The sequence below is a fragment of the Macaca mulatta genome, chromosome 12, assembly GCF_049350105.2.
Source record: "Macaca mulatta isolate MMU2019108-1 chromosome 12, T2T-MMU8v2.0, whole genome shotgun sequence".
NCBI classification, from domain to species: Eukaryota; Metazoa; Chordata; class Mammalia; order Primates; family Cercopithecidae; genus Macaca; species Macaca mulatta.
The window spans coordinates 75493443-75637621 of record NC_133417.1 but is presented as its reverse complement, the minus strand read 5'-3'; the positions used below and the strand labels follow the sequence as shown (position 1 = coordinate 75637621).

The following is a 144179-nucleotide window of genomic DNA, read 5'->3' as shown; positions in this document are numbered from 1 at the left end:
ACTCTATCACCCAGGCTGGAGGTAGTATTGCGATCTCGGCTTACTGCAACCTCCGCCTCCCGGGTTCAAGCGATTCTTCTGTCTCAGCCTCCCAAGCAGCTGGGACTACAGGCACCTGCCACCACGCCTGGCTAATTTTTGTATTTTTAGTGGAGGTGGGGTTTCATCATATTGTCCAGGCTGGTCTTGAACTCCTGACCTTGTGATCCACCCGCCTCAGCCTCCCAAAGTGCTTGGATTACAGGCATGAGCCACCGTGCCTGGCTCTTCCTTTTTTTTTGAGACAGGGTTTTACTCCTGTTGCTCAGGCGGGAGTGCAGTGGCGCCATCTTGGCTCACTGCAACCTCCATCTCCCAGGCTCAAGCGATTCTCCTGCCTCACTCAGCCTCCCAAGTAGCTGGGATTACAGGTGTGAGCCACCGTGCCTGGCCTGAACACTTTTTCATATGTATCCATTTGTATTATTTTGTGAACTACTTGTGTATGCCTCTCTTCTTTATTTTTTTATTGGGATGTTTTTCTTGTTCTTAATAGTTTGTAGAAGCTCATTATTGTCCTTGAAGGCAAGACCATGGTGTCTTGATTTCCATCATATTCTTAATGCATCATAGCAGTCAATACATATTCATTGAATAAAAAAATAGGAAGGATATTAGTCTTTATCGTATATGCAACAAATTTTCTTTCCAACTTATTGGTGCAATTTAATATTTTAAAACATTTTTATTGTAAAATATATATAACATTTATCATTTTAAATATTTTTAAGTGTACAATTCAGTGACATTAAATATATTAACATTGTCGGGAAATCATCACTGATACCCATTTCCAAAACTGTTTCATCTTTCCAAACTGAAACTCAGTACACATTAAACAATAACTCCATTCCCTCAGTGCAATTTATTTTATGGTGTATTTGACATGAGGAGGTTTTAAATTTTTATGTAGTAAAATACATTATGATTTTTCCTTTAAGTTGTCTTTGATGTTATGCTTAGAAAGGTCTCCTTGCCTGAGAAGCATGGATATGTTCACATATATTTTCTCCTAGGTTTTCTATTGCCCCCCTCCCCTCCCCTCCCCTCCCCTCCCCTCCCCTCCCCTCCCCTCCCCTCTCTTCTCTCTTCTCTCTTTTCTCTTCTCTTCTTTTCTTTTCTTTTTCTTTTCTTTCTCAGGGTTTCACTATGTTGCCCAGGCTGGTCTTGAATTCTTGAACTCTAGCAATCCTCCTGTCTCAGCCTCCTAAATATTTGGGATTACAGGCCCATGCACCCTGTTCTTTTTATATTCAACTCTTTCTTTATCTAGAATTCTTTTTTTTTTTTTTTTTTTTTTTTTTAATTTTGAGACAGAGTCTCGCTCTGTCGCCCAGGCTGGAGTGCAGTGGCGCGATCTCGGCTCACTGCAAGCTCCGCCTCCCGGGTTCACGCCATTCTCCTGCCTCAGCCTCCCGAGTAGCTGGGACTACAGGCGCCCACAACCGCGCCCGGCTAATTTTTTTTTTTGTATTTTTAGTAGAGACGGGGTTTCACCGTGGTCTCGATCTCCTGACCTTGTGATCCGCCCGCCTCGGCCTCCCAAAGTGCTGGGATTACAGGCGTGAGCCACCGCGCCCGGCCTAGAATTCTTTTATAAAAAGCACTAGTTAATGGCCATTGTGGGGGACAATTCTCCACGTCTCTCGTGTTGCTGCATGTTTTCTGAGCAAAGGCACTGCTTTGTCCTCAACTACCTTTTCAGAGTGTGTGTAGTGAACAGCCTTGGAAAACAGAGATGGTGTCCTCTTAGGAGCAGAGAGCAGGTTGGTGGCTTATGCATGTAATAAAGATCAGGGGCAAAGATCAAGCAGGCATACGGCCCATTACAAAAGAGCACAGCTCCTTCAGCTTGGGATTCCTCTCCGGTAATCCACCCCGCTGCCTGCAGGCAGCATCTGGCCCTCTTCACATCACCCTGTGGGAAATGGGGGCTCAGGGAGCCGGTGCAAAAGTTGACCTCCAGGCTGCTGCTACTGTCATTTTGTCTCTGACCCAAAAGTCTTGTACCTTCTGCCAATACCTGTGAAACCACAGCAGGCTAACTTGGTAGTTTGCAAGTAGGTAAAAAGCCCGAGGCCCTCACAGTTTTTGACAAGGACTGAACTGTATTTTTTTTCAAAGTTTAATTTTTTCAATGCTGTGTATTGAATTATTTCTGGACTGATTTGAAATGTCACTTGTATCATAAGAAATATGTAGATATACTTGTGTTTATTTCTTATCTTTGCTGTTCTATTTCTCTGTCTATTCTGGTGCCAGCAAAATGCTCTTATTTTTGTAATTTTATAGTATATTTTAACACTGAGCAGTAAATATCCTCTTTCTTTCTTGATTTTCCCCCCTCCTTTTTTCTTTTTTCCTTCCCTGTCGCCTTTAGTATTTTCTGGGCTCTTTGTACCAAATAAATGGTATCTGGCACACAGCAAATATTCAATAAATGTGTTTTGAACAATATTAGTGAAATTAAGAGTTATTTTGTCAAGTACTCAATCCCTTTTGAATTTTTGTAATTATAGCAATGAAACTGGAAACAATTTAACTTTCACATGTGCTACTAATTTATTAAACCGTTCCTTTAAATGTTAAGAATTTAACTGTTACTGATTATACAATTTAAGAAAAGAATTTAACCTATTACAAAATGCCTAATATAAATATAAAGGGTTCATGCACTATTTTCTAAATTTCAGTTTCCTGGATATTTAGAGAGCTCTGAAATTAATGATATTTTTCAACAATCCTAAGGAAGTTTATAGGCCAATATTCATTTACCATCTTTTAATGGGCTTTATTATTTCGTCATTCCTGCTTTCCATTAGAGTAAAATATTGCTTTTGTCTTTGCTAGGAATGTTACAGTTTACCATCTCAGAAGAGACTTTTAGTAAAAAAAAAATTGATGTAAAAGAAAGCATTTATTTATGCAAGGCATTAGGGACAGGATAAATATTTGAACTTAGTCTGTTATCAGATTGCTACTTAGGTGTCACTGAGATTATTCTTAGGGGTTGCTGCTTTTGTTTTCTTTTCTTTCTTTTTTTTTTTTTTTTTTGAGACAGAGTTTTGCTCTCATTGCCCAGGTTGGAGTGCAATGGCGCGGTCTTGGCTCACTGCAACCTTTGCCTTCTCCAGGGTTCAAGTGATTCTCCTGCCTCAGCCTCCCAAGTAGCTGGGATTACAGGCATTTGCCACCACACCAGGCTAATTTTGTATTTTCAGTAGGTATGGGGTTTCTCCATGTTGGCCAGGCTGGTCTTGAACTCCCGACCTCAGGGGATGTACCTGTCTTTGACTCCCAAAGTGCTGGGATTACAGGCGTGAGCCACCATGCCTGGCCAGGGGTTGCTGCTTTTCTATGGGCTACTCTACTAGTCACTGCTTGGGCCATGACCACTGCTGGTGACCTGCCTGGCACTGTGAAGGTGACATGGCTAGTCACAGCAGACAGTGTCCCATGCATGGGTATCTAAACCCTTGGCCAAGGCAGCAACTTCTGGAGCACTTGCCTTGCAGACAGACTGGGATCCTAACTTTGTTGACCTGAAAACATCAATGCTGGCAACTAGTCCTAAACCCCATGTTCACTAAGCCCAGATGACCTGTTGATTGACGATATTGAAAGAAAAATAAAAGTATAATACCCTACAGGGAAACAAATAAAATTTCCAGCACACATTTAGTTGAGTTCACATGAATTTCCTAATTTTTCTCTTGTGTTCGGGGTGAACTACATTTCTACATTCTGGAAAATCTGGTGGAATTGCTGTCAGTATTTATTTATTTAATATATATATATATAGATGGAGTTTCACTCTGTTACCCAGGCTGTGGTGCAGTGGTGTGATCTCAGCTCACTGCAACCTCCACCTGCTGGGTTCAAGCGATTCTCCTGCCTCAGCCTCCTGAGTAGCTGGGATTACAGGCGCACACCACTATGCCTGGCTAATTTTTGTGTTTTTAGTAGAGATGGGGTTTCACGATTTTGCCCAGGCTGGTCTTGAACTCCTGACCTCAAGTGATCTGCCCACCTCAGCCTCCCAAAGTGTTGGGAGTACAGACATAAGCCACCACACCTGGCCATACTGTCAGTATTTTTTTTTTTTTTTTTTTGAGACAGAGTCTCACTCTGTCACCTAGGCTGGAGTGCAGTGGCTCGATCTTGGCTCACTGCAAGTTCCGCTTCTCAGGTTCACGCCATTCTCCTGCCTCAGCCTCCTGAGTAGCTGGGACTACAGGTGCCTGCCACCATGTCCGGCTAATTTTTTGTATTTTTAGTAGAGACGGGGTTTCACCGTGTTGGCCAGGATGGTCTCGATCTCCTGACCTCATGATCTGCCTGCCTCAGCCTCCCAAAGTGTTGGGATTACAGGCGTGAGCCACTGCACCCGGCCACTATGCTGTCAGTCTTTAAAGGACTTTGTACTTGCAGTGGTTCATACAGACATAAAGGTGTTGAAGTTTTGGAGGTCGGGACTAGAAATAGTTGCAAGTATCTGCCTTCTAGCCACAAGATCAACATGGTTTTCATTTAGTGTTAATGCTTCTCTTTCTTTCTTTCTCTCTTTTTTTTTAGATGAAGTCTCGCTCTGTTGTCCAGGCTGGAGTGCAGTGGCACGATCTTGGCTCACTGCAACCTCCGCTTCCAGGTTCAAGTGATCCTTCTGTCTCAGCCTCCCTGGTGGCTGGGATTATAGGCACACACCACCATGCCTGGCTAATGCTTCTATTTCTATAAAGTAAGGCTCCATGTCTTTATTTTTCCCACTTGAAACTATTCCCAAAATTTAGTAAAGCACTTTGTAATATGTAAGGAAATACATACAAATTCTAGATTTATATAATTTCTAGATGATCATACTTTCTAGTGAGAGGCTTGTGATGTCTATTTGAAACCAGTGACTGGAAAACAAAAATGTTACAATGAAAAAGCCAGGTGCTTTGCTAAGGGTTGCTAAGATGAACTTGCAATCGCTTCCATTGCTCCTAAAGTGGAGGACAAGTCCCCTTCCCCCACATTTAGTTGTCAAACTCATCTGTGTCATTTAGATAGTTTTGAAGTTGCATAGATTTGATCCTAAACATTGTGCTGTGAAGTGCTTTATGTTTATGGCCTTTCTCTTTGCTCTCATTCCTTATCCAGTGAAGATGTGAGGCCGTGTAAGCTCTAAGAGAGCAGGGATCTTGTTTCTTGGTCACCGTGATATTTCAGCTGCTGACCCAGTGCTCAAAATATGGTAAGTGCTCAGTAAGAATGTGTTGAATGAATGATAGCTGGTGTTACAGACTAGAGAAAGTGTTCCTAAAAGAACTGCAATTTGTCTAAGACATTTCACAAATCATGGCAATCGGGGAATTTTATGGCATTCTGTGAATTCTGGTAACTAGCTTGACGACTGTATAACTTATTCCAGGTAGGATTATTCACTATGCTTTTCTCAACCAGCTACACTTTACTAATTGTTTAAGAAGCAAGCATCACTAGCAGTCCAGAAAGGAAGCAAGCTGGAATCTAAGTAAAAGAAATTTACTACACATATTGAAAGCTGCAAATGGCTGAAGTGTCTGAAAAGGTGTCTGAATCTCTCCTAAAAAGAGTTTGCATTTTACTGTTGCAATTTACTTGGGACAACATAGATCTGGTATCCATAATAGGCCTGTGGGCAGAACAAAGCTTTGTCACATGGAAGTAGCTGTTGCTCAGCCAGGAATGATGAACATTTGCAAAAAGAGGAGTTGTGTTTGTAGCCATTGGAGAGAATCTTTGTAAGTAAACTCTTTCTCTCATAATTGACAGTTGCCATTTTATTGGTGGGGAAAAAATGCCCAATTTTACAAAATTGCAAAATCTCTTAGATCGTGTTCTGAAAATAAGTTGACATGAGCATTTTCCACATTCCCTGAGGTCTGGCCTGGATTCTGTAATTTACATGACATGATTAGGAGGGTTCTATGCCATTTTAGACTAATTATGTAAATTGGAGGGAATTCACCCCTTCATTATGAATAAGTATTTATCTTATGAGTACTAACTTCTAATAAATGTTTAGTTTGCTTCTTTTTGTGCTGCTGCGGATAGTTGCCTTACAGTGCTGTTAATTTGCCAATAAGCCTTAAACAGGATAACCAGGCATCTCTTTTTAGAAGACCAAAATTTAAAACCCAGATTAGAAGACTGATACAAAATGCATTTGGCCGGTAGTTAGTCATCTTATTTGGCAGATTTGTTTTTCTTGCTGCTCTCTTAAAAAATATGATGACAACTGTATAGTCTGTTAGATTTCTTTTGCCTTTAACTTTTCAAAATGTTTCCAGGCTTTACTACTTGGCAAAGACAATTTGGGACAGATTTCTTTATTTTCTCCTCTGGCCTAAAACGAAAAACCCCCACTTTCCAAACTGTTACCACCGAAGAGTTTATTAAATGGCTGAAAAAGACAGCTGGTCCCACCATCTGTTAAAATTTTTCAGGGGCCAAATAAAACAGGTTACACCTTTAGCCATGCCAAGTCTTGCAATACCCCCTTCCTCTCACAGCCTGGGGAGGGCTAATCTGAATTTCACGCTCTGATTTTGCTATTGCTAATGTCTGAGCTTCTTATGTGAGCTTCTCCACATTGCTTGTATTACCTCTCCTTTTCGGTTACAAAGCTATTCTCGCATTTCAACCAAACTCATTTGCAACCTATTACCTTCCACCTCTATAGTCTCTGTAGTTACACCCAGTAACTACGAGGAAACCCACATATACCTAGCTAATTTCTGACTTTTCAAGCAAAGGGGGGAGAACCAAAAGTACATTTCTGTTGTTTTGCAACCATTTTTCTATAAATGCTAATGGAGGTAATTCAGATTTTGGAACAAAGGCTTAGCTCACCACACACTGCAGGTGTGAAAGGGTTGAAACAAAAGAGATGCTAACCCTAATGGTATTTCTTGTCATTAACAATTCTTTGATGTTCACACTGGAGCCTCCCTTTTATCTTTTAGTTTTTCAGCCATCTTTGTTAACACACAGCTCAATTGAATCTTTTTTTTTTCACCTCCCTCTGGCCTTTAAAGACATCTGCAAAATGTTTATGCTAAGTTAGTTTCCACTGCATCTTTTAGTACCAAGGCAAAGTAAAATGAGATAAAACTTGTGAGGTTATTATTAAAACATCAGTAAGTTTCTATCATTAAGCTGAAGGGAAAGATCAATAAAAAAGGAGCACTTAATGTTACTTTAATAAGGATGCGTTTCCTGTAACAGGACTTGGGATTAACTTCAGTATCACTGAAGTGGGCTTTACAATAAGGAAGTTGCTGTGATCAGAAGAGTTTGACTTGCCCTTACTCAATTAAGCAGTTTGCAAATACTTTGAATGTACTTGATCTATTATTTCCTGTTTTATTGAAAGCTTTCATGATACATATATTTAAATAATATTTTACTATAGCTTTTTCCCCCCTTGTGTCAGTCCCTGGCAGGCTGCCAAAGACTTTCTAAGGCAGGTTTGCCTGTCCTTCTGTCCATTTGGGATTAGGGGAAGGGAGAGGTGAGATGACAGGGAGTGGAACTGCAGCTTCAGAAAAGTTTGTTTAACTCACTTTGATGACAGCAAAATGTTGGGAACAGTCAACACTGCATAATATACCGCCCTGAGCTACTCAGCAGCAGGATCTGCAAATGTACAGTGGGTGCAAAGTGGAATCACATGTTTCACACCAAAATGGTCTGGCTGAGCTCACTATTCATGACTATATTTTGTGTTTTTTTGAAGTAGAAATGTTTATTAATAGTCTCTGGATTAATATACCTTTCCTTTTAACTGTGGGTGGGGGTTGCAAATTGTTTGCTTAACTAGTTAACACTTTAATCAGTAAGTGGTGATCTCTGGACAGTTGATTTGTTTCTGCTTGAAACTTGTTTTTTGGCAAGTATCAATTTGGAGCTAGTTAAAATCCTGAGTACAGCTGTAATAGACATGGTAACTTCCTCGGCCTTTATATATAGTCCAGCCCTAAATGTCAAATGCTAGGGAGAAGATAATCAGATAAAATACAAATTAATGTTAACAATGTAGCTATTTTATGATTTCTCCCTCATATTATTTAATAATTCTTAGTATTTATATGATGCTTTTCATCTTCAAAGCACTTTACAAATGTTAGCTAATTAACCAAGAGGTAATGAGGCCTGGATGATAATGCTGTAGTAAATTTTCCCTAGCTCAGATTATAAAGTAAAAATGAAGATGTATGTATTCATACATTTTTAAAAATAACATTAGGCGGTCTTAGAGACTTTGTGAATCAGAGGCTCAGGCAATTCATCTTCTATGTATAACTTATGTCTCTCTATAAGAAAATCTTGCGCAATTCAGATGCTCATGAACTGTAAGGATTTTCCCATCTAGCAGGTGGTTGGCAAACTTCTTTCATCTTAGCCCTGTCTGTTCTTACTCCTTGATATTTTTCACCTTGATCTCTCTCTTTCTGTCCAAGAACACAGAAAGGTCCAAAGGCAAGGACATTTACTGTTAGGAATTAGGGATAGACACCCATTTCATTTTTTCTCTGATTTTCCTATAGACAAAAGCTGGGTGAAATACATTCTAACGCACTTATGTTATTTTACATAGCTTTGCATAATGATGATAGGGCAGTTCAATTGCATTACTTGAGAATGAGTGTGTGTGTGCTGTGGATGGGTAGTCTGACTTTGTGGAAGGCCTAAATGATACAATTTTTAAAAAAGAAAAGGATATTTTATTCCATATAAAATATTATCATCTGATATAAAATGGACTCTTGTAAGAAAAATTAAGTCACTAATAAAAACATTGTAGTTCAAGAGTGCTGGCTCACACCTGAAATGCCAGCACTTCGGGAGGCCTAGGCAAGCAGATCACTTGAGCCCAGGAGTTTGAGACCAGCCTGGGCAACATGGCGAAACCCCATCTGTACTAAAAATAAAAAAAAATTAGACAGACGTGGTGGCATGTGCCTGTAATCCCAGCTACTCAGGAGGCTGGGTAGGAGGATTACCTGAGCCCAGGAGGTCGAGGCTGCAGTGAGCTGTGATCGCACTACCACACTCCAACCTGGGCGATAGAGTGAGACCCTGTTTCAAAAACAAAAAATCCACTATAGTTTATAGACTTACATTACAAACCAATAAACATATCGCTTTATGAGACTGAGTTGCTAGACTCAGCCTCTGAGGGAAGGTCTTATTTTCCTGAACACATACTTTGGAAAAGCTACTAAAGCTAATCAGACTCTTATTCATGACTAAGATCCTCACAATTCAGAGGGAATTCAATTTAAACCACTGAAAGTCTTATATACGCTGTCTAATTAGCTCTAACTTAACAAGGATTTATCCTATTTGCTAATGGCTTCCCCACTTCTTTCTGAGTTATGGTATTAAGCTATGTCTACATACCCTAAATTCAGGACTGACAAGTGATGGTTTCAGCCGGGATGTTTTGTCCTCCAGAGACTTGGGAACATGCTGATACTATTTAGAAAAAGCCAGTAATGCCTGGTGCATGGTAGGCCATAATGTCCAGATGCTAGATTGAATCTTTTTACTTTTCATTCTGATATTTTTGAAGTCCTGAACACCCAGTATCAGCCCATATGCCTTCACAATAATAATAAATCACCAAAGGAAGAATCAATTACTAAGATGTACTGAATCTGCTTCTATAAATGTCTTGGTGATATGGTCTTTTTATTAACCCAGTGCCTGCTGACAGATTGTACATAAAACGTACCGTTATTGTAGAACTAGTTTCACCCAAAGAAATAAATTACACACTTAACTTGCCATGACATTAACTTGATCAAGTGGAGCTTACAATATGCTGGTCATGGAGAAGTGTTTCTATTATAAATCATGATCTTGTACCCAGCCTTTTATCCTTACGGATACCCTTAGCTTAATGTGACATCATGATGGCCCCACTCTTCAGATGGGGTGGAGGAGGAGTCAGGAAGGAGGAGAAACAAAATAAAAACTCATCCATAATGTCAATGACACCCACCCTCTTCCCTGTTTGTAGGGGAAAGAAAGAAGGGAACCCCAGTGAAGAAAAGAAATGAATCCAATGCGTTCATGGTGTTAGTGAAATCTTTCAAATACTTCTTTGCTGATTTCACTGCTACTGAGATTATCAAATTCTTCAACTTCTGCACAGAGAGATATTATTCTTAAAGCATTATTTGTGATCATCCTCACTATCTCTGTATTTTTTTTTTTTTTTTTTTTGAGACGAAATCTCGCCCTGTCACCCAGGCTGGAGTGCAATGGCGCGATCTCGGCTCACTGCAAGCTCTGCCTCCTGGATTCATGCCATTCTCCTGCCTCAGCCTCCTGGGTAGCTGGGATTACAGGTGTATGCCACCACGACCGGCTAATTTTTTTGTATTTTTAGTAGAGATGGGGTTTCACCATGTTGGTTAGGCTGGTCTCCAACTCCTGACCTTGTGATCTGCCCGCCTCATCCTCCTGAAGTGTTAGGATTACAAGTGTGAGCCATCGCGCCCGGCCTATCTCTGTATGCTTTTTGTTTTTGTTTGAGATGGAGTCTCGCTCTGTCACCCAAGCTGGAGTGCAGCGGTATGATCTTGGCTCACTGCACCCTCTGCCTCCCGGTTTTAAGGGATTCTCCTGCCTCAGTCTCCCAAGTAGCTGGGACTACAGGCGCCCACCGCCACACTTGGCTAATTTTTGTATTTTTAGTAGAGATGGGGTTTCACCCATGTTGCCAGGCTGGTCTTGAACTCCTGACCTTGTGATCCACCCGCCTCATCCTCCCAAAGTGCTGGGATTACAGGCGTGAGCCACTGCGACTGGCCTATTGCTGTATATTTTATAAAAACTTGCTGTAGACTGCAAGATGCATTGAGTCTTAGCATAAACTCCATTACCAAGAAAAGTTTAAGCCTTTTCTCCCTTATCCCCAAGCTTTCCCCCAAATGCCTCACTCCCTTCTTTCACTAGAGCCCGTTTGATTTAGATGGAGAAGTAATAATTTTTTAAAATATCATTTTATTTTATTTTAAAATTAAATTGTATATATTTAAGATGTAGAATGTGATGTTTTCATAACAAGTTGTTACTTCTAAAATGCCATATGGTATGCAATATGATACAACTTATGTTTTAAAGGCTTATATATGCCTGACAAAGAAACTTTTTTTTTTTTTTTTTTTTTTTTGAGGTGGAGTCTCGCTGTTTCGCCCAGGCTAGAATGCAGTGGTGCGACCTTGGTTCACTGCAGCCTCCACCTCGCAGGTTCAAGTGATTCTCCTGTTTCAGCCTCCTGAGTAGCTGGGACTACAGGCACGTGCTATCACGCCCAGCTAATTTTTTTTGTATTTTTAGCAGAGATGGGGTTTCACTGTTTTAGCCAGGATGGTCTCAATTTCCTGACCTCGTGATCCGCCTGCCTTGGCCTCCCAAAGTGCAAAAGAAACTGTTTAACAGTAGAATTAAGTAGGGAAGAAAGAGAGGCAACTTTTTACACTTTGGTATTATTTCCATGTTTTGTAATAAGGATGTAGACTTTTAAAATCATATTCTTCTGGCCAATTCTCTCATCTCCTTCAAATCTTAGCTCGAATGTCTCTTGCTCTGATCAGACCCACCCGGACCACTCTGTTAAAATTGCAATCCACCCTCTGTTCTCCCTTCTTTCCATGATCCTTATTAACTTCAAACATACTTAGAGTGACTGTACAATTTATTGATCAAATATGACCCTTCTGAGAGTGAAAGGGGTCATCAACTGGACTGAGGGGAGCCAGGGCAATGTCTACAATCTGAGTCTATCTGAAGCAAACCAGGATGTCGGGCACCTTTAGATACACCATGTAGCTGATTTTTTCATTATGCTTACCGGCCATCCCCCAACCTAAATTGAAGCTCCACAGGAGTGAGGGCACAGAGCTTTTTATCTGTTTATTTACTGATGTATTCCAAGGGCCAGAGCAGTGCTTGGAACATAATAAGTCAGAGATTCATTGAATGAATGACTATATGAATGAATGAATGATAAAAAAATTCATTTTGGAAAAGATGCTATGTAAATGTGAAGGAATGTTCTAAACTGTCCTATATGGTGCCAAGTCTTTGCCACTCTCAAGACATTGTGTTGAGTGTTCTGCACATAATAAGAGCACGCTAAATAATTCCTGGTTAATTGGTTTGAGATCTGATGAATTCTCAGAACAGAACCCCATCCCTGTTAAAATGAATAACTCAAATATATTTAAAGTCTAATAGTAATGCTATTTTTGGTTGGCCATCCTAGACTGATGGGCTGCTATTTTACTTCATTAGGATGGTTAAATGAGGATTGATTTATTGTATAGTAACATAACATGTTTAAGTGTTCTCTATCCCCTTTCTGCCCACTTGGTGAGCTATTTTCACTTTTTTTGTTTGTTTGTTTGTTTAGAGACAGTCTTGCTCTGTTGCCTGGGCTAGAGTGCCGCAGTGCAATCAAAGCTTACTGCAGCCTTGAACTCCTGGGCTCAAAGGATCCTTCTGCCTCAGCCTCCTTTAGTAGCTGGAACTACAGGCATGCACCAAGATGCCCAGCTAATTTTTAAATTTTTTTGTAGAGATGGGGATCTCACTATGTTGCCCAGGCTGGTCTCCAACTCCTGGCTTCAGGCAATCCCTCTACCTTGGCCTCCCAAAGTTTTGGGATTACAGGTGTGAACCACCATGCCTGGCCCTATTTTCACTTTTAAGGAGAAATTCTCTGCATTTTTCTTTTTTTTTTTTTGAGACGGAGTCTCGCTGTGTCGCCCAGGTTGGAGTGCAGTGGCCGGATCTCAGCTCGCTACAAGCTCCACCTCTCGGGTTCACACCATTCTCCTGCCTCAGCTTCCCGAGTAGCTGGGACTACAGGCGCCCGCCAACTCACCCGGCTAGTTTTTTTTGTATTTTTTAGTAAAGACGGGGTTTCACCGTGTTAGCCAGGATGGTCTCGATCTCCTGACCTTGTGATCCGCCCGTCTTGGCCTCCCAAAGTGCTGGGATTACAGGCTTGAGCCCCCGTGCCCGGCAATTCTATGCATTTTAACATTTTCTCATGTAGTTTTGTTTTTGGCATGAATTAAAATATTAATGTACAGACAGTCTTCTCACACAGTGTGATTTCATGTTCTTCTTGGTGTTTTTCCCCATTAGGTATTAACCAACAACTCTAGATGAATTAGTTCCTGCATAGTCTCCACTTAATTTTCTCACTTTGCCATCTATCCTATCTATCTATCTATCTATCTATCTATCTATCTATCTATCTATCTATCTATCTATCTATCTATCCATCCATCCATCCATCCATCCATCCATCCATCCATCCATCCATCCATCCATCCATCCATCCATCCATCTATCTATCTGTCTGTATCTGTCTTGACACAATACATATTTTTCCAGTATAATCAGGAGAGAAATAGGAAAGACTGTGCTTCAGCTGTTTGGCTGCCCAAGAAGATAGATAGGAATACACACACACACACACATACATATATATATATATATATTTTTAGACAGGGTCTTGCTCTGTCACCTAGGCTAGGGTGCAGTGTTACCATCATGGCTCACTGCAGTCTGGAGCTCCTGGAGCTCAAGCAATCCTCCTACCTCCACCTCCTGAGTAGCTGGGACTATGGACATACACTACCACACCTGGCTTAAACATGTATTTTCATATTGCTCTTTCATTCATTGCTCCCCTTTATTTTGGTGCAATTTAAAAGCCGTTTTGGTTATCCCATAAAATAAAACAACTATTGAAGTCAACTATTTTCTTTCTTGAAAGCCCAGGTGGTACTTGTACTTACCTTAAAAAATGATTTCAGATTTTAAAATGATTTCATCATCAAATGCCTTTTGTTTAACGTAGCAAAGGAAGTATTTCTCATTAGCAAAATGTTTTCAATGATGTGTGAGAAAGATAATGTTTAGAGAAAAGCAAAGGGCATAGGAGAAGAGTTGCAAACTTAAAGGGTGAGCAGAAAGAGGTGCAAGAGAAGGAGCTGAGGAGTGGCCAGGAAGAGCTAGCTGTGTTGAACTGAACATCTGATTTGGGTTTATTTGATAGCTGTCTCATGTAGATGGCATGAGACTGGAGGGCAAGGATATTTATTTCATCTTTCTGTCTAAAGCATCACAGAATACGTAGGAGTGTGGGGACAAAGGTAAGTTAAGAAGATGGAGAGAGAACCTGGCCAAGGATAGAAGAATGGTCAGTGGAGCAAAAGGCTTCTGAGAGCAGCAGGATGAGGAAGAAAGGGACCCCTAGGTGTCAGTATGTTTAGGCAGCACAAGAACAGGATAGAGAGATTGAGGAAAACTTCTTGCAATAGGGATACTCGCATATATCATCTGTAATCATTATTAAGAAGTTTAGCTTCAGGGATAATTTGGAAGGAGATTCCTATTTCAGGGATAAATTCTGCCAGTTTTGTTAATCTTTACAGATCGAATGTGATATGTATATATGGAAATGTCTACAACAGAAATGTAAATGTTTTGCCTTCTCTGCTTTTTTCAGCGACCTTTCTTAGCCATGATCTAATGCCTAGTCCTGCCCTGCATCTGGTCTTTAGTCTTTGTTGTTGCTGCTGCTGCTGCTTTTATTGTTTGGTTTTTAGCCCTACAGCCCTTCCCATATGATGAAAGGGAGAAAGGGTTTGGGAGAGACAGGGAAGCTGGAGAGAAGAGGGTGGGAAGAAGGTCCCACTCCAAGGTAAATTTCTGTCACTATCATGGCACATTAAGGGCTTGAGTTTTAATAAACTCCATTATAATATTAGCCGAATTTGTTTAAATCAATGTTTTAGTTCATTTAAAGCTAAAGGCCTGTAAATTAATTCATAAATATTTCAACAGGGGTTCTCATATTTTTTTGTGCATGGAAATCACTTTGGCGTCTAGACTTTCCCTCACCCCACTCCAGAGGCCCTGATTCTGCAGGTCTGGGTGGGCCCAGAGAAAGGTCTACTGTACTGAGCACTGCAGGCAGCTCTGAATTACTGGGCTGGGAGGCTCTTGAAGAAACACCGGCTTAGCAATTGCTATTTTTACCCCTCCTGCCCTGGGTCAGGTCCCAAGAATCTCCTCTCATCTCTCTCCTATTTCTGAAGAAGAAAAGGTGGCTCCTGCCCCCAGTACTTCTCTCTGCCCTCCAAAGCTGAGAGGGACAATCAGGTTTCTGTGACCAGCCTCCCGCCCCATTTCCCCCATCCTATAGTTACCTGAAGTTCGCTGTTTTGTGTGTATGTGTGTGTTTACTTTTATTGTATATTTATTTTTCTAAACTCTTTGGCACAATTTTCTGGAGGCGGTCCAAGAGTCTTTTACTAAGCCAAATTTATATGGTGTTCCTCCCAAAATTGTTAGAAAAAAAGTTTTTCCTCCATTTCTCTCATTAGTAGTCTAGACTAGGGGTTGGCAAACTTTTTCTGTAAAGGGCCAATAGTAAATATTTTAGGCTTTGTAGGCCATAAGGTTTTTGTCATAACTATTCAACGCTACTGTTGTAGTGTGAAAGCAGCTATGGACAATATGTAAATGAATGGGTGTGACGGTGTGCCAATAAAACTTTATCTATAAAAAGACACTTTGGAGCTGGGTACAGGACAATCAATATAGTCCTAGCTAACTGGGTGGCTGAGGCAGGAGGATAGCTTGAACCTAGGAGTTTGAGGCCAGCCTGGGCAACACAGTGAGACCTTCATCTCTAGTTAAAAAAAACCATGCTGGGCACGGTGGCTCACGCTTGTAATCTCAGCACTTTGGGAGGCTGAAGCGGGCGGATCACCTGAGGTCAGGAGTTCGAGACCAGCCTGACCAACATGGAGAAACCCTGTCTCTACTAAAAATACAAAATTAGCCAGGCATGGTGGTGCATGCCTGTAATCCAAGCTACTTGGGAGGCTGAGGCAGGAGAATCACTTAAACCTAGGAGGTAGAGGTTGTGGTGAGCCCGGATCATGCCATTGTTCTCCCGCCTGGGCAACAAGAGCAAAACTCCATCGCCAAAAACAAAACAATACAAAACCAAAAACACTGTGGGTTAGGAGCTTTGGCCCTTACAGGTGGTAGTTTGTCAACACATACCATTGAGAAATGCCACTTCTCTGAATGGCCAAGATGAGGAGCAAATTTTGCACGTAAGTAATTAAGGAAGTTGAGGCGGGGCATGGTGGCTCATGCCTGTAATCCCAGCACTTTGGGAGGCCAAGGTGGGTGGATCACCTGAGGTCGGGAGTTCGAGATCAGCCTGGCCAACATGGTGAAACCCCGTCTCTACTAAAAATACAAAATTAGCCGGGTGTGGTGGTGCATGCCTGTAATCACAGCTACTCGGGAGGCTGAGGCAGGAGAATCGCTTGAACCTGGGAGGCGGAGGTTGCAGTGAGCCATGATCACACCATTGTGCTCCAGCCTGGGCAACAAAAGCAAAACTCTGTCTCAAAAAAAAAAAAAGAAAAGTTTATAATATTTATTTTACTCCCTGGATAAATTTACTATTGGGTTGCTGGGGAGAAGCCCAATGAGTTATATGCTTGAATTTTTGGTCTGAATGTTCTTTGAATGAAAGCAGAAATGATCGCTAACCAAAAATCACGTGGCATAGGAATAGCATACTATTTCTAATTCAGGACTTTTGAAAATAAAGACTGTTAATTTAGAGTTTTACTTGCACAATAATTGGGTAACTGGCTGAGTTCTTCAGTTTAGTTTCTGAATATCAGAACTACAGCGAGAACTGATAGAGAAGTTGTCTTCCATTTTTCCTGCTTTCCTTTATCCCTGCAGGTTTTCTTTGCTTGTTAGTGTTCTTCCTGCTTTGTGTCTCCATCTGCCTTTGCAGTACATGCCCCACACTTCTTATTGCCCGCAGATCTCCAACAAACTTGCTAATCCCAATTCATTGTCTCAGGACCAGCTCTCAAAAGATAACTCATCTGAGGAACTAATTACAACCGAAGCATAGATTGTAAGAATAATTTTAGGCACTCTTCTATGGGAAAAAAGATGGCTCAGGGTGGTCTCCAAAGAGAAGACTCACATCATTTCCCCAATTGCCTTATTAATTGTCATCAAGAGATCGGGAATTTCTCTGCAAGGCTCTGTAAAGGCTAGTCCATGCTGCCTCAAGACCTTTGATAATTGTGTAAACTATTAATAATAGTTGTCTCAAAGATTCAGACTTCTTTCTACCTCTGCCTCCACTGCACCTTTGGCAATCTGGAGTCTCCACAACTTTCTTCATGGACCCACCACCAGGCCCCTTCTGTGAAGCTTCTTATGGAGGCTGGAGTTGTCTACATGGCAATGTAAAGTAGTAATTAAGGACTCTGGAGTCGCTGCCCAGGCTCAAATCCCTGCTGCAAACCGTGAGGTCTTTGGTGAGTCACTAAATTGCTCTACACCTCAGTTTCTTGTAAAAAATGTTACTAACAATGATGAAAACATTTATCTAATAGGTTACTTGTGAAGATTAAATGAAGCAATAGGGGTAAAGCCAGGACTTGGTACACAAGTACTCAATACATGTCAGTTATTGTTATTCTCAGATAGAAATGAGATAAAAACATCAGCTTTTTTTTTTTTTTTTTTTTTTTTTTTTTTTTTTTTGTGAGACAGTCTTGCTTTGTCACCCAGGGTGGAGTGCAATGGTGCGATCTTGACTCACTGCAATCTCTGCCTCCCCGGTTCAAGTGATTCTCCTGCCTCATCCTCCCAAGTAGCTGGGATTACAGGCATATACCACCATGCCTAGCTAACTTTCTATTTTTAGTAGAGATGGGGTTTCATCGTGTTGGCCAGGCTGGTCTCGAACTCCTGACTTCAGGGGATCCGCCTACCTCGGCCTCCCAAAGTGTTGGGATTACAGGCACGAGCCACTGCACCTGGCAAAACCTCTTCATTCTAAGCAAGCTGTCTGTTCTGTGTGCTGACAAGGCTGTTCTTGGATAGTATATCATTGGCAGTTTGGTCCAACGAGCACAGAATGCAGAAAAAATCAACCTAGATTCTTGACTCTGTTAGTGACTCACTGGATCTCTGTCTTGTCCTGTAAAGAGTGGATTGGCCTATGTATTTTCTAAGAATTCTTACTGTTCTAAAATATAGCCTTTGTGTGTAGAGGGCAGTGATATGGCATTACTTATGTCTCTACACTGTGTAGTAGAGGCAAGAGGCATCCAACCGTGTAGTGTTGTCAAGGAAATGTTAGTTGGTAGGAGTAGTTTCTTTGCTTTTAACATTGCAGGGTGAATGGCAATAAGGGTTTTGTCTTTGTGGTTTTATTTTTGTCCCCCTTCTTTTATTTTGAATGATATGTGGCCCAGTAACATATTAATAGTATACAAATGAAGAAAACATTCTGCGTGACTCAAAAACCAGCATTTTTTACTGTCAGCCGACCAAGGAGCTGGTTTGGAGAACAGTAAATACCAGAGGTTCACGGAAGTGGGAAGCACTACCCAACTAAACAAGTATAGTGTCCGCCCCAACCACCCACGGTGTTCACAGGTTGTCCATGGTTCGTGTGTGTCATGTGTAAATGCACAAAATCCTTCTCTACATTTAATGTGAGTATAATGAAAACCAGCTTTGAAGCTGGGTGTGGTGGCTCATGCCTGTAATCCCAGCACTTTGGCAGGCTGAGGCAGGCAAATCACAAGGTCAGGAGTTCGAGACCAGCCTGGCCAACATGGTGAAACCCCGTCTCTACTAAAAATACAAAACATTAGCCAGGCGTAGTGGCGGGCTGTAGTCTCAGCTACTTGGGAGGCTGAAGCAGGAGAAGCTCTTGAACCTGGGATGTGGAGGTTGCAGTGAGCTGAGATCACTCCACTGCACTCCAGCCTGGGCAACAAAGTGAGACTCCATCTCAAACAACAACAACAACAACAAAGTCTGATTTGGCTGGACACTTCAGTAAAAGCAGTCAGACTGGTTTTTAGACAGAGACACAATCTGAATTGATGACCTGTTCAGTCATTTAACTAATTAACTTGATCAATAACCAGTTAGTGACTTTATTAGAGGTCCTCCATGGATCAAATAATTCAGATCACCACATATAATTAAATATGAGATTATGAGTTAGTTATGGATACAAATAAGCATTTAAGTGAAAATATCTCAGTATGTCTTTAAAATGTCCATTTCACACAAATTTGATTTAGGATAAAAATTAATGTAATTCTGTCAAAGCTACATAGAAAAGCGGCACCATATGCAATTAAAAAAAAGCAATACCCAAACATTTACTTTAGGGATAGTCTCTGAACTTTGAAATATCTATAAAATGGTATATGTGTTATAACTGGCCCTTCCTGTTGGAGGTGACGTTAATGGTCACCAAGGAACTGGTAATAAATACATTATGAAATCCCATAAGTCAACATTAGCAAACACAGCCCTCAGCAAACTACGTTTCGATGACTCCTATAATGATTAGTAAGAATGTGAAGTCCAATTAATATACTGATTTTTCACTCTTGAACTTCATCTAGTTCATGAACATAGAAAATATTTAGGGCCGGGCGCGGTGGCTCAAGCCTGTAATCCCAGCACTTTGGGAGGCCGAGACGGGCGGATCACGAGGTCAGGAGATCGAGACCATCCTGGCTAACACGGTGAAACCCCGTCTCTACTAAAAAATACAAAAAACTAGCCGGGCGCGGTGGCGGGCGCCTGTAGTCCCAACTACTCGGGAGGCTGAGGCAGGAGAATGGCGTGAACCCAGGAGGCGGAGCTTGCAGTGAGCTGAGATCCGGCCACTGCACTCCAGCCTGGGCGGCAGAGCGAGACTCCGTCTCAAAAAAAAAAAAAAAAAAAAGAAAATATTTAATCCCTCCCATCTTCAATCTAAACCTTAATCCTAATCTTCCTCTTCAGTTTCTGATCATTTCCAGCCTAAAAATCTGGCCAATCCCACACCCCTTTAATTACCTTTCCATTTCTTTCCTTCCTTCTGCCACCAAGTTTCTGGAGTTGTCTGAGGCCACAGGAAACTAAAGTGACTTGTCCTAGTCACGCAGTTAAAACACTGTGGAGCCAGATCTTAACCCATTTCTTCTGCATGGCATCATCTTTAATGTGTCCTTCCTCCACCCCTTCCTTCTGTAGCCCATGCCCTCCAGTATGTAAAGTGATGTTTTTGCAGGATGTGTTGGTCTCAAGCTCCTCTCTATTCTCCTATCATTACTCTAGCTTAGATGTTCCTTACCTTTTGCTGAACTACTTCATGCATCTTCCAATTGATCTCCTTGTCTCTTGCTTCTCTCCTTTACATAACTGCCAACAAGCCCTCTTCAAATTTCAGCTCTGTTTATGGCATTCCTCTGAATAAATCCCCCACGGCTTCTCATTGCTTACTAAATAGAGTCCAAACTCCTTACTATAGCGTTCAAAGTCCCCCCAACCCCCAGTCTACTTCTCCAGTTTTACCTTTTATTTTTAGTTTGACTATGTTCTATTCAAAACGACAGCAGGGAGCTGGGCATGGTGGCTCACGCCTGTAATCCCAGCACTTTGGGAGGCCGAGGCAGGCGGATCACCTGAGATCAAGAGTTCAAGACCAGCCTGGCCGATATGGTGAAACCCCGTCTCTACTAAAAATAAAAAATTAGCTGGGCGTGGTGGCAGATGCCTGTAGTCCCAGCTACTCAGGAGGCTGAGGCAGGAGAACCACTTGAACCTGGGAGGCAGAGTTTGCAGTGAGCTGAGATTGCACCACTGCACTCCAGCCTGGTTGACAGAGTGAGACTCCATCTCAAAAACAAACAACAACAACAAAACAAAACAACAGGGCCAGAAGTTTCCTATTTCCTCTGATTGGGCTCTTCCAGGACACTTAGTTGTTCCAGTTGCACAAGGCTTCTTACAATGTGGGGGCAGAAAGGCTTTCTCTAAACCTCAGCAGGGGCCAGCCCAGTAGTCCTGGTGACCCACTTGATGGGATGTCAGTTTATCCTACCTCTGGCCATTTCTGCTCTACCGACCATTCAAGATTCAATTTAAATACTAATTCCTTCATGAAACACTGCTTAATGTGGCCTCCTCTCATCTCATCTTACTTACTTTGCCATTTCCTATTGTAAATGTCTATGCATGTGTCCCATCTCCCCTTCTATGTTGTAAGCTCCTGGAGCAGCTCCACAACAGTGTCTTAAAAGAGTAGTATCTGGCTGGGCGCAGTGGCTCATGCCCATTATCCCAGTACTTTGGGAGGCTGAGGCAGGCGGATCATTTGAGCAGAGAGGTTCAAGACCAGCCTGGGCAACATGGTGAAACCCCATCTCTACAAAAAATACAAAAAATTATCTGGGCATGGTAGTGGGCACCTGTAGTCCCACCTACTAGGGAGGCTGAGGTGGGAGGATCGTTTGAGCCCACGAGGTAGAGGTTGCAGTGAGCTGAGATTGCACCATTGCACTCCAGCCTGGGTGACAGAGTGAGACCCTGTCTCAAAAACAAACAAACAGAAACCCCCAGTAGTATCTGAAGAATTGTCATAAGGCATGGCACAAATAATTTATTCTTAATAACAGTTCAAAGTACATTGACTTTACTTTAAAAGGGGGAATTATATGGTATGCGAATTATATTTCAAAACAGTTGTTATAAAAATAATAGTTCAAATCCTAATGTTTATTTTTCTGTTTATTTTTTTGAGACAGGGTCTTATTCTGTCTCCCAGGCTGAAGTGCAGTGGTGTGATTATGGCTCCCTGCAGCCTTGGCCTCTTGGACTCAAGCAATCCTTCCACCTCAGTCTCCTGAGTAGCTGGGATTACAGGCGTGTGCCACCATACCTGATAATTTTAAAATTTTTGTAAAGACAGAATCCCACTATGTTGCCTAGGATAGTCTTGAGCCCCTGGGCTCAAGAGATCCTTCTGCCTCAGCCTACCAAAGTGCCGGGATTACAGGCATGAGCCACCATACCCAACCTGAATCCTAATATTAACAAGTGATTTTAAGTTACTTAAAAATAATTTTTAGCAGGACCTGGTACAACATGGCAGATATAGCATGTACACATTTATCTCCTCAATTTCTCCGGATTTTTCTTCTCAGTTGCATCTTTAATCCCAATACTTTGGGAGGCTGAGGTAGGAGAATCGCTTGAGCCCAGAGGTTTGAGACCAGCTTGGGCAACATAGTGGGATTCTGTTTCTACAAAAATTTAAAAATTGGCTGCTTTGATGGTACATGCCTATAATTTAAATAACAATAAATAAAAACTAAAGAGAATAAGCTCAAAATAGTGATAAAACTGGAAGAGGGACTGATCAAGAGAAGGCAGATTTCAACGTATTTCTGGAAGATGGCAAATGGATAGAAGAAGATACTTGCTTTTAGTAATAAAGAAATAGGTGACTCAAATTGGCCTCCTCTTGAAAATTAGGACAAAATAAAAAATATACCTTATTGAAGGCATTGGAGAGCTAGCAAGAGAGTAGGGAAATACTGAACCAAGGTCTAGTAGAAGACAAAATTCTTTTTTTCTTTTTTCTGAGACGGAGTCTTGCTCTGTCGCCCAGGCTGGAGTACAGTGGCACAATCTCGGCTCACTGCAACCTCCACCTCCCAGTTTCAAGCAATTCTCCTGCCTCAGCCTCTCAAGTAGTTGGGATTATGGGTGCATGCTACCATGCCTGGCTAATTTTTGTATTTTTAGTAGAGACAGGGTTTCACCATGTTGGCCAGGCTGGTCTCGAACTCCTGACCTCATGATCTACCTGCCTCTGCCTCCCAAAGTGCTGGGATTACAGGCGTGAGCTACCGCACCCAGCCAGAAGACAAAATTCTAAGAGGAGAGTTCTGGGAGGCATTTGCCCCTTCCAGAAGAGGTAACTAAGAAGCTGTGAGGCTGAGCAGTGTGGGGCCAACGGGACAGAAGTTGAAGTCTTAAACATCTAGCCCTCAACACACTTGCACTTTGACTTAGGATCACAAAGAGCTGCACTGTAGGAGATAGTGAACCAGAGAGTGAACTGCTCTTAGAGGAACTGTAGGCCAGTTTCAAATCATTACTGCTCTGAAGTTGGATTAAAGTGATCCTGACTTACTCATGCCCCCAGGAAATATGACTATATTACTATTTTATGGAGGAAGGAAATATTATCCTGGGCTTCAAATTATCTTTACAATAATTTTGCAAATGCAATTTCCAGCATGCAATAAACAAACAACCAAGAAAGTAAGAAAACATGAATAAGAACCACATTATCGTAAAAATGCCAAAAACCAAAGGAAGAGAAAACCTTAAAAGCAGGGAAGAAGACTGATTATCTTCAAAGGAACAACAATTTGACTCACAGCTGACCTTTCAGCAGAAACAACGAGAACTAGAAGATAATGAAGTACCACCTTTAAGGTGCTAGGAGAAAATCACCACCAACATAGAATTCTGTACCCACCAAACTCGTCTTTCAAAAATGACAGGGAAATAAAGACATTTTCTGTTAAATGAAAACTCACAGCAACAGATTCACACTAAAGGAAACACTGAAGAGGGTTCTTTAGGCAGAAGAAAATCAATCCCAGAATAGGTCAGAGATGTGAGAAGAAATGAAGAGTAATGTAAACAATAATAATAATGTCTTATGTGACTTGCAATAGCTACAAAATTAAATATACCACAATAGGGGCAAAATAAGAAGGAATATATACATTATATTTTGTGTGTGTATATATATATATATATATGAACACACACAGTGTTTTGAGGTCCTTGAATCCTGGAATTGTCTAGGTAGAGAGTAAAAATACAAATATTAGATGACAATTATTGGATTACTATTATTGGATAAGTTAAGGATGCATACTGTAATTTCTTGGGTAGCCACAAGAGAATGATAAAAGAGTTTGTATGCACCCATATTATATTTTTAAATGTATTATAGTTTTATATGTATTCTAGCTTTAAAATGTATTAAAATTTTGACAAAAATTGGCTGGGCACTGTGGCTTATCCCTGTAAACCCATGTAATCCCAGCACTTTGAGAGAATGAAAGGAGAAGGATTATTTGAGCCAGGAGTTCAAGACCAGCCTGGGCAACAAAGTGAGAGTCCTGTCTCTACACACACACAGACACACACACGTGCATGTATGCACACAATTAGCTGGGTGCAGTGGCATGTGCCTATAGTCCCACTTACTTAGGAGGCTGAGGCAGGAGGATCTCTGAGCCCAAGAGTTTGAGGCTGCAGTGAGCTATGATTGCACCACTGCACTCCAGCTATAAAGTCTCAACAAATTTCAGACTTGAAATCATTATTGAATTGTTCTCTGTTCATAATATGAGTAACTAGAACTCAATAACAAAAAATAAGTGACAATCAACATCACAAATGATAAAGAAGATCTTATAATAGGTTGTACAATATTAAAAATATCTAGCCCTGTGATTTGGTTTGATTAAAAGAATGTGGTGGAATTGTCAATGTAGTACGTCTGAGATTCAAGAGACCTCTCTCTCTCCCCTCCCTTCTTGGAGGCTCTGCCACTGCCACTGAGAATAATAGCAACTTGGAGCTTGAGACCCTGTAGAAAAGAACTGAGTTAGCCCAGCTGTCTCTGCTGTGGTCCCAAGTATGTGAGAAACTCAGCCAAAAGCAACAAAGCTGCTTAGCTCATTTGTAGCTAATTGCAGATGCACAAGTGACACAGCAAGACTAGCTCAAATCAGTAGAAATACTCAGCCAACCCCTAGACTTGTGAGAAATATGTAGTTGTTTTGGGTAATGTAGTGATAGCTAAATGATACAGGCAGTAAGTCAAGAAAAATGTATAAAGATTGAAAAGAAAAAAAATCTATAGTTATTTGCAGATAGTAAAATTGTATAGACAGAAAATCCAAAGGTATCCATAGATAGATTATTGGAATTAATGAGTAAATTTAGCAAAGTTGTGGATCTCAAATGCTAAAAATCAACCGCATTTCCATATAACAGGAACAAATAGAAAATAACTAAAAAACCTTTCAAATAACATCAAATCATATGTGGCACATAGAAATAAAACTAATAAAAGCTGTGCCAAAATTCTCATGTAGAATTATAAATCATTGGCTGGATATAGTGGCTCATGCCTGTAATCCCAGCACTTTGGGAGGCAGAGGCGGGTGGATTGCTTGAGTTTAGCAGTTTAAGACCAGCCTGGGCAATGTGGCAAAACCCTGTCTCTACTGAAAACACAAAAAATTAGCCAGGCCTAGTGGCGCATGCCTGTAATCCCACTTACTCAGGAGGCTGAGGTAGGAGAATAGCTTGAACCCAGGAGGCAGAGGTTGCAGTGAGCTGAGATCATGCCAACGCACTCCAGCCTAGGTGACAGAGCGAGACTCTGTCTCCAAAAAAAAAAAAAAAAAAAAAAAAAAAAAAAGTATAAATCATTAGAGACCAAAAGGAATAAATAACTAAATAAATGGAAGAATATGCCACATTTATGGATTGAAAAAGTCAATATTGTAAACATGATGATTCCTTTCAAATTCCCTTATAAATTCAAGATAATTCGAAAGAAATCCCAATAGTTTTAACATTATTAGTATTATTTAGAGACACAGTCTCATTCTTTCACTCAGGCTGGAGTGTAGTGTACAACCTAGAGCTCACTGCAGACTTGACTTCCTGGGTTCAAATGATCCTCCCACCTCAGCCTCCCAAGTAGCTAGGACTACAGGTGCACACTACCATGCCTGGCTAATTGAAACAATTTTTTCTGGCTGGGCGCAGTAGCTCACACCTGTAATCCCAGCACTTTGGGAGGCCGATGTGGGAGGATCACGAGGTCAGGAGTTCGAGACCAGCCTGGCCAACATGGTGAAACCCCATCTCTACTAAAAATGCAAAAATTAGCCAGCTGTGCTGGTGGGCATCTGTAATCCCAGCTACTCGGGAGGCTAAGGCAGGAGAATTGCTCGAACCTGGGAGGCGGAGGTTGCAGTGGGCTGAGACTGTGCTACTGTACTCCAGCCTGGGTAACAGAGCAAGACTCTGTCTCAAAAAAAAAAAAAAAAAAAAGACACTATTTTTTTTTTCTTTTTTTGTAGAGATGGGGTCTCACTGTGTTGCCCATGGTGGTCTACAACTCCTGGCCTGAAGGGATCCATGCTATGTCTGGCTAATTAAAAAAATTTATTTTTGTAGAGATGGGGGTCTCACTATGTTGCCCAGGGTAGTCTCCAACTCCTGGCCTGAAGAGATCCTCCTGCCTTGGCCTCCCTAAGTGCTGAGATTACAGGCATGAGCCACCATGCCTGGCCCTCCAACAGCTTTTGTTTTTCCGAGGTTGACTGATACCATCATGTACACAGGGCCGAGACTAACGGGAAGCTTCTCTTGGAGAAGAAAAACAATGTTGGAGGCCATCTGTTGCCATATACTGAAGCCTATTATAAAGGTATAGTATTGAAGACAAGGAAAAACAAATAATTAACAGAATAGAGAATCTGGAAACAGACCCATGAACACTTGACTTACATAAATGGTAGTGTTTTAGAGCAGTACGAAAATAATGGCCTTTTTATTAAATGGGGCTGAGACAATTGAATAACCCTACAGAAAACATGAAAATCAATCTTCACTGCACATTATTTACAAAAGCAGTTCTGGGTGGGTTGAGGAGCTAAATGTGAAAGGCAAAACAATAATGCTTCCAGGAGATTCTAAAAGCAAATATTTCTGTGGCCTTGGGGTAGAAAAAGTTTTTTGTTGTTTTTTGTTTGTTTGTTTGTTCTCTGTCACCCAGGCTGGAGTGCAGTGGTACAATCACAGTTCATTGCAGCCTTGACCTCCTGGGGCTCAAGCAGTCCTCCCACCTCAGCCTCCCGATTAGCTGGGGCTACAGGTACATGCCACCACACCGAGCTAATTTTTGTAGTTTTGGTGGAGACTGGGTTTTGCCACGTTACCCGGTCTGGTCTCGAGCTCCTGAGCTTAAGCAATCTGCCCACCTTGGCCTCTTGAAGTGCTGGGATTATAGGCATGAGCCACCAGATTTCTTAACAGACCATAAAAACACACTAATCAAAAAGGAAAAGCTGGGTGACAAAATAATCTGTACAACAAGCCCCCATGACATGAGTTTACCTATGTTACAAACCTGCTCGTGTATCCCAGAACGTAAAATAAAAGTTAAAAAAAAGGAAAAGATTGATAAATTATACCACATTAAAACTACATACTTTTTTCTCATCAAAGGCACTTTAAAAGAATGAAAGGGTAAGCTGCCTAGTGGAGAAAATATTTGCAACACATATAACTGACATATAATATGTTTCTTCACATTAAAAGAAAAAAATGGTTAAACTAATTCAAAATGGTCATGTTATAAAAGTTATCTAAGTTGGGCACAAAATACATAAAATGTGCCCAGTATCATTAATGAGGGATATATAAGCTATAATCACAGTGAGATTCTGGGATTCAGCACCCCATCAGAGTCCCCAGATGACAGGCGAAGAGTTGGCAAAAGTTGGTGAGAATGCAGAACGATGGGAGCTCTTTTATACCACTAATAGGATTGTAAATTGGTATGACTACTTTGGAAAACAGTTTGGCATTCTGTACTGAAGTAAAGATATGTATACCTTATGACTCTGCAACTCTTGTCTTAGGTATACAGCCAACAGAAAAGTATGCAAAAATAGACAGCAAGAGATAGATACAATAATGTTCATAGCAGCAATTTCTAAAATAGCCCCAAATTGGAAACAATTTATATTTGTCCATTAAAAGAATGACTGGCCGGGCGCAGTGGCTCACACCTGTAATTCCAGCACTTTGGGAGGCTGAGGCTGGCGGATCACCTGAGGTCAGGAGTTCGAGACCAGCCTGGCCAACATGGTGAAACTCGATCTCTACTAAAAATACAAAAATTAGCCAGGTGTGGTGGCAGGTGACTGTAATCCCAGCTACTTGGGAGGCCGAGGCAGGAGAATCGCTTGAACCCAGGAGGCGGAGGTTGCAGTCAGCCGAGATCGTACCACTGCGCTCCAGCCAAGGTGACAGAGTGAGACACGTTCTCACACACACACAAAAAAGGTAGAATGACTAAATCAATTATGTCATATTCTTCTATTAGAATACTACAAAGACATGAAAATGAGCAAACTGCATTTACATTCCATGACATAGATGAACCTTGCAAATACAACATTGAATGAAACAAGACCTAAAAATTTTTTTTACTGTAGCATTCCATTTATATAAAGTTCTCCAAACCTAATTATGAGGCAAAACGTAACTATACCGTTTTGGAATGCATGTAAGTATAAAACTATAAAGAAAATCAAGGAAGTGTTTACCAGTAAAGTCATGAGAATGTTTATTTTTGGGGAGGCACAGACAGGAGTGGTAATTGGGAAGAACCTGGAGAGAGGCTTCCTGTTAGGTGCTAACAATGCTCTGTTCTAGATGGGAGGATGGTTACATGGGCGTTGACTTTCTGATAATTTATTGAGCTGAATCTTCTGATTTGTGCCCTTTTTTGGATATGTATTATATTTGAAAAGAAAGTTTGGGCCAGGTGCAGTGGCTCACACCTGTAATTCCAGCACTTTGGGAAGGTAAGGTAGGTGGATCGCTTGAGGTCAGGAGTTTGAGACCAGCCTGGGCAACATGGCAAAAACCCATCTCTACTAAAAATAGAAAAACTAGCTGGGTGTGGTGGTATATGGCTGTAATCCCAGCTACTCAGGAGGCTGAGGCACAAGAATTGCTTGAACCCCGGGAGGCAGAGGTTGCAGTGAGCTGTGATTTTACCACTGCACTGCAGTTGGAGTGACAGAGCAAGACTCTGTCTCAAAAAAAAAAAAAAGAAAAAGTTTTTAAAAAAGTGGATGAAGGCATAATATCTGCAAATGATCAAAATGGAAGAAGCAGCAACTCAGAATATGAACACTAAATGTCTGCAGTGGAACTTTTAAAAAATGTTCTACTCCCAGAATCATTTATGTTTGCCTTGACATTATTGCTTAGTCTGCTGGTTTTCTTATTTTATTTATTTTTATTTTTTTTGGACATGGAGTCTCGCTCTGTCGCCAGGCTGGAGTACAGTGGCGCGATCTTGTCTCGCTGCAACCTCCACCTCCTGGGTTCAAGCGATTCTCCTGCCTCAGCCTCCCGAGTAGCTGGGATTACAGACATGTGCCACCATGCCTGGCTAATTTTGTATTTTTAGTAGAAACGGGGTTTCTCCATGTTGGTCAGGCTGGTCTCGAACTCCCGACCTTGGGTGATCTGCCTGCCTTGGCCTCCCAAAGTGCTGGGATTACAGGCCTGAGCCACTGTGCCAGGCCAAATCTACATTTTTCATAAGGGGGGAGATTAAATATTGTCTAAAATGACAAGAAGATAGAAGCAAATTATTCAGAGGCACGCTAGCAACCATTAGAGGAATTAGAAATAATTTTAAACAATGATTGCTTCCTGGAGAGACGCACATGGAGAAGACAACTGCTCTCCACTGTAAACCCTCTGGACTATTTGATTTTTGTCATGTGCATATTACTTTGATAAATCTAATGAAAGTTACAAGATTCCAGGTTGCATCATTCTCATCTACTAGGTTTAAGAATTGCTTTTTGAGGCAGGGTGCGGTGGCTCATGCCTGTAATCCCAGCACTTTTGGAGGCTGAGGTGGGCGGATCGCCTGAGGTCGGGAGTTCGAGACCAGCTTGGTCAACATGGAGAAACCCTGTCTCTACTAAAAATGCAAAATTAGCTGGGTGTAGTGGCACATGCCTGTAATCCCAGCTACTAGGGAGGCTGAGGCAGGAGAATCCAGGAGGTGGAGGTTGCAGTGAGCCAGGATCGCGCCGTTGCACTCCAGCCTGGGAAACAAGAGCAAAAATCTATCTCAAAAAAAAAAAAAAAAAAAAGCTTTTTGAGTTTGTGGCACTGTGACTAGCCCAAGAATAATGTCTACAGTCTGTCTGTTTTCTCTATACTGTGACTGAAAGTGAACATCATTTCTAGAGTACTCTTAGGAGTACAGCTGTATTAACGACTTAACTATGCAGAGCTTCTGGATTATGATTCCACAGTTACTTCTGTTTTCTTTTTAAATTTATTTATAGATATATTTAAATGAGAAACAAGCCAGGTTTAGAATTACATTGTGCATGGACAAGCAGGGAGTTATGAACATTTCCATTCAATAATTTGAAAAGCAGCAATATTATCAAACCAAAAGTAGACAATCAATGATAAAAGTGAAACTTCCAAAAGCACTCATATATTAATAGTAACATGAAAAATTTATATATTCTATGCATTATGTTTTAAACAATAAAATAAAATGTATCCGCATTTTTCCTGCTCTACTTACTTATCTTATAAACATTACCTTTTGGGTGAAGTTCAGCTATTGAAAAATTGGCTATATTTATTTCATTTTCTTGTAAAATTACAATTTCTGAGATCTTTAAATGCATCATTTCATTATTTATCTCCATAAAAGGCCTATTAATGTGTTCCCTTTCAAAACTCTGAAGAGATTTTCTTCAAGGTTATTTCTCTCAAAATTTAGGTATTTTCTTACATACTATCTTTTTTTTTTTTTTTGAGACAGAGTCTTGCCCTGTCGCCCAGGCTGGAATGCAGTGGCATGCTCTCAGCTGACTACAACCTCCACCTCCTGGGTTCAAACTATTCTCCTGCCTCAGCCTCCTGAGTAGCTGGGATTACAGGCACACGCCACCACTCTGGGCTAATTTTTTTTTTTTTTTTTTTTTTAGTAGAGATGGGGTTTCACCATGTTGGTCAGGCTGGTCTCGAACTCCTGACCTCAGGATCCGCCCATCTTGGCCTCCCAAAGTGCTGGGATTACAGGCCTGAGCCACTGCACCCAGCTTTTCTTGCATACTATCTACCACATATTTTTGAGTAAGAAAAATATTAAGAACATCTGTTCTAGAGAAAGGGTCTTATAGGGCTTCTTTGTTTTTGATTACATCACACAGCAATTTTGTCATGTTTTATATAAAGCAGGTGCTCAAAAAAGTTTGTCATATTGAATCATATTGAGTATTATATTATCTAACATCATTACAATAGAATTATCCAAAACGTAGTGAAAAATCAGAGATTATAGTGTACGAATTGAAAGTAACGTTCCTGTCAGATATGCTTGTGTAACTTAGTTAAGTCTTTCCACATAGTCTACATTCACTAGGTATCCCCTCTGCGAGGCCCTGTGCTAGGCTCTGTGCACACAAAGATGGACAATATCAGGTCCTTCTACTGTAGCCACTGAGAGCCTCATGGAGTTATTTGACCAGTGAATGGAGAGTTACAGAATAAAGTGACCTGGACTTTCCGTGTCACCAAAGTGACAGGTCCAAACTTTCCCTCTCACTCCTTTCTTTTCACTACCAAAGTAGTGTGGGTGTCTTGGCAAGGTGAAATAAAGAGGCAAAGGCTTTCTCAGCATAATAATTAACAAGAGAGGGGTTAAGAAAGCTGAAAGATTTAGGCCTCTCTGCCTAAACACAGGCAATTATCCTGTCCTAGGAGATCTTGGGGCCAATCCTCCAGGATGGGGCACTCAGCAATGGAGCCCTGACTCTGGGGGAGGTGGGAGTGATAGAAAAGCCCAGCAAAGGTGGGAGAGTGGAGAAGAGTGCAGGAAAGGGACTCCTGGGTCTCCACTGGGGCAGATTCTGAATGGATTGAAAAGTAACTTGATAGGAAAAATCAAGAAATATTATCAGTGTCCATGATTAGACTGTGGTGAGACTGTCTGTTATCTTCCTAGACACTGGGGGCATGAATGGCTGTTTATACTGTTGTAAAGGTGTTCTCAGTGACCCACAGGGACTCATGGGATGGGAAAGGAAGGGAGCGCCCAGCTCAGGCTGCACAACAGATGTGGGAGAGTGGTAGAGATAGGATAAGATGTTTTGGAATCTGCAAGTTGTTCAGTAAGGCTCAGGCATGGACCATATGGCCAAAGAAGCTGACCCCATGTCAGTGCTTACTAATGCAAAGACAGTTGATTACCATGAATGTTACTACTCTGGACAGATTTGGGGTTAGGAAGTACAATTCAATGTTGAGTAAAAGAGTCTCCTTTTGAGGATGAAGAAAAAAAGGAAGGGTGGGCTGAGTTGTTCTCCTCAGGGATGCAGTCCACTGGTGACAGAGATTTGTAATATTCATCTTCCCCATCAAGTACTTTGATTTGGCTGCAACAAAGAAAACAACAGGATTTTCAACAAAAAAAGAAAACAAATGTTACAATCATCACTGGGGCAGCTAAAGTCATGTGAGTAGCTGGAACAGGGTTGGGTTCCAACACTGAAGGGGACGGACAGCTTAAGTGGTTCAGGGTCTCCCAGTACAGAGGTACCAGGGTCTGATCTATGAAGCCCTTCACCTTGGGGTCACGCACTGATAATGGGTCTAGTTTTGCGGTATCTGGAAGTTGTGGTCATATTGCAACTTGATTTATGGGATTGAACTCTCTGTCTCCATCTGGTTCCCTCTAGATGAGAAAGTTTTCCTCCTGACCTCCTCCAATTCTCTAATTATTACCGTTATATACTTCATTGCTATTCTCAGTTGCGATGCTTACAATCAAACGAATGACAAATTCCTTACTATCCTCTGTCTAACCAGTGGGGCATGTTTCTCTTTGTGCATGTTTTAAGGCCCAGGGGTAGGATAATGTGGAGGAAGTGGCCTATTTGTATTTCGTAGAGTGCTCTTATTTGTGGAAGGAGAGTTTTATATAACCCACTACATGTCTCTAATTATGAAGAAAGTACAATTCCCAGGAATAATTATGAGAAATAACATTTGCCCTTAGGTGACAATTTCAACCTTTTTGGACAGAATAGATTCAAGTTTTGTATACTTGCTACTGTGAAAAGTAATTTCCAATGTCAATAAGAGTGGCAATATCTGGATTGCATATTTTTAGAAGCCTCTCTGGAAAGTTTTGCATTTTCTGTAATATCACAAAGGACCCCTTCTGTTTACAGTTGCTTAGAACTAAGAAGACAGATATTTACCCAAGTTTTCTTGGCTTCCTCTTGCTCCCTTGATATTCTAGAGTTCCCTGTGGAGAGGGCCAAGAACACACAGTCAAAGCAAAGCAGCAAGTCGTTAATTTTTAATTCAAAGTGATTTTGTGTTGAATGCAAGCAGATGCTGATAATATCAGAAGTCACAGCATAATTTTTTTGATCAAAGGGCTCAAGTGAGCCTGATGAAGCATGCATCTTGCTCGTCTTTGATAAACCACATCAATTATTCACCGTGAAGGCAGACATCCTGACATGAAAGCAACAGATAAAGAGCCTAAGCACATGTTCAAGACGAGAGCATGAGGGTGGGGGTGGGGCTGCAGGGGCTGGAACAGGTAGTAATAACAGAATTATTAACTGGAAACAAAGCCAGTGAAACAGCTTTATGGCCACTTTGAACTCACATTTAACTGGTTATAGTACATAGTGTCCTCAGGGCTACTCAGCATTTTGGGCTGCTGACATCGTCGGCGAGGTGTTCGTTGCTTCTGTGCGAGACCATTTTCTGAACCTGAAAAAAGATAGCAAAACTTTGCTGTAAACTGTCCCAGGTGTTGGGAAAATTAAGTGAAAAATGGCTCTTCACATAAACGCACTTAGTAGAAACTGTGTCCTATTTTAGTGGGCATATTAAAAGCTTTGCTAATGTTAGGAGAAATGCCGTCCTAAAAAATACACACAGATTGCTAAGTGTAAACAAGGGCCACTGTCCGTAACTTCGCATTCAGCTTTCTGATCTGAATCAGCGGTCCGGGGTGACAGAAAGCAAGCTGGTGTTTCCACATTGGTGAAGTATAAGTTGGTGGTCAGCCTTTATAGAGTAGGGTGCCCTTAGTGGGATGACTGTGTTAGGACAACCAAAGCAATCAGGGATGGTTTGCACCACATCCTGCAGTGAGAGTTCAAAAACATCTGGAGCACACATACTCTTGGGGAGATGAGAAGCAAACCTTTTGGTGGGATACATTTTGGGGGAGAAAATGGCTTGAGCTAAAATTTACTGAAAGGCTTTGAACAATAGCACTGATGCATGCAGTTTCTGGAGGTAGTGTAAAAGAGAAGGAGAAAGGATGATTGCATGATTACATGAAGCAGTCTCTCCCTGTTTGTCCTGATTTCAGAACCCTGGACCAAGAGCACATTGGAGATTAAGAAACCATGAGTCAGAAGAAGTCACAATTCATCTCCCTTCCAAGCAAATGATTTTACCGATCTACTGTCCTTTCGGCTCTATATCTGAATCAGGACTCAGCAGTTCTGACTTCCTGGCAACACACACACACACACACACACACACACACACACACACACACACACCCCTGTCGTAGAATATTGTCCATGAATATTGTCGTTTAGAGAAAAGCATCACTATCCTGGAGGACAGAGTGTTTATTATAAACTCTTCAGTAAAAAGAGTTGGGGATTTTACTTGGAATCATATTTTAACTTCACCAGAGATTTCCACAATTTAAAAAAATTCTGGGGGAATTTTAAAAGTAGAGAGTGACTTAGCAAGGTCCATTATTAATAGCAAAATATCTGTTCCCTAAGTATAAAGTTGTGTATCTTGATTTTTCTTGAATTGGGACATAGCTATATTTGGACAAGACTATCAGAACCCAGCCTGGCCAACATGGTGAAACCCCATCTCTACTAAAAATACAAAAATTAGCTGGGCGTGGCGGCAGGTGCCTGTAGTCCTAGCTGTTCGAGAGGCTGAGGCAGGAGACTTGCTTGAACCCGGGAGGCAGATGTTGCAGTGAGCTGAGATTGCACCACTGCACTCCAGCCTGGGTGACAGAGTGAGAGACTGTCTCAAAAAAAAAAAAAAAAAAAAAAAAGACTATCAGATCCATCCATTCTAAATACCCATTTTGGTTTTTTTTTCCAGAAAAGGAACTGAGGCCCATAAAATTGAATGGCTCATCTCAGATCAAGTGGCCAGGTAGTACCCAACCCTAGATTTCTTACTTCGTGTTCCAATAGGTTTTTTTTTTTTGTAAATTTTTTTTTACACTATAGCATATGATCCTTTTTTGTTTTTGAGATAGTCTCGCTGTTGTCCAGGCTGGAGCGCAGTGGTGCGATCTCTACTCACTGCAACTTCTGCCTCCCAGGTTCAAGCTATTCTCCTGCTTCAGCCTCCCAAGTACAGGTGTGCACCACTATGCCCAGCAAATTTTTGTATTTTTTGTAGAGATAGGGTTTCATCATGTTGGCCAGGCTGGTCTCGAACTCCTAGCCTCAAGTGATCTGCCATCCTCGGCCTCCTAAAGTGGTGGGATTACAGGCGTGAGCCATTGCACCCAGCTTATAGGATATTGTCTTTCTTAAGGAGAAACATTTTTTAAAGTCAAAGGTCTAAGTAAAAGTAAGCTCAGTAAAAAAATATATATATTATATGATATACTATATATAGTATATGCTATATATCATATACTATATATCATATATGATATATATTATACACCATATATCTATAAAATGTGATATATACTATATATTATCTATAAAATGCTATATATTATATACTACATAGTATCTATAATATGCTATATATTATATACCATATATTATCTATAATATGCTGTTATATATAATATATACAATATACCATATACTATATATCATATGTAACATGGTATATATTATATACTGTTTTACCTATAAAATGCTATATATTATATACTATATATTATCTATAATGCTATATATTATATACAACATATATAATATACTATATATCATATATAACATGCTATATATTATATACTATATTACCTATAAAATGCTATATATAATATACTATATATTATCTATAATATGCTATATATTATATACAAGATATATATAATATACTATATAGTACATAAAATATACTATATACTATATGTACTATATATTATATAAATTTTTTGAGACAGTCTCACTCTGTCGCCCAGTCTAGAGTGCAGTGGCACGATCTCAGCTCACTGTAGCCTCCGCCTCCCAGGTTCAAGTGATGCTCCTTCCTTAGCCTCCCAAGTAGCTTACAGGCAGACACCCCCATGCCCAGCTAATTTTTTGTATTTTTAATAGAGATGGGGTTTCGTCATGTTGCCCAACCTGGTCTCGAACTCCTGACCTCAAGTGATCTGCCCACCTCGGCCTCCCAAAGTACTGTGATTACAGGTGTGAGCCACCATGTCCGGCCTCAATGAAAAATATTAATTAGCATAGCAAAACAATGTTGCTTGCAGAGGGTTCCAACAGCCTTAACAGACATTCTCATCCACCTCTTCATGATTACTGTGCAGAGCACAGGAATCTAGCCTGTCGTGCTGGCAAGGTTCTCAGAACACAAAGAACACAGCAGTTATTTCTGATGGTTCCAACACACCTCCTCCTTGTTTGCTTTGTGAAGTCCATACTCTGCAATATGGTAGAATGTGAAGCTGTGAGTCCCTTTTGTGTCATATCCTTTCTGATTTATAGATCAATGAAGAGAAGTGTCCTTAGGTCAGGCTGCTGGTGTGAAGCATGCTCTGGAGGTCTGACATCCACTCTCCCTTACACTTTCTAATATGGCAGGAATTCCATCCATGGTAACTCAAAAGACTGATCTTAAGAAGTTTTTGGGTTCAGCTAGAGTTCAGCCTAGTTCAGCTGGACTTCATGTTTATATAGTGTTTACATTTTATCAGAGGTTTTTATTTATATTGTCTCAACTGGTAATGCTTTATATACATTATGATTTTCAACTTTTGTTCTTGACGAACTTGCTGTTTCATTGGCTTTTTTTTCCCTGATTCTTATAAGGAATTAAGTTATTGGATAGAATGTTCTTAATTTTAATATTTCTCCCATTACTTAAAAACAACTGTTGGTGTCTAATCTTACGGTTTCTACACTATACTAGAATCGGGTATAAGCTATTTATCTGATTTAGCATCAAATTGTAATTTTCATTATTTTAAGTTTAATTTTTCCGTATTTCACAATGTTCAGAAAAGAATGCTGTAACTTCCAGGTGCTTTACCATTACAAGAAATCTGAGTGTCACTGATATAATGATCCATTGTAAGCAACCAAATAAATAATTGGGAAGTAGATCGTTGTTTAATAAATGCTATTGGAACAATTTAATAGCAATATGCAAAAATATAACTTAAATACAGACATATTAACATTTATCCTATATACAGGGTACTTTGCTGGATTTTGTAGAAAATTCAAAGAGAAATAAGACAAAGTCCCTGTTTTCAATCTAGTAGAGGATGCTGTCTTAAGATGTTAAGTGATTAGTGATTTCTTTAAAGCTGTTTAAGCTAGTGCTGTTGGACTCAAATTGTTTAGTTTTTAAAATTCTAAATCCTTTACTTTTCTCAATATATTTCTTGATTCTCACAGGCCACAATAAATTCTAGATGAGTTATATAGTTGAGAATTTTAAACATCTCCAAAAAACTTTAGAAAGAAATGAAATAGACTCTCTCAGCTGTATAAGAAGATGCTAGTGACACGCATGGGTTTAATTATATTAAAGTGTTCCATATGATGGACAGTAACAAAACTAAGATGAAAGGAAGTACAACAGAAAGATAAAAACAATTAAAAGATATATACCCATAAAAGTTACATCCATAATGTGGAAAGGCTGAGGCAAGAGACAGAGAAATATAGTTAGAAAACGAGATACTGAAAAATATTGAACTATCCTGACAAACAGCTTCAATTTAACAATTACTGCTGCTTCTCTATTAATTCATACACCAAAAGGTTAAAAGACAATGTGGGAGGGGCCCCAGAGAAACAGCAGAATCCATAGGTTCCCCGCCTCCTGAAGTGCAACTTGGCAATAAACAGAGCTGGCCGGGCGCGGTGGCTCACACCTGTAATCCCAACACTTTGGGAGGCCTAGGTGGGCGGATTGCTTGAGCTCAGGAGTTCGAGAGCAGCCCAGGCAACATGGCAAAGTCCCATCTCTACAAAAAATACAAAAAATTAGCCAGGCATATTGGAATGCACCTGTGGTCCCAACTACTCCGGAGGCTGAGAAAGGAGGATCCCTTGAGTTCAGGAGAGGGGGGTTGCAGTGAGCCGAGACTGTGCCTCTGCACTCCAGCCTGGGTAATAGAGTGACACTTGGTCTCAAAAAAAAAAAAAAACAAAAACAAAAACTAAAACAAAACAAAAAACCCCCAGAACTAAGCAACTTGTTCCAAGGAACATGTTGCAATGAAGTAAACCAAAAGAAAAAGAAACAATTTGTATGAAGACAGACATAATAACACTTTTTATAGCAGAAAAAAGCTAGAAACATGATACATATTTAATAATTGAGAAGACATTAACTCAGATATAAAAACTGTTGAGTCACTGACAAAGCAGTGATAAATGTGTATGATGTTGACAGAAGAAAATTCAAAACTTGGAAAAAGAAGTAAAATACAAAATAACATACAGCACATTGACTAAATCTATGCATGTACATGCAATGAGAACTTTATCATAATTTTTCCCTTGAAAATTTAAATATTAAAAAATCAGTAAGGCACATAGTACCAAAATTGTTAGTTCTTTGCATATATGAAGAAAGTATAACCAAAAAAAGGCTAAATTCGTAAGTGGCAGAGTGAAAACTTGAACCCTGTCTTTTGACTTTTGGGCCAGTTTGCATTAAGATATAAAACAATATGGTTATTGGATAGTTACCTAGTTCATTTGATTAGTTTATGTAGAGAAACTGGGCAACTCAAGTTTGAACACTCACTTTTTTTTTTTTTGAGACAGAGTCTTGCTCTGTTGCCCAAGCTGGAGTGCAGTGCCACGATCTTGGCTCACTGCAACCTCCACCACCAGGGTTCAAGCAATTCTCCTCCCTCAGTCTCTTGAGTAGCTGGGATTGCAGGCGCCCACCACTGTGCCTGGCTAATTTTTTGTATTTTGAGTAGAGATGGGATTTCACCATTTTGGCCAGGCTGGTCTCGAACTCCTGACTTCAAGCAACCCACCTGCCTTGGCTTCCTAAAGTGCTGGGATTACAGGCATGAGCCACTGCGCCCGGCCTGAATATTCACATTAAATGTGAGTTTTTACTTTGAGGACCATAATGCTCATATTCTGAAAGTGGCTTGTTACTACCTTGCATAGATGCCCGTGAGACAAACCAAACTCTCCACTTTGTGGTACATTGGTGACTACCTCCTTACTGTGCTTTTAAAGGTATATTATGTTAAGAACACCAGTTTGCATTTAAAATAGGTCTCTTTCCTTTTCAAGAATCTTTGCACATCCCCCCAGCCCCCTGCCCTGCACCTTCTGATTTCATATTTTAGATCTTTAACACATCTTTCTCTTCTGAATTGTTATAGAATTTTATAATAAACTGGAGCTAAATCTGTCAGAAAATGGAAGACATCTGGATAGCATTTCAGGAGCACTGGCAAATGCATACTCCTTACTTCCTAATCCCAAACCGGCACACTGGGCTGCACACATGCCCAAGCTCTTGGTGAGAGATAAATAGCTGAATTCAGTCGATCTGCCACATAACTTCAAACAATTGGTTTGTAAATTTAATTTTTCTTTTCTCTTTATTGAACATGCAGGTATATTCAAGCTAAAGTTGCCAGATAAAATGGAGGACATGGCCGGGTGCAATGGCTCAGCCAGGTGCAGTGGCTCATGCCTGTAATCTCAGCACTTTGGGAGGCTGAGACGGGCGGATGGCCTGAGGTCAGGAGTTCGAGACCAGCCTGACCAAAATGGTGAACCCCTGTCTCTACTTAAAATACAAAAATTAGCTGGGTATGGTGGTATGCACCTGTAATCCCAGCTACTTGGGAGGCTGAGGAAGGAGAATCACTTGAACCCGGGAGGCAGAGGTTGCAGTGAGCCGAGATCGCGCCATTGCACTCCAGCCTGGGCGACAAGAGTGAGACTTTGTCTCCAGAAAAAAAAAAAAAAAAAAAAAGGACACACAGTTAGATTTGAATTTCAGATAAACAACCAATAATTCTTTATTACATCCATGAAATATTTGACATATTTATGTTAAAAAATGATTGGTTATTTATCTGAGATTCAAATCTAGCTGAGTGTGCTGCATTTTTATTTGTTAAATCTGGCAACCCTAATTCATGCAGAGTTGTAAGTCACAAATGAGGCTTTTGTCTTCTTCCAAGGTTTCAGAGATGAAGAAAATGTCTTCTTCTACTCCATTTAACTTGCTGAGTTGCAGCTATTTTGGCTACAAATGCCCCCTCCTACACTGTCCTCTAAAACTTAATGTTTCAGTTTTCATCACCTGCTACAGATGTGCCAGTTCTGGTAAGTTTCCTAGCAAGATTGAAGGAAGGGAAGGACAACTTCAAGGAAGGGCAGGATGGGGCATGCAGCCCATGTATTCCCCAGCTTGGTGGGGCAGAATGGGTTCTCGGCTCCTGAGGAATGGGCAGGCAATGCACAGGGGTCCTAGGAAGAAAGGGAGAGAATATCCTGGGAGAGCCATAGTCCCTGGCACCCTTCTGTGGTCCCTCATCAGGCATAGATACTTTCTGAGCAGTGTGATTGCTGATCTGATTGCCATTTTGTGGATGAGGCGTTCTCAGGTTCATTCGCCAAATGAAACATCCCCTTTAAGCAAACAGAGTGTTCAGTGTTCTAGATTTACAGATGGCAAATCCTATATGAGGTTATAAGCTATACCCCTGGGGCATTTAAATAGGATTAGAGTTGTGCAATTAATTTACAGGGCTCTGCCAACTCTGTGCATAAAGGGAGGTGCGTCACTCCTCCGACCAAGGTTCTCAGGGTATTTGGAGGTGACAGTAACCCAGCTGTCAGCTCGACAGTCTTTCTCTTCAATGAGGGTTGACCATGCGCATGGTACTCCAGTGGATACTCCCATGAAATAGCTTCTGAAGACATGACCTGTCTTTTCTGGTTCTGTGTCTCTTCCCCTAACCATTTCATTTTTACATAGCAACTCTTGTTTTGCAAAGTACTTTTTATTTACTTCATCTCATTTTAGGAAGGCCGAATAACTCTAAACAGATAACAGAGGCATAGTGAGACTAAGCGATTATACAGTTAGAGGCAAAGCCCAAATGAGAGTTCAGGTTTTTCGAATCCAACTGAGTATTTTTTTTTACATGATACCAGTTGTTCAACTTTTAAAATACTAATGCCCAGGTCAAGGCCTGGACATCAATTTTTTTTTTTTTAATCTCTTTAGGTGGTTCTAATGTGTAGTCAGCGTTAAGAACCACTGTGCTTGACCATATTAAATCTTTCCTTCCCAATAAGAACCATATCACCAGAAAGTCTACCAATAATCTACATCACCTTAGAAATGAAGAAATGAATTGTAATCCCCTTGCCCCTCATATGCCTTGAGGCATGGACTATTTCAGGGATGCTCAGAGCCTAACAGATCCTCAGGTTATTGGAGACGGGGAATTATGCCCTGGTGGCTCAGATTTCCAAATTTAAGTCATGTCACGGAGGATAATTCTCTGTGGTCTGGCTCCTTCCTTTTATATCTGAGAGGTCCGAGGCCCAAGGAGCTTAGGCCCCTAAGCTATATTAACTCAGGATTCTTGATTCAAAATCCCAGGGCCTAGGCCATGGCCTCTATTATGATGCTTGTACTTTTGCTGAGATGTTTTCGTAAGTTTTCACTTCACCAAGTCTAACTTCAGGAGGAACTAAGGAATTCAGTGGGCTTTTGTAAAACACATACACACACAACCAGAAAGAGAGATTTTCTCCTGGGGTGCATGTAATTCAGATCCTGCTTTTTAAGATGAAAGGAAAGCTACAAATTTTCCCACTTGCCATGTTATGTCATGAACAATCTTCTTCAAAATTGCAAAACTGCTACAAAGAAAACATCCCTGAGTTAAGTTAGTGCCTGTGGAAGACGCTGGAGTTATAAATTGTCTGTGTGGAATTTTCTACTTATTAGTTAAGGAGGTGGCAGTAACTTCCCCTGAAACCAATAGCTCAGGGCCCGGCACACTCTCAACAAATGATGAATGAATGAAGAATGAATGAATGAATACTGACTATTCACCATTCTCATTAAGAGCTCTTCCATCTATGTTGCCTATTCTTTGGTTCTGACTGTTAATTGGGATGTTTTTGTCCAGGCTTCCAATAGGAAGAGGGTCTTTCCTATCCTGGGATACCTCTGGGGAAACTGTCCAGAGATGTTTCAAAGAGGTAGACGAAATCAGTCTCTAAAAGCAAAGTTCCTTAGTATTTTTACTATTGTCCTTTCAATATCTTTATAGGAATATGTATTTTTTTAATTAAAAAAATTCATTCATTCATTTAATTTGGGTTATAGCTTCCCCCCCTTAACAATAAAGTCATAAATATTTTTCCACTCTATTAGGCAACTTTTGAAATAGTGTGTTTCTTTTAGAGTTACTTTTTGAAAAGGTAATAAATGAACCTAACGTTCAAATAAGTTAAGCAGTGAAAAGTTTGTCTTTTTTCCACACCCAATCTCATTCCCACAATAGTAGTAACTGCTGAGACAAGTTTCCAGAGATATCTTCTTCCAGAGATAGTTTAAATGGCATCATTTCTAATGGTTGCGTGGCATTTCATTTTATGGATGAATCATGATTGATTTATATAATTTCCTATTTTGGGTATAGAAGTTGTTTCCAATGTTTTTCTATAATAACAGTGCTTTGAGGAACATATAGTTTGGTCTTTGACAAATGCTCATTATTCCTTAGGATAAATTTCTAAAAGAAGAATTACTGGCCAAAGGTATGCATATTTTAAAAACTTACGATTTTTCTTTTTCAATTGCCATCCAGAAAGCGTGCAGCAAAATACACTTCTACCACCCGTACCTATATTACCCATTTAAGCAGGCCTTCACCAGCATGAGATGGCTCTTAAGAAAAAGTCTGACAATATAATAGGTGCAAAAATAACATCTCATTTGTGTTTCTATTTGCATGTCATTGATTATTTGAAAAGGGTGAATGTTCCCTACCCTCCCAGTTTGTTAGCCATTTGTGTTTCAGGATTCCTCTTCAGTTGGAAATAGCAGCAAAGTTCATAGGTCCTGGGTGGATATAAAGTGGATGGAACAGGTTGTTGTCAGTCTGTTGGAGTAGGATGGTAGATGAGCAGTCCCCTTGGCTAACAGGTGTGCATATGCCTATTTAAAAAATTAGCATGTTGTAGGGGAATATTTCTCAAGCTTTTGTCACATATCTACCTATTAGGCATTTTTCACTATATTCACCTGTACTATTTATTCTTTAATATTTTAAAAATTCAACTGATTTTTTTTGCTTAAATACATTTCTTCAAAACTGGAACTTCATTCACCACTGTAAATGGAAAACATGTCGTTTGCCATAAATAGAAGCGAACTATATAGTAAATACAATGAAAATGAAACAGTATCATCACACTTGTGCTAGATTCCATTTCCTATAGAAGGTTCTGGGTTTCTTAAAAGGTTTGTTAAAAAGAGAGATGAGTAAATGTGAGAGGAATTTAAGACATACTAGCACCACTAAGACTTTCTCCTTAGAGTAATCTGGAGAATTTAAACTGAGAATTGAAAAAAGAGTAACTTTCTTTTACATAAGAAATTATGTAAAAGAATTATGTTATTTAATGTCACATCAACACATCATCAAAAGTCAACTTGGTGGCCACCAGTGGCCCATGTCCCACACTTTGAGAAACGTGTGTTGGGGTGGGAATCTGAAGTCAGAAAAACTGGAGTATGATAACCACCTCAGCACTTATTAGAGGCCTTCACCTGGGAATGATGACCCCTTCCTTGTAGGGTTGTAGTGAGAATGACAGATAATATATGAAAAGGTAAAACACGGTGCCAGAGGCATTAGCAGGTGCTGCGAAGGGGCTGCTGTATTTCTTGTTATACTGGAGTGGTTCTCCACCCTGGATGCATATTAGAATCATCTGAAGGGTTTTTAAAAAATACAGATACCATGACCTCACCCCTGGAGATCCTAATTTAATTGGTCAGGGGTAGGGTTCTGGTATTGTTAGTTGTTTAAAACAAAGTTCCTCCTCCTTCCCAGTGATTTTAATTTGTAGCCAGGGTTGGAAAAACCATGGATTTAACCCGTTCCTAAGAGCTTAGATCAATTCTGCAGATTAGCTATGTGCCATTTTGAAAAGCTGGCATAGGCTCAGGGAAGTATTCACTGGACAAAAGGAATTCTGGATGGGGGAAGCTCTGGGCACCATCAGGTATTTGCTTTGCACTGGAAGCTGCATCAAATGGCTTGAGCCCAAAGCAGACATAAGGGCTCCTTATTTCCCTGTACACTGGGAAAATCATATTTCTCTTATTCCAAGAGAATAATTTTGCTGACCATGGAAATACTATCTCTGGTTTCCAGAGGTACAGTGCCCTTCAGTGCTCTTCTGGAAGTTGTGGTATGAAGAAATGACAAAGCCAAAAAGCCATTCTGACCTAGGGAGACTCTCTTTAAAGCGAAATATAAATGTAGGGCAAAAACTCTGTGGTCCCCGGGAGGTTGGATCCAGGGTAAAATGTTTAAAAGGCAAACATTTAGAATGAATTATACAGCTTCAGCAATGGTTTGCTATTGGCTTGCTTTTTTGTTTTGCTTTGTGTAATGCCTGGAATATCTGCATCATGTAGCATCTTTCTATTTTTAGGAGTCTTTAAACTCCTTTATTCTGAGGCCCAAGAATATTCTCATCCACCACGTGCTTTCACGTGGAGATGACTGACTTCATCTTTAACAATGGCAGTTCCCTAACCTCAACCCAGCACGGGAGCAGGAATTAAGGCGAAAATGGCCACTGAAACTGCACCCAGTGGGAAAACAGCATTAACTCAGCTTTTAAAAAAGTGTCAACCTGAAAAATCCAAGACCTAGATCTGATGCTTAGTGAACCCACAATGCCAGGCAGCAGTCTGGGAGATGTCATTTCTGGAGCTTCTAATGAGATGCAAATCACCTGGTGAACTACTGGGGAGCTGGGAAACAATGTCCTGGGTAAAAGCAGATAAAAATGGAATGAAAGAATTTCTTTGAAGATTGGAATGACATTTTAAGTGCTTGCGGATATGGGACACCAGATAGTGCTGGTTTTACTAAACTAATTGTGACGGGGTCTTTGATTCCCTGCAGCAGGGGACCCCGGGGCACTTGTCTCCAGCTCTGCCTCACTCTTCGAGGAGCTGGTTCCAGTTCTACTGTGAGTGTGCAAGGGGCTGGTCAGCTGTAGCAAAACCAGCACTGGACACGGGGGAATCAGAAGACCCGGGCATACATAGTTCAAGTTCTGACACATGTTGGTATATGTCCTTAAGTGAATCCCTTACCCCTCTGCTGCCATGTTTTCTGTGTAAAATGATAAAGAGAGGGTTGGACTCAGGTAGTAATTTTTAATGGAGGACACTGGTGTGGCAGATTACACATGTTCTGGCCTGAAGATTCTGAGCTGCTCTCCTTGGAGTCACATTCTTTCCCAGTGTGTGAACATCTGTGTGCAGTGAGGGACATGCCTCATGGGGATCTGTTGCCTGAAGCCAGTGTGAAGGCAGGAAAAGGGTAAGAACCATTAGCCCAGAGGCCCTTTAAAGTCCCTTCCAACTTTAAGATGCTATAACTCCAGAGTAATCGCCACTTAACCTCTTGGAGCCTCATCTGTGAAACTGACATAAATGCTTTTGCTTTTCAGCTTGTTGGAATTTAAAGGCAACCAATCAAAATGCATTTAGGCTTCAAAGGAAAAAGTTCTCCATAAATACACCAGAATTTCATTCTAACACGATTCATTCATCCAAAGAGCAAAGCTACACAAGGTAGGTTCCTCTGAACCACTTTCCGGGTCCTTTGGTTACTGATGGGCTAAAAGACATCATTAAAACCTCTCACCTACTCAGCCTTTGCCCAGCTGTGAGCAAAACCTGCAGAGTATAGATTAATATTGCACAGCTGTACAAATACCCACCCAGGTCCATAAATTATAAAATATTTTTACACATAGAGAGGGCAGTCATTAGTATGAGTGACATGATTTGGGGGAGGTTACATCTACAAATGTCTGCCAGGTGTGTGTGTGTGTGTGTGTGTGTGTGTGTGTGTGTGAGACAGAGAGAGAGAGAGAGAGAGAGAGAGAGAGAGAGAGAGAGAGACTGAGCAGAAATAGAAAAGAATGTGAGTAGTAGACCAAAATAAAATCACAAATGTAATTTTTATATTGCATTTAATTAATAAGATGTAAAAATGAAATCAATGAAGTATTAGTGGTGAGAAATTCAGTTGTTATTCTTTCAGTCTTCATCTTCAAAAAAGCCAAGAAAATAGTAAGTATCTGAGAGAAGCAAAGGTTAAATAGAAAGGTATGTTTTGGTTATTTCACTAATTTCTGCTGAATTTTGGAACAAATTTCTGAAGTCCATTATAAAATCAATTTGGTCCAACTATCCAGCAAACATTAAGACATTTATACAAGTAGGGCAGCACAAAGCTTTCAGTTCTCTGCTCCAATCAAGAATTTAAATTTCAGTTCTTCAGGGTCACAGAGAACTACTAAATTTCTTTGCCTTGTTGTACAATCCAATATGAGATTAGTAAAAAATTTGTTATGGAAACAATGCATAAAATGATGACTTCTCATGCCCTCCCTGACCTAAGGAGGTTGCAAGAGATCTGAATTTCTCCACTTGACTCAAGATTTCTCAACAAATTAGCATCAGCAGCTTTTTCCCTTCCCTTTTAAATATCCCTATACTCAGGCAGGGTGCGGTGGCTCACACCTGTAATCCTAGCACTTTGGGAGGCCGAGGCGGGTGGATCACTTGAGGCCAGGAGTTTGAGACCAGCCTGTCCAATATAGCGAAACCCTGTCTCTACTAAAAATACAAAAAATTAGCCAGGCCTCGTGGCATATGCCTGTAATCCCAGCTACTCGGGAGGGTGAAGCAGAAGAATTGCTTGAATCCGCGAGGCAGAGGTTGCAGTGAGCCAAGATCAGGCCACTGCACTCCAGCCTGGGCGGCAGAGTGATACTCCATCTCAAAACAAAACAAAACAAAATAAAAAAACCCACACACACGAAAAACCCTACACTCTGAGTGACCTACCTGATCAGTATAGCTATAAGGACCTTCCTATATGTCATAAAAAACAAACCAAGCTTAACCAAAGTAAATGGTTACAGCTGTTGCTAACATAGCTGAAAAATGGGTGTCTCCTGTGTTATTCAAGTGATATTTTGGTCTTCACAAGGAAATTATTGCCTACACACACACACACACACACAAAAGCAAATGCTCTGGCCATGAAGTTTGACCAAACTAAAAGATAGTTCCAGTGCAATGTAATTTTAAGTTTCTAAATGAACATATTCCAGGAAGCTCATATCAGTGGTCCTCAGCTCTTGACCCCTGAAGGAACATTCTTTCAGGGACTTGGTTGTCTTGGTTTATAATATAATGAAATATTATATTATATTATAATATAAATGAAATATTAACAATCAGAAACCCGGCAGCATTTATCTGACAATATTGAGAAAATCATATGAACATGAGCTCTCCACTGGAATGATCTTGGACATCCGTGATGGCACCGGGAAACACGCCACTAGCTCTGAAAGCGTGGGAGGCTCTGGCTGACTTGGCACCATCCCACTTCTAGCTCTCACGGCCTCTCATCCTGCATGAGATGGGGACCCAGCAGAGAGGGGTTAAATGGGTTGAGAAGCCAGTCCAGCCAGGGGTCATTAGCAATCAAGGACCAGCATTAAAAGGCAGCAGGAGACTAAGGGTCTCTGACAGGCCTGGCTCCAGGCACCATCTGGAAGGAAAGAGGCTGTCAAAGCTGGATTGAAAAAAAAAAAAAGAACTTCATGGAGATCTTTTCTTTTCAATAACATAACACAAGTGGTTATGTTATTTCCAATGTGGTTCCTTCCCTGGAAGTTAGATTATTTTCAAAGTGGTCTGTTTCTGAGAGTGGGGCCAGGCACTCACATTTCCAGGCCTGTTTCTGGCCATGATGAACCAGTTATTGGCAACTGGGTTGGGACCAGCCCAAGACCAAGTGTATGGTCAACAAACTCTTATACTTTGATAGTGGCGAGAGATCATAACACACATGCTTCATAATAAGGTAACTGGAATATGTCAGATCTAAAGTATGGGGCATGGCTCATATTCAATAATGCATTAATCATATTCCACACACTACAATATGATCTGCGACTAAAAAGGAAAAAACAGACAGCTTTGCTTAACCTGTGTTCAAGCTGATCATCTAAGTTGTGATTTTTGACACAACTTAAAATTTTTTAAAACAAGCCTGGGCTCACTTTCTAAGGTAATTTGTACAAGGAAATGACAGTCAGAGGTGTTGCATATTGCATATACGTGGTTACCAACTTGGTTTACATTACTGATTAAATTCATTTTCTCTCTTTTTCAGACATTTGGATATCTCCTTCTCCTCCCCCTTATCTATAAATATGTAAGAAAGAAAACATGTTTAAAATACAGTATTTCTTTTGATCACAGATTAGACTTACAGAACAGAGATGCCCTATAAATTGATCTTTAAGAGATATTACAAAGCTTCTAATCTCATTGTGAGGATCATATATATATATATATATATATATATATATATATATATATAAATACTTTAAGTTCTAGGGTACATGTGCACAATGTGCAGGTTTGTCACATATGAGTACATGTGTCGTGTTGATTTGCTGCACCCATTAACTCATCATTTACATTAGGTATTTCTCCTAATGCTATCCCTCCCCTATCCCCCTACGCCATGACAGACCCCAGGGTATGATGTTCCCCACCCTGTGTCCAAGTGTTCTCATTGTTCAGTTCCCACCTGTGAGTGAGAACATGCGGCGTTTGGTTTTCTGTCCTTGCCATAGTTTGCTCAGAATTATGGTTTCCAGCTACACATTCATGTCCCTACAAAGGACATGAACTTATCCTTTTTTATGGCTGCATAGTATTCCATGGTGTATATGTGCCATCTTTTCTTTTCTTTTTTTTTTTTTTTTGAGACTGAGTCTGGCTCTGTCGCCCAGGCTGGAGTGCAGTGGCCGGATCTCAGCTCACTGCAAGCTCCGCCTCCCGGGTTTACGCCATTCTCCTGCCTCAGCCTCCGGAGTAGCTGGGACCACAGGCACCCGCCACCTCGCCTGGCTAGTTTTTTGTATTTTTAGTAGAGACGGGGTTTCACCGTGTTAGCCAGGATGGTCTCGATCTCCTGACCTTGTGATCCGCCCGTCTCAGCCTCCCAAAGTGCTGGGATTACAGGCTTGAGCCACTGCGCCTGGCTGTGCCATCTTTTCTTAATCCAGTCTATCATTGATGGACACTTGGGTTGGTTCCAAGTCTTTGCTATTGTGAATATTGCCACAATAAACATACATGTGCATGTGCCTTTATAGTAGCATGATTTATAATCCTTTAGGTATATACCCAGTAATGGGATCACTGTGTCAAATAGTATTTCCAGTTCTAGATCCTTGAGGAATCGGCACACTATCTTCCACAATGGCTGGACTAGTTTACAGTCCCACCAACAGTGTAAAAGTGTTCCTATTTCTCCACATCCTCTCCAACACTTGCTGTTTCCTGACTTTTTAATGATCGCCATTCTAACTGGTGTGAGATGGTATCTCATTGTGGTTTTGATTTGCATTTGTCTGATGACCAGTGATGATAAGCACTTTTTCATGTGTCTGTTGGCTGCATAAATGTCTTCTTTTGAAAAGTGTCCATCTCCTTTGCCCACTTTTTGATGGGGTTGATTTTTTCTTGTAAATTTGTTTAAGTTCTTTGTAGATTCTGGGTATTAGCCCTTTGTCAGATGGGTAAATTGCAAAAATTTTCTCCCATTCTGTAGGTTGCCTATTTACTCTGATGGTAGTTTCTTTTGCTGTGCAGAAGCTCTTTAGTTTAAGTAGATCCCATTTTCTATTTTGGCTTTTGTTGCCATTGCTTTTGGTGTTTTAGACATGAAGTTCTTGCCCATGCCTATGTCCTGAATGGTATTGCCTAGGTTTTCTTCTAGGGTTTTTATGGTTTTAGGTCTAACATTTAAGTCTTTAATCCATCTTGAATTAATTTTCGTATAAGGTGTAAGGAAGGGATCCAGTTTTAGCTTTCTACATATGGCTAGCCAGTTTTCCCAGTACCATTTATTAAATAGGGAATCCTTTCCCCATTGCTTGTTTTTGTCAGATTTGTCAAAGATCAGATGGTTGTAGATGTATGGTGCTATTTCTGAGGCCTCTATTCTGTTCCATTGGTCTATATCTCTGTTTTGGTACCAGTACCATGCTATTTTGGTTAATGTAGACTTGTAGTATAGTTTGAAGTCAGGTAGCATCATGCCTCCAGCTTTGTTCTTTTTGTTTAGGCTTATCTTGGCAATGTGGGCTCTTTTTTGGTTCCATATGAGCTTTAAAGTAGTTTTTTCTAATTCTATGAAGAAAGTCATTGGTAGCTTGATAGGGATGACACTGAATCTATAAATTACCTTGGGCAGTATGGCCATTTTCACAATATCGATTCTTCCTATCCATGAGCATGGAATGTTCTTCCATTTGTGTCCTCTTTCGTTGAGCAGTGATTTGTAGTTCTCCTTGAAGAGGTTCTTCACATCCCTTGTAAATTGGATTCCTAGATATTTCATTCTCTTTGTAGCAGTTGTGAATGGGAGTTCACTCATGATCTGGCTCTCTGTCTGTTATTGTTGTATAAGAATGCTTGTGATTTTTTCACATTGATTTTGTATCCTGAGACTTTGCTGAAGTTGCTTATCAGCTTAAGGAGATTTTGGGCTGACAGGATGGGGTTTTCTAAATATACAATCATGTCATCTGCAAACTGGGACAATTTGAATTCCTCTTTTCCTAATTGAATACCCTTTATGTCTTTCTCTTGCCTGATTGCCCTAGCCAGAACTTCCAACACTATATTGAATAGGAGTGGTGAGAGAGGGCATCCCTGTTCCAATTTTCAAAGGGAATGCTTCCAGTTTTTGCCCATTCAGCATGATACTGGCTGTGGGTTTGTCATAAATAGCTCTTATTATTTTGAGATACATTCCATCAATACCTAGTTCATTGAGAGTTTTTAGCATGAAGGGCTGTTGAATTTTATCCAAGGCCTTTTCTGCATCTGTTGAGATAATCATGTGGTTTTTGTCTTTGGTTCTGTTTATGTGATGGATTACATTTATTGATTTGCGTATGTTGAACCAGCCTTGAATCCCAGGTACGAAGCCAACTTGATTTTGGTGGATAAGCCTTTTGATGTGCTGCTGGATTCGGTTTGCCAGTATTTTATTGAGGATTTTTGCATCGATGTTCATCAGGGATATTGGTCTAAAATTCTCTTTTTTGTTGTGTCTCTGCCAGGCTTTGGTATCAGGATGATGTTGGCTTCATAAAATGAGTTAGGGAGGATTCCCTCTTTTTCTATTGATTGGAATAGTTTCAGAAGGAATGGTACCAGTTCCTCTTTGTACCTCTGGTAGAATTCAGCTGTGAATCCATCTGGTCCTGGACTTTTTATGGTTGGTAGGCTATTAATTATTGCCTCAATTTCAGAGCCTGTTATTGGTCTATTCAGCAATTCAACTTCTTCCTGGTTTAGTCTTGGGAGGGTGTATGTGTCCAGGAATTTATCCATTTCTTCTAGATTTTCTAGTTTATTTGCGTAGAGTTGTTTATAGTATTCTCTGATGGTAGTTTGTATTTCTGTGAGATCGGTGGTGATATCCCCTTTATCATTTTTTATTACATCTATTTGATTCTTCTCTCTTTTCTTCTTTATTAGTCTTGCTGGCAGTCTTTCAATTTTGTTGATCTTTTCAAAAAACCAGCTCCTGGATTCATTGATTTTTTTGAAGGGTTTTCTGTGTCTCTGTCTCCTTCAGTTCTGCTCTGATCTTAGTTATTTCTTGCCTTCTGCTAGCTTTTGTATTTGTTTGCTCTTGCTTCTCTAGTTCTTTTCATTGTGATGTTAGGGTGTTGATTTTAGATCTTTCCTGCTTTTTCTTGTGGGCATTTAGTGCTATAAGTTTCCTTCTAAACACTGCTTTAAATGTGTCCCAGAGATTCTGGTACATTGTCTCTTCATTCTCATTGGTTTCAAAGAACATCTTTATTTCTGCCTTCATTTAGTTATGTACCCAGTAGTCATTCAGGAGCCGGTTGTTCAGTTTCCATGTAGTTGTGCGGTTTTGAGTGAGTTTCTTAATCCTGAGTTCTAGTTTGATTGCACTGTGGTCTGAGAGACAGTTTGTTATGATTTCTTTTGTTTTACATTTGCCGAGGAGTGCTTTACTTCCAACTATGTGGTCAATTTTGGAATAAGTGCTACATGGTGCTGAGAAGAATGTATATTCTGTTGATTTGGGGTGGAGAGTTCTGTAGATGTCTATTAGGTCTGCTTGGTGCAGAGCTGAGTTCAAGTCCTGGATAACCTTGTTAACCCTCTGTCTCGTTGATCTGTCTAATGTTGACAGTGGGGTGTTAAAGTCTCCCATTATTATTGTGTGGGAGTCTAAGTCTCTTTGTAGGTCTCTAAGGACTTGCTTTATGAATCTAGGTGCTCCTGTATTGGGTGTATATATATATTTAGGATAGTTAGTTCTTCTTCTTGAATTGATCCCTTTACCATTATGTAATGGCCTTGTCTCCTTTGATCTTTGTTGGTTTAAAGTCTGTTTTATCAGAGACTAGGATTGCAACCCCTACTTTTTTTTTTTTGCCTTCCATTTTTTTGGTAGATTTCCTCCATCCCTTTATTTTGAGCCTATGTGTGAGTCTGCACATGAGATGGGTGTCCTGAATACAGCACACTGATGGGTCTTGACTCTTTATCCAATTTGCCAGTCTGTGTCTTTTAATTGGGGTATTTAGCCCATTTACATTAAAGGTCAATATTGTTATGTGTGAATTTGATCCTGTCATTATGATGTTAGCTGGTTATTTTGCCTGTTAGTTGATGTAGTTTCTTCCTAGCATTGATGGTCTTTACAATTTGGCATGTTTTTGCAGTGGCTCGTACTGATTGTTCTTTTCCATGTTTAGTGCTTCATTCAGGATCTCTTGTAAGGCAGGTCTGGTGGTGACAAAATCTCTCAGCATTTGCTTGTCTGTAAAGGATTTTATTTCTTCATCTCATATGAAGCTTAGTTTGGCTGGATATGAAATTCTGAGTTGAAAATTCTTTTAAGGATGTTGAATATTGGCCCCCACTCTCTTCTGGCTTGTAGAGTTTCTGCCGAGAGATCTGCTGTTAGTCAGATGGGCTTCCCTTTGTATGTAACCCGAACTTTCTCTCTGGATGCCCTTAACATTTTTTCCTTCATTTCAGTGTTAGTGAATTTGATAATTATGTGTCTTGGGGTTGTTCTTCTCAAGGAGTATCTTTGTGGTGGTCTCTGTATTTCCTGAATTTGAATGTTGGCCTGCCTTGCTAAGTTGGGGAAGTTCTCCTGGAGAATATCCTGAAGAGTGTTTTCCAGCTTGGTTTCATTCTCCCCATCACTTTCAGGTACACCAATCAAATGTAGATTTGGTCTTTTCACATAGTCCCATATTCTTGGAGGCTTTGTTCATTTCTTTTTACTCTTTTTTCTCTAAATTTCTCTTCTTGCTTCATTTCATTAATTTAATCTTCAATCACTGATACCCTTTATTCCACTTGATCAAATCGGCTACTGAAGCTTGTTCATGCATCTCGTAGTTCTTGTGCCATGGTTTTCAGTTCCATCAGGTCATTTAAGGTCTTTTCTACACTGTTTATTCTAATTACTCATTTGTCTAATCTTTTTTCAAGGTTTAACTTTCTTGCAATGCGTTCAAACATCCTCCTTAGCTTGGAGAAGTTTGTTATTACCGACCTTCTGAAGCCTACTTCTGTCAACTCGTCATGACAAGTCATTCTCTGTCCTGCTTTGTACCATTGTTGGCGAGGACCTGCGATCCTTTGGAGGAGAAGAGGTGCTCTGGGTTTTAGAATTTTCAGCTTTTCTGCTTTGGTTTCTCCCCATCTTTGTGGTTTTATCTACCTTTGGTCTTTGATGATGGTGACCTACAGATGGGGTTTTGGTGTGGATGTCCTTTCTGTTGATGTTGATGCTATTCCTTTCTGTTTGTTAGTTTTCCTTCTAACAGTCAGGTCCCTCAGCTGCAGGTCTGTTGGAGTTTGCTGGAGGTCCACTCCAGACCCTGTTTGCCTGGGTATCACTATTGGGGGTTGCAGAACAGCAAATATTGCTGCCTGATCCTTCCTCTGGAGCTTCGTCTCAGAGAGGCACCTGGCTATATGAGGTGTCAGTCGGCCCCTACTGGGAGGTGTCTCTCAGATAGGCTACACGGGGGTCAGGGACCCATTTAAGGGGGCAGTCTGTCCGTTCTCAGAGCTCAAACACCATGCTGGGAGAACCACTGCTCTCTTCAGAGCTGTCAGACAGGGATGTTTAAGTCTGCAGAAGTTTCTGCTGCCTTTTGTTCAGCTATGCCCTGCCCCCAGAGGTGGAGTCTACAGAGGCAGTCGGGCCTCTTTGAGCTGCCGTGGGCTCCACCCAGTTTGAGCTTCCTGGCAGCTTTGTTGACCTACTCAAGCCTCAGCAATGGTGGACTCCCCTCTCCCAGTCAGGCTTGCCGCTTCACAGTTTGATCTTGGACTAGCAGTAAGCAAGGCTCCGTGGGCATGGGACCTGCTGAGCCAGGCGTGGAATATAATCTCCTGGTGTGCTGTATGCTAAGACCTTTGGAAAAGCATGGTGTTTAGGTGGCAGTGTCCCGATTTTCCTGATACAGTCGGTCATGGCTTCCCTTAGCTAGGAAAGGGAAATCCCCCTACCCCTTGCGCTTCTCAGGTGAGGTGATGCCCCGCCCTGCTTCTGCCCACCCTCTGTGAGCTGTACCCACTTTCTGACCAATCCCAATGAGATGAACCAGCTACCTCAGTTGGAAATGCAGAAATCACCTGTCTTCTGCGTCGATCACGCTGGGAGGTGTAGACAGGAGCTGTTCCTATTTGGACATCTTGGAACGGAAACTGGATCATTAATATTATAGCTGAGTTCATTAGAGGAATTACATTCCAGTTCATTCTTGTGTGGGTGCTTTTTCTTTTTTTTTTTCTTTTTTTTGTAAGATGGAGTCTCTCTCTGTTGCCCAGGCTGGAGTGCAGTGGCATGATCTTGGCTAACTGCAGTCTCTGCCTCCCAGGTTCAAGTGATTCTCCTGTCTCAGCCTCCTGAGTAATTGGGATTATAGGTGTGCGCCACCATGCCCAGTTAATTTTTTGCATTTTAGTAGAGATGGAATTTCACCATGTTGCCCAGGCTGGTCTTGAACTCCTAAGCTCAGGCAATCCACCTGCCTCAGCCTCCCAAAGTGTTAGGATGACAGGCATGAGCCACCGCGCCTGGCCCCTTCTGTGGCTTTTAACATTAGTCTTCAGTATGCCCTTAGTTCTGATATAAAAAAGCTAGTACAAGAAAAAGGATTCAGGGTATATTTGTTTTTAGATGGTGATGGTACTTTTCTGATAATTTTACCCTCTGCTAAAATTACCCTCATGAAGCTTTTGGCCAGTTTATAGATGCCTGGGATGGGGAAAAAATAACAGGGAAGATCTAAGACTCTGTAGCTTCAGATACAGCCTCAGCAGAGGGTGAGTCAGGTGATACTGGCTGCTGATCCAGGAAGTAGGCATCATTTGGAGGGGTAATCGAGGTAGCTGGCAGCCCAGAAGAAATGCAAGATTCTGGGATTGAACCTGGATCATTTTAAATCAACAAATCCTAAACTTTTGACAGTTTATGCCCATAACTGGCCAACCTGGCCAAGACAGTTTATTAATCGGAGGTCCAATTACACAGAACAGAGCTTGTTTAAAAACAGACAAGCAAGTCCCAGAGACAGAACACTGTGGGAATGGATGAATCCTGTCCTTAACGTTCTTTAGTTGGGCTCACTCTGATTTTGACCTTTCTCACTGTTCTCACGGAGACTTTTGGTTTTCTTAGGATATAAGTGTGCCTACATAAACATGACACTTGAGTAATGAAAACACAGACCTGATCAGAGTTATAGGGTTCCTAGGAAAGACTATGGGAAGATTCTTTGAAAAAAATTGTTTGGCAAAATATCCAAACGTGAAGCCTACTGTCCAATCCTATACTAAAGCTTCACAAAAGATGCTGTATGGACCGTTGTTGGTAAAGTGAACTCCTGGGGGTTTTGATGCCTTTAGTGGGTGTAGGTTTTATAATCTCAGAGTTTGATTTATAAGAATATAAGAATGTGCATATTTATTTCTTTGCATATTAATGGCATAAGAAACTGTTAACAAGGACTTGGGGTAAGGCTTGTGGGAGGAAAGTAGTTTTCTCTTTCTTTTGTATTGTTTGAAGTTTTTACTTGCTTTTTAAACATGTGCATGTATTACTTTATATGATATTTAAAAGTTCCTCTTCTCAGGGCAGAAAATCATTTTGATTCCTTTCTAATTCAAATAAACATTGATTGAGGACATTTTAAAGCAAGACATTGTGCAAGGACTAAGGCATAATTTCTAGCTTCAAGACTGTAGACTAGGCTAGGGTTAGGAACCTTAACAATTAACCACACTGCAACACTGGAAATTACTGATTTTGTGAACATTAAGTAGTTCAGGCTTTCTTACATGAAAGTTGAAACTTCAGTATTTTTCTTTTGAGAACTATATAAGTAAAGGATGTAAGATTTAGATTCTCAGTATTTAGAAGGGTGGAGCCAATTTAAGGTAGAAATAGTTGGCTTTTGGCTTTTGAAATGAAGGTCAAGTATAGCCACTGTCAGGCCTCTGAGCCCAAGCCAAGCCATCGCATCCCCTCTGACTTGCACTTATATGCCCAGATGGCCTGAAGTAACTGAAGAATCACAAAAGAAGTGAAAAGGCCCTGCCCCACCTTAACGGATGACACTCCACCACAAAAGAAGTGAAAATGGCCAGTCCTTGCCTTAAGCGATGACATTACCTTGTGAAATTCCTTTTCCTGGCTCATCCTGGCTCAAAAAGCTCCCCCACTGAGTACCTTGTAACCCCCACTCCTGCCCGCCAGAGAACAACCCCCCTTTGACTGTAATTTTCCTTTACCTACCCAAATCCTATAAAACAGCCCCACCCTTATCTCCCTTAGCTGACTCTCTTTTCGGACTCAGCCCGCCTGCACCCAGGTGATTAAAAAGCTTTATTGCTCACGCAAAGCCTGTTTGGTCGTCTCTTCACATGGACGCGCATGACATTTTGGTGCCATGACTCGGATCGGGGAACCTCCCCCTTGGGAGATCAATCCCCTGTCCTTCTGCTCTTTGCTCAATGAGAAAGATCCACCTACGACCTCGGGTCCTCAGACCCACCAGCCCAAGGAACATCTTAGCAATTTTAAATCAGGTAAGCGGCCCCTTTTTAACTCTCTTCTCCAACCTCTCTCACTATCCCACAACCTCTTTCTCCCTTCAATCTTGGTGCCACTCTTCAATCTCTCCCTTCTCTTAATTTCAATTCCTGTCATTTTCTGGTAGAGACAAAGGAGACACGTTTTATCCATAGACCCAAAACTCTGGTGCCGGTCATGGACTCAGGAAGGCAGCCTTCCCTTGGTGTTTAATCATTGCGGGGACTCCTCTCTGATTACTCACCCACGTTTCAGAGGTGTCTGACCACGCTACAGGGATGCCTGTCTTGGTCCTTCACCTTTAGCGGCAAATCTTGCTTTTCTGGGGGTGGGGCAAGCACCCCGACCCCTTCTCTCCTTGTCTCTACCCCTTCTCTGCTTTTCTGGGGGAGGGGCAAGAACCTCGACCTCTTATTTTTGCACCCCAACCTCTTATTTTTGCGCTCTGACCTCTTATTTTTGCACCCCAGTCCCTTATTTCTGCTCCTCGACCCATTTCCTGCTTTTCTGGAGAGCAAGAACCCCCGAACTCCTTCCCTCTGTGTTTCTACTCTCTTTTCTCTGGGCTCGCCTCCTTCACTATAGGCAACCTTCCACCCTCCATTCCTCCTCCTTCCCCCTTAGCCTGTGTTCTCAAGAACTTAAAACCTCTTCAACTCACACCTGACCTAAAACCCAAATGCCTTATTTTCCTCTACAATTCCGCTTGGCCCCAATACAAACTCAACAGCAGTTCCAAATAGCCAGAAAACAGCACTTTCGATTTTTCCATCCTACAAGATCTAAATAATTCGTGTCGTAAAATGGGCAAATGGTCTGAGATGCCTGATGTCCAGGCATTCTTTTACACATCGGTCCCTCCCTAGTCTCTGTTCCCAGTGCAACTCATCCCAAATCTTCCTTTTTTCCCTCCCGCCTGTCCCCTCAGTCCCAACCCCAGGCGTCACTGAGTCTTTCTAATCTTCCTTTTCTACAGACCCATCCAACCTCTCCCCTCCTCGCCAGGCCGAGCTAGGTCCCAGTTTTTCCTCAGCCTCCACTCCCCAACCATATAATCCTTTTATCACCTCCTCTCCTCACACCGGGTCTGGCTTATGGTGGGTCTGGCTTACAGTTTCGTTCCATGACTAGCCCTCCCCCACCTGCCCAGCAATTTCCTCTTAAAAAGTGGCTAGAGCTAAAGGCATAGTCAAGGTTAATGTTCCTTTTTCTTTATCCGACCCTCCTAAATCGGTTAGTGTTTAGGTTCTTTTTCATCAAATATGAAAAACTTAGCCCAGTTCATGGCCTGTTCCGCAGCAACGCTGAGACGCTTTTCAGCCCTAGACCCTGAAAGGTCAGAAGACTGTCTTATTCTTAATATGCATTTTATTTTATTACCCAATCTGCTCCCGCCATTAAATAAAACCCCCAAAATTAAATTCCAGCCCTCAAACCCCACAACAGGACTTAATGAACCTCGCCTTCAAGGTGTACAATAATAGAGTAGAGGCAGCCAAGTAGCAACTTATTTCTGGGTTGCAATTCCTTGCCTCCACTGAGACAAACCCCAGCCACATCGCCAGCACACAACTCCAAACGCCTGAACCGCAGCTGCCAGAGGTTCCTCCAGAACCTCCTCCCCCAGGAGCTTGCTACAAGTGCTGGAAATCTGGCCACTGGGCCATGGAATGCCTGCAGCCCGGGATTCCTCCTAAGCTGTGTCCCATCTGTGCGGGACCCCACTGGAAATCGGACTGTCCAACACGCCTGGCAGCCACTCCCAGAGCCCCTGGAGCTCTGGCCCAAGGCTCTCTGACTGACTCCTTCCCAGACCTTCTCAGCTTAGCGGCTGAAGACTGACCCTGCCCCATCACCTCGGAAGCCTCCTGGACCATTGCAGATGTTTTGGGTAACCCTTACAGTGGAAGGTAAGTCCGTCCCCTTCTTAATCAATACGGAGGCTACTCACGCCACATTACCTTCTTTTCAAGGGCCTGTTTCCCTTGCCTCCGTAACTGTTGTGGGTATTCATGGCCAGGCTTCTAAACCTCTTAAAACTCCCCAACTCTGGTGCCAACTTGGACAACATTCTTTTATGTACTCCTTTTTAGTTATCCCCACCTGCCCAGTTCCCTTATTAGGCCAAGACATTTTAACTAAATTATCTACTTCCCCGACTATTCCTAGGCTACAGCCACACCTCATTGCCACCTTTTCTCCAGTTCAAAGCCTCCTTCGCATCCTCCTCTTGTATCCCCCACCTTAACCCCTAAGTATAAAATACCTCTACTCCCTCCTTGGCGACTGATCATACACCCCTTAACATCTCATTAAAACCTAATCACCCTTACCCCACTCAACGCCAATATCCCATCCCACAGCATGCTTTAAAAGGATTAAAGCCTGTTATCACTCGCCTGCTACAGCATGGCCTTTTAAAGCCTGTAAACTCCCCTTACAATTCCCCCATTTTACCTGTCCTAAAACCAGACAAGGCTTACAGGTTAGTTCAAGATCTGCACCTTATCAATCAAATTGTCTTGCCTGTCCACCCCATAGCACCAAACCCATATACTCTCCTATCCTCAATACCTCCCTCCACAACCCAGTATTCTGTTCTGGATCTCAAACATACTTTCGTTACTATTCCTTTGCACCCTTCATCCCAGCCTCTCTTCGCTTTCACTTAGACTGACCCTGACACCCATCAGGCTCAGCAGGTTACGTAGGCTGTACTGCTACAAGGCTTCACAGACAGCCCCCATTACTTCAGTCAAGCCCAAATTTCTTCCTCATCTGTTACCTGTACCAAGGAAAATATCTCCTTCCAGCCTCACCGGCCCATTCTATTCTGTCATCATTTCATAACCTCTTCCATGTAGGTTACAAGCTGCTAGCCTACCTCTTAGAACCTCTCCTTTCCTTTCCATCATAGAAATCTATCCTCAAGGAGATCACTTCTCAGTGTTCCATCTGCTATTCTCCTACCCCTCAGGGATTTCTCAGGCCCCCTCCCTTCCCTACACATCAAGCTGGAGGTTTTGCCCCTACCCAGGACAGTCAAATTGACTTCACTCACAAGCCTCCAGTCAGGAAACTAAAATATCTCTTAGTCTGGGTAGACACTTTCACTGGATGGGTAGAGAGGCCTTTCCCACGGGGTCTGAGAAGGCCACCGTGGTCATTTCTTCCCTTCTGTCAGACATAATTCCTCAGTTTGGCCCTCCCACCTCTATACAGTCTGATAACAGACCAGCCATTATTAGTCAAATCACCCAAGCAGTTTTTCAGGCTCTTGGTATTCAGTGAAACCTTTATATCCTTTACTGTCCTCAATCTTCAGGAAAGGCAGAATGGACTAATGGTCTTTTAAAAACACACCTCACCAAGCTCAGTCACCAGCTTAAAAAGAACTAGACAATACTTTTACCACTTTCCTTTCTCAGAATTCAGGCCTGTCCTCGGAATGCTACAGGTTCCAGCCCATTTGAGCTTCTGTGTGGACACTCCTTTTTATTAGGTCCCAGTCTCATTCCAGATACCAGACCAACTTGGACTGCACCCCAAAAAACTTGTCATCTCTACTGTCTTCTGTCTAGTCATACTCCTATTCACCATTCTCAAATACTCATACATGCCCTGCTCGTGTTTACACTGCCGGTTTACACTGTTTCTCCAAGCCATCACAGCTGATATCTCCTAGTGCTATCCCAAACCGCCACTCTAAATTCCCTCTTAAAGTAAATAAATAATCGTTGCTAGCAAGGCTATGCTGAGCCTCCTTAAGCACTCTCTAATTAGACGTCCTAGGTCCTCCCAATTCTTAGTCCTTTAATACCTGTTTTTTCTACTTCTCTTATACAGACCTTGTGTCTTCCATTTAGTTTTTCAATTCATACAAAACTGCATCCAGGCCATCACCAATCATTCTATGTGACAAATGCTCCTTCTAACAACCCCACAATATAGCCCTTTACCACAAGATCTTCCTTCAGCTTAATCTCTCCCACTCTAGGTTCCCCTGCCGCCCCTAATCCCGCTTGAATCAGCCCGGAGAAACATCGCCCATTCTCTCTCCATACCACCCCCCAAAAAACTTTTGCCACCCCAACACTTCAACACTATTTTATTTTTCTTATTAATATAAGAAGGCAGGAATGTCAGGCCTCTGAGCCCAAGCCAAGCCATCACATCCCCTGTGACTTGCACGTATGTGCCCAGATGGTCTGAAGTAACTGAAGAATCACAAAAGAAGTGAAAAGGCCCTGCCTCGCCTTAACAGATGACATTTCACCACAAAAGAAGTGAAAATGGCCAGTCTTTGCCTTAAGCGATGACATTACTTTGTGAAATTCCTTTTCCTGGCTCCTCCTGGCTCAAAAAGCTCCCCCACTGAGCACCTTGTAACCCCCACTCCTGCCCGCCAGAGAACAACCCCTCTTTGACTGTAATTTTCCTTTACCTACCCAAATCCTATAAAACAGCCCCACCCTTATCTCCCTTAGCTGACTCTCTTTTCGGACTCAGCCCGCCTGCACCCAGGTGATTAAAAAGCTTTATTGCTCACACAAAGCCTGTTTGGTGGTCTCTTCACACGGACACCAAGTTGCAAGATTACTTCCTGAGGGTCAGTTGTATGCAAAGCAAATACGAGGGTAAGATCATCTGCCACATCAAAGGTTCAAAAAAATCTAGGGGATGGGTGGGAAAAATAGGTAAATGGTAATACATGGCAGAATGTGACATGTGCTCCAAAACAGGTACACAATTCAGATTATAAAGGTCATTTCTAGCTGGGCACAGTGGCTCACACCTGGTGGCTCACAGTGACCCCAGCACTTTGGGAGGCCGAGGCAGGTGGATCATTTGAGGTCAGGAGTTTGAGACCTGCCTGACCAACATGGCGAAACACTGTCTCTACTAAAGATAAGAAAAAATTAGCTGGGTGTGGTGGCGCGTGTCTGTAGTCCCAGCGACCTGGGAGGCTGAGGCAGAATCACTTGAACCTGGAAGGCAGAGGTTGCACTGAGCCAAGATCATGCCACTGCACTCCAGCCTGGACACAGACTGAGACTCTTTCTCCAAAAAATAAATAAATAAATAAATAAATAAATAAATAAATAAATAAAAATCATTTCCAGTTGGTAATAAGGCTTCATATAAGTGGTAGTATTTAATATGGAGCTTAAAATATGTGTGAAAGGTGGGAAAGAAGAGCATCTTGTAAGTTGCCTGAAGAAAGGTGTTATATTAGAAGAGGTGTCATAATAATTTATTGAGCCCTTACTATGTACCAGATACTAACTCATGAATTAACTCACTGAATGAAACATAACATAAACCTATGAAGTAACCCCCTGAGGGAGCAGTTCTCCAAGTGTTTCTATACATATGTGACAACTGTTGTCCTGGACTATCTTTTCAAAAATATTTGTATGCAAACACTGTAAAAGGCTAAAGATTGTGTCTTCCTCCAGTGCAGAGGACAGAGTCGCTTCCTGACTAGGATAATAAAGAAAATGTCTCCCTCTAGGCCAAAGGGTGGGCAGATTTGCTGCAGCCTGTTATGAGACTGAAGGTTCCTAAGCTCACGGTTCTTCAACTGTGACACAAACCCACTGTGTACACAGATCTACCTGGGCCATTTTCCATCTACCCCATGGAATTTGGGGACAAGGGAAACCAATGGGAACGTGAAGCTCATGCTGCCTACTGTCTTGTGAATAATAAAGTCTTTTGTCTCTGACATAGGAATCTCGTGCCTTCTGCTAGTTTCTATGAAAATGGGGCAGGCTAACTCGTTAGCTTACAAGCCGGGTAAAATCTCAGACCCTTTACAGTTCTTGACAAAAGTACAATTATTGTCACTAGCTATAGAGAAAGAGGCAGAGAGATTTGATGACTTGCCTAATATAGCTAATAAATGGAAGAGGAGCTGACATTCCAGCTCAGGCACTCTGTCTCTAGAATTGAACTCTTAACCAGTACAGAAACTCTTATTAATTGGCCTCAGCCTGTGATGTGTCATGGAAGTACAGTCTGTAAAAGCAAAGTGGAGTTTTGCCTTGAATGTTAGACTGAGGTATTTGTACGAAATTCTTAATGGAGAAGTGTTTTTTGGTTTGGAAAAAGCCAATAAATCATGTTGTTTCTTTGTCTGAAACCCTCCAAAGATTTATCATCTCACTTGGAGTAAAAGCCAAAGTCCTTATAAGCCTTACCTCATATTATGGTGGACAGCCTTTAAGGTGGCCCTTTAATGATCCCCGCTTCTTGGTATTCACGTTCTGTATAATTCCCTCTCTTTGGGCTTAGTGACTTGCTTCTAATAAACAGAATATGGCAGCAAGCCAGCCTGGCCAACATGGTGAAACCCTGTCTCTACTAAAAATACAAAAATTAGCCGGGCATGGTAGTGCATGCCTGTAATCCCAGCTACTCAGGAGGCTGAGGCAGGAGAATCATTTGAACTTGGGAGGTGGAGGTTGCAGTGAGCTGAGATCTCTCCAATGCACTCCAGCCTAGGCAACAGAGCGAGACTCTGTCTCAAAAACAAAAACAAAAACAAAAAAAAGCATATGGCAGCAGTGATGGGCCATCACTTTAAAGATGAAGTTTCAAAAAGACTGGTTTCTATCTTGTGTGCTTTTTCTCACTCTCTCCAGAGGAAGACAGCTGCCATGTGGTAACACAGTCCTGTGAAGAGTCCCATGTGGTGAGAGAGGTGGTTGGGAGTGAGCTTGGAAGTGGATCCCCAACCCTCGTCCCCAAACTGAGACTTCAGATGAGACTGCAGCTCTGGCCAACAGCTTCACTGCAACCTCACAACAGACCTTGAGCCACAAGCACCCGGCTAAGCTGTGTCCACATTCCTGACCCACAGAAACTGTGATATAACAAATGTTTGCCATTTTAAACCACTAAGTTTTGGTGTAATTTGTAAGAAGCAACAGATAATGAATACAATACTCCTCCCCTCACCCACTTCCCTCTGTCTACACTGACTTCCTTGCTGTTTCTGGAACATACCAGCTTTGCTCCTACTTCAGGACCTTGGCACTGGCCATTCCGTCTTTAGAAAGCTCTTTTCTCAGACAGCTTTGTGCCTCTAGCACACCCTATCCCTCCTTCCTGACTTATAGGTGCCACCTTCTATACAAGTGATTTTCTTTCTTGTCTGACTTTCCCACTGTCGGCTCCATGGGGCCAGGGATTTTTGCCTGTTTGGTTCACAGCTTTTCCTTCAGTGCCTAGCAGTGGGCTTGGTACATGGGTTGGTATCGAGTAAACATGTGTGGTGAAGTGAGGGAGAAAGATACGTCTAGAGCTAGATATGTTGGGTTTTAGGTACCTGTGGGATTTTCAAGTGTTGTCACATGTGAAGGCAGGATCAGAGAGCAGGGGGCAAAATAGGGGGAAGTGTGATACCGAAACACAGGGAGAGGGACTCCACAGTAGTGAATGCTACAGAGAGGCAGGGAGGTCATTTAATATAAGAAACAGAAAGTGACTGTGACATTAAATAACATCAGTTTCAAGACTGTGTTGGAAGCAAAGGCTAGATTAGTGAGCAAGGGAAGGAGATGGAGGTGAAGAAGAGCCAGTAGTAAGAGTTACCTTCCAAGGAATGAGGCTGTGAAGAGTGGAGAAGAGAGCAACGGGTGGAGGGCTTATGCTGGGAGGGAACTTTCTAAAGACAGAAGAGAGAGAGCCTGTGAATTCTGAGAGTCAGGACTGAGGGGAGTTGTGGCCTTGGTGCAGCAGGACAGAATGTGACAGAAAACCTTTTGCTATAGATGCCGGACTTTGGACCAGCAGCATCAACATCACCTGGGAGATTGTTAGAACTATGGGATCTCGACCTGTTCCAGACCTACTGAAGCAGAATTCGACATTAAGGTTCCAGATGATCTGTGAGGACATTAAATTTGAGAAACTCTGGTTAAGAGCACAGCGAAGAGGAGTAAGGAGCAGGAAGAGCAACTTGTTTGTGGAAATGGCAGGGTCAGCTCATGATGGATTCAGGTGGATTTAACATTTGGAAATTCCGGCTGGGTGCGGTGGCTCAAGCCTGTAATCCCAGCACTTTGGGAGGCCGAGACGGGCAGATCATGAGGTCACGAGATTGAGACCATCCTGGCTAACAAGGTGAAACGCCGTCTCTACTAAAAAATACAAAAAACTAGCCGGGCGAGGTGGTGGGCGCCTGTAGTCCCAGCTACTTGGGAGGCTGAGGCAGGAGAATGGCGTAAACCCGGGAGGCGGAGCTTGCAGTGAGCTGAGATCCGGCCACTGCACTCCAGCCTGGGCGACAGAGCGAGACTCCATCTCAAAACAACAACAAAACAAAAAACAAAAAACAAAACAAAACAAAAAACCTTTGGAAATTCCAGCAGGAAGTAAAGGGAATTCCTACCTTGTGGCCTCTCTTTACTCCAAAGAGAGCCCAGGAATCCAGATAGTCAGCTGACAATGATGATCCCCATCATAATAGCTACTGTGTGTTGAGTGGTGTGCTTTGTGTCAGGTGGTGTTCTCGATGCCTTATATAAATTATCTCATTTAATACTCTAGCAACCTTACAAGGTGAGAATTATTATCCTCATTTTGCAGAAAAAGATAAATCACTAGGTTTATCCAACTAAGACGCAGAGAGTCAAGCCAGGATTCATTTTTCACCAAAGTCCATGCCCCCTTTGTTATGCCCCATTGCTGCTGCTACACCCTAGTGGTAGGGGAGGTGGGAGAGAGAGCACGAGGATTGAAGAGAGGGATGGAATCTTGAAATAGAATGCAGAAGGGGATGGGAGTGGGAGCTTGTTCGGGACTTTTGTATTAATCAGGGTTCTCTAGAGGGACGGAACTAATAGGATATATATATATATAAAGGGGAGTTTATTAAGTATTAACTTACATGATTACAAGGTCCCACAATAGGCCATCTACAGGCTGGGAAGCAAGGAGAGTCAGTTGAGTCCCAAAACTGAGGAACTTGGAGTCCCATGTTCGAGGACAGGCAGCATCCAGCATGGGTGAAAGATGTGGGCTGGGAGGCTCGTCTCGTCCTTTCACATTTTTCTGCCTGCTTTATATTCTAGCCGAACTGGCAGCTGATTAGATGGTGCCCATCCACATTAAGGGTGGGTCTGCCTTTCCCAGCCCACTGACTCAAATGTTAATTTCCTTTGGCAACACCCTCACAGACACACCCAGGATCAATACTTTGCATCCTTCAATCCAATTACGTTGACACTCAGTATTAACCATCACAGGACTCAGACTTGGGAGAGTGTTAAAGGCCCAGCTAGGATTGGAGATGATGATTTTGTGAGTGGCATCAATCTGCATTAATATGCTTTTCAGCAATAGTGCTTAGAATCTCAGGTGTGGTAGCAGAGAAGGAAGGATTAATGTGGAACTTGGATGCTCTAGGTAGAGGGTGGAAGGACTGAGGTGTGTGTCAGAGTTCAACATAGACTTCAGATATCAAATGGAACAACCTCTTCTGTGAAGTCCCATCAGTGCCAGTGTGAACTTGGATTGCAGGTAGCGGTGGGAACTAAGAGCTGGCAGTCTGGATTGTGTTCAGCACTCCAAACCAAAAGTTAACGGGAGGTTGTTTTCATGCTTCTGAAAAGTAATTGCAGAGAGTGAGTGAGATTAATAGAGATGATCTGTTGTTGGTACACAGAATAGTTTGTGAAAGCTGGAGGGTAGCTGGGAAGTTCCTAAAGAGCTCCAGGTGGGTGGTGAGAGAGGCTGGAGTATGGCCCTGCTTTCCGCATTACCGGAGTTGCCTGCTCAGGATGGCCAGTCCACATCCTAAGCTGAGTGTTGCCCCTGGTCACAGTGCTTTGCATCGGCCTCCCTGCTTACCAAGGACAGATCGCTTCTGATGCACGCAGCCTGTGAGAGCTTCTAGTCCTCAAAAAGACAGTGCCTGAGTCTTTCTAAAGTGAGAGAGGAGACATCTTCCTTGGGTCATGCTCTGCTAAGAAAGCTGCACAGTAAGGTTGCTTGTCTTGAAGTATTAGGGAATTTGACAAGGCCTCTCACTTGTTCACAAGCATGGTCTCTTCCTCCATGCAATACCTGCACCAGGTTAGGTGAGGTAAGATGAGCTCAAATATCAATTGTCGTGTTGAACCCAGAATCATCGCTCCCTCTAACTCCTGCCTCCACTGCTACCTGTGGGTCAGTGTGTCAGACTCCTTTTCTTCCTGATGGTGATATCTGTTCCTTATTGCTCATTTGATTTTATTCAGTGCCTACTCTGTGCCTGGCTTTGTTCTACATGCTGGGGATGTGGTAGTGAACAAAGATGTCTGCGCTTATGGAGTTTAGCAGTTAATGAGGGGCAGACACAATAAACAATAGGGGTAATAAATAAGTGTGGTATATAGAATGTTAGAAAGTGATAGAGATATTTACACAAAAAAGGAATTGTAGGTCAGGGCACAATGACTAGCCCTGCTGTCCCTAAGGCCCTGAGTACTGGCACTGCCAAGCTTCCTTTCCCAAGATCTGATGACACCTCACACAAACCCCTTGATGCAAACACACACTAAGGGTGAGGGTGGCCCTTGCGCCACCAGGGTTGGCCTGCCCTGTCATGCTCTTTCCTGTAAAATGTTTGGGTTCATGGGAGCTGGACCAAAGAGTAGAACAGGTGACAGACAAGACAATGCATTAGTTTATGGTAACTGGTGGGAGTGCAGATTTTTAGGGAAGGGATGGCTGAGTCCAGGCTATCCTATCCTGCCCAGGTATCAAGGGAAGGTGTGGTCAGACAGTCCACTGCTGCTCTGTGAGTAGGACTCAGTGTCCCTGAGAACTGGCCTGGAGATCCATTACGATGCTAAAGACAACATATTTTTCTATTTTTTGAGAAGCATTTTTGGGCCAAGGAGGAAATGGAATTCAAAAATTGATCTGTGAAGTTTCTATGTTTGGATGTAGGTCCACATAGGAGGAAAAACCCTGCTTCAGTCTATTCACTTGTAGCAGAGCAAAATAAATCCATAACTCCTCACTGAAGCTATAGGGAGGGAGAAACTGACAAGTTCCCTGTGAACAAGAGATAGCGTATAGAAATTAATTGTGCTATACCCATGGTTGCTATTTTCAAAGATTTATGAAATGTTATTGCTAGTCTCTTTAGCATACTGTCTTCTTTTTATTTTATTGAATGCAGTAGTAGGAGGCTTTTGAATTCTCCTGCCTGGTCCTCTCCCATCCCCAGGAATATAACTTTCAAGGAGAAAACACTGAACTACTCCTGATTTCATTTCCAATCTGTAGAATTCCCACTGTCCCCACTGTCCTCAACATCTGCATTTTGTGCAAATTTTTTTTTCACACACATTTTACACATTTTACGTGAAGCTTTGCTGCAGTAAGTGTTATTCCAGGGGCTGGTCTTTGGGGATTCTATTTTGCCAGAATGAGTCTGGCCCTTGCCCTTTAAAAAAACAAACAAACAAAAAGAGCCCAATCATTGTCGATAGAATATTTACTTAAAAATGTTCCTCCAATCATGGGTTAAACATACTGCTTCTACATGATGGATGTTATGTAAGTAATTTTGAGGCAGAGTGTTTTTAATCAGCCAAATCTCCGCTTCATAAGGATCTAGGTGGTGCCCCTCCAGTTGCCGAGGGGACTGACCTGCTAATCCCATCCATCTCAGAACATGGTTTGTCTGTAGTCCTGATGAATTTGCCATGCCTTTCACTGGGGTAAATCTGAGTCCTACATATAGGTTAATAAAGCACCAGCCATGCTTATCTTGCTTCCCAAAAAGAACAGACTCAGCGACTCCTCTGGCTTCATGGATCTGCAACTACTTGGTTCGGAGACTATTCTCTTTTCCCTGATAGTATAGCTTTGGAGAATATTAACATATTTCCAGCTCTGTGTACATGTATTGAGAATTATATAAACTAGCTTCACAATATATAAATTGCTCAATAATTAGAACAAGCATCTCACATCAAAATAAGCAATTCAAATTTCGTCTACTACCCAAATGCAAAATCCTCAAGTGTGCTGAGTTATGAAATTATGCAAACACAGAAATTAGCATTTTAAAAGTTGTCAACTGATAAAAAGTACTGTATGCTGTTGGTTTTTCCTGGGTATGCTTTAGTAACAGTAAGTAATAAGATAATTAGCACAGATACATTCCATCAAGTAAGATGTAGTGGGAAGTAGGAAGCTATTTAAATTCATTTGAGAGAGCTACCACAACTGGGAAAAGAAACATATGTAGGTACCTCATTTTAGTTTTTAAAGACCTATAGTGAGTTTTTGTTTAGAACTTGATAGAGAGTTACTTGACCACCTGATAGAGGGTATTCAGTTTTGTTACCAGAGCTCGGACTTGCTATATAAACACAAGGATCTCTATCTTGGCCTCTTCTGTAAATCAGCTCATTCAGCAATTGGACATGGTGAATACACTGGAAGTAAAATTCCTTTTTTTTTTTTTTTTTTTGAGACAAAGTCTCGCTCTGTCGCCCAGGCTGGAGTGCAGTGGCGTGATCTCGGCTCACTGCAAGCTCCACCTCCTGGGTTCACACCATTCTCCCGCCTCAGCCTCCTGAGTAGCTGGGACGACAGGTGGCCACCACTACGCCCATCTAATTTTGTTTTTGTATTTTTAGTAGAGATGGGGTTTCACTGGGTTAGCCAGGATGGTCTCGATCTCCTGACCTTGTGATCTGCCTGCCTCGGCCTCCCAAAGTGCTGGGATTACAGGCGTGAGCCATCGCGCCCGGCCTTGGAAATAAAATTCTTGAGGTGGACATTGGTTGTTTGACCTAACATCTCTAGCCCTCTGCTGTGGTAGAGTCTCCTCTTTCCTTTGCAGGTGTTTGGATGTGGCTGATCTCCCCGGTCTGCCTCTTTCTTTCCAAATCAATTTGAACACATGTCCTGGGCCTGGCCCCCCTTTCCACACCCAGAGTGATTAATTAGTTCAGGAGTGGGCACAGGACCCAGGCAGGGCTGAAGTTCCTCTAGGAGATCTGAGATACGGACACTGGAAGAGGGACAGCCCTTTGTCTTTTGGGATCTTGAGTTCTACTTCATGGATGCAGGCTCAGGGCTGGCAGTGGCCACTTTACCAGCACTGATAATGTCACCTCCTGAGAATAAGCAGCACTGAACCACAGGGAGAAAGAAACAGCAGCCTAATGACATCATTGGACCCCAATAAATTGTCTTTTGGTCTACGCTGGTTTGAGATAGATTTTTTCTGGTGCTTGTATTTAAATGAGTCCTTACAAATAAGTAACTTACACAGTTGTCTCTCTCCCTGCTAATCGTCAGCAATTTCGCTCCACACCTGCACACAGTGAAGGGCACGTAGGGGTTGTTAGCAACAGAGGTCTGAGGTATGAACATCAGCCTCTTGGATGGGTCTAGTATATCATGTATTAGGCCATTAAGTCCTTTTGAGCCACTAAAAATATATGGAGATTCCTGAAGGAATACCTGCTTGTATGACGTGTGTGTGTGTGTGGTATGTATGTGTGTGTGTGTGTATATTTGTGTATAGTTTTCCATTATGTTAATGTTAGCTAGAGGTGAAACAAGCTAAGTATGCCAGTATAATGTGTGAGGCACCCACTGCTCATTAATGAAGTAAACAGTGGCATTTGTGAAGAAGTATGGGCAAGGAACTCAGCAAGCACGTGGGTGATTTCCCACCTACATCAGAAGAAACATGAAAGAGCAACTCTTAATTACAACCAAATATTAGCTTTGGCTCCTGGGAACTCATCATCCCGTCTCAAGGTCTATATTTATGAAAATTTAAGCAATGTCTTAAAACATGTTAATTTGTTCTTTGTTTATTGCTTTCCCTGACAGATTAATTTATTCCAAGGGACTTTGGTTCTCAAGCGCTAATATATCGATTGGGCCCATGTACGACATAGCTAACAGCCTGGGGAGGAGATTTTGGTGGAAAACAAAAGTCTTTCTTGTAGTTTTCCTTAGGTAATTAACTTTATATTGTGGGCCCTGGAATGCTTCTAGTTTTCTCTGGATTTGCATCTCTGACTTTTAGATCAATGGTTAATTTCATGAGAGGCTGGAAGTGCTGAAACACACACACACACACACACACACACACATATACTCTTTCTTTCTCTCTCTCTTGCTCGCTCTCTCTCTTTGGGCTTGAATAAGCCAGTTGAAGCATACTGGGACCATAAGCAAAGTTAAAAGGTTTTTTTCCTATTGGGTGATGTCTTTCTGAGCGCATCTACGCAAAGGACATTTAAACGGTAATAAGAATCTGTACCACCTCTGGAGAAGCAAAGGAGAGGATAAGAGAAATGCTGTTCATCATTAATGGGAACTTCTCGTGGTTGACTTTTGGATCTTTCAGTCTTGTATAATTCCACTGGGAAGTCAAAGTAATGCTTACAAAGTACTTACATCCTTTTAATGTCTATTAATTGATTATCAGTTCTTTCGTTGCCCATGAACTGTACTCAGAAGTCTGTGGCACTTACATATTATAAATATCTGTATCTTGTAGAAAGAGAAGGTACGTAGCAAGTAAGTAATAAAATTACCCCAGAATCCATATGCTCCCAAACCATTCTGATGTCTGTAACTCTTCTTTTTTCTTTTTCTTTTTTGTTTTTTGAGATGGAGTCTCACCCTGTCATCCAGGCTGGAGTGCAGTGGCCCAATCTCAGCTCACTGCAACCTCTGCCTCGCCTGTAACTATTCTTTACATCATGGCATTAACTTAGAATAGGAAACCTCCAGAAGTGTACCTGTCCCCAAATTTCAGGCAACTTCATAAGCATTTCTGGATTTTGTCTATAGGTATCCTTAAATGTGTACAAGTTTAAAACAGAACATCAAAAGTCAGTGACCCCTAATTATATTACTTCTCCTTTACAAAACATATCTTTCAAATCAACAAGCAAAGCAGAGGGATTTCTGTTATTCTTTAGAATTCCTGATTTCTACAAGCTTTGTTCCTTTACCTAGAGCTTCTACTAAATACAAGAAACCTACATTATTATGAAATGTTAAGCACAGGTCAGAACACTAATGTAGGTATTTTTACCATATAATATTGCATTTATGAATAGGCTAAATGGCATAAGCTTAGTCCTATTTACTGCTAGGATGTATATTAATAACTAAAATGTAGCTAGCTACTACCAGGTGAAAACATTAGCTGCTCAGGCTAACTGGGATAGTCTGTATTACTTTTACACTAAATATCTGTGTTCCGACCCCTGAAGTGCCTCTCCCAGCAGAAAGATTCACTTCTCTACCCTGCTGAATTCAGGAATGGTGGTGTCACTTCCTTTGGCCAGTGAAATGTGGGCTAAAAGGGTATGTGTATTTGTAGATAGAAACTAGAGTGTGGTTTGCCAAGTCTCTGCCATAACCCCCAGGATGATCGAGATGAAAACTGCTGTATCAGCCTGGGTTCTGGAGTGAAGAGGACACAGAGCAGAGCCGCAGCCGACCCACGTAGCATAGCACAAGTGCGAAAGAAACCTTTGTGGTTGTAAGCCACTAAGTTGTGAGGATTCTTTATTTCTGCATCATAATCTAGTCTATCCCAACTGATACAATAGCTTAAACTAAATATGTGAGTTTGTACCTTTTCAAATTGTTGTTTGGTAGTAACAAACTCTCTAAAAGCAATAATCTCATACAATTTGACTTATTATAACTGGGAAAAATAGGAATACAAATTTCTACTTATGAATGCTTTTCCTCCAAGACTATAATTATTAAGAGAAGAGCATGTTTATTGCTTGTATTTTATTTTGTTTTATTTTTTGAGACGGAGTTTCGCTCTTTTTGCCCAGGCTGGAGTGCAATGCCGTGATCTGGGCTCACAGCAACCTCCACCTCCCGGGCTCAAGTGATTCTCCTGCCTCAGCCTCCCAAGTAGCTGGAATTACAGGCGTGCACCACCACGCCCAGCTAATTTTGTATTTTCAGTAGAGACAGGGTTTCTCCATGTTGGTCAGGCTGGTCTCGAACCCATGACCTCAGGTGATCCACCCACTTTGGCGTCCCAAAGTGCTGGGATTACTGCGCCCGGCCTGTGTTTTATTTTTATAAGGAACATCATAGCAGAGTTAGAGAAAATGTTGCAAATATTTACGCATTCCTAAAGCCACAACAATACTCATCACTGATTGAACATCCTCCATGTGTCACTTTCTAGGAATGTATTAGGTGGGCAAGACAGACATGACTGATACCTTCATGGAGATTTTCATTCATTCTAGTGATGAAGTTTCACTATAAACAATAATTGCAGGCGAGGAAACAAATAGGTTGTTTTAAGTCAAAATTACAGGGGAAAAGGAACTCAAGGATATGGTGGTGGGTGATGGCCTCTCTGAAGAGTTGATGGTTGAGGTCTGAAGAATGAGAAGAGTGTTCCAGGCTGAGGGGACAGCATAATGCAGATGCCATCTCCATGTCCCGGAGGCAGATCAGATCTGCCCAGTGCAGCTGGACTGTAGTGAGGAAGGGGATCATGATGTGAGGTAAAGCTGAAGAAATGGAGTATGGACAGGTCATACAGAGCTTTGATGGCCAGGGAGGGAGTTTGACTTTTTCTTAAAGTCAGTGGGAAGCTATGGAAGGAAAATGTGAAGAAAGAAAACATGAAGCAGTTTATTTCTTCAACACTGATCGCCGTCTCTGGTGGGGGTCCCATATATGTAATGACACCAGAGGCGAAGTGAGGGGACCAGTGAGGAGGCTACTACAGGTCAGAGGCGATGGTTATCTGGACCAGGATTGTGGCAGTGAAGAGGAAGAGAAACGGACAAAATCAAGATGTATGCAGAAGGTCAAAACAGAATTTGCTGATGCACTAGATGTGGAAAATGAGGGAAAGGAGAGACCATCAAGAATGGCTCCCAGGCTTCTGGCTTGGATCCTTGGGTGGACATTGGTGCCACTCCTTCTTTTTTTAGACGGAGTCTCACTCTGTCGCCCAGGCTAGAGTGCAGTAGCATGATCTTAGCTCACTACAACCTCTGCCTCCCGGGTTCGAGTGATTCTCCTGCCTCAGCCTCCTGAGTAGCTGGGATTACAGGTGCCCACCACCACACCTGACTATTCTTTTTTTTTTGTATTTTTAGTAGAGATGGGGTTTTCTCATGTTGTCCAGGCTGGTTTTGAACTCCTGACCTCAGGTGATCCGCCCCCTTTGCCTCCCAAAGTGCTGGGATTGCAGGCATGAGCCACCGCACCCAGCCAAACATGATGCCACTTATTAAAACAGGAAATACCAAGGGAGGATTAAGTTTTCAAGACATGAGGGGATCAAGAGTTCTGTTCTGGACACGCTAAGCATGGGATACCCTGGAAACATTTGAGTGGAGATATCAAGTAGGAAGCTCTGTTTGTGTCTGAAATCCAGAGAAACAATCTGGGCTGGACATATGAACTGGGGCATCGTCAACATATCAGTGGAATTTCAGGCTTGGAGAATAAATATAAAGGGAGAAGAGAAAAGGTTCTCTGATGCCTGAGGAACTCTGGCATTTAGAGGTTTGAGAGGAAACAAAGAGCAGCCATGAGGCTGGGGGAAAGCCAGAAGGGTGAGTCTTCACAGAAGCTGAGAAGAGAGTGGTTTAAGAAAACCATGGGTCAGCCTGGTCAAATCCTGCTGAGAGGCAGAATGAGGAAACGACAGAGAAGACCCTCTGGATCTGGCAACCTGGAGGTCTTTGGCAACCCTGATAATGTGTTTCAGGACAGGGATAGGACCCAAAGGGTTCTCTAGGGGGAAATACAGATAACAGGTATAGTAAAAAATGTTTTAAAATTTGGCTAAGAAGGGGATAAAAGAAGAAAGGTGAGGGAGGAGAAGCCTAAATTAACTGAGTATTTATATTAAAGAGAGAGTATGAAAAATCCTATAAGTGATTGAGTTTACCTGGAAGCTACCAGATTGTTTTCTACCATCAGCAAAAATGGAGACTTGAGAACTAGTTAACTTGCTATACATGTGCGCAACTGCACTGTGTGGCCTCTTTCTGGAATACCATGTTCCTTAATGGTCACCTTCTCTTCTACTTTCTTTTCTCACATATCTGGAAGGAAATTGTTTGGGTTGCTTTAATTATTACAGCTTTTCTATCCCTGCTTTGTCTTTTTTTGTTGCTTAAGTTCTGAATGATATGCAGTCACTGAAGAATGTTCTTCTGTTTCAGAAAGAGTTATTGTTCCTCTCTAACTCAAAAGTGCTGACCTAGCTGGTTTCTGTATCTGTTGATATAGTTCACTTCCCTCTTCGCTTAAGGGTCATTAAATGAGGGTAAAATTTCATTTTTAAAACGTTTTATTTTTAAAACGTTTAATTAACAGTTTTAATTGAAAAAATTCACACACTTTAGGTATAGAAAAAAAGTTAAATAGCACAAAAGATGATGAATAAGTAGGTCCTCCCCGGAACCCTAGCCCTTGCTCCAGAGGAAACTGTTGCCATTGCTGTCTTGTGTGAACTATTCTATACACATAAAATTCTAAGGCTACATCTCCTGCCTGTAAAACAAAAATAAAAATAAAAACAAAACCCTCAAATGTGAGCATATTTACACACTCTGTGCCTTGCTTTTTTCATATTTCAATATAACATGGAGGCTTTTGCATAAAGTCAAGCATCGCTTAACAATGAGGATATGTTCTGAGAAATGTGCCATTAGACAATTTTGTCTTCGTTGGAATAACCTATAGTGTACTTACACAAACATAGACGGTATAGTCTATTAGATACCTAAGCTATATGGTATAACCTGTTGCTCTTAGGCTAAAAACCTGTATAGCATGTTCCCATACTCAATACTGTAGGCAATTATAACACAGTGGTAAAAAATTGTGTATCTAAACATATGTAAACTTAGAAAAGGTACAGCAAAAATATGGTATTATAATCTTATGGGGTCACCATCCTATATGTGGTTCATTATTGATCACAACATTGTTATGTGGTCCATGATGATATAGCTATGTCATTCTTATTCATGGTTCCATAGTATTCCATTTTATGGATGTACCATTATGTTAACAAGTTTCTATTGATGAATATTTATGTTTTTCTAAGCATTTTAAAAACAAAACCAAAAATTTTCTTGAATGATTAAACAAAACCTTTGCCTAAAAGCACACAAAACCTTTACCCAATATGAAGTAGACAACTGTCATCCTAAATCCCAAAGACAATTGGATTGGGAATAACTACTGTTTTCCTATTTTGTGGTAAGAAAAGGTGGCTGATGTTTGTGTGACTCTTTCATCTATGAAATCTGGGGATATCAGCGACACTAATCTATGCCATCGGAATAATGAGAAGAGAAAAAACATGAAAGTTTTAAGATGTTTAGAGAAACAATCTTTTAGAATAAAAGAAATATTCTATGGGCTATCAAATTGCTTATATAGCAAATGCATAGTATTTTGTATTTTCCTTTTCTTTTTCTTTTTTTTTTTTTTTTTGAGATGGAGTTTCACTCTTGTTGCCCAGGCTGGAGTGCAATGGCATGATCTCGGCTCACCGCAACCTCCGCCTCCCGGGTTCAAGTGATTCTCCTGCCTCAGCCTTCCTAAGTAGCTGGGATTACAGGCACGTGCCACCACACCTGGCTAGTTTTGTATTTGTAGTAGAGACGGGGTTTCTCCATGTTGGTCAGGCTGGTGTCGAACTCCCGACCTCAGGTGATCCGCCCTCCTCGGCCTCCTAAAGTGTTGGGATTACAGGCGTGAGCCACTGCGCCTGGCGGAAGTCATTCTTAAAGATTTTGTCTTTTATCCCATGGGCTCTGGGGAGACATTGGAGCTTCTGATTAGGAGGATGACATATAGTAATTGGCAGTGGCATGCAGAATAATTTAGAGGAGAGAGAGAAAGAAGAGAATCAAAAAAGACATTATAATAGTCCAACCGAGGTGATGAAAGCCTTGGCTGGAGTGGGAACAGCAGAAGCAAAAAGTGAAAAGGACCTAAGAGTGAATTTAACTGTTTTTCCTGCCCTAGCACACTTGAGAAGATAAATCCTATTAATAAACAGTGATGCACTCTGTATTCAAAACATTGTTATAAGTGCAGCAGAAAACCCAAATTAAAAGGCTAAGTTATTACAGTATATCGCTATAAATCATTAAACTATATAAAAACAAGGAAGGGTAATGTTACAGAGCGGAGAGGGTGAGGAGGCTATGCCTGGCTCCCACTCTCACAGCCACTGCAGTACATTGAGCTCCATAGAGACAGTGCCAGGGCAAGTGAGAGCCAGATGGGCACTGGGCAACTCTATGCCTTGCTGAGGAAAAATAACATGGGCAAAGGAGACCCTAACAAGCAGAGAGGCAAAATGTCATCATATACCTTTTCTTGTGCAAACTTGTCGGGAGGAGCATAAGAAGAAGCACCCAGATGCCTCAGTCAACTTCTCAGAGTTTTCTAAGAAGTGCTCAGAGAGGTGGAAGACTACATCTGCTAAAGAGAAAGGAAAATTTGAAGATATCGCAAAGGTGGACAAGGCCCATTATGAAAGAGAAATGAAAACCTCTATCCCTCCTAAAGGGGAGACAAAAAAGAAGTTAGAGGATCCCAATGCACCCAAGAGGCCTCCTTTGGCCTTTTTCCTGTTCTGCTCTATCACCCAAAAATCAAAGGAGAATATCCTGGCCTGTCCATTGGCGATGTTGCGAAGACACTGGGAGAGATGTGGAATAACACTGCTGCAAATGACAAGCAGCCTTGTGAGAAGTAGCCTGCCAAGCTGAAGCAAAAACACGAAAAGGATACTGCTGCATATCGAGCTAAAGGAAAGCCTGATACAGCAAAAGAGGGAGTTGTCAAGGCTGAAAAAAGCAAGAAAAAGAAGGAAGAGGAGGAAGATGAGGAAGATGATGATGAGGAGGAAGATGAAGATGATGATGGATGAATAAGTTGGTTCTAGCATAGTTTTCTTCCCTGTCTATAAAGCATTTAACCCCTCTGTACACAACTCACTCCTTTTAAAGAAAAAACAATTAAAATGTAAGCCTGTGTAAGATTTGTTTTTACACTGTACAGTGTCTTTTCTTGTATAGTTAACACACTACCAAATGTGTCTTTAGAGAGCCCTGTCCTGGTGGTATTTTCAATAGCCACTAACCTTGCCTGGTACAGTATGGGGGTTGTAAACTGGAGTGGAAATCTCAAGCAGGTTCTTTTTGGTGCACAGCACAAATTAGTTATCTATGGGGATGACAGTTTTTTATCTTTAGTTGTCTCTGATCCAGCTTATATGAAATAATTGTTGTTCTGTTAACTGAATACCACTTTGTAATTGCAAAAAAAAAAAAAAAAAAAAAAAGTTACAGCTGTTTTGTTGACATTCTGAATGCTTCCAAGTAAATACAATTTTTTTTTATTAGTATTGTCCTTTTCATAGGTCTGAAATTTTTCTTCTTGAGGGGAAGCTAGTCTTTTGCTTTTGCCCATTTTGAATCACATGAATTATTACCATGTTTATTCTTTCATATAGTTAGCTAGTAACAAGCTTTTGTCTACATACCCTGCATATCATAACAGGGGTAAAGTTAAGTTGAGATAGTTTTCATCCATAACTGAAAATCCAAAATCTTGATCAGTTAAGAAATTTCACATAGCCCACTTATATTTACAAACTGAAGAGTAATCAATCTACTCACAGCATGGGATTATTAGAAGCAAACATTTTGAAAGTCTGTCCTTGAAGGACTAACAGAAAAGGATGCTCTATCCTTTACATGAGGACTCTGTTCTTTAACTCCCATTACCATGTAATGGCAGTGATATTTTGCAGTTCTCATGTTAAAGAAGACCTGAGAATGTATCCCCAAAAGCGTGAGCTTAAAATACAAGACTGCCAAATTAAATTTTTTGTTGACATTAGTCTCAGTGAAGACTATGAAAATGCTGGCTATAGATGTCTTTTCCCATTTATCTAAATATGGACTGCTCAAGAAATGAGACTTTCCATTAAAAGTATTTTTAATTAATTGGGCCAGCTTTTAAAATAGGGTATACATTTCCTATATTACGGTTTGCCCCTTTATAAATCCAAGTAGATAGGAGGAAGGCACTTAAACTTTGCATTTCAGTATGAATTGTTCAATTTATTTGAATGATTTTTGTTTACAAAACCCAAACTCATTCATTAGTCATGTTTATCTGCTTAGCAGTTTAGGGAACAATTTGGCAATTTTGTGGTTTTCGAGATTATCATTTTCTTAAAGTGCCAGTATTTTAAAAGTGTTCTTATAATTTTTTTTTTTTTTTTTGAGATGGAGTGTCACTCTGTCACCCAGGCTGGAGTGCAGTGGCACGATCTCGGCTCACTGCAAGCTCTGCCTCCTGGGTTCATACCATTCTCCTGCCTCAGCCTCCCGAGCAGCTGGGACTACAGGCGCCTGCCACCACGCCCAGTTAATTTTTTGTATTTTTTTAGTAGAGATGGGGTTTCACCGTGTTAGCCAGGATGGTCTCGATCTCCTGACCTGGTGATCCGCCCGCCTCGGCCTCCCCAAGTGCTGGGATTATAGGCGTGAGCCACCACGCCTGGCTGCGTTCTTATAATTTTACATGCTTTTGTGATGGAGTGTTGTTTTGTTGTATAATTTTGACTTGGATTATTTCCATTTGCATTTGTTTATGTAATTTCAGGAGGAATACGAACATCTGAGTCCTAGATGATACTAATAAACTAATAATAATAATAATTAAAAAAAAAACAAGGAAGGGCTTATCTTCAGAGTTCTCTGCTGTTTACATCCAGTGGACCATTTCTGCATTCCTTCATTACTGCCTTCCCAGAGCCATCACTGCCATAAGAAGCAAGGCAAGATCTCCAGGGGGGGAAAATAATCAACAATCATGGCTGACTTATGAAGTTAATAATTTTTGCTAGATAAATCCTAGACAGTTTAAAGATAAACATTTTAAGGATATTTGTATTAAATCTAAATATTAAAAAATTTGAAAAGTGATAAAAGCAAATATGGGTGAATATGTAATCGCAGGGTGGGAAAGATTTTTCTAAGCATGAGGCTAAGGGTGAGCACTCTAAAGTATTGAGCTGAGTACATCAAAAAAACCTTTTTTTTTTTTTGTCTGGGCTGGAGTTTCACTCTGTCGTCAAGGTTGGAGTGCAGTGGCACAATCTCGGCTCCCTGCAACCTCCGCCTCCCAGGTTCAAGCAATTCTCCTGCCTCTGCCTCCCAAGTAGCTGGGATTACAGGTGCCCGCCACCATGCCCGGCTAATTTTTTGTATTTTTAGTAGAGACGGGGTTTCACGATGTTGACCAGGCTGGTCGCAAACTCCTGACCTCAAATGATCCGCCTGCCTCAGCCTCCCAAAGTGCTGGGATTATGGGATTACAGGCAAAAAAACAAAAACAAAAACAAAAACCAAAACCCTTTTAACAGTAAAAACAAACAAGCAATAACAAATGGAAAAAAGATACTTGGAACAGCTATATTTGACAACAGATTACTGTGCCTAATATGTAAAGAGTTACTGCAAATCTTTGGGAGTAATAGATTTTCTACCCAGAGCTCACTTTGCAAAATAAAACAAATTGGATTCACCTTCTGAAATGCCTCTCCTTTGATGTAACTGCCTGGAGTATAGTCAAATGGGTGCTACCAGTACTAACAGTATTCTATGCTTTAGCTTGATGTAGTCCTTACTACTGTGTGCTGCAGAGATAGAGAATGACTAAGAACACAATGAGGAGTGAGGGAGAATGTCCTGTAGGGTGAAATGAAGACAGGATGGGTGGAAACACTGAGGAAAATGAACAGAGAAATACAAAAGCGATTTTTCAAGCCATACAGCGCTCTGAGAAGTACGTAAAAGCATCTAACACACCAGATCTGACCTGCAGTAGGCACTTCATTAAATATGCATTGAATTTAAGCAGAGGCATGAAAGGACTTGAAGCAAAGAGGCAGGACCCATTTCTAATAATAATTGTAATAATAATGACAATAATGGTTAACTATATTTTTATAGCTTTTTATGTACTAGATTCTTAGCTTAGCTCTGGACATGAGTAATTTCATTTAATTCCCGTAACAACTCTGAAAGATTTGTACTGTTATTACCATTTTATAGATTCTGAAACTGAAGCCCAGGACCCCTTTACCCAAGTTCACATAACTTGGAAATGGCTTGTTGATACAAATTTGGGCCATGTAAGTCCAGAGCCCACATCCTTACAACTACACTCTGTGTCCTTACTGCCATCCCTCACCAGCAGGTAGACCACATGTGGTCCCAATGGACTCAGGTCTGTGGCCTGTAGCCATAGCGTGGTTCTTAGTATAAAGGCTGCAGTTCTGAATTTCCACACAGGATAGTTGGATTCCCCAAGGGCCATGAAGTGTCAGACTAAGCTAGAAGGCTGAGAGATTCAAAAAGGAAAAGTTGCCACAAAATAAATGATTTTTTGGCCTTCTGATCATTCTAATCCTAGTTTCCAGTGACCAAACTGCACTCTGTTTATTCAGATGGAGGCAGACCATGGTGCCAAGCACTGTGCATTGCAGGGGAATTCGTTCGTGAGGCCCTTTGATGTCTCATGAATCCCAGGAACAGCCGGCTGAAGCAGGCAGAGCTGCTTTGTGTTTATGCCTCTAAACAGAACCATTTGAGTACACAGACCAAAAGATCTGGTCCGGGAGCACTGCGTTTTCTCCAATAGAGTGATTCATTGCTAATGTCTTCATTTTGGACACTGCAGTTGAATGTGAAACCATATGCTTTAAATTAAAAGCACACTAAGCAAATCACAAGTTTCTCAAGATGGTGCTTAAAGTCTGTTTTGGCATCTGTTGGTTGCCAAAAGACCCATATGATCCTGTAATTAAACAACAGATATTTTCTGGAAAATCAATCATTTTAGTTGTCCTCAAATGCTATAATTATGATGTTTAGGTGCTATCTTGAGCAATAGGTTGCACAACTAGACTCTTTTAGAATTGTTTGTTCCCTACTCTGATATTGTCCTGATCTTTCTCTAGCCATCTTATTCCAATTCATTGTATTAGAATGTGAAGCTTTTTAGTTAAGTGAGCAATAAACAGCAAAACACAGAGTCAGAAATGTTGGCAACAGAGACACAAATAATAGATGATATTATTATATCTGCTTGTCCAGAAGATTCATTCACCTTGAGGATAATACCACAATCCGTTAGGGTTCATGATTGTAGTCATCAGAAACTGAGACCGTCTTTTCTTTTTTTCCCTAGCCACTAGACAGGGTGAGAACAACTGAGACCATCTTATGCAAAAAGGAAATTCATTGGAAGTCAGGGACTCATAGAATTGATGGGAGGGTAGAGAACCCAGTGTGGACAATAGGCAGGATCCAGGGACACTCTGGAGGGCCAGGCAATAGAAACAGGCCTTGTGGCTGTTGTTCTCCAACATCCACATCTCCTTGCTTGGTTGGCTGGAGTCTGGCAGGAGCACCAGCTTGGCAGGGCCTCTTTTTTTTTTTCTTTTGAGACAGAGTCTCGCTCTGTTGCCCAAGCTGGAGGGCAGTGGCACAATCTCGGCTCACTGCAACCTCTGCCTCCCAGGCTTAAACGATTCTCCTGCCTCGGCCTCCTGAGTAGCTGGGATTACAGGTGAGCCACTATGCCCGGCTAATTTTATTTGTATTTTAGTAGAGCTGAGGTTTCACCATGTTGGCCAGGCTGTTCTCGAGGCAGGGCCTCTTTCAAGGTTTTGTTCCATGGTGGCTCTGTAGTGAGAGAGAGACAACATGGAACCTACTTCCCACCTAGACGGTGAGATTTCCCAAGGAAGACAGGGACGCTGAGAGTAAGGCAAGGTAAACGTTGGACAGCCCAGGATTCTAGCACTACACTCCTGGAATAGAGATTCCCCACCCCAGCCATATTTTCTTGCCTAAGCAGAGAAATGTGTAGACAGAAAACCAACTTCATGAGGGTCAAGAAGAGGTGAAGATAGTACACCTAGTTAGAAGGGGCTAGGCTGCTCAAAGAGACTCCTTTTCTGAAGGAATCTAAGCTTATTTTACAGGCCTGTGGCTGGTGACTATGTGTGTTAAGAACAATGGCTTCTTTCACCTAACTCATCTTGGAGGTTGCTTCCTACAAAATGCATCCTTTCTTATCCCCTTAAAGTGCCTTCTCTAGGCCCTGGGGGGCAGCGGGAAGTTTGTAGGGTAGTGGTGCTTTGGGGGCAGAGGATGGAAAAAGAACAGAGGAAGATATGCCTATTTAAATGAGTTGTTCTTCCCCCTATAAACCTTACGAGTGGGAGAAAACATGTAGTCAGAATTAAGGAATTTCATGGCCAAATCAAGTCCAATTATGACTGCATGGTAATGTGTAGGTATGTGGAACAGTTAGAAACATCGTTCTGCACAATTTACGTTGTACTCTGAGGCCCAGATGAACTCAGGTAAAAGCCAGCTCTGGTGAGGAGAAAGCAGAGGGGCTGGAAATGGTAACAGTCAAAGAGGGACCACCTACCAGGTAAGGGGCTCATGGGCCAGTCCTCTCCAGGGCCTCTACCTGAAGTGACAGCTTTAGGGGGAGTTCAGGTAGGGGTGCCCCTCAGAAAGGTTGTAATGGGACTTGAATTATTTGCAGTATTACAACAAACCCAGCCAGAATCACAAACAGATTAATGAGTACTTCAAAATTTTTTTTCCTTTTGGCCAAAAATTAACTTACTCTGTGTGGTAACACTGACTGTATCATGCTCTTGGGCAAGCCCTAATGGCAACCATTCCTATAATTAATAAAGTGGGAAAATTAATTTTATTAAACAAATCCTACCCTTGGGAGAAGACATCCATTTCGAAACATAGCATTAACAAGAGAGAGAATAATAAAAGGTGTAATAGATGGTGAAAATGTTGGAAACACCTGGATTCAGGTATTTTGACTTTAAAAGGTCCTCACTAAGATGCAGCCACATTTGGGAGGGTGGATTCCTTAGCAACCGCAACCACAGAAGCCTCATTCATTCATTAGGCTAGCTGAGCAAGGGGAAAGGTTGGTTGGAATAACAGTGAGAAGGGAAGCCTACGAAGGCACAGATGGCATGCTCTTTGGAGCTGGGGGACCTTGGACAGCTGGGAATACCCTTAAAGCACTCAGAAGCCAGGCATGGTGGCTCACACCTATAATCCCAGCACCTTGGGAGGCCAAAGCAGGATGACTGCTTGAGCCCAGGTGTTCAAGACTAGCCTGGGCAACATGACAAGACCCCATTTCTACAAAAAATACAAAAATGAGCCAGTCGTGGCAGTGCGTGTGCCTGCTCCTAGCTACTCAGGAGGCTGAAGTGGGAGGATTGCTTGCATCTGGGGGTTCCAGGCTGCAGTGAGCCATGTTCATGCCGCTGCAGTCCAGCCTGAGTAACAGAGTGAGACCGTGTCTCATAAAACAAAAACAAAAACAAGCACTTAGAGAATAACAGTAAACAAGGAGAAGAGGGGCAAAATTAAGATGCAGCAGAGACATAAGGCTAATAATGGCTTCTACCTCATAATTCGGTCTTCCTCACCTAAGGCTGCACCAGACAACTCATGTCTCCAGTGGCCACAAGATTCCCATCAATCATCTGGCTGTCTTTAGTTAAGGCAGTAGTGCAAGAACTATCATTTTTGGAGCACCCCCTACCTGGTGTGATTGGCATGTACTATCTTTACTCCTCACCACAACCCTGCAAAATGATGGTTACTGTTCCTATTTTACAGAAATCAAAACTCAGGTTTGGGGAGGGTAAGTAACTTCCTTGCCTGAGATTCCATGGCTCATCAATGTCAGAGCCAGATGTGATCATCAGGCTCCGGAGCCCATGTCTATATCCCTCTCCTGCACAGGTTCTTTCTCAGAAGCCTGGGGCACGACACGGTCCTTAGGTCCTCTTCACACCACAAATTCAGCTGGGTCAAGAGCAGCCAGTGAGGATTTAATGATTACTTGCTGTACTTGGTAGTTGCTGCCTTCAGGAAAGTAGAGAGGAAAGTGACAGCAACAAGGGTGTGTTTCTGTGCTGGGAAAGAGTGCACGCTCATTGGGCAGATTGGAACAACCAGAGAAAAGCAAGGTAGGAAAGGCTGCAAGGAGGAGGTGGCGACTGAAATACAGATGGGATTGGGATTCGCACACAAAGGGTAAGTCTTAGCTTGTGGCACAGTTTACCTCATCTGCTACTGGGTGGGATGTTCAGGCCCCGCCAGCCTCAGGCAATGAATTCACAGCACAAAGTTAGCCATCATGTTCCTGTCCCCCCTGAAACCTCTGGTAAAATTCCTATTTGCTATTAGAAAAACTGTTAGATGTCTGTTAGTTGCAAATGACAGAAACCACTGCAAATGTGTTTACCCAACATAGGAAACACTGGCTTACTAGAAGAGCTGGCTTCAGGTATTCCAGGGACTAAAATCATATAACCTGCATCTTCTCTCTCTGCTGTCCCCTGTAAGCCTAGGGTCTCTCCTCTCCTCATCTCTCATCTCTGCTGTCTTCTCCCCAACTTCGCCATGCACTGACCATACCTTTTTTTAACTTCATACAGCCTTCCTCTAGTTGGCCATGGTGGTGGTGGTAGAAATGACAGGGCAGGAGGATGGGATTTGGAGGTCAAGGGGTAGCCACATATAAAGTCTCAGAGAGGCCTAACTTGAGGCATTTGTCCTACTCTGGACCAATTACAGTGATCAGGGAGATAGTTGATTTGGATAGATGAGCTTGGGTCACATACCCAAAGTTCTGGCCAGGGTTTAGTGTAATATGCCTGACAGCCCCATCAGAACCACAGTGTGAATGTTAGGGTATAATTTTCCATAAGAAGGAAGGTAACATGATCAAAGTGGAAGAGAAGGAATGCTGGGCTGACACCACTCACAGTTGGTGACAGTGTCTTTATGAATATCAGAATATATAATATCAGTGAGCTCCAAGAAATAACATAGATTCTCTAGGAAAAATGTTCGGATGTTTCATGACACAGGAAAATCTTACAGATGCTCCTAAAGACTACTAAGGTGAACATTAGAGAGAGCTGGAAACAAAACAGTGGAAGGCCAAGGCTGCATCATGTTCAAGTGTATAGAGCTCATTTATTTTAAGATGTGCAGTTCTCATTTAATTACTTATGATGTCTCACAGCATACTATAAGTAGATCTCAGTATGTATTGTGATAATAACAACATCTTAGGACTAACAGACCTCACTTGGGTCTTTGTTCTCCAGCTCTTGCTAAGAGGCAGGAGAGAGCCAGTGTTAGCTAATATTCAGATCCGCTTATCAGCCTGGTGATGTAGCTTTTCTGTGCTGTTGTATACAAGGGGTTACGCACCTTGCAATCAACTGACTTAGGTAAACTCCATGAACCTGGGTAAATTGCTTTGGGTCACTGCACCTTGGTTTTCTTATTTATAAAATGGAGATGGGGCCAGGCATGGTGGCTCATGCCTGTAACCCCAGCACTTTGGAAAGCCAAGGTGGGAGGATCGCGTGAGCCCAGGAGTTCAAGACCAGCCTGGGCAACATAGTGAGACCTTGTCTCTACAAAAAATAATTTTAAAAAATTAGCCAAGTGTGGTGGCAAGTTCCTGTAGTCCAGTCACTTGGGATGCTGAGGTGGGAGGATCGCTTGAGTTTAAGAATTTGAGGTTGCAATGATCTATGATCATGCCACTACACTCCACCTTGGGCAACAGGGCAAGGCTGGCTCACTGTCTCTCTAGAAATCTATCTCCTCCTCTCGCTATAGACAGATAGATCTATGTATAGAAAGAGATGTAAATAGATTTAGAGATCTATGTATCCATCTATCTATCTATTTAGGTATATAATCTCTCTATATTTATCTATATATATCTATATATAGATCTAGATATCTAGATATGAGAGCTATCTCATAAAACAGATATAGATATATCTGTCTATATATCTACATATGTATATGTATCGATAGATATATCTATCTATATAGATAGAGAGAGAGATATGTAAGAGATGATAAGACTCCTTAGAGTTGGTGAGTGATTCATTCATTAATGTATTCCAACAGTCAGAAATATTTATTGAGCATCTACCATGGCCATGTGATGGGCACCAAGGATACTTCACTAAACAGAATGGACATGATCCCTGCCCTGCCCTCATGAACCTTATGGTCAGTGAAGGAGACAGATGAAAAGAAAGGAAATTCAAACAGCACCCAGGGACACGGCCTAGTACACAGTAAGTGCTCAATAAATGTGAATTGCCTTCTTTTCTCTTTGCCTGCCAATCCATTCACTCATTTTGTTTTAACCTAGAAATGTTGGCAAGGCTCTTAATTTCTCTGAGCTCTGGTTTTCTCATGGGTTTATTGAGGTGTTTGGGGAGGGTTTCTAATCTCTCTTCTTGCCCCAAAATTCTGCAAATCTTTGGTTCCCTTTCCTCTTCACCCAGGGTGTACAGAATGGGCTTATTAAAGAGAAACTTTCACTTGAATCCTATGTCTTTGAAGGACAGCCTCATTAGTATTGCCAGGTTGGCCCTTTACCACCAACTTCACCATAATATAAAGCTTTTTAGGGATATTTCTGCCCTGCCATGCCCGAAACATCCTCAAAAAGCACCTCTATCAACAGAATGGCACATATGAGAACAATTTTAGTGATATGGTTATGGTGAGGGCTTTGGCTCAGGTAGATCTGGTTGGAATTCCAGCACTGGGTATGGGATTTTGGGCAAATGATTTAACTCTTCATACCTCACTTTCCACATTGTAGGTGGGAATTAAAAAATAAACTTCAACAGGATTATTGTGGGAATTGAATAAGATAATGTGTATAAGATAATGCTTGATATGGAGTATGTGTTTAATAATGGAATATACTGCCTTGAGTTGAGAAGCAACTGCATGTTGATTGCAAAATGGTTGAACTTCTGGAAGTAAACATTTGCAGCTGGTTCTAGATTTCTACTACCAAGCTTAATGTGTTTTTAAGCTCAATGCATAATACTGGTGTGTTCTGCATATACATTATTCTTTTGGCAGAAGTACAGGGGAAGAGACCTTAAGCAAGTTAACCAGGAAATGTAGTGGCCTTGGGCCAATCACATGCTCTGGGCTTCAGTTCCTCACCCCTGAATCAAGAGGGCTGGAACAGAAGATTACTAAAATCCTTTTTAATTCTAAAGTTCTATGATTGCAGGGCTGAAAATCTGTGAGAGAATTTTCCAGAAAAGGAAAAAAAAAAAAAAAGGCTTTGTGCTGCTCTGCTGCACCCTCCCTTTCCACACTAGGCCTGCCAACCAATGACTGTGTTAGCCACCCTTTGCTGTCACTAACCTCTTTGTCATTAACCTGACACTTTCACAGAAAATCTCTTTTGTATATTGAATGTGAAAAAGTATGGTTTACAACCGTGGCATCTCTTTGATTTTTAATTTTTGATCTCAGAGAAAGTAGTTTGAACTCATTTAGCATGATCATGAGAAATACTAGAGGGTCTATGTACCTTTAATACAGATACCCAAGAGTTTTAGGCTTCCTGGAAATGAGATGAGCCTTTGTGAAGGTCTGAAATTGCAGGCACATATTGATACTGTACAATCTCTTAAGTCCACAGGAATCCGCTGATGCTCAAAGGAGAGCAATCAAAAACCTAAATTTATAATTATGTCAATAGATTTTCCTAAAGAAAAAATTATCTACACCTGAGGCAATTGGAAAAAACAAAGCTCCAAGTTGGGAGAGAGAAGTAATCAAGCATCCAAAGGCCCACTTTGATAATGTTCACTTTTAAATTGAGAGCAATTTAAGTTGAGAGCAAATCTGCTATTATGTCCTTTTTCTTCTCCAGCCCATTTTAGCAGGAGTCTGTGGTCTCTGAATATTGAGACATATTCTCTCAAGGTAATTGACTCTAAGATCCCACTATCAAGCCAAAATCTGAGAGACTGTGAGTGTAGAGAGTATCGTGGCCAAGCGTTTCTCCCCATAGCACCCTAGAGGACCTGAGGGAGAGAAGCCACTGTGAACACTACAACCCATGGTCCAGGCAATTCTAAATCTGGTGTCCAAGTGTAGCACCACAACACCGACTCTCCCCTCTTGGGTTTCTCTGCAGCAGACCACTTTTTCTTCTCCAAATTCAGCCAGATTTTTCTTAGCTCAGTTCCATGCCCCTGTCTATGCAGGAAAATACAAAGAGGAAGATCTTTCAGGTACTGAATTTTGTAGATTCAGAGAGTTTTGAGGCAAAAAAAAAAAAAAAAAAAAAAAAATCAATCAATCATATATAGTATACTACTTCTGGTAATGGGTGGGCAGGGAAATGTTTGAAAAAAGTATGAAGAAAGTAGCCTCAGCTGGTGTGAGGAGAGTGCATTTGGTGGGTTCCCACTCTGGCTGCCTCATTACAGGCAGCTTAAAAAAATATGTTAATATAGGGGTGTGAGGGTGGGGTAGGGATATAATGAGACATTTCGCTGGATGTAAAACCAAAATATGAACGAGTATTTCCATTTTTTCCAACCACCTTAGGTGTCTACTCTTGTACTATAAGAAGAAAAGTTAAGGTAGAACTTTTGAGACAGAAATCCCTCATTTTGGCCGGGCTAAGTGGCTCACGCCTGTAATCCCAGCACCTTGGGAAGCCGAGGTGGGTGGATCACAAGGTCAGGAGATCAAGACTATCCGGGCTAACACAGTGAAACCCCATCTCTACTAAAAATACAAAAAATTAGCTGGGCGTGGTGGTGGGTGCCTGTAGTCCCAGCTACCTGGGAGGCTGAGGCAGGAGAATGGCGTGAACCTGGGAGGTGGAGCTTGCAGTGAGCCGAGATCGTGCCACTGCACTCCAGCCTGGGGGACAGAGTAAGACTCTGTCTAAAAAAAAAAAAAAAAAAAAAAAAAAAAGAAACCCCTCATTTAAAAAAATCTTTATCTTTACTCATAGAAAACATTTACTCTCCTATCCCTTTTGGTTCTGTTTAAAGAAAGTAACTGTAACAAGACTTTTGTCCTGGAAAATAACTTCCCATATCACTCATATACAGGCATATGTCACTTCATGATGGGGATAATGTTCTGAGAAATGTGTTGTTAGGCGATTTTGTTATTGTGTAAACTTCATAGAGAACTTACACAAACCTAGACAGTACAGCCTACTACATACCTAGGTTAACACAGTACAGCCTTTGCTCCTAGGCTACAAACCTGTACATCGTATTATTGTACTGAATACAATAGGCAATTACAATATGATGGCATTATGTATCTAAACTTAGAAAAGGTACAGTAAAAATATGATATGAAAGATAAAAAATGGTACATCTGTATAGGGTACTTGACATAAATGAAGCTTACAGGACTGGAAGTTGCACTGGGTGAGTCAGTGAGTGAGTGGTGACTGAATGTGAAGGACATTACTTTGCCAGAGTTTATAAACCCTGTACACTTAGACTACACTAAATTTATTTAAAATTTTTTTTCTTTCTTCAATAATAAATTAACCTTAGCTTACTGTAACTTTTTAACCTTATAAACTTAAATTTTCTAAATGTTTTGACTCATAATAACACTTAGCTCAAAACATAAACACAGTGTACAGCTGTACAAAAACATTTTCTTTATATCTTTATTCTATAAGCTTTTTTCTATTTTAAAAATCTTTTTTTTTTTTTTAACTTTTGAAACTTTTTTTGTTAAAAAACTAACACACAAACATAGACATTAACCTAGGCCTACACAGGGTCAGGATCATCAATATCACTGTCTTCTACATCCATATCTTGTCCCACTGGAAGGTCTTCAGAGGCAAGAACATGCACGGATCTATCATCTCCTACGATAACAATGCCTTCTGAAACACCTCCTAAATGGCCTGCCTGGAGCTCTTCTTGAGGAAGTGGTGTCACTCTTTTCAGAAATACGTCCATAGTGGTTTACTTGGTTTGTTTCTTTTTTTCATTATAGATTTTCTTGTAAGCAAATACACCATGAACATTCCTCTGTATTATTGAAAACCTTTCAGTGCTGGAGTCCATGATATCAAACTTTTTACAGAGCTTGTTGAGGTCTGCAAAACTTCTGCTAAAGCCTCAATTTTCTTGGCAGTTCTTTTTTTCATCTTCTCCTGCAGTTTCGTTTTCTCTTGCCTCTTCTTCAGCTGCATGTTCTTGTTCCAGTTCCAATAACTAATTATTAGTTAATTCCTCAGGAATCACTTCTGGATGCTCCCAATCTCATTCTTATTCACACCCAGGTTAAAGTTGTTGGCTATCTCAACCACAGCCTTGTTGATTTTTGCAACGTTGGCAAATTCTTTAAAGTCATGGATGAACCTCTTCAGTGTCATCTTCCAGATGACATTCATAGATTCTTTGGTGACATTACCCTATGCCCAAGCAAGGTTCCCGATGCAGTCATAGATGTTATAATCCTCCCAGAATTGCATCAGTGTTTTCTCAGTGTCTTCCTCAGCTGCAGCAATAGCCTGAACAAAGGTCCTCTTCAGGAAGTAGACCTTAAAAACTGCTATAACTCCTTGATCCATTGGTTGGATCGGAGGTGATATTTGGAAGGAGAAATGCCACTTTGATGTTGGGATAAAGATCGTCAATAAAAGAAGACTGTGTGGGAGCATTATCAACAATATGCAAAATTTTGGAAGGTGTTCTCCAAACAGTACTTCATTTCACTGGTATAGCAATTCAATAGGGCATCGTGAAAGAGGAGTTGAGTCAACCATGCTTCTTATTGCTCCTGTAGTACACTGGCACTGTGTGCCCTCTCCCTTTTCTTGAGCCAGGGTCTTGCTCTGTCACCCAGGCTGGAGTACAATGGCAAGATCATTGCTTACTACAACCTCAAAATCCTGGGCTTAAGCAATCCCCCTGCCTCAGCCTCCCAAGTAGCTAGGACTACAGGCATGTTCCACCACACCTGGCTAATTTTTTTTTTTTTTAATTTTGTATAGAGATGAAGTCTCACTGTGTTGCCCAGGCTGTCTTGAAGTTCTTGGCCTGAATGGATCCACCCTCCTCAGCCTCCCAAAGGGCTAGGATTACAGAAGAGAGTCACCAAGCCTGGCTTGTGTGTGTTTGTTGATATGCTTGAAGACCCTGAGTCTCTCATAGTGCCAGATCACAAAGGGTTTTAATTTGTAGGCTGCAACATTCCCCCCAACCAAGACTGTTATCCTATTTTTTTTTTTTTTTTTTGAGGCGGAGTTTCACTCTTGTTACCCAGGCTGGAGTGCAATGGCACGATCTTGGCTCACCGCAACCTCCGCCTCCCAGGTTCAAGCAATTCTCCTGCCTCAGCCTCCCTAGTAGCTGGGATTATAGGCATGTGCCACCAGGCCCAGCTAATTTTGTATTTTTACTAGAGACGGGGTTTCTCCATGTTGGTCAGGCTGGTCTCGAACTCCCGACCTCAGGTGATCCACCCACCTCGGCCTCCCAAACTGCTGGGATTACAGGCGTGAGCCACTGCGCCCAGCCTATCCTATTCTTAAAAGCCTTGAAACCTGACATTGACTTGGTATCCATATGTATAAGTCCATTTAGAAATCTATTTCTAGAATAGGGAGCTTTCATCCATATTGAAAATTTGCTCTGACAAGTAATTTTCCTCCATAATCAGCTTATCTAGAGTTTCCAAAAATTCTTCAGCTGCTTTCACACCAGCACTCAGATTCAGTGCTCACTTTTACTTTATGTAGTGAATAACAAGTCTTGAGTTGTTTAAATCACCCAGAGCTAACAGTAAATTCAACACTGTAGTTAGGTCTGGCCTTTCTTTTACATTGCAAACAAACCTTCTGCTTGGGCTGTGATCATCATGGTACTGAGAAGAATGTGCTTCTGTGATTGGCCATCAGTCCAGGTCATTAAAAGTTTCTCTATACGTGATATAGACCCTTCGTGAATTTTTGTGAGTCTCATTATTTTCAATAAAGCCAATCTCTTAACAACTTCCATCACTTTGCTCTTGTTCTTCTAGATCGTAGCTACGGTGGAATAGGACATACCTGACTGGTGAGCAATAACCATCACTGACTTTCTACATTTGTAGTTAAGTGGTTCTTAATCACTTTTGTTTTGAAGTCAGTCACTCAATGTGGCCTCTTACTGGCAACATTAGCCATGAGTTTTGTACAGTTAGGGGCCATGATGAACAAAACAACATGAGATTAAATCAAGCACAAGAGAAAATGATGCAATCAAGAGATGTGGTAAACACGAGATGTATGAGGCTGCTGCTGGCATAACATGGCATACTGTTTTACAGCACACATTGTTTTATAAGTAGAAGGCTTATACCCTAACATAATAATAAAAAGTACAGTATAGTAAATACCTAAGTCAATCAGTATTATCATTATCTAAAATTATGTACTATATGTAAGTATATGTGCTATACTTTTATACAACTGGTAGCACAGATGTTTATGTAATTTTTCTCTTATCACAAAGTGACCCTTCAGCAAAAATCCTGAAATTCTTGCTTTGTTGGCATTGGGTAGACTTAGCAAGACAGAAAACCAACATATTCATTCATTAAAAGAAGAAAATCCACATGAATTGAGTTCCAAAGCTTTTACTTGAGTGTTGTTTATACAGACTCTTAAATATTTGGATAATCAATTGTCAAAGTAGAAGTTATGGAAGAATTATGTTCTAAAAAGCTGCCAAGGTGTCTGATTTTGACATCAAAATTAATTTCACAAAATTTTAGACTTAGTTCAAATCAAATTTAGATTTGGCTCCCAGCCATCAGCAATTAAAATTTATGAGTACACAGCAGTATCTCTGGTGCCTGGCAAAGGCTTCAGGACCACTAAACTAAAACTTCTACCATGTGACCTTTATTCCAGGGGAAGATCCACTTTTAAATTAAGAACTTTTCATCTCACCGAAAATGAAAAATAATGAGCCATTTCTTTGGGTCATGCATCTCTGTAGCCAGAAAAATAAAAGACATCAAAATTTTTAGTAACATACATAACAGGCACCATTTTTGCTTTTATGTAAAGTATCAATTCCACATGTAATTGCTAAATATTTTCTAAATTAAGAGCCCATGTGGTGAGCGGGTGCACACAAAAAGATAATCAGAAAAATCTCAGCATTAAAGTATATTCTCCAAGTAAAAACACATAAATCATGTTGGTGAGGCCCAGGCTGCTGTGAAAATTACTGCTCTCAGCCTTGTGTTTCTGTTGAGTCTAGTGCAGAGGAACTGCAAAATGACTGGGCCTGTGAACTTCAGGTCACAGAGTAAAGGCAACCAAAACAAATGGCTACATCCCACAAAGTCGAAGACCAAACCCAAAGCAATCTAGAGGTATACTTTTGGATTATAATATAGCGTTTACTAGAAAAAGATCTGCATTCTAGTTTCCAGTTTTCACTCCACTGCTTAGTAAATTCACTCTGCCAAAGCTGCTGCTTTCCTAAGTGAGGACAAGAAAACCTTCTCTCCCTGAACAAACACTGTGTGATTTCTTTCCTTTCCTCTCCTCTCCTCTCCTCCCCTCCCCTCCCCTCCCTTTCTTTCTTTCTTTCAAGTCTCCTCTGTTGTCCAGGCTGGAATGCACCCTCCCCCTCTCCTGCCTCAGCCTCCCAAGTAGCTGGGACTACAGGCACACGCCACCATGCCTGGCTAACTTTTATATTAATATTTTTAGTAGAGACAGGGTATCACCATGTTGGCCAGGTCAGTCTTGAACTCCTGACCTCAAGTGATCCACCCGCCTCGGCCTCCCAAAGTGCTGGGATTACAGGTGTGAGCCACCACACCTGGCCACTGTGTGATTTCTTGAAGTGATTTCCAACTCCAAGAACTGTGACTTGATTTCCTTACTTATTGCTTATTAGAACCTGTTGCTGGTAAGGCCAGAGCTATAGGTGTCCTGATCACTTGGACTGTTGCACTGCCCGCAAATGCTACCCCTAATGCTAGTTGGTCATCTCACAAATCTCACAAGGGGGCCAGACCAAGAGAGTACCTGTGCCTATTGTGTCCACTCCTGGAAAACCTCAAAAAGGTATGAAAAATTGAGGATGGTTCTGTAAGAACTCAAGGCTCTACAATGCAGGCAGGAGGAGGAGGTGAGCAGACAGCACATCCATGTGACTTTTTTTCCATCTGAAGCTTTCTGAGGGGAGCTGGGTATAAGAACTGGTACTTTTTTGGGTCCTCCCCCACTCCATAAAATGAAGACATGCTCAAGTGACTCCTGAAACTCTTCTTGGCTCAGGACACAAAAAATTACTATGAGTACTACATTATTCACCTGGGATGCATTATTTAGGCTAGTAGAAACCTGAGGACATGCTGGAATTTATGTGTAAGACTTATTTATCAGGTTTCCTTTCTGTGCCTGTCCCTAGAGCAGTCATTTTCAACCTTGGCTGCACATTAGAGTCATCTGGGGAACTTTAAAATCATCCCAATGGGCAGACCACACCCCAGAACAATTACATCAGAATCTCTGGGGGTGGGACTTCAGCAAATCAATATTCTTTAAAGCTCCCCTGGTGATCTCAGTGTGTAGCCAAGGTTGACAACTGTTGCGTGAGAGGAATAACAGTCGGTAGCATGAACCTGCATTTCACGAGCTGAGAACACAAAGGTGGAAGGGTTCTCAGTTAAGCTGACTTCTTAAAAGCATCCCAGATTTCCAGATAACTACCTACTGTCTGCTGAAAACTTCTTTCAATTTTTCTCCTATGGGTTAGAATCAAAGGCAGACAGCCTAAAAATAACTCATTAGCAGCTTGCGTGGCTGATGGCAATGTTGGAAATTCTAAGTTGCCTTTTAACTTACGCTTATTGCCTTCTCCCTTTGAAATAATGTAACTATTTAGAATCAAGTTACAGATCAATAAAAGGTCTTATTAATCATGTTAACAAGTGCGAAAGGTCCAATCCAACACCTAATCCCTGTGAGTATTCTCTGGCACTTACGCAATTCTTTACCTAAAATCCAAGAAACACTTAATGGGGGAAAAAACACAAACAGCAAAGATAGTTGAAGAGAACTGTATTTCCTTAAAGGAATGACAAGTGATACATTTTCCACACTAATTTATATCTGCCCTTCATCTCCACAGACTCAATTAATAAAAGTTATGCATAAATCATACGAGAGATCATTAAATCAACCAGTTCACAGTGCAGACTAATTGGTAAATAAATACTTTACAAAAATGGTGATGGGTGTACAGATCCTGTTTTACTCTTAAAAAGAAAAAAAAATTAAAAAACTTTATCCATAGCTTGGATATAAATACCCACACCTGACCCTCTTCAATTTCATAATGTTTTCCAGTTTGTTGGAGGGAGATATACCACAGAATTAGAGCCCCATAGCGGGACCACAGTCCTGGATGAAAAGTTTAAAATCCAATAAAAAATTCAGATTCATTTAATTAGCCAGAAGACGAGTGGCATGCACATAAGACATTCTACATCTGGGTGTCACTATATTTTTGTTTTGATCCACTAGTTTGGCATTGTGTAAATGTAACTATAGACAGAAGGAAAGAAAGCAAGACAGGGACAGGAGAGGACAAATACACAGCTCTTTGCCAGGTTATCTTGAAAACAAAAAAGTCTTTTGTAAGTTAGCTTGCTTTCTGAGGTTTATTTTTTTCTTTAAGTTTACTGTTACATATGGAAAATGACATCTTCAAGATGGAAAATATTTTTTCCTTACCATGAGACCTGAGTCTGAGGTCAGAATGTGCTATTTGCCAGCTGTGTGACCTTGGGCAAGGAGCTAAATAAACTTCTCTCAAACTGTTTGCTCATCAGGGAAGTGTATCTTTTAGATACTAGCCTACTTAAAAAGGTATTGTCAGGATTAAATACAACACTGTGGGAAAAACACTTAACCCAGTCGCATGCACAGAATAAAATGCTCAAGAAATATTGGTTGTTGTTATTTACTATGCATAGACAATCCTAGTACCCATCTTAATTTTTCTACAGAGAAATGCAATTATTATAGAAATGGAGCCCTCACAGCAAAGGCTTGGGTTGATATATGAATACAGACCAGTGGCCCTAAGTAAAATAGAAATTCAAAAAAAAAACAACTATGCTTCTAGCCTTGACCTGTCATTCCCATTTCTTCTAGAGATTTCGATGTGGCCAGGGGAACGGTGGAGGCAAATCTGGAAATGATGCCATGTTCTTGGAGGCCTGCAGGCAAGGCTCAGCGAGAAAGGACCCAACCGCTGAGAGCCTCTGCCTCATGTCAGCAGGTGAGGCAGGCTGAGATCTCTCCTCTCACCACTTTCTCTGTGATCAACCCTAGGTAGGGATCAAATGTGGATTATATTGAGCTAGACTTTGTCCCTGCTCTAAAACATCCATCAGTCTGGTAAGGGAGGCAAGGGGTAGTTACACACATAAATACACTCAAATAATCATCAGAGCTCAGTCAAGGGAGAGGGGGTGGAGGGGGTGCGGTAGGGGGGTGCGGGTTGTCAGGCGGTGTTGGGGGGTGGACTCTGCACTTTGGCAGCAGTCCAGGGGCAGGGGGAGCTGTCAGGAGCAGCCAGAGTCCAAGGCTAGTTTCTGTGGCTAGCGGGCTGTGTCTCCTAGGCAAGCTGCTGCTTTTATACCCTTTGAAGTGAGCTGTGGCTGAAAAGGATCTGTTGACCTCCAGAGAATAAGCTCAGGAGGGAATTCTGTGGAAGAGGGAAAGAGAAAATCCCATTGTTTCTCTCCCCTGGGCCTCAAGAAAGAAAAGCCACAATGACAATTGTTTTTCCTAACAAAAGGTCTGAATATTTAACGCCTGTTGCTGAGTACTTATTTTGCTTTTCCAGGGGAACTAGGAGCAACACCTCCTGCTGGGATTTTTTTTTTTTTTTTTTTTTTTTTTTTTTTTTAATAAAAAGTTGAGAAAGGAAGAAAGAAGTAGAGGAAGGGTAGGGCGGCACAGTGGGGGAAAGGAAGGTGGAAGAAAAAGCAAGCCACTGAAGGAAATGGGATTTCTTCCTGCTTCGGAGGAGAGCAAGGCCTTGCTGAGCACCTGTAAATCAGTGCTGCCCATTGGAGGGGCCATCTTGGCAGCCATTTAGAGCACCCCTCACCAGAGATGTGTGGTTGGATTCACCTCGCCCAAAAATGATACCAGAACTGAAGAGGAGGGCAGTGAGGTCGTCTTCCCTGCAAACGGTGCTGCTCCCCTAAAGCTTGACTCCACCCCACGCACATCTGCCCCAAACCCCTTATTGTCCTGTTTCCTTTCCAGAGTAGAAGTAGGGAAGCAACACTTGTTACACTAACTTCAATTGCTTCTCTGAATGACATCAAACCCCAGAAGCTCCTGTCCCTTTGCTTCCTGGGAATTCTACAGACCTACCGGTAGTGACTCTGCAGCCATCATGAACTTTAATCTGATTATAGTCCTAAAACTACTTCTTCACAAAGTTATGTTGCATGGAAGAACCTTTGCCCTTGCAGATATTTTTTTTCTTCCCCAAAAGTGGATAGAAGGTAATTTATAAATCAATAGGCCGCCTTACAACTGTTGGCCTGTCCAGTCTTGGTGTATATCCCACATTACATTAAGGTGATCCTCAACTTTTGGGGTTTTTACCTGTTAATAATGACACACATCTTTTGTCTCCTTTCCACTGCACATTTTTTACAGCTTTGGTGAACTTGCTATAAAAAAATCTTGCCTGAGAAGATAGCTTATTAACATATACCATCATCATCAAAAGCGTGATGTTATTATTGTATAGACAGTAAATGTTAGCTTTTATAATAAATCAGAGGTTAGGTTGTTTAGTTAAAATTGTGAGGGTTGAGCAAGATCTAACAGGGGAAGGATGCACTATTCAATAAATGGAGTGGGACCTATTAATTATCCATACAGAAAAAAAGAAAATTAAGTTCATCCCATATATCACATATAAAAATAAATTTGAGGTGGAGTGATTACCTATGTGTGAAAAACAAAATATTAAAACTTTAAAAAGATATGAGGCTTAATATCTTTATCAGTTTGTGGAGGAAAGGCTTCTTAAACAAGGCACGTAAGCCGTTGAAAAAAAACTAATAAAACTGTTAAAATTAAAATCATCTGTTCAGTCAAGGATGCTGCATATACATACAGAAGGCAAGGAACAAGCTAGGAGAATATATTTGCAATGCATATAATCTGCAAATAATTAATAGCCACAATATAGAAATAATTCTTACCAAAGAAATAAAAAATGGACAAAGGACATTTTTACCAAAAAGTAACACATGAGAAAGTGACTATCTTTATTATTAATCAGAGACAAGCAAAGAAAGTGCTATTTCATTTGTGTTTCTGACTCGGAAATTTATTTTTTTAATCTGGAAATTCAAAGAGTTGGTGAGAATATGGAGAAAAGGAAGGCTCATCAGTCTGTTGGTGTGAGTGCAAATTCGTACTAAATGGAGAGCAAGTTGGCAATATTCTGAATGGTAGATGTGTATCCTGTGTGGCTTAGCAACTCCTTTCTAGGGAGATATATACCCCAGAAATTTTCTTGTGCTTCTACATAAAGAGATATATACAAGAACATCCATCACAGCATCATTTATAATAGTGAAAAATCACGAACAACCAAAATGTCAATAAAAAAGAGAATATTGTGTTGTAGTCATGAAATTAACAAGAGTTCTATATGTATCAACATGATAAATATTGGAAACATTTCAAGGAAAAAAAAAAACCCTGCAGAGTGAGAAATATATTCTGCATTTATACAAAGTTTAAAAACATATATTTTTTTATATATATATATGGTTTTGTGGGAACTGAAGCTTATACAATTTGAGGAGTGGTTTTTGTTTGTTTGTTTGTTTGTTTGTTTTTGAGACGGATCTTGCTCTGTCACCCTCGTTGGAGTGCAGTGGCGCAATCTCAGCTCACTGCAACCTCCGCCTCCCAGGTTCAAGCAATTCTCCTGCCTCAGTCTCCCAAGTAGCTGGGATTACAGGCATGTGCCATCACATCCGGGTAATTTTTGTATTTTTAGTAGAGACGGGGTTTTGCCATGTTGGCCAGGCTGGTCTTGAACTCCTGACCTTGGGCCATCTGCTCACCTCAGCCTCCTCAAGTGTTGGGATTACAGGCATAAGCCACTGTGCCTGGCCTGAGTGCCTGCTTTTAAGAAAAGGAATATAAAATTATAAATATAAAATTAGGTAAAAAATTGAATATCAAATTTGAATAAGAAAAAATCATACTAAGTTATCAACTTGTAAAAGCTGGCAAATACCCTAAATAATAAAGTCCAGAAAAACAATGTGATATTATTAACTATTAGACATACCTTTATGATTACTATTAGACATACCTTGATATTGTTTTTCTTATATTTATTAGTTGTATTCTTTTTAACTCTAATATGGTAATACATTTTTCTGTAAAGAGTAAAAAGATAATGCCATTTTTTTCTCTAGCATGGTTGATCAACAAATTTAAGGAAGAAAAATGGCATCACAACTCTATAACTTCTGTTCTTGGAAAGCAGAGTAGCTGTTTGGCCTCTCTGGGCAGGGTTCCCAGGGCAGCCTGGGCTATGGCCGCTGAACAAGGAGCAGATCCTTCACACAGGATAAGATATGGTCATCAGAGAAACTGGGGGATCCACCAGGAGCAGGTTTTCCTTGGGAGCTGGGAGGCTCTGGAGGTAGTGCCAATAGCTCCAAGACCACCCACTCCAGACTTGGCATTGCCCCCCAGGCTGTGGTGGTGCTCCAGGTTTCCAGCCTGTGGCTGTGGCTGTTTCCCTGACAATGGCCCTAACAACTTCTGGGCCTTGGAGGAAGTGGTAGGAGTGACTGGAGCAGAGGCCCCGTATTTCTTTGCTTCAGGATAAATTGGCTTTTGCCAATTTATACATTTAGCAAAAATATAAAAATATGGTAGGGAATAAAATAAAAATTCAGGAAAGTGATTACCATGGAGATAAGAGAAGAAGGATAGAACTGGGACAGAGGAATGGTGGGGATTTCAACAGAATTTCAATTTAACAACACTTGAAGCAAATATGGTAAAATGTTAAAACCTATTATGTGGGTAGTTTTAGGTATTTTCTCTCTCTTCTGGGTGTTTGAAATATAATTATATTTTATTTATAATATACTTCATAATTATATTTTTAAAAATCAAAGGACTGAGTATTGGGTTGTAACTAGTAGTGTCCCACTGTGCTCAAATTGCTTGAAATGGTCTCATGCAAAGAAAGCATATTGTTTACAGAATGCAAATCTTTACATTTGATGATCCAGATTCTCCAGTTCTTTGCTAGTCATAGATTTTCCACATAACTAGTTACACAACCAAGAATTATACTTCTATTGCTTTATATGAATAGTTGTTTCTATGGTGATATGCTCTGCAAACATACTGAGTAATTATATTCAATCCATAACCTTTAGTTTGCCCAGGATTTACAGACTAATTGAGTGCAACAACTTGCTGTTCCCCAGACTATATAAAATTTCAGTACCGAGTCATTCTTCTAAGAAAGCGCTAAGCACTTCAGAGCTACTGCTAAAAAGCCAAGCCTTGGGTAGGCTTTCAAGGCCCTCTGCATAATGCCACAACAGGCTGAGGACAGCACAATTCCTCGCAGCGGGGCACTGGAGGTCCGTTCACTTAGACCACAATATCTACCTGTTAAAGCAAGTTTCACAAGTGAACATTGGAAATTTTTTTTTTAGCAGTTAGTTTAGAGAAATGAGTACAAACTGTGGATAATGCAGTGAATACATTAACACCCTAGGATGTTGAATAAATTTTTAACAAAGCACAGATTATGTAAAATGTAAATTTTAGTAGTAATTAATAGCCTTCACTTGTTTACCTTCGATGCTTTCAAAATACTTCAACAGAAAATGTGCACTAAGTTTCCAATACCACTCATTGGGAACTACTTTTGATATGGTTTGTTTAAAACAAAGTACTTCGTAGAAACTCAGGAGAGAGTGAAACTTCAAATACAAAACAGCTGTTCTATTTTAAAAGTCCAGGCCGTCCCTTAAAAGTATGCTTCAGTAAGATTCAATCCAAATTAATCTGAATTGTCACCCGTTTGGCCCCACCTTCCTCCTCCCCACAAACAACGGCCCTTAGGTTTTAAGCTCTAAGTCTCCAGATCTCACAACTCCAAGAGCCCGCAGGCCACGACCTGTCTGTGAAAACCCACTTTTTCTCTCAGGCTAACAGCTTGTCTGTGTTGTAGGGAGAGCGTATGTCCCTTCTACCTCTTCCTAATGAACCCTTGACGTTAACACTGGGGACCAGCCAAACATAAGCAGGTATGTTTGTTTATGCAACCTTGTTTAGAGAGGGTTTGGGCCTAATATTAAATCAATTTCCAAAATATTAAACAGGAAAAACATACTTGTGTGTGCATGTAAACGTGCACACACACATACAGTACACACGTATTCTCACATACCCTGCAGTTCTAGAACACTTTGCAGTTTGAGCAAATCTTTCCTCTTCACATTTAATATTTGGAAATGCTTGAGGTTTAAGGAAAACATTTTTATTAAGTGTTTGATGTTGTGAAGAAGCTCCGGGCAGTGGAAGACTGCTTTGGTTCACATTTCAGAAGTTCCTCAGGACTTGGGAAAAGGAGCTAATGAAATGCTTCTCTGCTTAAAGTCACTCACAGGAAAATGAATCTTCTAAAATTTAAGATATTTCATTTTAAAGTGCTCAGTAATATTAACACTACCCAAAGCTACGATTCTCTGATGGGGAGTGGAGACCCACTGTCTCCCCTACGGAATTCATATAGTTGTAATCAACAACCTAATACTGATAAATGGAATTGCTGAGTCACAAATTACTAGAGTTTATTCGTAAGTCCAGAGATGGAAGAAACAGCTTTCATGTGCAAGGTAGCAGAGGAAAATTTAAAATTGTTAGTCTTCTAATTTTAGCCAGTTAGTCTATATGAGCTGGTTTATAGCTGCCTATCAACCTATCCATTCAACCAGGGTTTATTGACTGCCTGCCAGGTAACAGGTATTACAATAAGGCCCACTGGATATGTGAACATGAACCAGCTACGGATTTTGTCCTCAAGGAGATTAAAGTCAGAGGTAAAAATGTATTTTCAGGGAAATGATATATCAGAGATAATCAGTCCACTCTGGATTTTTAAAATTACTTTTTAAATAATTAAAATAGTTTCACATAGAATTTTTTACTCCTTGTCCTCACAACTTTGAGTTCTACTGGTTCTAAGGTCTTGGTACTTAAGAAGGGAATGCTTCTACCAAGGGATGCAACAATGGTTCCACTAAATTAGAAGTTGACACTGCCACTTGGCATTTGGCTTCTTTACGCAACTGAACCAATAGGCAAAGAAATTACTCTGTTGGATGTATTGATCCTGATTAGCTAGGATTGGGGCTATACAATGGGGGCAAAGAGGACTATGTCTGGAGCCCAGGACATTCTCCGATTACCTCTTAGTACTTGCATGTCTAATAGGAAAGGTTTACAGAAAACTACAGCAAGCATAAATCTGCAGAACCACTGGTGATTCAGACCCTTCAGGAATGCGCCTAGGCTCACCTTGCCAGGCAAAGAATCTCAACAAGCTGAGGTCCTGGCTAAGAGATCATGGAGTAAGGAATAAGGAAATTATAAGCATCAACTATTGCTTTGTGACCATTTCACTTATAGTAACAAGGACTATAGCAGTTATATACATTTTCTTCTTGCTTGTTTTAATGTGCAAATATGTACACACAAGAACATTAATTTCTTTTCTCTTTCTTTCTTGTCCTAATAATATCACTCATAGCCCCATGCTCTGTGTGATGGTGGAATGGGACTCTACAAATCATACTTCTCCTTTGCCACATGACTCCCAGTTAGATTCCCAACAGGGGATGCTAGAGGGAAACTACAAGGCATGAGGGAGAAGAGGGACTTGCTTCTTCCAGTTTGCTTCTTGTTTCTACCACTGTCGCCACAGCAACAGAGCTTCATTGTGGCAGCAATGCTTGATTTCAGCTGTAGCAGTCGTTCCAGTTTGCAGGGTCCCCATACTCCCAGAAGTAGCCTCAGCAATCCCTTCAGAGACCAGCACCAGCCCGACAGTAACCCTACACAGAGGTCTGAGTTTCAACTATTTAAGGCCCCTCATCCAAGTCTAAGTTCCAACAATCACATCTTCTCTCTGTTCCTCAGGCTTTAGGAATGGTAGCTGCTTCCTAAAATTATTATCTCTGGGATACTGTTGCATCTCCTTTTTGTCTTTTCAGTTCTCTAGTATTGGTTAACAACTTAAAAAAAGATGAATTGTTAAATTCTTGAAAGAAACAGCACTGGATAGGGAGTCTGGGGACTTTGGCTAGCTGGGACTCTGCCACTAATTGCCTTATGATCTTGGGTAAGCTGTTTAAATTTTTGGAGTCTTCATTTCTTTTGTGAAATAAAGGATTAGATTGTTCATAAATCTCTAAAGAACCCTTTCAGCTATGAGAGGCTAGGAGGCAATAAAAATGGGAGAAAGGGGTTTTCTATTCAAAACCTGTCCCTGCCAGTTACAATTTGTTAAGCGTGGACAAACTCTTTCTTTTAAAAAATGCCTTTTCTTTGTATTTTTAAAGTATAGAATATGTATTAGAGGAAATATTAGAATTACAGGTAAGTATTAAGGAAGAAAGTAAGGACTGCCTATAATCTTGTTACCCAGAGGTAACTGACTATTTTAGGGTATGTTTGTCCATAATATCAATCAGGTTGATATGACCGTTGGCCCATATCTGTTTAGGGATAGCCCATGAGCTAAGGATGGTTTTTACATTTTTAAATGGTTAGAAAAAAAGCCCAAAACACTAATAATATTTTGTGGGACATAAAAATTATATGAAGTTCAAATTTCAGTGCACATAAAGTTTTATTGGAACCACATTCATGTTTATTTATGTACTGTCTATGATTGTTTTACCCTACAACGGCAGAATTGAATAACTGCAACAGTGACCTTAAGACCCGAAAAGCCTGAACTATTGACTCTCTGGTTTCTTTCATGAAATATTTGCTGACCCCTGATATAGAGAAAAAAATATATAAACATATGGGTTTACATAAATACATATATGAAAATTATATACTTTATTTTCTATTTTTTTCCTAACATTTAAATACAAACACTTGCTGGTAAACTGTAAGTATTCTTTGTAAACATGATTTTAATAGTGTCCTAATATTATATCATTTAAGATATAATATAATCCAAATATTCTTTTGTTGGACACTTGGTTTATTAAAATTTTTCACTTAGAAATGCCACAAACATTCATAGGCATAAATATTTCATGACATCTTTGATTATTTTATAAGTTATAGGTACTCTCAAAACCAGTTTATACACCTTCTTCCCAGTGAATGAGAGTGCTCATCTCCCTGCACTCTTCTGAGTAATTATTATTAAAGGGAGTAGGGACAGTAAGCGAAAGGGGAAAGAGAAGAGGGAGAGGGAGAAGGAGATCAAGACTGAGAGTGATGTATTAGGTCCAAATTCATTTGCCTCTATGAGCATATTTCCTCTTCAGTGAAACAGGGGTAAGAGTTCCAGGAACTAAAAGATTTTCTTTGAGGATCAAAAAAGATGTGAAAGCACTTTGTTAACTGTTAAGGCACAATCACTGTGCTCATAATTATTACTCTGATTCTAAGAAAGCTGTATATATGAACCAGCCAGTTTTCACCCTCGGGGGGGAAAACAACTCACCATAACTGTCCTTTTTACAAGAGAATCGTGTTTTAACTTTACAAAGAGTATTTCATCCTTGCGTTACATTCTTAAAATTAGATCCATGTGTTTCTTTTAATTTGTATTTGATACAGTATTAATATTCTTATTTATCTTCTGCATGCCATATGGATTAAATTCTCATTACCTTTGATCTTAATACTTTTAAAATATGTAAATGAGCAGACACCCTCTTTAAAGTAGTGTTTTCATTCCTGTCTATTATTACCTTGGGCAAAAGGAAAATATCTGCATTGCAAAAAAAAAAAAATCCCCAAATTGTGTTGAAATCCTAAAAACTGTATATTACATTAGTCAATCTCAATAAATCAAATAACAGCCAACTGAAAATAAAGCCAATTAGAATTAAGTATACTTAAATCTGACAAAGGTTAATGAGAACCTACCATGCATGCATATCACCAAGATGGTCACATTTCAGGGCAAAACTAGGGAAGGCTTTGTGGCTTACTTATCTTTAGTAAATAGAACACAATGAAGTGTTTCTGATTAATGAATATATGCACATTCTATTAAGTGCTTCAGGGTTCTGAAGCAGTGTGGGGTGGGGGTCTTCTTTGTTTGCTTTGAGCTGCTGCAAGTCATTTTGCTTTCTTGGCCCTCAGTTTCCTATATTATAAAACAGGGTGTTTTCTAATGGTGAATTCTAAGGCATATTCCAACTCTAGCACTAGTAAGAAATAATAACAAGGCAGTCATTGAACACAATTTAAAGGAACTTTAAACTTAACTGAGATTATAGCTAATAATTAACTTGAGAATGACTAGGGAGGGAAAAGGGCAACTATGGTTGATTGATAGAAATTCATCTTAAGCAGGATCACTTATATGTCCTATGTATGACCACATCTAGTGTTTTAACAAGTCTCTTTTTTCTTAAAAAAATAAAATATATATTAGCATTGTCTTTTCACTTCTTACCTTGAAATATTCTTCCAGTTTGTGCTGGGACAGTCATTCCCTCCCCTTAGAGCTTATTTAATAATGGTACAAAATATTTTCAGGAGAATTTTATATCAATGAAAGGCCAACTAAAGTGGCATTTGCATGCCACTACATAGCACAAATTATTCCTGATTATTTATAAGGTTAATTGCCTTTTGCCAGCTGTTCATTTTACTTTGGAAAATAAATAGTTACCTAGACTTACAATGGAATTGACAGCCCCTTTGAACCACAGGAGAGTTATGTTCTTAGGCCTATATGCAGCTCTTTTTGGAAGAATTAATTTTTAATTAATCATACAGGTTTCCACTCTATAGTCTTCTTGTACTTTGATTCATAAGCATCCTACATCCTACTAGTTATTAGATAATTCAGTTTGATTCTATATTCAGTTAAACTTTGGTAGTACAACATAACATACATATATATACACACATAGTATACATATATGTTTATTACATATGTTTACTACATATATATGTATACTAGGTGTGTATATATATATAGTATCCTCTAGAAGCAGTTCAATTTCTAGAATAACAGAATTCTTCTAAAGACTCTTTCTAGAAGAGAGAGTGGTTCTGCCTTAGAGATTTATACTGTACCTCTAAAGAATATATACCTTTTATCAGAGTCCTATCTCTGATCACTAAAACACAAAGACCAACTAGAAGGCAAAGCCAAAACACTAAGCATGGGAGATTAGAGTTTATACAATGAATTACTGAAGGGATAAGAGACTAAGGAATAACTAGGGAAAAACCAGTCATTAATTATTTCTCATAATATTTTGGTCTGGAATAATTGAGAAACCAGGTAGAGATTCACAACATATGTTACATTGTGCATTTGATTCTTAAACTAAGCAAACATATTTGTAGATATTTCTGTTTGTTAAAATTATTTCAAAAAGAGGATTATCCAGAGGAACATCTCCCATGTTGTACAAGGGGTGCATCACATCAAAAGGTGCTAACTTTGGCCTTGAGCATAGGGCATATGCTATTGGTGGGAGGAGGAGGAGGTTCTTACCCTTTTTTTTTTTTTGATATAGGGTCATTGCCCAGGCTGGCGTGCAGTGGTGCAAACATGGCTCACTGCAGCCTGAAGCTCCCATTCTCAAGCAATCCTCCCATCTCAGTTCTACTTCCTACTGAAGTAGTTGGGACTTCAGGAGCGCACCACCACACTCAGCTAATTTTTGTATTTTTTGTAGAGATTTTTTTTTTTTTTTTTTTGAGACGGAGTCTCACTCTGTTGCCCAGGCTGGAGTGCAGTGGCGCGATCTTGGCTCACTGCAACCTCCACCTCCCGGGTTCAAGCAATTCTCCTGCCTTAGCCTCCTGAGTAGCTGGGATTACAGGCGCCTGCCACTATGCCCAGCTAATTTTTGTATTTTTAGTAGAGATGGGGTTTCACCATGTTGGTCAGCCTGGTCTTGGACTCCTGACCTCATGATCCACCCACCTCGGCCTCCCAAAGTGCTGGGATTACAGGAGTGAGCCACTGCTCCTGGTTGAGGTGTTAACCTTTGAATGCTTCCTCCACCTCGCTACCATCTGACCACTGATGCTTCAATGGTATATTGAAAGATGGGCCCTTGTTTACATGCTTAGTTTTCTAGCATCATTTCATCATAATGTTAGCAGCTGTCATTGAGATTTACTTCTTAAAAAGTTGTTGAAAAGGCATCACTTTTCTGCAATATGTTCAGAAAGAACACATCAGAAACATTCCAGATTCCTCATCATTCCTGATTCCTCCCTCTATTACATCAGTCACCAAGCCCTATATACTCTACTTTTATCCTCCCTACATGAATCATTCCATCTATCTCACTGCTTTCACTCAGGCTCTCATCAGTTCTTGCTTGGACCACAGTGACAGCCTCTCTGCTAGTCTCATCTCTAGTTTTGCCCCATCCTGTCTATCCTCCACATGGTAGACAGTATAATCTTCTAAATGAACATGTCATGCCTTCGCTTAATATCTTTAGTGGTTCTCCACAACAATTCAGAACAAAAATGGCACTCTTCAGCACACAAAGCCCTTCCTAATCTGACACCTACTTACCTCTCCAGCTCACCTCCTGCCATCCCTCAGAACTCAGCCTACACTCTAACACAGCAAACTACTAGCCTTCCTAGCCCCATAAGAAACACCTCAGGCTCATCTTCTCCTAGAAGCCTTCCCTGACTTCTAGGTCCCTGTTAAATGCCCTTCCACAGGGCTCCCATTTCATCTTGTACATAACAACATAACAATATTATCCACCTGAGGGCAGGTACAGAATCATTCATATTTCTATTTCTGTGGCATGGATCATAGCAAATAACAAATGAATGTATATTCAGGAATGAATAAATCCTTTAGTTGCTCTTGTTCAAAAACATCCACTAACATCTCCTGTTCCTTCAGAAATTAGTCATTGCTTGGTGAAAGTCAGCTAGTCTGACAAATTAAACCTACATACATGTCACCTATCTTGAGAAACATAAGGTTATATTAAAAATATGCTTTTTGGAGGTAATCCTACCTCAGCAAAAGATATGTTATTGGTGATCCTTTTAGGATGATGGGATAGCCTCATTCATTTCACAGAGATTGAGTCCCATCTACATTCCTAGCACCAAACAGAGAGCAATGAGAGCAAGAGACTCAAAGAGGGTTGCTGGGATAATGCTAATTTGTAGGGCATTTTGATATTTTTGCAACAATTGAGAACTGCCTGGAAATCTGAAAAACCACTAAAAAAAAATCAAATAAAGAATCCAAAAACAAGGCCAGAATAATGTGCAAATGACTGTTTCTTCAAGGACAAATAATCAAAATGGTCATTTGCTAAATAAAATCAGCCCTGCTGGCCTTACAATAATGATCAAGGAAAACCGCCAGAAAGCACAGTTACGTGTCTTACAACATTGAGTAGAGTAACATGTGTTTGCTTTGGAAGACATACCAAGGTCTGCTAGAGCCCAGGCGCTGGAGTGAAAAGAGCCTGGGTTGCATCTTGGCTCCAACACTTTCTGCCTGAATGAGTGTGGCCAAAGCACCCAACCTTTATAAGCAGCAGTTCCCTCACCTGTGAGATGGAAATATTATTTTATTTGGTTCGCAGAGATCTAACATAAAAAAAGATTAATTATGTATCTCATAATATAAGGTCTCCTAGCATAAAAGAAGGAGCTAAATAAAAAGGAAGAGAGACAAACCAACTCAACTCCAATCTTCAAACTGATGTTTTACTTTCAGGTCTCGTTTCCCTCTAAACATCATTTCCTCACTCCTGTTACAGCAGCTGGGCGAAGTTGGTTTTCTCTCTAAATTGGAAAACTCTTTTTCTTCAGCCATACAAGATCTAAATCTGATTCTGCAACATTTGAAACAATAGTTCTGGCATCTCAGTATATTAATCTTGGATCTTCCTTCAGAATCACACCAGTGTCTGAGTCTTCTTAACCCTCTTCTAGTTAAATTGGGTTTAGGTAGGTGAAATACGCTCATGTTCAAATAATTCATGTTGTCTTAAAATGAGGAGCTTTTTAGAAGAGCCAGGTCCTATAGAAATACCTGGCAAAACAGTCTGAATTCTAGGATTTAGGGAATAGAAGAGCAAAACGTTTCCATGACTCTCAGTTTTCTTTCATTTTTTTTTTTTTTTTTTTGTCCCCGAGATAGAGCCTCACTCTGTCACTCAGGCTGGAGTGCTGTGTTGCAATCTCGGCTCACTGCAACCTCTGCCCCAAGGTTCAAGTGATTCTCCTGCCTCAGCCTCCCGAGTAGCTGGGATTACAGATGCATGCCACCACGGCTGGCTAATTATTTTATTTTTAGTAGAAATGGGGTTTCACCATGTTGGCCAGGCTGGTCTTGAACTCCTGACCTCAAGTGATCTGCCCACTCGGCCTCCCAAAGTGCTGGGATTACAGGCGTGAGCCACCTCACCTGGCCAACTCTTGGTTTCCTAGGGATCATAATTCAAAAAGTAAAGCATAAAAAAAAAAATAACTCAGCCCAGTTTTATAGATTCTGTCTCTCCCTCTCTCACAAGGTTCCAGGAAGGAAATGGCTCTTCTGCTTATGAATTAGCACACGATTCAAGTTCAGGTCCACAGATTCCAGAAGAACAGCCTTTAGAGGCTGCTAGTGACTAAGTGCGTATCTTATTATACAGTCATTATGTAAGATACAACATTATTGTGAAGCGAAGAACATATATTTGAGTATTGCTGGAAGTAGACTTTTTTTTGCCTAGCTCTGGGGAGATGCAAAAGTGGGACTCTGACTTTAGCCAACTTTCGGAAGAATGGGTGAAGAGTTCACCTAAGGAAAGCTAAATACAGAGGGGAGGAAACAAAGTAGGCACTCTCTTGTTCCCTGGAGTGGTATTGAGGCCCTTGGCAATAGGAAAGCGTAGTCATGATGGTTAATAAACAAAAGAAAAACGTTCGCAATTTTATAAATTTTTGTATTTTAAGGTATTATTTCTATTTGTTTGTTTGTTTTTCTCTCCTCCTACCCACCAGCACTAACAAGGCTAGAAGCAAAAAAAATAGCAGACTGAATGTCTAAAAATATCTTTAGATACAAAACAGAAACTTATATAATAGGACACACATGTCACCAAGTTCATCTTTTGTAGACCTTGTCCCTAAACATCTTTTAAGAAGATTGTCCAACCTTTAAAGAAACAGTGAGTTGACTTTGTCAGCCCTAGTATCATGGCCAGATTGCTGCTACAGTCACTGCACTCTGGAATCTAAAGATCTAAACATCTAAACCCACGGTTCATGCAATTTTCATGGTCTCCTTTCATGTCTTAATCCTTATATTTCAAGAGCCAACTGAAATCGTTGTTGAAAGTCACTGTATTCTCATTGATACGCAAAGGTATCTTTGTGGACAAAATGGGACAAGAGCCTCTGCAGAATGTGGTGGGGCAAACTGCAGAATACAAACCTGGTAGCTTGAGTTTCAAAGAGCTATGGTTCTCATCTCTTAATTGGGCAAAAGAAGATCCAAACAAAGTCACACAATAGCTAAACCAATGCCATCTGTGCGGAAACAATATTTTAAACACAAACAAAATCAAACACTCCATATGCCCTCACTCCCGAGCATTTGCTAGAAAATTTCTGAATATTTATTGTTAGAGAGTCAGTGCAGTCAGGCAAAAGAAGCAGAAAAGCTCAGACGGGAAGTCCCTGGCCTTCCTTCACTGGCCTTCTTCCATACTCTGCCCCTGTTATTACCAAATGCATTATGCATACTATCTGGGGATATATACTACACTCTTTCTGCCTCTGTTTATTTAGATATAAGATAACTTTACATACCCCTTCTTATTGGAATTTAGAGGTTTTGCGAAGTATGTCTGCAAAGCAGAGTTTTTCAGGCTTTGCCATGTCATGGCACACATAGAAAATGATAATATTTGCGTAGCCTGGTCTGGTAAACAGAGATCAGGTAGACAGAGGTGCCTCCAGTTGCCCAGGACTGCCTGGCTGCTTTGAAAGCTGAGGGTATCAATATTTTGGCACAACCATAATACATCCATGATCCATCAATGCACCTTGGCACCTTGCTTGAAGTTCCATTATAAAATGTATTCATTTTCTACGTGATGTTATACTACTACTTCTTTAAAAAGTTGTTACATGGAATATGAAAGTTTACTTAAAAGCACATAAAACTGTGCATGGCTCTTCACCATCCCACGTCTAAATTTCATCAAACTTTTCAGAATTTGGGTCTGTGTCAAGACTACTTAAGATGCCACTCTCCAAATACCTGGAGACATGTCTGCTTTTCTCAGTGATACTCAGTTTGTCGCTCTTGCTGTGTTGTACTTTTTGCACTGGACTTTCTGCCTGGAGGTCTCTCAGCATTACCAGAAGAGCTGTTCAGAAGGTCATTCCCCTTCCAACTTCAGCCAAAGACTGAAACAAAACATTTTCTGCTGACAGAAGCAAAGCGCAATGATTTGTTCTTTGCTGCTCTGATTGGAGTTTTGTATCCTGTTAGCTTTCATAAACATTTCATTATGTGATTAAAAACAATAAAAACAAAGGAATGTCATACTTTCCAGTCCAAAGAGGGCTTCAAACATTTCTATTAGTCCTTTGCTTTGGATCTCCCATACCCTTCACTAGCATCAACTAAAAGGTGTGGTTACAGGAAAAAATGTATATGGTTAGTTGAGAACCTTGATGGAATTCACAAAGATCTTATTGAAATCCTTATTCACTTCATTCATACTCATCTAGTCATGGTTTTGGTATCAGAATGACAATTTCAGTAGAATACATTATTATAACTGGCATTAAGTTTAGAACTAAATCAGTTCCTCTTCTTCCTCTACTGCATTATTTAATTTTTGCTCTTAGGAAATAGGCTCTGGAAAGACAAGAAGACATCCTCTTCATAACAATGTATGCAATAAATACAGCTCAAAGTGTTGTTTCAGCAGAAGGTTGCCTGCAAAGGTTCTACCACCTCTTTTTCATATGCCACTTTGCTAAGTGCCTCATTTTAAAATATGGCAATATTAAAGATTAGATGGTTGACAAACAGCCATGTTAAAGTCTGAGTCTGTGACTCAGGCATAGAATGATGTGGTTCTTCATCAGGGTTACTGCCCTGCTTTCAATCCTGGACTCAATCATGACAAGATATAAAGGATTCATGCACTCCACTAATATAATTGCTTTCCAGGAGGTACCAATAAGACAGCAGGGCTCTAATCAGAACCACTTGAATTCCAGATTTATACAGAGAAGATTTATTTACTGAGAATGAGACCCTCTTCAAAATCCTAAATCCATTCACACTTGGTGCATGATTTTTAAAAATTTGAGCTTTCTTCTACCTGTGTGATGTAGTAACTCCAGAGATTTCAATATTTTAATAAACTTAGTGGGGATATCAGTAATAAGTTGATCAGTGAAAAATGTTAGAATTTTCTCACTGGCTACTCATAACTCCCTCTACAAGATCAATAATACTTAGTTACACGGGTAAGCAGAACCCAGAGAAATGCAGGTGGCAGAATTCCAGCTCTAATGCATATTCAAAAACAGACTCAACTTCAAACTATTTTAACATTATCGCCTACATGGTTCACATGGTAAAAACACTCAAGCATTACAATCAACAAAATAATAATGCAATGCCATATTTTAGAACTCATAATTTTTGTCACCATGTACTTACACTGCACTTTTAACCCGAAATAATCCTTCTAACTGAGCAGCATGACTTCATCCTTTTGTAACATAAACAGTTTAGAATAAATTCCTTAATCTCCCATTTTAGATGCTTTCTTACATTAAATGATTTGAGTACAATCTGTTGGGAATGACTGAGAAAATAATGAAACTTGCAGAAGTTTCTAATTCAGCATATATTCATCATTAAAATCCAAGTACATTTTAATGTACTGTAACCTACTGATATGAAGACTAATATTTCAAGTTGTTTTCACTGATTATTATAGTCAGACTTTTGCAACAAAGGTTTGGGGATTTTCGAGGTGTGTTATGGGAAAAGTATTTGAGCAGAGGAGGAGAAAAGACTTTAAAGCAAGCTACACCTTCCTCTCTCAGTAGGGCCTAAGACCATCTCTATAGACTATGCAAATTGATCTAAAATGATTATGCTTATCAATCAGATAACCCAGTTAATTTTTCTCTCATCGCAAGTATTGTATATAATTACATAAACCACAGAGTAACCTCACTTGGTCTACCTTGGCCCCCTGCAAACTTTTTAAGGCCTACTTCTAATCTCTTTCTCTACTCTTACTTGGAGACTTCATTTTCATAATGAATTTGACTATATAAAAAAAAAGAAAAAGAGAAACAAATGTCATTCCTTATAGTCCCCCACTGTTCTAGGCAGATGGCTGTGCCCATCTCCTGAGCTCCAGTCCTATGGCTACAACTGTTGACAAGAAATATCTACAACATGTGACTAAAATGCAAGATGCAAGATGCTGTTTGAAACAAAACCAATTTCTCCCTCAGAGACCACCCATCTGAATTAATTCATCATTCGGCAAACACTTATTAGGCACTTACTGTGTGCTAGGTACCATGTTGAGAGGTTTCCTGTTCCTCTGTTCATCTACCACCATTCTCAGGGTGACCCAAAATGAACGTCATTGAGTTCTTCCTATGTTTCAGTGCAACCGTCACAAAAATATTATGCATAGCTTAATCCAATTATATACAAAGGATAAGTTTATAAAGCAGGTATTGCTGGGTCAAATGATATATTGGCAGACTGCTCTACAAAAAGGCTGTTTCCTGCCACAATGCTATGAATGCTCTTGTTTACTTGTATTCTTGACAGCCCGTGTACTATCTTTTTTGTTCAATCCTAGTCTGTTTGATATGCAGAAAAAGACATTTTTATTTCTCGTTAAATTTCGAGGTTGAACATTTTTGCATGGAGTAATGGGTCACTTGCACTTTCTCCTTTTATGAACTGCCCTTTAAAGTCCTTTGTCAATTTCTTTCTAAAGGATTATTTTTCCCCCTGCAGTTTGAGTTGTGACAGGCAGCAAAAGAATAAAGAATATAAATTTTACTATTAAGTGGGATGGGAAATCAAGCAATTTTAATTGGATATTAAAAGAGAGACCTTAGAGAATTAGAGAATACTCCAGGCAAAACTGCAGCAGAACCTTAGGTTATTACGATAATAAAAAAAGTCTCCCATACATTAAATACTTTGTAAATGTAATCTTTAACAGTTACATATTATTCTACAGTGTGATTGTACCAAATTTATTTACTTGTTCTCTAAACTTTTTCTGGACTTAAAAAAAACATTCTGAGCAAATTTTTGGAATAAAGGGTCCAAACATTTTTTCAATGCTCTCAATAAATATTGCAAATATTTTTGTACAAAAAATTGTATCCTTTATACTTCTATCAGCATGCTAACAAAATATGTCTTTTCCATTTCTCTTATTTCTAGACTACCAGAAATAGCTTCATTTTATTTGCACAAACTGTTTCCACAAGACACATGTAAATATTTGCCTTAGAATAAACTTATTTATTTTTTGAGACAGAGTCTTGTTCAGTCACCCAGGCTAGAGCGTAGTGGTGCCATCTCAGCCTACAGCACCTTCCATCTCCTGGGTTCAAGTGCTTCTGCCTCAGCCTCTCAAGTAGCTGGGATTACAGGCATGCACCATCACACCTGGCTAATTTTTGTATTTTTTAGTAGAGACGGGGTTTTACCATGTTGGCCAGGCTGGTCTCGAACTCCAGACCTTAAGTGATCCACCAACCTTGGCCTCCCAAAGTGCTGGATTACAGGCGTGAGCCACCACACCTGGCTGCCTTAGAATTTTATAGCCATTTCATCTATGTGGTCTTTCTCTTGCCTGCAGGTCTTGATATCTCGTGAAGAAGGACCCAAGGTGAAATGTGATCATTCATATGATTTGAAAATTCTCAAGTTCAGAAGTGAGCATGAAACAATGCTCTGGGCACATGTGCCTCAGATGATTAGCATCATCTTGGGTAGATGCTACTCCTTGTCTACTCAACATCCATTCTTCCCTGCTTCCTTCCTAACAGAATCCTTAAATCACATGCAACAGCAATGTAATCAACTCAAATACGCTTCACAAGCTTCTCTTGTGATAAAGGAGGCCCATTAGATGTAAACAGATCACTGTATAGAGCTTCTAGGAAAATCGTTTTTATAGCCATGATGGCTGGAGCTCCAGCAGTAGCCATCTTTCATGTTCTTGGAACTGTGAAGGAAAAGCGAAGAGAATTGCAGAGACTTGGTCTTGTCATTCTTGATCTTCTGAACCAACACCAGAAATTGCCTACCCCTGGACTTCTGGTGACATGAGGAAAATAGTTATCTGTTGAAGTCACCCTATTTCAGTATGTATTTCTGAAAGCAGAGACTAATTCCTAACTGAAGCACAATTTTACTGACCTGTATAGACTAGTCTGGCTTCTCAGTGGTTTGACCAATAGAGAGCCCTATCAGGAAATCAGATGGAAGAAAGGGACAAAGAAGATTCTCTTTTATTCCCCAGCTCCCTTCCTATGGGGTTGTCTTGTTGTTGACTGTGTCCTTAACTGAAGGTCATCTCTCTTTTCAAGACTCCTGTATCCATATGACTCTCTCCTTTTGCATTCTCTCTTTTGCCATGCTCTCTCCTTGCTCCTTTACATGTATGTGGTAATGGCTTTACTCTTGTTGGTCCTTGGAGAACTACACTATCCTTTATGGTTTCCCTATATCTTGCCCCAACCTTCAAAAATAATTCCTTTATTAAACAATACTCAAATTATCCTAATTTGAGTGTGCAATCTGTTTCCTGCTGAGATTCTGTTTGATACATTTCTTGGGGTGTGTGTGCATGTATGAGAGAGAGAGAGAGAATGTGTGTGTAGTGTGTGTGTGTGTGTGTGCATGTTTTACAACTTTGTAGTGTTGAGTCAATTTCTGTTTATCTGCATGGAGAAGTAAGGAAGCTAAAATTATTAGAAGGATTTGAGGAAAGGCCATAGGCCCATACCAGCAAGCATCTCACATAGTTTTCCCTTTAAAAGTGAAGAGAGTTAACTGACATGACAGGCAGGAAAACACTTTTAGCGGGTAGACTCAAAGCACCACTTCATGGCTATAGGAATTGCTGAAATAACTATATAAAGGAAGGATGTAAATTGTTAAAACAGGGATCACAATCAATGTTTGAAAAATACTTTCTTAAATGCAGAAACTGCAGTCATTTTACAGGAGGCAGAAGGGATGACTCAAATATCTGTCAATGCACAGAGCCTCATTACTGATCTTTAATATCTTCACATTACAGAACCATGTGACTTTAGGAAATTCAAGCATGATCTGACTCAACTTACTCATTTTTATTGAGGGCTAATTGACTGCCTAGAACGAAGCATAAATACATTATCTCTAGATTTTCAGTTAAGTTTTGGTTGTTGTTATTTTTGGGTTTTGTTGGCTTTTGGGGTTATTTTTCTATATCATAATTCTTCTCTAAATTCTACCAAATTACAGTTCAGCCTTTAATGAAAGAAAAACTAAAGACAATGTAAAAACTCCAAAACAAAATATCTGAGAGCTCTGGAACTATCATTACTCTTTTAAAATCAGTGGTCTAAAAAGTCAAAATAGGGTTAACATCTAAGTTTATACTGATATGAATGAGAACCAGGAAAAAACTGCTTTCAAGGATAGCAATAACACTAATTTATGTTGTGCATAAATTATCTGAGAATATAACAGTGACTCAGAAAACATTACCACCACTTTGCAGAGAGCTAAAAGTAAAATGTGAAATATTATCCCAATCTTTATGTTCTAACTTTAGAATTCCACTAATAATTCTCCTTCTGTTTCTGGTAGATATGAAAAATTGAGCAATGGCCAAATAATTTTTTAAATCAAAAACAAATTAAGATGATGGAGCAATAAACACAGGATTCAATGGTTTTATTTTTTTCAAGAATTCTGAGAGTTTTTTTTTTTTTAAAGGAATCAACTTTTTTGTTGTTGTTGTTTAATGAAGAAGGAAAAGACTACAGCAACCTACCTTGGCATTTTTGAGAAGCCACAGGTCTATTCTTTTTATGTATTGCATGTACATCTTCTAACCCAAAGACTTTAATCCTAGCACAAAATTTTCTTAGATAACTTTTGAGGGTCATCTAATGATTTATAGAGATATATCCCCCAAAGAGACATCTAACCAAAAAAGAGCAATCTACAAATACTTGAAGAACTACCACTAGGAAAAAATAGCCATTTTTCTTGTTCCTTTATTGGGAAGTGGGAAGAAAAGTCCTTCGATCAACCTTCCCGAACATAAAATTGATAGTCTTTAAAATCAGTCAATTCCTCTCATTAGTACAAGAACTCTTAACCTGGTCTTAATCTAAGACCCTGATGGGAACATGAAGGTATTGAGGATATTATGTGCAAAATATTGCAGGTGTACATTTGTGCATTTTTCTAGAGTTGGGGTGCATGGATTCCATTAGCTTCCCAGAGGGGCTTGTGATGTAAAAAGATCTGCAAAAGAATGCGGGAAATTAGCATGGACGACCATTTGTTAGACTGCTGAAGACAAGATCGTCATGCTAAGGGCAATGTTTAGAATCCTCGGGGTACAGATAACTAGTAAGTAAAACCCTTATGCAGTGTATGTTCAATCCTCTAATCATTCAGTGGTTATTCACAAGTTGTCCCTTCTCATACGGGTTAATTTGCTCAGGGTGGTAGATTAGAGGGAGGTATCCATTCTAACTCTTCTTTTAAGGGGAGAGATAACATGATGGACTGTTTCCCAGTGCCCTCCCAGTGTTAAACAGAAATTGCTACATGACATGAATGGGGGTTCCATGAATGGACTGAATATGAGGATGGGGGTCTAGGACAAAGAATAAGCAGCGCACAAGAGAAGGGAGGTCCTTGCTTTCTTAATGGCAATCCAAGTTGAAACTCAGAAGGCAGAATATAAGTGTGTTGTGAGCTGAACTGCTCTAGACATGGGTAAATATAGCAGTGAAGGGCAAAAAAGGAATGAACACTTTGTAATCTGACCCTCGCAGATATAGAATGGATCCTTGGATGTTCTGTCCCCCATTGGTAACCCAAACATTCATCCATGCTAATGAGTTAGCATGGAAACTGTGCTTTGGAGGACAAATCAGTTAAGAGCAGAAACAAACCTAGAGCTTTTCCCATTTATCTGATTTCTGCACAAATGCAGAGTTTGCCATTTAAAGTGGGTGTGTATCCATTGGGAGAACCCAGCCATTGTGTCCTGGCATAAAAATGGCTCCTTTGAAATTAGGATAGTGTGTAAACTCATCCCCTAAGAGCTTTGTAGATCTCTTGCAATTGTTTCTTGGACCCTGTTTGAATTTGCTCTTTTAAATGGGCTGCTTAGGGAAAATACTGGCACCAACTTAACAAAAAGGGATATCATTAATTTCTTCCCTAAAAAGGAAGAAATCCCTCTGGGAACACTGAGTCTTCATGTATATTAGGTGAGACAAACCAGCCTGGTGTCTGGGTAGACTGGCTGTTCTAATTGCTCACTGCTAAGCAGCCAAACATACCTTTCTGGATGGTGACTTGGGGATCTGAGTCTGTGGGAGCTATAAATATTCCTGAAACCATTTAGGTGGATTAATGAAACAAAACTCCCTTCCATTACACAAACTGCCAGACACAGAAAATACCAACAAATCGGTCCCACTCAAATGCAGTAAAGATTCAAGGTGATATACTCTTGAGGCTTGTGGTGGTATCAAGGGAAAACTAAGTGCAGTTTTTTAGAAATCGTAGCACACTCCAGAAGACTTGATAATTTGAATGGAAAGAAGAAAGGAGTTGCTAACTTGGAAATTAGGTACTTTCAAAAGTGATTCTCATTGGAAGAGTGAGAAATAGCAGTATTAGCAGCTAAACTTTATTAGATGCTTACCATGTACCAGGCATTATTCTACATGTAGTAAGCTAATAATCTGGAGTCTTATTTTTGGATAAGTCCTGACCCAGAGTCCTCTCAAAGCTTCCAGAGCATGTCACACACACACACAGATAAACACACACACATTCTTAGGAACCTAGGAACACAGATCACAGAACAGGGAATTTTAGTGTAATAAAAATCTTAAATATCAGCAAAACACTGGAAAGAGGGGACAATGTGGGACTGGAGGAGTGAGTGTGGGGGTGATGGTGGTGGGCAGTGCTCAAAGCTCTAGTCTAGGATAGGGTGCATGATTTGAAAGTGGGAGGTCAGGAAGTCATTGTGAATTGTTTGGTTGGGAGAAAAATTACAGACTCATTCAATATCCAGTTTATGTTGAATTTCTCCCTCCTGTCATTATCTAAACTATATTTGTAGCTTGTTTAATAAGAGAGATATCTGTTCTTCTTTAAAAATTGCAAGCATTGTTAATCCAAATTCAGCAGCAGTCCAAACTAAACAAAACACCTCTACCTAATGCCAATAATCCCCCAGGCATGGCTTTATGTCCTTTATTTTGCTCTCTCATCTTTGGACCTAATTAGGAGAGAGCCCTTGAAACCCTAAATTCTGACCAATGAATAAATAATCAAACAACTTGGATATAATGTAATAGACTTTACAGTCTACAGCCAAATATAGAGCTAACTGGTCAACACCTTAAGGCTTCTATTTTCCCCTGTTCATTTATAGAACAAAGAGGAAAAGACATTTAATAAGCTTAAATGGCCATCCAATGAGCCCTAAAGAATAGCCTGGGCCAGAGAGCTGATCCAGAGGTACTACTGACTCTATGTCTCCTTAGAGCCCATTTTTGGGTTGGGTTCTAGCTCTGGGTTGACCAACAAATATGCAGTTTTTTAATCTATAAAATGAGAGTTGAACAAAAGGACCGCAAAGGCTTCTACAATCTTAAATCTGGATGGGTTAAGCCATATTAACTCTGTAGAAAACTCCCTCAAAGAAAAATGAAATATTCCTATGAGCAACAAGAATAACTCCATGCAGCACCAAACTTTTGTTGAATGCTTACTACATGTGAAGTAATGTGTTAAGCACTTTACATCTATGCCCTATGATGTAGGTACTGTTATTATTCCTATTTTGGAGATGAGGAAAGAGGGGTATAGGGAGATAAAGTTAACTTGACCAAAGTCACAAAGCTATTAGAGTGGCATAGCTGGGATGTAAATTTAAGTCTGACTGACTCCAAAGCCAGCTTTGCCACCCTGCCAAGGGTATGGGACCATCATCCATGGACATCTCTTCTTTGTAAGGGTTCCAAACTAGAAACAACCCAAATGCCCATCAACAGAAACATGAATTCATAAAGTGTGCTCTAATCTTAAAACGGGATACCATACAGCATGAAAATACACAAGTGAATCTTTAAAATATAATGTTAAGGGGAAAAAGAGAAAAAGCTAGAAGTCAAAGAATGTATGCTATGTGGTTCCAGTTATGCAAAGTTAAACAGGCAAATATAAGGCAAAGTTAAATTTGCCTTAAACAGGCAAAATTAAGCTATAATATTTAGGGATGCATACTTAGTTGGTTACCTGTAGGGTGCAGAAAGAGAGTCATAATCCTGAAAGGGCATGCTGACAGCTTCTGTGGCACTGGCAAGGTCTGCTTTGTGATCTCAGTTGTGCTTATATAGTGCTTGCATTACAATAATTTATTACACTGTCCATTTTTGTTTTAAGCTTTTTTTTTTTTTTGAGACGGAGTCTTGCTCTGTCAACCAGGCTGGAGTACAATGGCACGATCTCAGCTCACCGCAAGCTCCGCCTCCCAGGTTCACACCATTCTCCTGCCTCAGCCTCACAAGTACCGGGGACTACAGGTGCCCGCCACCACGCCCAGCTAATTTTTTGTATTTTTAGTAGGTATGGGGTTTCACTGTAGCCAGGATGGTCTCGATCTCCTGACCTCGTGATCCACCTGCTTCGGCCTCCCAAAGTGCTGGGATTACAGGCGTGAGCCACCGTGCCCGGCCTCTGTTTTAAGCATTTTTTTTTCTGTAAACATGTTACATTTCAGAATTTTTTAAAAGGCAAAACCAAAAGTAACCAAGGATAGGTGTTGGGGGTGCAAAACAAAAATAAACAACCACATTGATCTTGTATCTCTCACATGTGAGCTTTTCCCGGTGTGGAAAAAGAATGGGCAGAGAGCTGGAAACATCTTTTCTCACTCTTCGCTGCAGGTCTGAGTTTTGGAGTAAGCTTGTCTGAACCTTGCCTGGAGACCAAATACCACCATTGTAGCTCCCACAGCTCCTGTGCTCACCCCTATCAACACCCTAGTCAAAGGCGACTTGTTTTCAAATTTATTTGTCCATCTCTCTCGGGATATAAATTTCACAAGAGCAAGCCTGGATCTTGATCCCATTTAGTGGGTGCTCAAGTAACATCCGCTGGACAAATATCCTAATGAATGAGTAATAAAGGTATATTTTATTCTCTCCCAGCCCCCTCTGAAATTTAAACCAACAAATTGATCTCTTCCTAAATACTGTTTTAGCAGACAACCTGAGTTTTTCTAGTTTTTCCAGGAGTTTTAGTTATTTAACAAACATAAATAGTGAGGAAACCAAGAGAGGAAAATAGAAATGAAAACTGAGAGAAAATCTCTATATGCATATAACCCAGTTTCTTTTTTCTCCTTATATAATTTGGTACTACATCTCTCTTGCCACCCTATAGCACTAAAAATTGATGACATTGAATTTAGGGATCACACTCACACCATGGTTCTTATGTATTCAACTTCTGTACTGCCAATTACCTTGTTCCTCTCAAGCTGTTCTTATTTTCTTAGGTAGGTATAGTGGGTATCAAGACAAAGTGGCTTATTTAAAAACGTTTTTCTCCCTGATTACTTTTTCTGCAAAAGACACTGTTAAGAGAAATAAAGATAAGCCACAAACTGGGAAAAAAGTATTTGCAAAACACATAGTTGACACCTGCACGTGTGTATTCATTGCAGCACTATTCACAATAGCAAAAACATGGAGTCAATCTAGATGCCCATCAACGGTAGACTGGATAATGAAAATGTGGTACAGATACACCATGGAATACTACATACCCATAAAAGAAAAACGAGATCATGGCCTTTGTAGCAACATGGATGGAGCTGGAGGCCATTATCCTAAGTGAATCAATCCAAGAGCAGAAAGCCAAATACTGCATTTTCTCATTTATAAGTGGGAGCTAAACATTGGGTACACATGGACACAAAGAAGGGAACAACAGACACTGAGGCCTATTTGAGGGTGCAGGGTGGTTGGAGAGTGAGGATTAAAAAACTATTTATTGAGCCGGGCGCGGTGGCTCATGCCTGTAATCCCAGCACTTTGGGAAGCTGAGACGGGCGGATCATGAGGTCAGGAGATCGAGACCATCCTGGCTAACACGGTGAAACCCCGTCTCCACTGAAAATACAAAAAATTAGCCAGGCACGGTGGCGGGTGCCTGTAGTCCCAGCTACTCGGGAGGCTGAGGCAGGAGAACAGTGTGAATCCAGGAGGCAGAGCTTGCAGTGAGCCGAGATTGCGCCACTGCACTCCAGCTTGGGCGACACAGTGAGACTCCATCTCAAAAAAAAGAAACAAAAAAAACCCGATTTATTAGGTATTATGCTGATTATTAAGGTGACAAAATTATCTTTACACCAAACCTTTGCGACCTGCAATTTACAATTGTGTGTGACAAACCTGTACATGTACCTTTTGAACCTAAAAGTTGGAACGAAAAACAAAAAAAAACACATATCTAATGTAGGACTGTATCCAAAATATACAAAGAACTCTTAAAACTCAAGAATAGGAAAACAAACAATGCAATTTTAAAATGGTCAAAAAATCTGAATAGATACCTCACCAAGTAAGATACACAGATGTCAAATAAGCATGTGAAAGAAATAAGCATGTAAAAAGATGCTTAACATCATATGTTATCAGTGAATTGCAAATTAAAATAATGAGATGTTACTATACAACTATTAAAACGTCAAAATCCGTCTGGGCACGGTGGCTCACGCCTGTAATCCCAGCACTTTGGGAGGCCAAGGCGGGTGGAGTACCTGCGGTCAGTAGTTTGAGACCAGCCTGGCTAACATGGTAAAACCCCATTTCTACTGAAAATACAAAAAATTAGCCAGCTGTGGTGGCACGTGCCTGTAATCCCAGCTACTTGGGAAACTGAGGCAGGACAATCACTTGAACCCGGAAGGTGGAGGTTGCAGTGAGCCAAGATCGTGCCATTGCACTCCAGCTTGGGTAACAAGAGCGAAACTCTGTCTCAAAAAAAAAAAAAAAAAAAAGTAAAAATCCCAGATACTGACGACCCCAAAGGCTGACAAGGATGCAGAGCAACAGGAACTCTCATTCATTGCTGAAGGAAATGCAAAATGGTACAGCCAGTTTGGAAGACCGTTTGGCAGTTTCTTGCAAAGCTAAACATACTCTTACTACACAATCCAGTAATCATGCTCCCAGGTATTAACTCAAATGAATTAAAAAGTTATATCCACACCAAAACCTGAACACAAATGTTTATGGTGGGTTCACTCATAATTGTCCAAACCACCAAGATATCAAGCTATCAAGCCATCACAAGACATGGAGGTTTGGTTTTTTTTTTTTTTTTCTAGACAAAGTCTTGATCTGTTGTCCAGGCTGGAGTGCAGTGGCGTGATCTCGGCTCACTACAACCTCTGCCTCCCAGGTTCAAGTGATTCTCCTGCCTCAGCCTCCTGAGTAGCTGGAATTACAGGCATGTGCTACCATGCACGCCCAGCTAGTTTTTGTATTTTTAGTAGAGACAGTGTTTCGTCATGTTGGTCAGGCTGGTCTCGAACTCCTGACCTCAGGTGATCCACCTGCCTTGGCCTCCCAAAGTGCTGGGGTTACAAGTATGAGCCACCACACCCGGCTGACATGGAAGAATCTTAAATGCATATTATTATTATTATTATTTTAGAGATAGGATCTTGCTCTGCTGCCTAAGCTGGAGTGCAGTGGTGTCATCATAGCTCACTGCACCCTTGACCTCCTGGGCTCAAGTGATCTTTCCACCTCAGCCTCCCATGTAGCTAGGAATATAGACAGGCACCACATCACTTGGCTAATTTTTAAATTTTTTGTAGAGACAGGGTCTTGCTGTGTTAGTCCAGGCTGGTCTTGAACTCTTGGCTTCAGACAATCCTCCCACCTCAGCCTCCCAAAGTGCTGGGATTACAGGTGTAAACCACCACACCTGGCCTCTTAAGTGCATATTGCTAAAGTGAAAGAAGTCAATCAGAAATGGCTATATACTATATTATTCCAACTATATGACATTCTGAAAAAGGCAAAACTACAGAGGCACTAAAATAAATAAGTAAATAAATAAACTGGTTGCCAAGGGCTGGTGGGGAGGGAGGAATAAAGAAATAGAGATGGGATTTTTAGGTCAGTGAAATTATTCTGTATGATACTGTCATGATGAATACAAGTCATTATGCATTTGTCAAAGCTCACAGAATATACAGCACAAAGAGTGAACTCTAATGTAATAATAGTGTATCAATATGGGCTTATCAATTGTAATAAGGGAACCATGCTAATACAAGATGTCAATTATAGAGGAAACAGGGAGAAAAGGAGAGGGAAAAGGGTATGTAAGAATTTTGTACTTTCAGCTCAATATTTCTGTAAGCCAAAAATTACTCAAATAAATAGTCTATTAAATTTTTAAAACTCAAAAAAAGTATTAGTCTCAATCTTAGAAAACAAACAAACATAAAACAAAGAAAGATCACTACACCCCTAGCATTAAACAATTGTATGTTCATTTGAAAGTTGAAAGAATCCTTTAAAATGAAATAAACTAGGCAGCTGTGGTTAACAGGGCAGTCTAGAGAGTGTGTGTTGTTTCAATTACATCAAATAAGAAAGGAATTTAAAAATAAATTTTCTCTAGGCACATTTTACAGCCATGCCATCAGCATCCAATCTGGGAAGTCAAATGCCCTAACTTGGCTCACACACCACCCGCCTTGTGTTGTTTGGCATCTGCAGTCCTGATGTCCCGGGCCAATGCCAAACCCTAACTTGGCATTGGCAAAAAGTGCATCATGACCTAATGAACTCAGGAAAGCACCAGAAAAGTTTAGCAAGAACTTTTCACAGATACGTTGTAGCAACAATCTAAGAAGAAATAATGTCAAAAACTGTTCAATTCTGTAATGTGCTTTAACGAGTTGCAGGAATGAGAACAGGCTGTGAAAGGTTTTTTCTGAGGTATGCGGCCTCAGGCATGGTGGCCTGGCACGTGACCTCCATGGCTTGTATCTGCTACTCTCACGGCTGTGGCCACTTTCCCCTCCAGCCTCCTCTAGACTCCTCTAGCCTCAGCTTCTCCAATAGAGTCAGAATCTTGCTATTGATTCAGTTGGCTGAGGGTGGAGAAAAGCACTGATCTTTGTGGAGTACATCCCTTGTTCTTCCTTATCATCCTGATTCTCAAATTTCAAGGAAAATGAGGCACTATGCTCAATCTTGGTAGGTATCTACAGAGTTCCATCAGAGAGCCCCAGTTTTGAACAGAGCCCTCAGTTGAGGTAAACTACCAGGACTATAATTGATGTCCAAAGCACCCTGTTTCTATTATTCAAAATTACAAAATAAAGCAAAACAAAAACAAGGAAACCAAAAACCCAGATCTAGTAAAAACGAGAAAAGTCTCTGTATTTGTCCGTTCTCACATTGCTATCAAGAACTACCGAGACTAGGTAGTTTATAAAGAAAAGAGGTGTAACTGACTCACAGTTTCACAGTCGGTACAGGAGGCATGATTGGGGAGGCCTCAGAAAACTTACAGTCATGGCAGAAGGTAAACAGCAAGCAAGCACATTTTCACATGGCAGCAGGAAAGAGGGAAGGGGGAAGTGCTACATACTTTTAAACAGTCAGATATTTTGAGAACTCACTCACTATCATGAGAAAAGCAAGGGGGAAATCCACCCCCATCATCCAATCACCTCCCACCAGGTCTCTCTCCCAACACTGGGGATTACAATTCAACATAAGATTTGAGTGGTGATGCAGAGCTAAACCATATTATTCTGCCCCAACCCCTCCCAAATCTCATGCCCTTCTCACATTTCAAAACCAATCATGCCTTCCCTAGAGTGCCCCAAAGTCTTAACTCATTCTAGTATTAACCCAAAAGTCCAAGTCCAAAGTCTCATCTGAGGCAAGGCAAGTCCCTTCCACCCATAAGCCTGTAAAACCAAAAACAAGTTAGTTACTTCCAAGATACAATGGGGGTACAGGCATTGGGTAAATTCTCCCATTCCAAAAGGGAGAAATTGGACAAAAGAAAGGGGCCATAGGCCCCATGCAAGTCTGAAACCCAGTAGGGTAGTCATTAAATCTTAAAGGTCCAGAATAATATCCTTTGACTCCATGTCTCATATCCAGGCCACACTGATGCAAGGGCCACACACATATCCAGGCTCCCAAGGCCTTAGGCAGCTTGGTGTTTTGGTTCTGCAAGTTTGGCTGCTTTTACAGCCTGGCATTGAGTGCCTGCAGCTTTTCTAGGCACACAGTGCAAGCTGTTGGTAGATCCACCATTTGGGGTCTGGAGGTCAGCAGTCCTCTTCTCAAAGATCCACTAGGCAGTACTCCAGTGGGGACTCTGTGTGTGGGGGCTCCAATCCTAGATTTCTCCTCTGCACTGCCCTATTAGAGGTTCTCCATGAGGCTCTGCAATTGCAGCAGACTTCTGCTTGGACATCCAGGTGTTCCATACATCCTCCGAAATCGAGGCAGAGGCTTCTAAGTCTCAACTCTTGTTTTTGTGCACCTACAGGCCCAACACCATGTGGAAGCCACCAAGGCTTGGGACTTGAAGCAATGGCTTGAGCTGTACCTTGGCCCCTTTTAGCCACAGCTGAAGCTGGAATGGCTGGGATGCAGGGCACCATGTCCTGAGGCTGCACAGAGCAGTGGGACCCTGGGCTCAGCCCAGGAAACCATTTTTCCCTCCTAAGCCTGCAGGCCTATGATGGGAGGGGCTGCCATGAAGGTCTCTGAAATGCCCTGGAGGCATTTTTTCCATTGTTTTGGCTATGAACATTCAGCTCCTCTTTACTCATGCAAATTTCTGCAGCCTTGAATTCTTCCACAGAAAATGTGTTTTTCTTTACAACCACATGATTGGGCTGCAATTTTTCCAAACTTTTATGCTCTGCTTCCCTTTTAAATAAACGTTCTAGTTTCAGGTCATTTCTTTGTTTATGTAAATGATTGTAGACTTTTGGAAGCAGCCAGGACTCCTCTTGAATACTTTGCTGCTTAGAAATTTCTTCTACCAGATATCCTAAATCATCTCTCTCAAGTTCAAAGTTCCACAGGTCTCCAGAGACACAATGCCACCAGTCTCTTTGATAAGTATAGCAAGAGTGACCTTTACTGCAGTTCCCAGTAAGTTTCTCATCTCCATCTGAAGCCACCTCACCCTGGACTTCACTGTCCATATCACTATCAGCATTTTGGTCACAACCCTTCAACAAGTCTCTAGGAAGTTCTAAACTTTGCTTCATCTTTCTGTCTTCTGATCCCTCCAAACTGTTCCTACCTCTGCCCATTACCCAGTTCCAATGTTGCTTCTACATTTTCAGTTATCTTATAGTAATACCTTTATAGCAATACCCCACTCCTGGTACCAATTTTCTGTATTAGTCCATTCTCACGCTGCTATAAAAAACTACTTGAGACTGGCCGGGCATGGTGGCTTATACCTGTAATCCCAACACTTTGGGAGGCCAAGGCAAGCAGATCACGAGGTCAGGAGTTCAAGACCAGCTTGGCCAACATGGTGAAACCCCATCTCTACTAAAAATACAAAAATTAGCCAGGCGTGGTGGCGTGTGCCTGTAATCCAGCTACTTGGGAGGCTGAGGCAGGAGAATCGCTTGAACCCAGGAGGCAGAGGTTGCAGTGAGCCGAGATCACGCCACTGCACTCCAGCCTGGCAACAGAGTGAGACTCCACCTCAAAAACAAACAAACAAACAAACAAACTACCTGAGACTGTGAGATTGGGTAACTTATAAAGGAAAGAGGTTTAATGGGCTCACAGTTCCACAGGGTGTACAGGAGGCATAACTGGAGAGGCTTAAGGAACCTTTAAAATCATGGCAGAAGGGAGAAGGGGAAGAAAGCACATCTTCACATGGCAGCAGGAAAGAGAAGGGGTAAGTGCTACACACTTTTAAACAACCAGATATCACAAGAACTCATTCATGATCATGAGAACAGCAAGGGGGAAATCCCCCCCACAATGATCCAATCACCTCCCACCAGGTCCCTCCCCCAACACTGAGGATTGCAATTCAATATGAGATTTGGGTGGGGACACAAAGCTAAACCATATCAGTCTCTTAAGCAAAACAGAGAAAGTGTATGATTAATATAAATGAAGCTAAATTAGAAATTGGATTGGGGATTAAGACAACTATAATCTGTCTTCTGTCTCCTTCCATCCCTTTGTCCTCATGCCCACAAGCCTCAAACTGTACACTTCCTTATGTTGGCCTTGCCTAGATTTTTTTTTTTTTTTCAAAAAGTCAGGGAACAAACATTATGGCAATGACATATATATTAGAAATACGTAAGAACGAATCATATGAAGCCAGGAGGTGGAGGCTGCAGTGAGCCGAGACCACACCACTGCACTCCAGCCTAGGTGGCAGAGTAAGACTCCATCTAAAAATAAATAAATAGAATTAAATACATAAAATTATATATATATATGAGAAACATTTCATATATATATGCAAAATGTTTCATATATATATATGAAAACATTCAGATCTGGTGGGGCTTAGAGTAATTTTGCCATGTGGGAGAATGAATATACTACAGCCAGGCTAGCAGAAGTAGTATAGTTTATAATCTGGAAATAACCTTTAAAAGCAACAATTTCTGGCTGAGTGTGGTGGCTCATGCCTGTAATCCCAGCACTCTGGGAGGCTGAGGTGGGTGGATCACTTGAGTCCAGGAGTTCAACACCAGGCTGGGCAGCATAGTGAAATCCTGTCTCTATAAAAAATACAAAAATTAGCCAAGTGTGGTGGCTCAGGCCTGTAATCCCAGTTATTCAGGAGGCTGAAGCATGAGAAAAGCTTGAACCCAGGAGGTAGAGGTTGCAGTGAGACGAGATTGTGCCACTGCACTCCAGTCTGGGCAACAGAACAAGACTCTGTCTCACAAAAACAAACAAACAATAAAGGCAGTAATTCCTAATAATTTTAGAAAATGAAACACTTTATAGATTGTTTAGAAGTCTGGAACACTCCCACCCTCTTCCTGCACAGCAAAGCTAAAAGTAAATGTAACTTTGTTTTTGACAACTTCCCGATAATTCAGTGACATCACTTGAGATCCATGAGGACACTCAACATGTCACCAGACTAGCTTTGGAAAACAACAGCTGCAAAGACCAAGATATTATAATCGTACTAGTCTCTTAAGTGTCTTATTTCATTTCCTGGCCCTGTGGTTGACATATAGTAGGTGTTCAATAAATGTTTGTTGAATAAATGAGGAGAAAGCCACATATATAAAGTCCACTTTCTCGGATTCAATATTGTGTCACAGAGATAGGGAATGTCCAGAGCAGTGGTTTTCAAAGGGAAGTCCCCAGACCAGCAGCATCTCATCCTCTGGAAACCTGATAACACTACGAATCCCCCTCTCCATCCCACACAGAATTGGAAACTATGCAATGGGTTCAGCAGTCTGTCTTAACCAGCATTCTGGGTGATTCTGGAGAGCCCAGTGAAGTTTGAGAGCAATCTGTCTAAAAAGATCCCTTAATATGAGGTGTTTTCTAACCTCACATGCTAGCAATAACAATTCTATACCTGTAATTCCTTTGCCATTTCACTGAGAAAAGTCCTCAGATAAGACTTTACCAAGTCTTGCTGATGAGAGTTTAAGGTGAATTCAATGGCATCCAGACAAGAAGAAAAGATGTTTTTAGCCTAAGGGAGCCAAAATGAGCAGGGATTCAGAACCTCAGAGACTACCCATAAATGAATACAGTCTTGTGTGTGACATTCAGTCACCAATTTGGATAAGGGACAGAGAGGCCCAGTAGCCTTGCCTTTGTTCAGTGTCTGATTTCCACGTGCCTTTCTGAGGGAGATTATGTGGCCCTTGAGACTCTGTTGTAGGAACATGCTCTCCCTGTCAAATGGGAGACATCTTACCCCTTTATGATCATAGCATTGCTGTCTGGCGAGCTGCTTGCACTCCCTTCCAAACACAGGCGGCCCGTGTGAAGTGATTCTGTTGCATGGATCTGAGGTATAGTCTTGCCTGTTACAGTGATCTTGCCCCAAACAAGCTCAATTTCGTGTATCATTACAGGGTGACCAACTCATCTGTTTGCCTGGGACTGTCCTGGTATAAGCACTGAAAATCCCACATTTTGGAAAACATTTCTGTCACAGGAAAGTTGAGATGTTTGATCACTTTAAGGATTAACGTTTTTAAGAATAAAATACAGCCTGAGTTTGCTTTCTGACAGCTGAATTGCTGCCAAAACCAATAAAATTTAGTAATGAGAGCAACTGGAAAGGTAAAGGAAAATAATGAAGTAGATGGCATTAAAGAAGCTGCTAAGTGAAAGAAAATGGTGTGATTTGCTCAGGAGCCGTGGCTAGACAGGCCATGAAAGATCTGAAATCAATCACTAATGCCCGATGCCAGGTTCCATATGCTGTCTGGTGGCTCTACCACATCCCAACAGTGTGTTTTGCCAACTATGACCTCCCCCCCAGGAGGCCAGTAGAATACTGCTTGCTACTTTTGACCTTCAAAAAGAAATATGATTAAGGTATACTCACTGTAGATGGGAAGAAAACCCAGGACAGAGGTAACTCTTAGGTGAGGTATAACAGAAAACCCAAGGGCAGGTAGTGAGGGTTCGTTAACAAGCACAGGTCACAAGGTTAAACTAAAGCTTGTGTACTTTACATTAAGAAAATATAAATAAAGGGCCTGGCATGGTACCTAATATAGGTACTAATGTACTACATACATTAGAGTTCCTGTTCTTTTATTCATAGGGGATTTTCTCAGATCTCCCTCTCAAACCCACTTCTTTTACTGCCTTAAAAAAAATGCTTAAAACCTGTTTTTTAGACCATAGCAAAGATGAAAAAGGAAGGAGAAGAAAAGTATGTTACAAAAAGTCAGCTCATTAACAACAGCAAGAAACATCAGCTTTGTGTTGAGAGAGGAGAAATTAAACAGAGAATCTGGCACATTAACTAAAAATCATAATGGTCAAGGGTCATTTACTGCAAGGGTAGGTGGCCCTATTTCACAACAGTCTCTGAGGATTGCTCTGCATTACAGCCCAATGTGATAACTGCTGTTAATAATCATGCCCCTAGATACAAAGAATAAGGAGAATTGTGTTTGTGCACTCAATATGAAAGGTAATTTTAGGTTTGAGAGAGTTTCAGCTGTATGGAAAATGTACTTAGACGATTTCATTTCTTGATGATGTCTAGTTGGTTCTCAACTCCAAAGCTGGAGTTATTGTTAAAATCATAACCCAGATCATGCCACTCTCCCACTCACTGGCCTCCCATTTCACTGAGACTAAACCCTCACTACTCACAAAGTGAACCTCAGACCGACAATATCAGAACCCCCCGCAAGCTCATTAGTGCTGCAGAATCTCAGAGCCACTCAGACCTGCTGAATGAGAATCCTCATGTATCTAGATCCCTAGGATGTTTGTTAGGACATTAAACAGTACGAACCTGCACTATCTGGCTCTTCATTTCCTATGACTCTACTTTTTGGTCTCTCAGCTCCAATACAGGGACTTCTACTCTTCATATCCATTCACGTTCTTTCCTCCAGGCCTTTATCGTGGTCTTCTGCCAGGAACGCTCTTCTCTTATTTACATGGTGAACTGGCTCACCACCCTCAAGCCTCTACTCAAACCTCACATTCTTAATGAAGCCACACTGTTTAAAAATACAACCATCCAGGCCAGGGGCGCGGTGGCTCACGCCTGTAATCCCAGCACTTTGGGAAGCCGAGGTGGGTGGATCACAAGGTCAGGAGATCGAGACCATCCTGGGTAACATAGTGAAATCCTGTCTCTACTAAGAAAAAAAAAAAAATACAAAAGTTAGCTGGGCGTGGTAGCGCATGCCTGTAATCCCAGCTACTCAGGAGGCTGAGACAGGAGAATGGTGTGAAGCTGGGAGGCGGAGGTTGCAATGAGCTGAGATCATGTCACTGCACTCCAGTCTGGTGACAAAGCTAGACTCCATCTCAAATAAAAACAAACAAACATATATATATACACACACACACACACACACACACACATATATACATACAACCACCCAAACTCACCCTCTACACTTGGGCTACTCCTTATCACCCTTGCAGTTGTATTTTCTCCCCGTAACTCTTCACCCCTCTAACTTCCCACATAATTGACTTATTCGTCTGCTTATTGTTTATTGTCTGTCTCCCTCTGCTACAGTGTAGCATCATGTGGACAGGGTTTTGATATTGACACAACATCCAAGTCCATGATTATTTTCTTCGTAATTCATTTTTATTGTATTCCACAAAATTATCAGACTGTGGTAAAATGGAAACCAACCAACCAAAAATTAGTCTTTTATAAAAGTTTTGAGAAATACTTGTCAGTTCCTGGCACATAGAGTTAATAATTATTTTTTGAATAAATAAATAAATAAATAACTAGAAGAACGAATGCCTGAAGTATAACCATTTACACAGTAAAACCAGATAAGGTCTGTATACATTGTTGTCAGTCCTATTAAATAGTTTCACTGCTTGGATTAGTGACCAAGTGACTAGAATTATGCACTTCCCGGGTATATTGTGCTTTTCTCTTAATGTGAGCAATGCGTCGGCCCACATGGGCCAGTTAGGGACACTTGTTATACTCTGAAGACATTTAAGGCCCATATTTACAGACTTCTTTGCATGGCTGCTCTAAGCTGAGCTTGAGATGGAGTAACTTTAGATTTATTCCCCGCCTCTCATTCTCACCTTACTGACCCCTTCTTAGAATAATGAAGTTAGGCCTCACTGCAAGTTAGAAGGCAGACCTTCTGGATATTAGTGTTTTTTTAAACCGAAAAGGTCACAATATTCTCATTCAACCTTTCACAAAAACATGGGTTAAAATAATGGGTCATTTAAAGCACAGAATTAAACACAAAGGTATAATTTGCTAAAAGTGTTGCTTAAATAATATATTCTTGTTTCTACAACTGATAATATAAATGAAACAGAAAAAAAATTTTGTTCTTCATCTTGGTTGTTTTCTAAGATCAAGGGGAATTCGATTTACATATGTTTTCTCATGTCTTCATGTCTAAACTTTCTTTGCTTCTCCTGCCCAAAACAGCAATAGTAACAATAGTAACAAAATGAAATAGCTTGGATTATTTTAATTTCTTCCACTAGTACACTATATCTATTTGGAGGTTGTCTCAGAAACATTTACTTTGTTCTAGGATTGTTAGAAATACATTGTAAAACTCTTCTCTGATTCCTTACTTAGGTAAAGTTTCATTTCATTCTTGCTTCCATTATGTTTCATCACCACTTTGGATGCTCAAGAATTCAATTCGAGACCTAGGCTAGGTTGTGAGGAGAGAACTCATAAATGGGAAGACATGATTCTAGAGAGTTTTAAATCTAGTAGATGCATTAAAGTAACTATAAAACAAAGCAGGATGTGATAAGTATTATAAGAAAGAGTAGGCCAGGCGCGGTGGCTCAAGCCTGTAATCCCAGCACTTTGGGAGGCCGAGATGGGCGGATCACGAGGTCAGGAGATCGAGACCATCCTGGCTAACACGGTGAAACCCCGTCTCTACTAAGAAATACAAAAAATAGCCGGGCGAGGTGGCAGCGCCTGTAGTCCCAGCTACTCGGGAGGCTGAGGCCGGAGAATGGCGTGAACCCGGGAGGCGGAGCTTGCAGTGAGCTGAGATCCGGCCACTGCACTCCAGCCTGGGCGACAGAGCGAGACTCCGTCTCAAAAAAAAAAAAAAAAAAAGAAAGAGTAAAAGAGTAGGGAGCCATTGTGGACCTTGAAGAATGGAGAGGATTTTGAAAAGTAAATGAGGAAGAAGGATATGTGGAGTAGAAGAGGCAGCATGAACAGTCACAGAGGAGGGAAAGAACATACCAGGCATGTTCAGAGAAAACAGAATAGTTTGGAGATTCTGAAGCACAGAATGAAAAAGAGAGAGCAGTAGAAGTTAGAGCTAGAAAAGATTAGGACCAGAACAGAGAAAGCCTTGAAGGTCATGCTGGGATACTAGGGAGTCACTGAAAAGTGGAGGGAGAGAAGATCACGATTAGGATTTTGCTTTAGAAATCTTAGGTTTCTGTTGGCATAAGATAAACTAAAGGAGAATGGAGGCAGGAAGACTACTTAGGATGCTGTTTATAAGAGTGTAAGGGGCAATAATGTTGATGGTGGCAGACCCAATAGAAAATCATTTAGACTGAAAGGGAGAGACAACTCTAGAAAGAACGTGCATATAAGCCATTTATAGCAAATCAGATGTGTTACTTATTAATACATTTGACTTTTTAAGACACTTTCCTAAAGAATGGGAAAGATTATTGTAATCCAACAAGTCTCTTTTCTTTTTAATAAATTCAAAATGTAATGTATTTTTACTTCCCCAAACTATCACACCAAAACTTAATGTCTTACCAAAAGAACTTTATTTCTCTACCTAGTATTCATGCTCATAGATTAACTCTGTATTTATATAATATCAATAACAATAATTACCATAACAGCATCTGACATTTACTAAACCCTTACTATGAGCCAGACACTATGCTATGCCCTTTACTTACACTAGCTCATTTAATCCTAAGTGAAACCTCTCAGATATGCATTACTATTTCCCTCACTTTACATGAATAGGTACTAAGGTAAGGAGTTGCTACATAGCTTGATTAACACAGGAGACCCAGCCAGGCGCGGTGGCTCACAACTGTAATCCCAGCACTTTGGGAGGCTGAGGCGGGTGGATCACGAGGTCAGGAGATCGAGACCATCCTGGCTAACACGGTGAAACCCCGTCTCTACTAAAAATATAAAAAATTAGCCAGGCATAGTGGCGGGCGCCTGTAGTCCCAGCTACTCGGGAGGCTGAGGCAGAATGGTGTGAACCTGGGAGGCGGAGCTTGCACTGAGCAGAGATTGCGCTACTGCACTCCAGCCTGGGCGACAGAGCCAGGACTCCATCTCAAAAAAAAAAGAGAAAACACACACACACACACACACACACACACACACACACACACACGAGACCAGAGATTTGAATCCAGGCAGGTCTGATGCCAGAACCTGCCAGTATGGTTTAGCTATTCAACCATACTTAAAATTTTTCTTTTTAGGAATTACATCTATTTAAAAATAGAATACCAAGAGAGAACAAAAACTAGATAGGACAAATGGAAAATAAATAGCAAGATGATAGATTTAAACCAAAACATATCAATAATCACATTAAATATAAATGCTCTAAACACTCCAATTAAAATATAGAGACTATCTGTTTGGATAGAGAAAAGCACCAACCAAACTCTTGCATAATGAATTTTGCTCCATTGTACTGTTTTTCCCCTAAATTCTCTCCTCTTTTTTTGTACTACTTTTACCCCCACTTCATTGTGACCTTATTCCTGAATACTGTCTGGCTATGAGGAAAATATTTCCTTTGTCAGGTTTATCATTCACTACACGTCCATTTAAAAGGTTCTGCTATAATGGACTCATCCTCTTGTCTCTCTCCAAGAGTTTAAGATCCATATAGACTGACTGAAGTCATAACACATTTATTATGCATTTCCCACTTCATACTGTGCTACTTTGTTACTGATAAACAAGCTAAGAAGACAACTGAAGAGATCTGAGAAATTACTTTATATTTCAGAAAAACAGATGAGGTTGACATTAAGTGTAACATCAGGAGCATTTCTTTTCTTGGAAAGGTTCACGTAGTCCTTAATATCTTCTAGCTTGTAAATATTTCTTACAATTATGTTTCTATTTTATCTTCCAGAAGCACTGGTTATAGCTGCATGCAAACCTGAAACTGACTTTTACTATATTCTGTAGCAAGAAATTTAGAAAATGAGCCAGAAACAGTTGTTTCCCAAAGGCATGTCTGTCTTCTTGCTCAAAGAATGGCCATGTTGCCAAAAGGGCAGAACTACTTTCTAAATCCATATTCTTTATCAACTCCTAGATTTCCACCCTGCATGATCTGCTCCACTAAAAGCTGGTCAGCTGTTTATCTTCCCTTTAATAAAATGAAATTTTAGAACAGTTTCCTAGTTTAAGGTTAAGTAAATGGAAAAGCATGGACTTTGATGTTCATTATCTTAAATGACATGGGTACATGGTAAAACTACCTTTAATACAAGTTTTACATCCAGCATGTATGGCTTCCCAAAAGTTTTTGCCAACATTTGGTCATATTACTATCTAATTGAGTCCTGCCCAAAGTACGCAAACAAGCAAATGGTAGAAGCAGCATGCAATTCAAAATGTTCTTCTTACCAGGTTTTTGAGGGGCTCCCCAGAGACTCAGTCCTTGGAGATCTGGAGCAGGATGGCATATCCGAGAAGACAGCAAATCAGTCCCAGAAATTGAGTGCTTCAGAAAAACCCAGTAAGAGAAATATTATTATTATCCTCTGATGAAACAGCCTTAAGGACATGGCTTCTATTTAACGAAGGGGCACTTAACCCTGACTAAAAGCAAGAGGCTATGTATATTGGAGTCATTTGTAAGTTGCTCCCGTCTTGCGTAGACTTGAATGGAGGTCCTCTCCTTGGGGCAATTAGAAGCCAAGTCTCAACATCTTTTGCTTCATTCATTTATTTCTTCTTCAGAACAAGTCAACCTAGCTTCCTGTTAAATTAATTATAGTCCAGAATATAAAACAGCTATGTGCTGATTTTCACCTATACTTATTTTTTATCTCTAAGAAAGAAAAAAGAAAACCTATAGGAAGGTATTAATCTGCTTAACATTTCTAAGTACATCATCCAAAGGATTTTGTTTTTTTAATCTTACATATGCTCAGCAGAGTTACTGGCAAAAACTGTACATTTTCTTCATTTCATCCTTTCAACATCAAATAGTAGGCAGCAAAAATTGGATCAGACTTCAAAGCCTGCTGTGGGCTCCAAGTCACAGAGAGACGCCTCCATTTCACATATTGAATTCGAGCAGGATATCAAAGTGCTACCAAAGAACCTCGGGTCCTTACTCAAAAAGAGGCTCTAACATCTGTAGAGAGTGGAGTGCACAGACAAATCACCTCAGGGAGCAGCTAACATTTATTCTCAGCAGCAAATTTCCAGGCTTTTGATTCTCTCTCCACTGTACCTCCCTGTCTCTCTACTGAACCAAAGTTCTTTAGCAAGCTGGGCTTTTGTCTCAAAGACTTCAAAATATCACTAAGAGTTTCAAATTTGGATGGTCCAACCAAGCAGTCACAGACAAGCTTCATGCCTATGAACTTGGTGAGTCTGAAGGAATGACACACAGTTACTTTGGAATCACAATATCCAGCTACCTTGTTTGCATGTCCTGTGAAGATATCGCACCCTTTTGGAGAACTCCGGGCTTGTGAATGCCTGAAAAGATAACAATAATAATAATTTCAAAAGACTTGAAAATAATAATAGCAAAACTTAAAGAGGATTGTGTCAAAGATGTATCAAAACATACTCTTTATGCTTCCATGGTTTCCCATTTCAGTCCTGGGTTAAAAGGACATGGTCACCTTAAGAAAATGAATCCTACTAGGTGTTGCTCCTACATGTTACACACATCCACAGTCTGCCTGAATTCCTAAGATCCAAGGAACTGCTCCTTTTAAAGTTGTGTGATTGGCTTTGGTTTAGTGAGCTCTAATGGGCTTCCACAACCTTTACCAAGGAGCCAACTAAATGGATGCTAAGGCTACACTTCCTGCACAGCACATGAATCACATTCATGGCTACAGAATTTAAAATGGATTCTGTAATCAAGTAAGTTTGGGGAATGTTAGGTTGGGCATAGTTTAAAAGGTTTCCTTACTGCAGGAATAATCTTTTAAAATTACAATATACATTTATGGATCTCTATAGTAAAGATCCAGGGGGGATGCAGGGTGTCCAAAAGTAATTTGACCAAGAAGCTTAAAGTGATAACCTATTAACATCTAGTAAAATTGTAATCCTTCATGGAACAAAGTTTGGAAAAATCAATTGGTCTGGGTCCTCAATTTTTTATAATCAGAACATGTTGTATAAGAGTGCGCTTATAACACACAGATAAAACAGGAGCCACTCATAATGCCTTTCAGACAGAACCAGCAGATGGAAAGCACTGAGTAAAGAAGGGAAATCTGTGTTCTGACCCCTGCCTCACACACATGCACACATGTGACATGCATGACACAACAAACATGTGACTTTGGGTAAGTTTCTATAGTATTCCTGGTCCTAGTTTTCCTCATCTATAAAATGAGGAGATTGAGATCAATTATTCCTAAGGTCTCTAACAATTTTTTATTATTAATCTTATTCTTTACTTAAGTTGACAAATTCATTTCCATATATTTATTTGTGGACATTACCTTCAAAATATATATTATAAGCAATATTCCCATTTAAAAATTACCACATCAGTACCTGGAAGGAGGGGACTATAATTCTATATTTATTTGTGTGTATATTTGCTTATCATATGTCTCCCACAATGGAATGTAAGCTACATGAAGTCAGGGACTGGATCTGCTCTAGTTCACGCTCTATGTAAGTACCTACCCAGTGCCTGGTACATAGTAAATGCTCAATAAATATTAACCATTTGAATAAATAAAACAATGATTAGTCAATCCACAAAATGTGGGGTCATGTAGTAAGAATACTCTTACTATTAAAATTAAATTAACTATCATTTATATACTACTTCATTTTAAAAAAATGCTTTTAAGTATTTAAGAAAGCTTCACAACCATTTGGTCTAAGTACTTTAATTGTATATATTATATAGATGAAGAAAGAGGTTCAGAGAGGTTAAGAGATTTTTCCCAGGTATCATGGTAAATACCTGGTAGAACAAAGGCATTTACCCATGTTTGTCTGACTCCAAATCCTCTGCTCTTCCTCTGAACCATAATATATTCTATACCCTTCAGTATCTAAGCATTGGCCCAAAGTACTCACTTCTGTCTGGCCTAGGCAAGTCCCAGTAGCTGTAACACACCTATAGGATGGGTGGAGTCTAAGATCCTCTAGGAGAAAGTCTAATTAAGAGAGTTTAGCTGTTGAATTACTGCCAGGCCTCCAATTTATGCCTTTCCTGACCCCTCAAAAACTGAACCTCTTGACAACTCCTCTAGCTTGTGTGGCTTTTCAGAATCCAAAGTCATTGGTAGACACCTCCCAACTCTCCACAGGGAGTCGGCTTCTCTGATTCCCTCTTCATTCAAGCCTTTGGAAGAATCCAAGGCAGCTCAATGTAATGTTTGTGTGCGTTTAAGAAAAGTCAGTGGCAGAGGTCAGGGAGTAGTGTCTACAGGCAAATAAATTAGAAAATACTAGATTAGCCTATAAGATTAGCCTAGGTTTCTTTCCTGAGAGGCTTTCTGGAAACTTTAGTTTAATCATATGTTCAACGAGACTTCAAGAAAGGAAAAGAATGGGAGACATTTCCTAGACATTATTTTAACAATGGACCCTTCTCCTTTGTAGCATGTTGAGGCACTACTGATTCTTAGAACACATCTTGCTTTTAAGAAAATGGTACAAGTCAGTTTTCTTAAAAAATCTAACTTGCAGCTGGAAACCATCATTCTCAGCAAACTATCACAAGAACAGAAAACCAAACACCGCATGTTCTCACTCATAGGTGGGAACTGAACAATGAGATCACTTGGACTCAGGAAGGGGAACATCACACACCGGGGCCTATCATGGGGAGGGGGGAACGGGGAGGGATTGCATTGGGAGTTATACCTGATGTAAATGACGAGTTGATGGGTGCTGACGAGTTGATGGGTGCAGCACGCCAACATGGCACAGGTATATGTATGTAACAAACCTGCACATTATCCACATGTACCCTAGAACTTAAAGTATAATTAAAAAAAAAAAAAAAATCTAACTTCCTCAACTCCTTTCTAGAGTTTTTTTTTTTTTTTTTTTTTTTTTTTGCCTCAGGGATATGAGACTGGATACTGCTCTGTAATCCATCATTACCAAAATAAGGAAAAGCACAATAATAACAAAAAGCCATGACTCAAGCTTACAATCCCAGCTACTGGGGAGGTGGAGGTGGGAGAACTGCTTGAGCATAGGAGTTCAAGATTAGCCTGGGCTATATAGCAAGACCCTGTCTCTATTTAATTGAATTTTTAAAATATTTTTTAAAAAGAAAGAAAAAAAAAAGCCAATGCTTATTGCATGGATACAGACCACCAGGCACCAAGCAAAGCATGTTACATACTGCTGACAGCAACCTGGATTGGTTCTTTTTGGTTTTTGTTTGTTTGTTTGTTTTTTGAGGTAGAATCACATTCTGTTGCCCAGGTTAGAGTGTAGTAACATGATCATGGCTCATTGCAGCCTCCAACTCCTGGGCTCAAGTGATCCTCCCACCGCAGACTTCAAAGTAGATGGGACTACAGGCATGTGCTACCACCACACCTGGCTAATTTTTTATTATTTGGAGAAATGAGGTCTCACTATGTTGCCCAGGCTGGTCTCGAACCCCTGGCCTCAAGCGATCCTCCTGCCTCTGCTTCCTAAAACAACCTATTTTTACAGATAAAGGAGTTAAGCATCAAGAAGCCAGTGATTCGCTTCAAATCATAACAGGTAAGCAGTATACCATAAGACTACGGTATACTGACTATGGAAAAGGCGATGCCAGAGAGAAATTGTCAGGCCAAAATTATCAATTGTTGCTGGGTGTGGTGGCTCACACCTGGCATCCTAGCACTTTGGGAGGTCGAGGCAGGTGGATTGTTTGAGTACAGGAGTTGGAGACTAGCCTGGGCAACATGGCGAAACCCTATCTCTACTAAAAATACAAAAAATTAGCTGGGCCATAGTGATGTGCACCTGTAGTCCCAGCTACTCAGGAGGCTGAGGTGGAAGCATCGCCTGAGCCCTGGAGGTCGAGGCTGCACTGAGCCAAGATCACACCACTGCACTCCATCCAGCCTGGGCAGCCGGAGTAAGACTCTATCTCAAACAAACAAACAAAAAAACATTAATTGCTGATAAATCATTAGACAAACAATTAATAGGGAACAGGACATTCATATGGCGCCAAAGTACCACCATACCAGTGATTTACCACTTTCTTTCATTTCACAAGAGGAGCAATGTACACTGGAGAAATCAGAAGGTCACTATTTTAATGCAGTGCTCAATTTTAACACCACTAATGCCACGACAACATTGTCTTATAATGTGAAGCAACATGATGTATGTGATATTGCCCATGATGTATTTTTTCCTTTTGGTCAAAAACATTTAACTTAAATCGGATTAAGTCCTTGGATCTAACTTACAGTCTACATAAAACACAGGGCATGGGGGACAAGCTGGATGAGACCACAGGAAGCAAGCAGCTAAATACAGAAGGTGAGCTATTTTATGAGATAATCCCATTTTATGGCTCGATCCTCTGGAAAAGTCGGTGTTATGAAAAAAGTGACTACTCTATATCAAAAGAGATTTAGGTGAAATAACGACTCGATGCACTGTAACATTCTAGATTGGATCCTGGCCTGGATAAATATGTGCAAAGGACATTCTTAGAATAATTGGGAAAATTTGACTATGTATTGGTATCAGATGATATTAAGGAATTAATTCATTTATGAAGTGTGATACTGTTTTTTGAATCCCTAGGAAATTTTTTTTAACAAATAACACTGTCCTCGACCTCTGTTGGTAATCTGGGCAGAAGCAGTGAATATGGCTATCAAAGTGTGGTGAATAGAAAGCAGTTGTCCCTCTTTGTATAATTCATCTCATATTTCTAGGGCTCCGTTGGCCTCTTGGAAGCATAACTGAAGTCTCAAACAGATTGCCTCCGGGGCTCAACCGCTCCACTGAAGTCAGTTCACTGAACTGTGGGTTCTAGGGGAG

General features: G+C 40.7%; 1 protein-coding gene and 1 pseudogene across 1 annotated transcript; one reads left to right on the top strand and one right to left on the bottom strand.

The window, feature by feature from the left end:
• Nucleotides 1-30636: 30636 nt before the first annotated feature.
• On the bottom strand, nt 30637-140027 carry LOC144333276 (myosin-IIIb-like). The gene is made up of 5 exons (XM_077956521.1): nt 139965-140027; nt 138579-138675; nt 33521-33627; nt 33102-33148; nt 30637-32273 (listed from the first exon to the last, which is right to left on the bottom strand). Exons 1-5 carry the CDS (start codon nt 140025-140027, stop codon nt 32135-32137), a joined length of 453 nt encoding a protein of 150 aa, XP_077812647.1. The 3' UTR covers nt 30637-32134.
• On the top strand, nt 77831-78533 carry LOC693519 (high mobility group protein B1 pseudogene; annotated as a pseudogene).
• Nucleotides 140028-144179: the final 4152 nt, after the last annotated feature.

What these genes read in the sequence shown, in the direction of transcription:
- LOC144333276 (XM_077956521.1), bottom strand. Translation starts at nt 140,027, where the DNA reads ATGAATGTGATTCATGTGCTGTGCAGGAAGTGTAGCCTTAGCATCCAT. An exon ending in GGGAGCCCCTCAAAAACCTG is followed by an intron (nt 33,628 to 138,578) that starts GTAAGAAGAACA and finishes ATCTTTTTTCAG; the next exon opens with GTTCAGAAAATGGTCTCGCA. An exon ending in TGTACTATAACCAGTTAAAT is followed by an intron (nt 33,149 to 33,520) that starts GTGAGTTCAAAG and finishes CCCTCTCCACAG; the next exon opens with GGAACTCTAGAATATCAAGG.